Source organism: Rutilus rutilus (assembly GCF_951802725.1).
Source record: "Rutilus rutilus genome assembly, chromosome: 3".
In the NCBI taxonomy this organism is placed as follows: domain Eukaryota; kingdom Metazoa; phylum Chordata; class Actinopteri; order Cypriniformes; family Leuciscidae; genus Rutilus; species Rutilus rutilus.
This window is the reverse complement of record NC_140211.1, coordinates 17,699,671-17,814,306: the sequence shown is the minus strand read 5'-3', so window position 1 is coordinate 17,814,306 and position 114,636 is coordinate 17,699,671. Positions and strand designations below refer to the sequence as shown.

The 114,636-nt window shown below is 38.6% G+C and overlaps 12 protein-coding genes and 1 long non-coding RNA gene across 21 annotated transcripts; 5 read left to right on the top strand and 8 right to left on the bottom strand.

Annotated features, from left to right (window-relative positions):
* The first annotated feature begins 322 nt into the window (after positions 1–322).
* Positions 323–3,558, top strand: badb (BCL2 associated agonist of cell death b). The gene is made up of 4 exons (XM_084403447.1): positions 323–463; positions 1,204–1,345; positions 1,621–1,805; positions 2,885–3,558. Exons 2-4 carry the CDS (start codon positions 1,213–1,215, stop codon positions 2,996–2,998), a joined length of 432 nt encoding a protein of 143 aa, XP_084259573.1. The 5' UTR covers positions 323–463; positions 1,204–1,212; the 3' UTR covers positions 2,999–3,558.
* A 98-nt stretch (positions 3,559–3,656) lies between these two features.
* Positions 3,657–5,294, bottom strand: LOC311286963 (glyoxal reductase). Its single transcript, XM_084403442.1, has 2 exons — positions 5,085–5,294; positions 3,657–4,952 (listed from the first exon to the last, which is right to left on the bottom strand). Exon 2 carries the CDS (start codon positions 4,912–4,914, stop codon positions 4,048–4,050), a length of 867 nt encoding a protein of 288 aa, XP_084259568.1. The 5' UTR covers positions 4,915–4,952; positions 5,085–5,294; the 3' UTR covers positions 3,657–4,047.
* A 65-nt stretch (positions 5,295–5,359) lies between these two features.
* Positions 5,360–10,227, top strand: majin (membrane anchored junction protein). 2 transcript variants are annotated; one of them, XM_084403446.1, is made up of 12 exons: positions 5,446–5,497; positions 5,655–5,684; positions 5,780–5,916; positions 6,051–6,102; positions 6,200–6,275; positions 6,769–6,891; positions 6,989–7,017; positions 7,120–7,259; positions 8,207–8,258; positions 8,520–8,571; positions 9,184–9,253; positions 9,937–10,227. In XM_084403446.1, the coding sequence occupies exons 3-12, from the start codon at positions 5,816–5,818 to the stop codon at positions 9,983–9,985; spliced, it is 744 nt and encodes a 247-aa protein (XP_084259572.1). In that variant the 5' UTR covers positions 5,446–5,497; positions 5,655–5,684; positions 5,780–5,815; the 3' UTR covers positions 9,986–10,227. The 2 variants fall into 2 exon arrangements, with proteins under 2 accessions (XP_084259571.1, XP_084259572.1); XM_084403445.1 differs by lacking the exon at positions 5,655–5,684 and having other exon boundaries at positions 5,360–5,497.
* A 3,535-nt stretch (positions 10,228–13,762) lies between these two features.
* Positions 13,763–16,838, top strand: gpha2 (glycoprotein hormone subunit alpha 2). The gene is made up of 4 exons (XM_084405252.1): positions 13,763–14,128; positions 15,054–15,183; positions 15,280–15,464; positions 15,766–16,838. The coding sequence occupies exons 2-4, from the start codon at positions 15,066–15,068 to the stop codon at positions 15,868–15,870; spliced, it is 408 nt and encodes a 135-aa protein (XP_084261378.1). The 5' UTR covers positions 13,763–14,128; positions 15,054–15,065; the 3' UTR covers positions 15,871–16,838.
* Positions 16,839–16,853: 15 nt separating this feature from the next.
* Positions 16,854–17,363, bottom strand: LOC311287451 (glycoprotein hormone beta-5-like; the record flags this gene model as incomplete). The annotated part of the gene is made up of 2 exons (XM_084404320.1): positions 16,854–17,042; positions 17,163–17,363. The coding sequence occupies 2 exons, from the start codon at positions 17,361–17,363 to the stop codon at positions 16,854–16,856; spliced, it is 390 nt and encodes a 129-aa protein (XP_084260446.1).
* A 3,072-nt stretch (positions 17,364–20,435) lies between these two features.
* ppp2r5b (protein phosphatase 2, regulatory subunit B', beta) lies at positions 20,436–48,501 on the bottom strand. The gene is made up of 13 exons (XM_084403441.1): positions 48,194–48,501; positions 41,385–41,581; positions 39,597–39,698; positions 39,352–39,444; positions 38,057–38,187; positions 37,890–37,949; positions 36,315–36,423; positions 26,362–26,415; positions 26,226–26,276; positions 23,873–23,992; positions 23,586–23,713; positions 23,386–23,487; positions 20,436–20,726 (listed from the first exon to the last, which is right to left on the bottom strand). The coding sequence occupies exons 1-13, from the start codon at positions 48,387–48,389 to the stop codon at positions 20,558–20,560; spliced, it is 1,512 nt and encodes a 503-aa protein (XP_084259567.1). The 5' UTR covers positions 48,390–48,501; the 3' UTR covers positions 20,436–20,557.
* Positions 48,502–52,641: 4,140 nt separating this feature from the next.
* Positions 52,642–55,127, bottom strand: batf2 (basic leucine zipper ATF-like transcription factor 2). Its single transcript, XM_084405251.1, has 3 exons — positions 54,636–55,127; positions 54,159–54,263; positions 52,642–53,433 (listed from the first exon to the last, which is right to left on the bottom strand). Exons 1-3 carry the CDS (start codon positions 54,711–54,713, stop codon positions 53,095–53,097), a joined length of 522 nt encoding a protein of 173 aa, XP_084261377.1. The 5' UTR covers positions 54,714–55,127; the 3' UTR covers positions 52,642–53,094.
* Positions 55,128–66,876: 11,749 nt separating this feature from the next.
* arl2 (ADP-ribosylation factor-like 2) lies at positions 66,877–68,957 on the top strand. Its single transcript, XM_084404913.1, has 5 exons — positions 66,877–67,132; positions 67,352–67,462; positions 67,696–67,858; positions 68,006–68,086; positions 68,197–68,957. Exons 1-5 carry the CDS (start codon positions 67,068–67,070, stop codon positions 68,329–68,331), a joined length of 555 nt encoding a protein of 184 aa, XP_084261039.1. The 5' UTR covers positions 66,877–67,067; the 3' UTR covers positions 68,332–68,957.
* Positions 68,844–74,290, bottom strand: LOC311287833. Of its 2 annotated transcripts, none has more exons than XR_014626812.1 (19): positions 74,225–74,290; positions 73,682–73,723; positions 73,042–73,088; positions 72,701–72,747; positions 72,472–72,518; positions 72,256–72,304; positions 72,020–72,068; positions 71,799–71,848; positions 71,589–71,615; positions 71,253–71,355; positions 71,039–71,065; positions 70,773–70,805; positions 70,478–70,537; positions 70,129–70,177; positions 69,912–69,955; positions 69,712–69,757; positions 69,516–69,559; positions 69,315–69,357; positions 68,844–69,225 (listed from the first exon to the last, which is right to left on the bottom strand). It is a non-coding gene; the product is annotated as an uncharacterized lncRNA (long non-coding RNA). The 2 variants fall into 2 exon arrangements; XR_014626813.1 differs by having other exon boundaries at positions 68,975–69,225; positions 70,474–70,537; positions 74,225–74,249.
* Positions 74,291–76,009: 1,719 nt separating this feature from the next.
* Positions 76,010–79,873, bottom strand: LOC311287854 (uncharacterized protein). 2 transcript variants are annotated; one of them, XM_084404954.1, is made up of 3 exons: positions 79,748–79,873; positions 77,941–78,594; positions 76,010–76,908 (listed from the first exon to the last, which is right to left on the bottom strand). In XM_084404954.1, the coding sequence occupies exons 2-3, from the start codon at positions 78,559–78,561 to the stop codon at positions 76,789–76,791; spliced, it is 741 nt and encodes a 246-aa protein (XP_084261080.1). In that variant the 5' UTR covers positions 78,562–78,594; positions 79,748–79,873; the 3' UTR covers positions 76,010–76,788. The 2 variants fall into 2 exon arrangements, with proteins under 2 accessions (XP_084261080.1, XP_084261081.1); XM_084404955.1 differs by lacking the exon at positions 79,748–79,873 and adding an exon at positions 78,724–78,837.
* Positions 79,874–82,434: 2,561 nt separating this feature from the next.
* b3gat3 (beta-1,3-glucuronyltransferase 3 (glucuronosyltransferase I)) lies at positions 82,435–87,883 on the bottom strand. Of its 2 annotated transcripts, XM_084403571.1 has the most exons (6): positions 87,709–87,883; positions 87,393–87,584; positions 87,149–87,305; positions 85,582–85,936; positions 84,316–84,606; positions 82,435–83,562 (listed from the first exon to the last, which is right to left on the bottom strand). In XM_084403571.1, the coding sequence occupies exons 2-6, from the start codon at positions 87,478–87,480 to the stop codon at positions 83,464–83,466; spliced, it is 990 nt and encodes a 329-aa protein (XP_084259697.1). In that variant the 5' UTR covers positions 87,481–87,584; positions 87,709–87,883; the 3' UTR covers positions 82,435–83,463. The 2 variants fall into 2 exon arrangements, with proteins under 2 accessions (XP_084259697.1, XP_084259698.1); XM_084403572.1 differs by having other exon boundaries at positions 87,393–87,860.
* Positions 87,884–89,129: 1,246 nt separating this feature from the next.
* naa40 (N-alpha-acetyltransferase 40, NatD catalytic subunit) lies at positions 89,130–99,838 on the bottom strand. Of its 2 annotated transcripts, XR_014626675.1 has the most exons (9): positions 99,470–99,838; positions 96,975–97,070; positions 96,765–96,817; positions 96,556–96,651; positions 96,147–96,305; positions 90,570–90,653; positions 90,409–90,486; positions 89,803–90,184; positions 89,130–89,650 (listed from the first exon to the last, which is right to left on the bottom strand). XR_014626675.1 is itself a non-coding variant. In XM_084403468.1 (8 exons), exons 1-8 carry the CDS (start codon positions 99,473–99,475, stop codon positions 90,040–90,042), a joined length of 717 nt encoding a protein of 238 aa, XP_084259594.1. In that variant the 5' UTR covers positions 99,476–99,838; the 3' UTR covers positions 89,130–90,039. The 2 variants fall into 2 exon arrangements, 1 of the variants encoding a protein (XP_084259594.1); XM_084403468.1 differs by having other exon boundaries at positions 89,130–90,184.
* Positions 92,624–111,271, top strand: rcor2 (REST corepressor 2). 4 transcript variants are annotated; one of them, XM_084403466.1, is made up of 13 exons: positions 92,624–92,629; positions 104,737–104,859; positions 105,168–105,224; positions 105,533–105,613; positions 106,393–106,445; positions 106,538–106,699; positions 107,029–107,153; positions 107,250–107,316; positions 107,890–108,129; positions 108,426–108,503; positions 108,726–108,783; positions 109,583–109,800; positions 109,939–111,271. In XM_084403466.1, the coding sequence occupies exons 2-13, from the start codon at positions 104,739–104,741 to the stop codon at positions 110,308–110,310; spliced, it is 1,632 nt and encodes a 543-aa protein (XP_084259592.1). In that variant the 5' UTR covers positions 92,624–92,629; positions 104,737–104,738; the 3' UTR covers positions 110,311–111,271. The 4 variants fall into 4 exon arrangements, with proteins under 4 accessions (XP_084259592.1, XP_084259593.1, XP_084259591.1 ...); XM_084403467.1 differs by lacking the exon at positions 92,624–92,629 and adding an exon at positions 98,068–98,107; XM_084403465.1 differs by lacking the exon at positions 92,624–92,629 and adding an exon at positions 101,661–101,776.
* The last annotated feature ends 3,365 nt before the right edge of the window (positions 111,272–114,636 follow it).

The following is a 114,636-nucleotide window of genomic DNA, read 5'->3' as shown; positions in this document are numbered from 1 at the left end:
GTATTACTTTATTTGATAAATAGCCATGTACTGAGTGAGGTAATGCAAAAACAGGGTAATCAGGAGTCAGGACCCCGGGCTGTATATTCGCCATTTTATTATTAGACTAATGATTCTTCAAATCATGTAAGGGTACATGATTTTAAAACATGGTTCCGATTTATTTCTCTATAGCTAAAACTTTTTCATTAAAACAACAGCAATACCTGTGCCTATTATTTTGTATTTATTTATTTTTATGTTCTTTCTTGATTTGTTATTTACTTAATTGTTGTTTACATTGTTTCGTGTTCAGTCTCCTGCACTATGTTGAGTCGGAAGTGAAATTCTGTTGCGCCTCTTTTCCGCACAGCACGGGTGGGTGAGTGTCGGCAGAGAACAGGAGAAGGAGTCCAAACAGAGCCAGTCCGAACACCAGATACCGAGATCACCCGGAAGATTGTACCTCAGACGCCAGAAATCGGTAAGAAACTCGACATTTGAAATATCAGTATTTAAATAATGCAAGAAGCGATGTTGAAACTACTACGAAGCAGGACGGAAACTTTAAAAAGTTAGTCTTTGGACGGTATAACCTACTGGGTTTGGGTGGCACTGAGTCTTAAAGTTGTAAACAGAAGTTTCCTGTTTTTACATTTGACCGAGTGAAATCCTATAAAAAATAGTAATTAGGGTTGCCATCATGGTAAGAAACTCGACAAACACGACAACTAGTTGGCTGTTTGCGAAGCGTTTCAAAGCTTGGTCTTGGGAATACTGGGGTTCATTGTTATGTTTATTGTAGTTCAGGTCGCTGCACGATAAAGCAGGATAGTTCTCTGAAGTCAGCTCTGAGAAATGTGTCTGTGTCAGTTTACAGTATAAACGATCGCGGCGGGAAAGCCTGTCTGAGTTTAGACCATAACACTGTTTGGTGTGGTGTTGGTGTCTCAGGAGTGAGATGCTGCGCAACAGTGTTGCTTGTATTATTAATCATGAGGAATTGCACTGTTTGCCTCATCTTCAGCAGTAGCTTAAGAGGTTATGGCTGATCCCTCATCTGCTCTTATTTGATCTGTTTGAAGATAAGCTAATTCATAATGTGGAATACATACGCAGTTATGTCAAATAAAGCTAGTACAATAACCGATGACTCCATTTACTAAAGCAGCAAACTTAACATGTGCAGAAATGAAAAGCAACTTTTTTTTTTCTTTAACTTAGTGTTCAATCATGGCACAAATGTTCATTATCTCTGACAACGAGTCAGAGACAACAGAAGACCTTGAGGACTCTGGCCAGACAGAACATAACAGTGGACCGTCAGAGAGAAAGCAGCACCTCACTGTGTCTGATAGGCTTAAAGGTGAGTCAGTCTCAAGGGCCTGTGGGATAGTTATAAGAACACACGTCATTTCTGCTGTATCCTGGAAACGCGTCACTGCTCATTTACAAGACAAGTGAATCTCAAACATGAATCTGTGTGAATCTCAAAACTATTTTTTTTTCTCTGAATAATCTCTGTGTTGGCATTGGTTTTAGCTTTAAAGATGATTTATTTTACATGAAGAAATGCTTTAAATGAATTCCAATGTGAGATCTGATCAGACAAGGGTCATTCAATATCAGACGTCATTGTAGGAGAGCAACTGGGAAGACAGAGAAATCTCTCGATGAATGAGGATCTGCTGGAGTACGGGGCACCAGATGAAGGCGATTTCAGGCCTAGATCTCGCTCTGCTCCTCCTGCTTTGTGGGCAGCTAAGAAATATGGCCAACAGCTAAGGAGAATGAGTGATGAGTTTGACATCCTCCTTGATAAAGGGGTAAGAAAACAATTATTTGGCATATAGGAGCAGAGGAGGGTTTGGACAATCAGAGAAATATACCCTAGTTCTATTAAAGGGTTTGTTCACCCAAAAAATGAAAATTCTGTCAGTAATTACTCACCCTCATGTTGTTCTAACCCCGTAAGACTTTCATTCATCTGCAGAACACAAATTAAGATATTTTTGATGAAATCTGAGAGCTGTCTCACTCCTTCATAGGCTGCTAGGTAATTGCATCTGCTGGCCCAGAAAAGTTAGTAAAGACATCGTTAAAATAGTCCAAGTGACTACAGTGGATCAACCTAAAGTTTATCAAGCGACGAGAATACTTTTTGTGCGTAAAAAGAAATAGCGACTTTATTCAACTATTCATTTTCTTCTGTGTGGGCCTCTGACGTGAGTTCACGAGACGCATGCGTGAGAACTGAAGATGATGCTCACGATCAGTTGATGGGAAAGTGTGAAAGGTAAGCCATTCATTTTACGGCATTGGTAAGGCACTTTTACGTTTTCTCGTTGGTTTCTCACGATTCGGACATCCAGGAAATGCACACTTTAGAACCATTTTAAACACTACATCGAGACCCATCTGCATCATCTTCTCAGTTCTCGCGCATGCGTCGTGGCGCTCTCGTGAACTCACGTCAGAGGCCCACACGGAAGAAAAGGAATAGTTGAATAAAGTCGTTATTTTTGTTTTGTTTTTGCACACAAAAAGTATTCTCGTCACTTGATAAACTTATGGTTGATCCACTGTAGTCACTTGGACTATTTTAACGATGTCTTTACTAACTTTTCTGGGCCAGCAGATGCAATTACCTAGCAGCCTATGAAGGAGTGAGACAGCTCTCAGATTTCATAAAAAATATCTTAATTTGTGTTCCCGAAGATGAACGAAAGTCTTACGGGGTTGGAACAACATGAGGGTGAGTAATTACTGACACAATCTTCATTTCTGGTTGAACTAACCCTTAAAGAATTGTGAACATGCAAGGTAAACTAAAAGTATGTTTAACCTACTTATTTTACCATAAAATAGATCAAAATGTTTTTCTTATCTCTTAAATCTCTTACAGATGAAGAGGGTGAAGAGCGCAGGAACAGCACGCCAGATGCGGCAATCACCCAGCTGGTTGGCCTTCCTTTGGAGTCACAAAGAGTCTGATGCTGAGTCGCGCCCTGCTGAGTGATTGACAGTGAATGAATGATGGAAGACGAGAGAAAAAAAGAACTACTGTACATAACAATTGGTGGCAGAAGAAAAGGATGCACTGCTTTGAAGAGAAGGAACAATTCTATTGACTGGTTTTAAACCTTTTGCATGAACTGCACTGGGACCCTTGACTGTTGAAAAGCATGAACTGTATCTGACTGGCATGTGCTATGCCACAAAGAAAACAAAAATGGAGAATCTCCTTTGACTTTTCTTAAGCTCTGGGAATATTTTGCAGTAAATTTCGTGAATGTGAGCTGGATATCAGCTGGTTCAAAACAGACTTTCTGTCGCTCTGCCATATCGGCTTTTAGGTTCAGATGAAATACTTTTTATAACAAAAGCACATCAAAAGAAGTCAAATATATTTTTTACTTCATAAATTGTTAAAGAATATATTAACCATTTTTTCTGTACAAAATCTCTTTTATCTGTAAAGGGACTTTGGACACTTAGAAGAGCCCTTCTGTTTTATTACCATCTCTGAGTCATAAAAATCTCTTGGAATCATCTGCAACCAACAATACCAATAAGTACAAGAGCCCAAAAAAACAAGACTGGGTCTGAATACTCATGAGAGCAAGAACAGAGGACACCATCATAACTGGTATTACTTGAAAAATAAAAAAATTCAATGCCTTGTAACTTTTTTTAATTCGTTTAAAAAAAAAAAACATTTTATTGTGTTATTTTGTAACAAGTATAGCCTAATAAAAACTCTAATAAACCACTTTAAGCAAAGGTTCCTCTTACTTAGTTAGCAGCACTAGTGTAAAACATAAGTACTGTTCTTCATGGTAGTTGTATTGGCGCTATATATCAAAATGTCTTTGTTTCCAAATACTGTTTGCATCAAAACATCTCTTTTGCAATTCCATTTTATATTTGTATAAAGAAAATGCAGTAGCAAACTAAGCATGAAATAAAGAGACATGTAGGTTATACTGTGGGATGTAAATAGTACATCTTGGAATTTCACTGAGTCGTTGAAAATCCATTGAAGGATTTGTCATTGTGTTGTCTTTGTTAAGACACTTGTGTTGGATCCCAGCAGAACTTCTCCCCACAATCAAGAGCAGAGAGCCTTTCCATATCCTTCTCGCTAATCTCAAAGTCAAACAGACGCCCATTCTCCTCCACACGGTCTGGCTGACATGATTTTGGCAGTACTGGAATGTTCTGTTGTACAGCCCACCTCAGCAACACTTGAGCTGGTGTCCTCCCATACTCTTTAGCTAAATCCAGAACCACGTGGTCTGATAACAGAAGCCCTGTTCCAAGAGATGAGTATGCTTGAAAACACACCCCTTTTTCCTTACAAAGTGTCCTAAGGTCCTTTTGGACCAGCTTAGGGTGGAACTCCACCTGAAGAACTGCTGGGGGCACTTTACAGCTCTTCAGCAGCTCCTGCATGTGTGCTACTGTGTAATTCGACACCCCAATGGCCCGAAATTTTCCTTCTGAGTAGAACTCCTCCAAAACTGTCCAGCTTTCATCACGGTTTTCGGGGTTTCGTTTATCCCCCACTTGCAGCCCCTGCGTACCTGGCCAATGAATAAGATATAGGTCAATGTAGCCCAATCCCAACTGATCCAGGCTCCTCAGGCAACCATCCCTTGCTTTGGTGCCCTGGTCTTTGGGACCCAGTTTACTAGTAATGAATACATCTTCTCGTGAGAGGCCATGCTTGGGCAGAAGGCAACGGAGGGCATGACCTACATGTGCCTCATTACGGTACACTGCAGCAGTGTCAAAGGCACGGTAGCCAGCTGTCAAAGCAGCGTCCACAGCATTGTAAGTGTCCTCTTGACCCTGCAAACGGAAAGTGCCCAGTCCCAATAGAGGCATCCGAGTCCCAGTGTTGAGAAGCACAGATGGCTGAGGGTCAGTCATTATGAAAGGGGGAAGCCTTGCTTTGGAGACTATGAAAACTGTAGTGCATAAAGATGACGTAATGAAACACCCATTAGATTAAATCCAGAGATTAAAAATAATAGATTTTGTAATCTACATGTAATTTACTGTTAAGATAAAATGATAATAATACAGAGACAAAAACTCACCCTGCAGGTTTTTTGAAAATGAAAAGACAAACAGTCGCGTGTTGACTTCAACACGGTCAAGGTCCAACGATCAGTTCCATGTAAATAACAATGCTAATTTATCTACGTACTACCTGTAAAATATGTAGGAGATAAAACTTTCTGCTAGAGTCTTATCTTCGTCAGGTGCTGTTTTACAACTTGCTCAACCTAACATGATCATGTGACACTAGAGGGGCGGAACATATTGCTGTGGAACTCTCGTCACCATAGAGATAGCAGCTGATTCGCACCTCACTGGATGACGCTTTTGACCAATCAGAGTTTGTTGTCGTGACCTGGGGGCGGGACGCTGACAGCTCCACACGCGCCCGCGTTGTTCAGTTTAGTCGTTTTCAACGTCATGTTTGGCGCCGAATACTTGAGGCGTTACGGTAACTTATACTTTTGCCTCTGGGTGTTTATTAACCATGCCATTTCCATTTAGAACATTTTAAAAAAGCTAAACGTTTCTAAATTGGCTTTATAAATTAAAGAAACACTTTGGTAATTTGTCCTAGCTAGTTAAGAGTTTTTTTTGTGTGTGTGTAGGCCTACTCTGGATTTCTGTACACTATAAATGTAGGAACATAAACCATAAACATAAATATTGCTTTTATCAAATAGGCTATACCATAGTTTTTTTGTATGTATTTTGTTTCTTCTTTTTTTTACAGTGGAGATTCTGTTCATCCTCATTAGATGAAGTAACTATGTCAATCCAGGCCTTTTCCTTCCCTGTACCTGAGACCAGATTTTTTCAGGCTGGACAACAAGTCTTCAAATTCAAAATAAGACGAGGAGAAATGAGCAGGTAAGAACATGCAAGCTTATTTTATTTGTTTTATATAAAATATGCAGTATTATTTTAAATACCTTTACACTTGCTATTCAACAGAAAAATATTATTTCTCTAGAAATATCTGACTTGGATATTCCCTTTCATAGCATTGATAAGGAGGACATGCTGGAGGGGATGCTAGTCACTGAGGAGTTGGAGGTTTTTTTAAGATCAGGATTATAATTTTGGATTCAAATAGGATTCATAAACTTTGGGAATTGGGAAGATTTCATTCCTGATGTGTTTTGCTTCACAGAATGCCGTGCGTGCAGTACTTGCAAACCTGGATGGTCTTCACCCCTTCGCAACCCAGCATTTCAACATTTTTCCCTGTATGCTTTTCTGAATATTACTTTGATAGATAGATAGATAGATAGATAGATAGATAGATAGATTACTCAAAAATGAAACTTCTGTCATCATTTACTCACCCTTATTTCATTCCAAACATGTATGGCTCATTCTACTGAACAAGAAGATATTTTGAAGAGTGTGAGTAACTAAACAGTTTTGGCTACCTTTGACTTAGGGTTAGGGTTGACTTAGGACTTGTTGTATCAACAAAAAACGTTGACACGTTTTTTATAGACCTTTTTTTATGTGTGTTCCACAGAACAAATAAAGTCATACAAGTTATACAAGAGTAAATGATAACAGAATTTTCATTTTTGGAGGGCCTTGACATTGAACTTTTTTTTTATATATTTGTCATTTTAATAAAAAACTGAACTGCTGTTGCATTCAGAGTCAGTTAAACTAAAAGTGACGTGTAATTCATACAAATAATGGACCATTACTTCCCTTGACAACATACAACACTTACAGACAAAAGTAAATGGGAACAAGTGTCTAAAATGAGGTTCATGAAGGAGGGTGTAAAACTGTCTCCGTACCCCTTCCTTATCACACTATATGTGGAGGATCGTGAACCAGCCTTTCAATGCGCAGGTGGGAGGTCTCTCAGTCTCAGCACGCTACCTTTGTTTCGCTAACACTTTACTATGACATATGCTCTGAATAAACTTTGTCTGCTCTTGTTTACCAGTGACAAATACCAATTTCTGGAGCACACTGGTGAGTGTCTCTTATTAAATATGCATTTCTTTATGTAGTTATATTGAGCTGTTGAGCTTATTTTGTGGTTAATTTCTTAATTGAGCATGTAAATGCCCTCAGGAGTCTATATCGAAAAGTCCACAGTGTGCTAGTGAGCCAATGAGGACAGTCCAGACCACTGCAATGGGCCATCCAGAAGAGGGCACTATGAGCCAACACAAGCAGCGTAAACTAACCACAGAAAACTCTCAGTGCTTTCAGTAAGTGTGTTGCTTTTTGTGTGCTGTATGTGGTGAAAAATCATTGTCAAGTCTTGTCCTTAACCTACGCAAATCTGTCTTTCTCTCATAGTGTATTTAATTATGTTTTATTACAACACATGCAGGTTCATATCTGTACTTCCTCAAAGTCCTTGCTGGATGAATAGCGTCACAATAGGACATAAATGGAAATAAAATAATAATGAATAATAAAACGGCAGAAAAGGATCAGCCTAAACTTTAGCTCATGACTCGCATACAGTAAATAGATGCCAATCATTTATAGCATACCATTATAGGATGGTGTTTATAAGTAGACTATCTTTTCTTGCTGTCAGACAGACACAAACCCAGGAGACATTTGTGGGAATTTCCACTTTGTTTTCAGTGATGATTGATAAGCTGATAAGATTGTTGACCCGAGTGATGAGGTGTTGAGTCAGATGCAGTAGTTATGAAACAACAGAGGAGCTTGAGCATGGGGCGCCATCTCAATGAAGCTGTCACTCAATCAGCAGGCAGAACATAATAATTTAGCTGTTAAAATAACATCCCACCTCATCCAATTCCTCCGCGTAGAAAGAGATGCACAAATCAATAAGCCAGAAGGAGAACAGAATTTGACATGTACTTTTAATTCCGTCATGTCCTCATTTTGTTTGTGGTGGGCGATGGGGAAATTATGGTGTTGGTTCATTCTGGCGAGGACTGCATTAATTCAGTGGAGTTTACACAACTCACCTACTGCAGTGTCGAAAATAGATGGCTTTTCAGGGAATTTGTGTGTGTGTGTGTGTGTGTGTGTGTGTGCACAAGCCCTCCGGCTGATGTGCTTATAGACTTGCCTAAAACAGGTCTTTTGTTTTTATGTTAAATGTGCTGGAAAAGGGAACAGGATTTAGATATGTCCAAAAAAAAGACATCCAATAGATCTTTCTCTCTTTCAGGGAGTCCCCTTGCTCGGCCAATGGTGCAGAAGCGATGGTTTGTGGCAGTGAGGTTAGTGTATGAATGTGTGTGTTGGTTTTTCTGTCCATCACTCACTCACACACACACACTGTCTCAATTGTTAATCATCTTTAATTGCCCCTGCAGGGTGCACAATCTGACACATTAGCCCATTCAGGTGGCATAACTACTCCATGATGTTAATTATAGAAGCTGATAAAAATAAAATACCTGTTTCAGGTACTTTTCATTTGTGAAACCATCCATTGTTGGTATTTTCTTCATCTTTCTCTCGTTTCTTTTCTGTTGTAGATTCGTGCTGATTCAGATGTGAATTGTCTACCAGCACCAGATGTGTATGATGGTAAATTGCGTATTCAACCTATCGGTGTCTTTCCTAATATCCATTTTTCTTTATTCATTTTCAATGATCATTTAAAAGCCTACGCAATTAGTTAATGACCAAACTAAGCATTGTGAGCAGAACTGTGCCATTAGATTCCCATCTTTTCTCTTTTATTAGTCATCAAAGCACTATTATACTACAAATAATCAGTTAAAATGAGTTGTCGACTGATGTGGGCCTCCAATGGCCGATGCTAATATCAGTATCCAGAACAGCGGGTGGCCAATGGCCAGGGGCGTCGCTAAGGGGGGAAATGAGGACTGTGTGTACAGGGGGCCAAGAGGCATTGGAGTGCCCCCACGAGGGGGGGCCAATGCAGTAAACTACAGGGGGCACAGAAAACATAGCAATGCCACTCAACATTTCCTCCAAATTCACAAAAAAATGACAACAGAAATTGTTTACTAGAATCTGTAACTGACAAAGTGGTGAACAGTTACTGGGCAATGCTGATAATTCTAACATGATCCAATCTTGGCCAATATTGGTCTATAATGAGTTATAATTAATAGGTGTTAATGAACTAAAATATGATTTTAAATCTTAGAGACTTTCTAACACCTTGTTTAGATGCCCCTCAAAGTCCTGACCCAAATTCAGCCGCTGGACAGAACACTGGCATCATTTCTAGAATGGCAAGGTGAGAAATCTATTCAATTCATTTCACATTTATTTGTATCACAATACATATTGTTTCAAAGCAACTTTACAGAAAATCCATGTATCTACATATCAATTTAGAGTAATCTGTTATCAGAGGTGACTGTGTCCAAGTTATGTATTTCAGAAATGTACACGTACAAATCACGTAGTTAACTAACAATGTATTACTTAAAGGCAGAAACAATGAGCTCATTGAAGTAATGAATACATGTTGTTAACAAATGATTAGGATATATAGAAAATGTATATAAAAAAATATATATCTTATGAAATATGACATTAATGTCCGGTTTCACAGACAAGGCATAAGTTAGTCCCAGACTAAAATACATGTTTGAGCTGTTTTAACTGAAATCAACTTGCACTGGCATATCTTAAAACATGTCCGTGCCATTGTTTTGTCTCAAGATGCACTCCAGTAATGTTTTTTTCTAAGGTACGTTTATAAAAGCTACTTAAATTTCCTAATTTAACTAAGACCTTTAACCTGGCTTAATCTAAACTCTGTCTATGAAACCAGGCCTAAATTACATATTAATTTAAATCTGCAGAGTGTCAATTTTGCACTACACCAAATGAAATTGCAACAATTATGACTGTTTTGAATCTGTATGAAGTTATGAGATTGTTTTCTTAATGTTTTTCCTGCTCTTTTCACAGCTCACTGTTTCCCTTCTCTCTGTTTTTCCGTAAGAGTCCAGCAAATTAAAAAGTTCAAACCATTATTCCTTGACACTTACAGAGCTCCAACCTTGTTTTTTTTATATAGCCAAGTCTGTTTTAAGTTTTTTGTCAAGGTTTTGATTAGCCCCTGGTCTGTTATTTAACCTAATTTGTGCTGTTTTGTGCATTCTGTTTGTGAATTTCTTCTAAACGTATCAATAATGGTTCTAAATGTGTTCATTTACGCAGTATGGGCGTCTCAAATACATCAACATTTTTCAAACTGTTGCTTTGGGTGAAAATACCTTTTGTTGCATGTCACTCTCACTAAGCCTGAAATTACGTTGCATGTTCTATTATGCATTCACCTGAATGGAGTCGTTAGAACATCAAGTTTTGTTCACTTTTTTTGTGTGTTTCTGTGTGTTTGAGTGTGTGCGTGTTGTTGCATCATCCACTAAATTGAGTGTGTGTGTGTGTGTGTGTGTGTGTGTGTGTGTGTGTGTGTGTGTGGCAGACCACTCTCAATAAGGTGAGGTCATCGGCCAAGGCTATACATGCCCAATCCTCTTGTCTCAAAATCCACACCTGTTTCTGACTGCCTTTGCAAATTATTACAGGATCAAATAAGAATTAGTTGAAGCTGTCAAAGACTTCTAACTTTGGGTACATGACTCAAGAAAAGCAGAGCCAAGATTTATCTCTCTTTTTTTTATTCTCAGAGTTTACATATCGCTGTAACCTGGAAACCAGGAGAGTCATGAAGAATTACCTTATTAATGCATCCGCTTGCACTTTATGAGGGTATAGCAGCTGCCAAAAAAACAGGAGAGGGCATGGCCTCACGTTTTCACTCGATGAGCTAATTATATTCACATCTCGACCTTTAAACCTCCATGTCAATCAAGCTCTAAACGTTTTCTAAGAAGCCGGCCCTGTATACATCTTAATATCTCTTTATAATTACACTCCATCCTGTGACAAAAACCCAGGAGGCCTTGAAGTATGAATCATGCTGATCGTGAATGATGTGGGGAGGTGGGTTGAGAGGACGAGTTATGTCATCCATTCCATTTGCAATGACAATATATTGTGCGTGTTGGAAAGTGAATGGATTAATAGTAGTTTGCTAGTATAGTCAGCACCCAGGAATGCATTGTTAAGAAGTTTTAATTTAGCTTTTGCACTAAAATTGCATCACCATTGATTTATTCATATAGCAGACGCTTTTATCCAATGATCAATTACCACATCATTTTTCTGACTAAGTTCAGTAAGGTCAGATTATTTTTCTTTTCTTTTTTATAACGGTAAAGAACATTTTCTTTTTTACTTCTATTCATTAAAAAATCCTGAAAAAAACAAGGTTTCCACAAAAAGTATTGAGCAGCAAATCTGTTTTAAACATTGATTATGATAAGAAATATTTCTTGAGCACCAAATCAACATATTAGAATGATTTCTGAAGGTTCACGTGAGACTGAAGACTGGAGTAATAATGCTGAACATTCAGATTTACCATAACAGGATTTAAAAAAAATAATAATAATGTAATAATGTTTAAAAATGTTACTGTATTTTCATTAAAATAAAACATTCCAAAGTACAGTGAATAATCTGGTCATGCCTTTATTCTATAAAAAGAAATAATTTAAAAAAGCTCCACAGCTATTGGAATATTTCTCTTTATATAGCCTATACTTAACCCATTCAAATAAATTATGACGTGTAGTACACTCTTAGTCTGCTATTCTCCTCTGGAAATAATGAAGATGTTTATTTATTAAGATGTTTATGTTAATTAAAATGCCCCTAAAGATATGTTGGCAAAAATCCCCCGCATAAGCTCTTGTTTCTTTATATTTATATAATTAAGCAACATCACAGAAGGACATGTGCTGTTTTTTTTTTTCCTGAATGTCAGCACAAAATAATTTTATTAAAATAGTCCAATAAACAAGAAGCTAAAATTAAATGACTTGCATTTTAGACACAATATTATCTGATAATATTGTCTGTTTTTGCTCAACAAAGGCATAACAGAGTCTTTGAGTTTCTCTGAGCAATACAGTGGTGTTTCGTTACTGAATGAAACCGTGTTTAACGAACGGGTTGATCAAACAACGCATAGAGTCACTTGCTTCGTTCCTGAATAAATCAGCTGTTTCGAATGATTTGGTTCAGTGAATGATTCAAAGACTCATTCATTCAACTCATAGGACAGTGAGTTGCCGCCACCTCACCATTTTCATTTCCAAATAAAAAATATCTTTACATTTTTTCCCATAATTTAATTTATCTATATTTAAAATGTAATATAAAAAAAAAAAAAATTATTGTAAATGCACTTGTATAAACTCTGAGCTGCACTAAACACTCTCTACAGTGCAAATATGGATTTTATTTACATTGATTTCATTTGTAACAGACCAATAGTTTCATATTACTCTAATTACATTTATTGAATAAAGAATTTAACATTAAAGATGACATTTTTATTAAGTACAGAATATATATATAGGCCATACATAAAGGTTTAAAAATCCTCCTGAAAATCCATTTAAGGGAGTAAATTTGCCCCCTTAATGGAAAGTTATTTTCTGTCACTGGTCCAGCGGCTCAAAAAATGTTAGTAACCTCACGTTAAAAATGTATTTCTTCAGTAGTTTGACTTCTCAACTTTATCTAACACCACCCAGAATTACCTTAGTTTTGACATCTGCAGATATAAAAACATTTTTGAGGTTGACATTACTCAAAATTCACTTTAATACAGATATATGCCAGCTATGTCTGCAATTGATGGACTTGCATCATTTTCAATTTAATATTGTTCTGAAAATCCATTTAATTGCTAACATACTTGAAAATGTCACAACATTGCACATTTACAGTACAGGCCTAATGTTTAAATTGTTTACCATGCAGTGTGCATGTTGTTCACACCTGAACTGTCAGATGAACTGTAGGATTTACAGACCTAAAGCAGCTTTTTTGAGATGTTTGGACCAATCATAAGGGCGTAGTTTGCAAGAATTCAAACGTGATCTAAAACCATCACATACACTTATAAAAAATATTTTTAAAAAAGATGAAAAGAGGAGAAAACATCCTGCACCAACATAAAATGTATGAAGTTATTTATTGTAGTCAATTTTGACTAACTTGTACAATTTATAAGAGGTAATCTGTTACGGGAATCGATTTTTCACTAAAGATTTATATTACAACTGTGGCGTGTTGTAGCTATAGCTTCTAAATGTGTAGGTTGCTATTTTTCATAAATGCTATAGATTAAAAAACAGAAAGAAAAGGGTTAACATTGGCCTAAGCATGTAATGAGGAGCCATCAATGGTCTTTACCTGTAATTATATCCTTATTGTAACAAATGCTAGATTTAAACAATTACAAAAGCTGTTTATTTTTAATAGGGCCAAGTTAGAATCAAGAGATTTGAAGTATGGACCTTCTTGAATTATTGACTAAATAATTGCTTTGCCCCATGTGTAAAATGTGTTCTGCTAATAATGACAGATAGAGGAAAAAGCTGACTTTCGTATATTCCAAGAGATGAAAGGAAATTAAAATCTTCAGTAAAAGAAAAAAAAGCTAGTTGGACCTACCATGACACTTTGATTTAGAAAATGCTGTCAAACTGATAAGATTTTAGGTGCTTAAATCATAAAATACATCATGTATCCTATGTAAACAAGTAATTGCTAACAGGGTTTTTACTTTATTGCAGTAATGTTATCAACCAACTTTGTATGTGTGAATGATACCACAAAAGACCATTTTGGAAAAACAAATCTCACTTTTCAGACCAAACCTACACCCTTGGACAAAGACCAGAGCAAGACAGATGAAAGGACATGCAAAGGTTTATAAAAGTTAAGCAACATACAAAGAAAAGGGATGGGAAAGGGAAATACAGCAAGCTCACTAAAACAGTGGAATAATAGCGATGGGGAGGGTCCCGTTATCCACATCCACATGCATGAGGACACATTGGTAAGTGGGTGTGACTATGCTGGAAGCTGAGGGCTCAGTTTTACCTGCACTACATATATGTGCTCTGCGAGAGAGAACTTCATCCAGTGATCATACACACACCTGCGCACCTGTCTGAGCCTGAGGTCAACCTCTTATCTGCACACTTTGGCTTTGAACAAGGATCCACATCTACAGGTAAACTTTTGCTTGTTTCCCTTTAGGATTCTAATATCTGGTTATTATAAATGTAATGTGGATGTCTTGGTGTGAGATTAATATTAATGTAAGACTGTAATGCTGATTTCTCTATTATCCATTATTAATGCAGCAGACAAAAGTTAATTCCATGACTTTCCCCTCAGGGAAGTGATTCTTTATATTTATCTATCCATCCACCCGTCCATTAGACGACAGCGAAGGCAAGCTTCACAATTATCGCTCTAAACAGTTTCTAATTCAATCTGGGTGTACTTTCATGCAGCCAAAATTATGTATAGCCTACATACTCAAAATTGTTGGATATATGTGTGTGTATGTTACTCATGTAAAAATGTAGTAATTTATGTTGTTAAAAAGTGCATATATATATATGTGTGTGTGTGTGTGTATATATATTCACATTCTACAATAAAGTGTACATGTATGTTCTGATCCTGAACAAAAAACACATTGATAATTGTTCTGAATTGTTTCATACATTACACATACAGGATGAATGCATGGACCAGACTCATAATAAACTGATAATAAAACTGAGTTACTCAATGAGTACCGAATACAAACCCGAGCAAAAACATATACGGCATGGAAACATTCATTCACATTGCTTGGAGGGAGTGGCGGATTAATTTTCAGATTATTTTGACAACTCCAAATAATGGACTCCCAAGACAATAGTCAGGAAAGTCTGGTCAGTTTTCTCAATTAGGGAAATTGTTCTTGTAAGGGGCCGAATGACTTAAATGTTTATGTAAATGGTATGAAATCATTTATGCACTAAAAGATTAAAAGATGTGTCATATGGTTGACCTCAGATTTAGCCACTGGTCCAGAGTACGAAAAATAGCATGTTTTAAGTGAACTATGATTGAATTTCCTAACATTTCTTCAACTCTGGCAGGTTAACATCACCATGTTCCGCTGCGTAACTTCTGACCAGGTAGTGCTTATGTTGCCTGTGGTCCTGTTGGTGTTGCTGATGCCCCTCAGCAGGAGTTTTCAAGCCCCGACTCCTGGCTGCCACCTTTACCGTGAGTGGAAAAGACCTAATTTTTAACAAGCAAGCACCCAACTCATTCCTAAACAATAAAGTACTGATTCATCCCTCTGTCTACGCCTACGCACAGCATTTAACGTGACCATACGTACAGACAAGCGAGGGACATGTCGAGGAACTCAAATGGTGTACGCTTGTGTGGGCTACTGCGAGTCCAGCGCGTTCCCCTCACGCTACTCTGTGCTGCTGGCGTCCAATTTCACCCACAACATAACGTCTGCTTCCCGCTGCTGCACCATTAGCAAGGATGCCAAGGTACAGCACTGTTAACGTGGTCCAACCATTAGTATATGTTACTACTACGGCCAATTTTACATCAGAAGAACCAATTATGAATTATTATGACTAAAGACTTTAATGAATCTCGTCCTCTGTGGATTTCGGAACATAATTTCCACCAAACCCAGTCATGCAATAATAATTGTATTCCATTAGGTAAATTATTTCAAAATATAGGCTACTGACTAAAAATTTACTAAGAAAAGTAAATTCATATAAATTTATGAATTAGAATATTGTTTCTTCTTATCACCTGATTGCGTCTGTCTTTTCTCAGGTCAAAATTCGTCTGCACTGTCCTCAAGGCCGTCACCATGATGATATCGAGATCTTGACTGCACGTGCCTGTCGGTGCAACATGTGTCACAAATCCCGTTACTGAGAGCCCACGTGAAGCCTCACTCGTGCTGTACTGCTGTGCAATTATGAAAATATGCATTTCTTTTTATTCAAATACGTTTTTGATTTTACCATTTTCATTTCACTTGTAAACTGACATAGAAATACACTACCACTGAAAAGTTTGGGGAATTTTAAAAATCATACTTTTATTCAGCTAGAATGCATTCAGTTGATCAAGTAACAGTAAAGATATTTATAATATTACACAAGATTCATTTTTGAAATAAATGCCATTCTAACCTTCTGTTCAAAGAATCCTGGAAAAATGTTTCCACAGAAATATTAAGCAGCTCAACTGTTTTCAACATTGATAATATAATAACTGTTTCTTGAGCAGCGAATCAGCATATTAGAATGATTTCGGAAGGATCATGTGACACTAAAGACTGGAGTAATGGCTGCTGAAAATTCACGGGAGTAAGTTTATTGTAATAATATTTCACAATATTACTTTTTTTTTTTTTTTTTACTGATTTGGTGAGCTTTATTAAGAGATTTTATTACAAAAACATTTAAAACAATCGTACCAACCCCAAACTTTTTAACGGTATATCATTTTTTTTATATATCTTCTTTTCTTTTTATCTTTTATCTAAAGTTCTAAGATGACACAGCATGAGTGAAATGTTCTTGAATGTTGCGTAAAGACAGAAAATCATCATCAATTCAATATAAAACAATGGTAAAAAGCATCAGATACTCTCTAATAATTCAAATAAAAAAATCATTTGTCTAATGTCGGTGCCACCTAATGACATAAAGAATGTATCTTACCTAATATGTATATTTATAAGGTGATGTTTGCACAAAATGTGTCTAATCTTTTGAAATAAAGGAGTATGTGACATTTTCTGCGTCTTATGTTTCATGTTTTGTTTTTTTAATATATGACTTCTAATGCATAACAATAATGACTATGATCATTTTTGGCATAATAAGCAAAGATGGTTTGTGTGTGTGCCTTTAAAAGGTCTCACACTCTGTGTGGTTTGAGGAGCAGTAGGTGCAGTCACACTGTAAGGCCTGAGGGTAATGATAGATGGGGGAGATGCCAGGGCCACAGCCTGGTAAACGTGCTGTCAGGTGGCGTGTACGGCTGTAGGTGCAGACACTGTGGTGCCTCTGGATATACGGCGGCTCCGGGACTGGCCTCTGAGATGCCAAAACACGCAAGAACACATGTCACTACACAAACATTTACCCCACATGCTCTCGTATTGGTTTCTTTTAATAGTTCTATAAGCAAGTAATATTATAGCAGGTTTCCATCACCTCCCAGGTGTGGCAGCGGCCCCAGCATGCCTCAGTGCTTATGCGCAGACTCCTGCATCCAGGCTTCTTTGCCGCAAAAGTAAATTCACGTACCGCGCAACCACGAAAACTCTGTAAGGTCGTCGCAGCCATGGTGGAGTAAAAGCCAGGAAACAGGAGCAGAAAGGTCACAGCGGTCACTGAGAAGCGGTCGACGTACATTCTGAAAGACATTATGATGACTTATCATATATTACTGTTTAAGCATTGCTAAAAAGTTTTTCTTTATGTTTTGGGAGAATCTTGGATATTATTAGCAAGGATTCACAGATGTTTTCTGGGGACTATTTTTCCTCACCTGTTCCATTTAGCATAAAAAATAAATAAAACAAATGAATTACCTATTTAATCAATAAGAATAAATACCCCAAAGGAAAAAAATATATACCTATTCAGTCATATAAGCCTACCTTTTAAGCTTTATACAAAGTATGATGAAACGTATGTAGCTATAGGCTACATATTTCACACAAAAAAATATAATATTGATATGTGGTAATGTTACAATATACGCATAATTATAAAGACATTGTCCTACTTTACCACTATACACACACCCTGCGTAACTGACCTTAAATTATTTGTGGCCAAATCGAGTAGGCCTATACTTGTAGGTGTTCTTGTAGTGGGTCCACTGATTGCAATTACATACATGTGACCAGCAGACGTCGCCAGCATGCGATATTCCGGGGGTTTTGTACTATGGTTTTGTATGGTAAGACATTACTAGTAAAAATCTTCACAAATCCCTATTTCGAAATAAATATGACATACAAGACGTTACATTTGTCATCTTTTTCGAGCACAAAAATAGCCTACATCTCAACGTGCTTTACTAACTCATAACATAACTAAATCTGAACAAGCAAAATTGTGTAACAATAACCACTATTTAGCAAAACAGAATTTTGTACATATTATTTGTGTAATAGGCCGAGATGTTGTTGTTGTTAAGACCCAATAGAAAGCAAACTATAATGTAGCCTAAATTAATATAATTTATGAAACTAATTTACTGATTTATTTATGAAACGAGACTGACAGGCAGTTATGAAGGGAACTAATCCAAGAACAAATACTTTTAATTTTACTTTTTCTTTTTCGTTTAATTTAACAATATTTGGAAAAGCTCTGTTTTATAATGTAAGAGAAAGTCTTAACTACTCATTATAACCCGTTTTAATTAACCTGTGTATCGTCGTTCTTTCTGAAGGGCGTCATCTATCAGAGGGGAAGAGTGGAACAGCTCTGGTCATGCGAGTTAATGACGCCTGCCATGTAAAAAACGTTTACTGCTCTTCCATTTATAGTTGACAAGACAAAGTTGATAACGCGTTGGGATTAAATAGGCCTACGTTAATGACACTGACGCGAGAAATGAATTAATCCGTATAGCATTACTTACACAAAATAGCAATAAAACAAGACACTCACCTGTTTGAGTCCACAAGCAGATGCCAGAAGCTTTTGGGAAGTCGCTTCACCGACTGCCTTGCTGTTTTAAAGCTCGTTTATAGGACAGTCTGACGTCACTCTAATTACAATTCCCATTAATCTAGCCTGGAACATTACAACACACTACATGTAAACTTAACCAAACAAGTTTTAAACATCTGCTCGTGTTTTAGGAATGAGCTGAATGACATCAGCTTCATGCTGTGAACTAATGTTATCGGCTGGACTAAAACTAAAGTAAAGGAAAGGGCCAGCTCTGAATCAACAATACCGTAGGCCACAGAACCCAGATGTAGCAAAGGTTTCCAGTGAAAAGAATGACAAGTGTTCTTGATGCTGAGTTTTCATGTTTACATCCCACTTTTATACATTCATAGGCCTGTCCCAAAGACGCTTGTCCCCCAAAAATACATTGCTATGTTTAAACACAAGACATTGATCAAAAGGACAGTGCAACTCTAGTTTAAGTGATGCTACGTATGCATACAATTTCAGTCCATATTTATTGCCGTGTCTATTCTATTTCATTTTTCTTTTCCATTTTGTTCCTATGAAATGAGATGTTTCTGCAGATACCAGCTTTCTCAGAGGTCAAACAAAGTGTGTTAATCCAGATGCTTTCTTTTGAACAAGAACATTTTGTTTGCTTTTCTCAATAAGACAGACTACTGTAAATGAATAATCAACAATGGCAGTTCATTTGAGCGTTGATGCACACTCAAAGTGAATGGTACATTCTGATCTAATCCCTGTTTTCTTCTAAACTGTAATAAACTTCTCTACGACATCCACGCATCTTCAGTCTCTTCCTAAGCTTTCTCAATATGCCTACACACACAGTTCCTTCCCATTAACAATACTCCACATCAATAAATATAAGCGACATAAAACAAATATACAAAAAATTAAGACATAAATAAGACTCTGTCCTCTCTTGAAATTGTACTGAAACACAAAAAGAGAATGTTCGCAAGCAATTTGATTAAATGAAATAAATAATAATAAAATAAATCAAAAATAGCCAGACACACATTATTCGAAACAGATGAGAATATTGCTAAACTAAAATGTTTTGAATGTTATATTTAAAAAACATAAGAACAGACTAAAGTGTTGTCACTTCAGAACAAGTTTAGTTTTACCTAGCAGCATACTTCAGTCATGTTTATGAGGTGCTACACTAGAATACCCCCACCAACACTATAATCAGACATAGATATCATATTTATAGATATATATATAGAGATATATATATATATATGTATATAAAAACATCAGTTATATTAGCATAGAAGTAGTACTTATAGAATAAGCTGTAGAAGTAGGAACATTATAATCTGTACTTTTAAAGAATTTCCATCTTTAGGATCATCATTATTCATTCCTCTTCAGAGTTTGACAGTATGCAGTCTGTTGGTTGATTGACGGGGGCTCGGACTGGGCCCGAGAAACAGAGCCAGTTCTGGAATGACAGTAATGGACAATGTACGCGTTTGATTTCGAGTGTGCGCATGTGTGTCACCTCATGCAGTCATGTTAAAGTTGATGATCCCGGTGCGTGTAGGAATAGAAAGAAAAGATGCAGAGAGGCAGGTGTGTGAAGCATATGAAAGAGTAGGACGCATGTGAGAGGTACTAATTTTTTTCTCTTTTATATCTCACTCGTTGTGTGTGATGTGTGCTTCAGTGTTTTTTTCAGATATCTACATATGGACAGCCTGTCGTACATGTGCTTGTGACGGTCGTGTCTGCATGGTGTGTGCATGTGTTCGTGTGTGTGTGTGTTTTCAGACAGCGATTGAGGCATTGATCGGTTCCCAAGTCAGGTAATTATTGTGTTTTACAGTGCTCTGATACTGTATGTGTGTCTGTGTGTGTGTCTGTATGTTCGCGTGTGGTTTCTAGGTGGTGTTGGCAGCACTGGTCTCTGACTGGCTCTTGGTAGTGTTCTCTCTCTCCTGCAGGTTCTTCTGGTTTCTGCTGGCCTCGGTCAGACTCTGCAGTCGCCTCTCATGCAGATCCTCCAAATTCCTCCACAGCTCGTTTCGCTCCCTCTCTTTCTTCAGCTCCCTAAGGGAAGGAGAGGAAAGAGGGATAGGGATGAGTGTAAAAAGGGTTTAGGTAAAGATACGACGAAGATAAAAAGAATTGAAATACTTTCTGTGCTCACAGAAATACATGTGAAGTCATCATGAAATCAAAACTCATTTACCTTTTTAACACACAATCCTGGTCTCATTGGAGCATGTTTAATCCCAGAGAATCAAATCATAGAAAAAATATACAATTAAATGAAATACAATTGCCCCCATGGAATTGGTTTTCAGTGGCATTTTTTTACTGTTATGAGGGCATATTGTTTTTCTAAAAATATACAGACAATGTCATTTTAATTTTAGTTAACTTAATATGCTATAATAGTATTTATTAATATTTAAAAATTTAAAAGCTTTTATTGTTATATTTTCATTTTTCATTTTAAAAGGGTCATGAATTGAGAAATACAATTTTCATTGATCTTTTGACGTATAAGAGGTCATCATTGTGACTGTAAAATGATCCTGTAAGAACTTCCAAACTTCCTCGTTAGTCCAAAAACGCATTTATTGAAACTAAACTCAGAAAACGACTCGTTTTTTAACACTTTTTATTCGTGATTGTAGTTCTGATCGAATTGTTGTCCAACACACAATGAGTTGTGGGCAATATTAGCCATTAGAGTGTGCATGGATCTGCACTGCGGATTCTAACCGGAAAAGTAGATTATCCTGGTCTCTTTGGAATACTCATGTCAACATGCAACTCCCATTTGGACACACTAATTCTCATTTTGAATACTATTTAGGACGGATAGTATGCAAATTGGGACGCAGCAACAGTCTTTGCGTTGGCATCCTTGTGATCCTAACATTAAGAAAGCGAAGTTCCAGTTAAAAGACGTCTAATAGCCGTCCAAACACAGCCCTGACGTCTAGGCTAAAACCAGGCAAAGCCCAAGAATAGAAGCATAGAATCACTGTTGACTGCTTACATGATGGAATCTCAAAAGTTATTTTGGCAAAAACTACCAAATTCACGGTTATTTTGGCTGGAAGTGGATTACTCATAGCCGGACTGTATCGGGTCTATAGTTAACCTAGACGGTGAAATTGCGGCTATTGCTTGCTGGGTTAGTTCGCTTCATTTTACTGCAGATTCGTTTTTAAACAAGAAACAGTTTGACGCAGCCACGCAGGCTTTTCGGAGAGACTGAAAATAAAAGATGATGCAGTGCCAACTACAATGGATCCGACAGTAATGTCGCAACACACAAGTGTGAGTAACCGAGTTTTTACCTTGTGCCACAATTGCTACAGACATTCTGATATGTACTGAGGATTTATACTGCAGCGCCGCAGTCAAACTGAATAGTTGTGATTTGCTGTTCTTTCCAATGCTTCGGCATTTATGGGGTTAATGCATTGAATTATTATCGGATACGGAAGAAATGGCGTAGAGAACGCTGCTTTTGTTAAGCCATTCGCTGTAATCCTAAATACAAGTTTCAGTGAGCGACATCTATTTTGTCATCAGTAAGACATTACAAAATGTTTCAATTCATATAAAACACGACCGACACTGCAAATGACAATATATCCGAAAAGGACGAACTATGAATAGTATATAAGAACGACAGTATGACAAACAATGGTACACTCATTCATAATTCCATTTACACAAAACACTGTAAGTCACCTTTTGCCAATTATAACTGTGGTAACTCCAAGTACTTAAACAGTTAAGACTTGGCAACCAAGACCAAGCATATGTAATACGCATGAATGTTTCACACTGTTGGCAACTATAGGTGACGAGATATTTTCAACAACGGAACTTTTCAAAACAATTCCACATGTGTAATGGTGTAGATGATGACAATTATTTTAATATGCAAAACTGTTACCCAATCGTAGCAGTGGCCTTTACCTCCAAGTCCAACGCGGCACACCCATCAAAAGTGTTCGAAAGAGAGGGTCAAAAACAGGATTGTAAATAGTTTTATTACTTCTAAATTAGGATGCTTTTTTGGTGTAAAAATCTTGATAACATTACAGATAACAAGCAGTTCATGACCCCTTTAATGTTGTTGTGCTTTTGTCATTTTTATTGTGTGTGATTTTATTTGTAGTTCTAGTCATTTTAGTACTTTAATCTTATTTTATTTTCGTTTAATTTTTCTAATATTTATATTTATTTCAGCTTTATTTTAATGAATACAAATTATTTCATTAGTTTTAGTTTTAGTAAACAATAACAACACTGTCAGGCACAGCATGCCGTCCTTTAAAGCCAAAAGGTGTACGAGAAATAGGCTTTTACCTCTAAATTGAAATAAACATCAAACAGAAAGGTAGTTGTAAATCAGGTCAGAGACCATACACAATAAATGCTCTTCTGAAACAGATTTTAAATAATTGCTCATTATGTTGTATTATTCAGCTCTCTACTGTCTACGTTTACCCCCAAACTTGTAAAATGTGACGTCACAATTTTTGTTCTTTTTTACAGTATTTGAATTTCAAATATAATTTAATTTAACTCCTGCTCTCCAACCACGTGGCTTCATTCTTGTATGTTATGACTTGATGCAACCAATTCAGTTTGGTCAGACTTGAAAGATCCAGTTTCATGTCATACTACAGTCAAATAATTATGTTTCACGTTGACTTTAACACAGTCCTGTACTCACTTCTGTTTCTCCACTTTGTAGGAGGCAGTGAGATCATCAAAGAGCTTGCTGTTCATCTCCATGAACGTCTTCAGCACATTGTAGATAAGAGAGATGATCGTCCTAAATAAGACAACAGAGAAATGTCCAATGCAAAAACAGTCTTGATTGATGTCAATAGAATTAACGTTATTCTAGACGTATGTTAGAATGATACTGACTGGTTCCAGTGCTCTTTGGAAACTCTGTACAGTGTGCCAAAGACCAGAGGCAGGATGACCTGGCAGTTCTCCTCTATTAGACTCAGAATGTACTCATTATTCCAGAAATACAGAGCCCGCTCTGCGACCTGAGGCAGAATAAAGACAGAGAATGAGGGAAGAGAGCATAAACAGACGTGTTCATCACCTCCGCGTGTTCACACGTACTACAGGCAGACGCCTGACAAGCAGCGCTGGTGAATGACACAGTGTGGGAGGAATGCTCCGGTGTGAAAGAGGAAGCTGACCTGGAAATGAGGGCTGGAGATGCAGGCAGAAATCTGTTTGAATAGAGGCTCCTGCACACGGATAAACTGAGAGGGTTCAATCACGTCCAGAATCTCCTCGATCTCCCCCAGGAACATCACCTGGGTTCAACGTGACAGGGTTATATACTGTACAAACACACTAACAAACATTTCCTCTTTGAGTCATAAGTCTGTTTGAAATCAGAAAACGTGAGTGGATTTCAACGGCATTGCCAAACAACAAATTATACACATACAGAATAATACATATACAGAACAACAACTAATACATACAGAATGTAAACAATAAAATATATAAATGGGGCGGCTTCACAATAATCGTATATAGTTTAGAGCGATTAGCAAATCAAAGGCTGCAATTGAATGAAATAACTAGTTTGATACACTGCGTGTTTCCGAGTGATTCATCATTATAATGATCAAATATTCATTTTTTATTTTACAGTACAATTGTAATTTACATCAGTAATATATTTATCTTTATTTTAAAACACTACTACTACTGCTAATAATAATAATTATTACTAAGTTATTATAAACATCAGAGTTCCATGAACATGTGAATGAGTTAAAATCTCAGGGGGTACTTCAAGTAAATATTTTATGTCTAAGGGGTTCATCTGACAAAAGACGTTTGGTCTGAGAGGTAAAAGTATACAGGCACGTGCAGAGGGGGGGGCGTTGGGTGCTCGAGCACCTGCCCCTTTGCCCCTTGGTGCCCAAAGTGCCCTTTTGTCAAGGCAAAATTTCCTCTCCTTTTTTTGTAATTAAAGGCCCTTTTGTGGATGCCTGCCCAACCTAACTATTAGTAAAATTAATAAATAATAATTTAGCCGTAAATGAAATGATCCACATGATGACCTTTCACCTGACGAACTCATCCGGAACGATTCCTCACGCTGCACGCACATTCTTTAATTTCGCACGGCTACGCGCACTACCAGAAGATATCTTAAAATCTGCGGCTGCAATAAGTGGCGTTTCATTTTCAGCGAAGTGATTTTGATGTTTGTTTACTTATTATTATTATTTTACAAGGACGACGTGAAGAGAGCATGCAGAGATGTTGTTTATATTGCAGTGTGTAGGCTGTAGAAGTAACTGTTTTCCTGAATGCCATCAAGATTAAAACCGAGACTGATTTCATAACAGGTCAATAAACAAATAGTTAAAATTAAGTCACTTACATTTTAGACGCAATGACTGTTTTTGTTCTGTTTCAGCAGCGAAAATAGTTCCAAACAAATATCACCGCAGAACCATCGCGCATCTCACAGCAACACTTGTTGCATTACTGAATGATTCAGCATTTTGAACGAATCGGTTGAGTCAAAGATTCAATTACCCATTCACAAACTGCCTCATTCGGAATAAATCAGCCGATTGAACGAATCGTTTGAATGAATGACTCAATGACTCGCTCATTAAAACGGTCGCCTGCCGCCTCCTACTGGCGGTTTAAAGTATCATCTTTTCAACATTCCTTATTTGTATATTCAAAAATATTTAAAATAATCTAATTTAATACAGTTATAATTTTTCAATGTAAAGTATTTAATGTGATTGGTAACTATAATATAATAACTATAATATATTGATCAAATTTAAGAATTTGAAATGAAAGTTGGAGCATAGGCTACATTTAATAAAATTAGGGGAAAGATGCCCTTTATAAAAGATACAAAAAATTAGAGATTTCAAACAATGATGTAATGAAACATTGACAATTTAAGTTTGAAGGGAGAAAAGCCTCTGTTTAGGCTATTAAGGAAATGTAATTTTGCCAAAAGAAGAACTTTAATTGTATATAAATGTTCATTTTAAATCAGCCTACTTCAGTGTGATATGTTACCATACTATCATGCTTAACACTAAGAATTTGAATAATTGTAATGTGATGATCAGATGCAGATATCTAAATCAAAGAATATGGGCGGTTTGCGGGTGGATTATTTATTTTTAACAGTGGATTCGGGCAGATTCGGGTGACTCAAAGTGCACCAGATTAATGCATTTATCTTTAAAATGTACAAAATTTTCTTACGGGGGGGGCATGCCCCTGGACCCCCCTAGAGGTACCAAGCTCCACCCACAAAAATGATGTGGGAAACACATTAGGCTATATGATGATCTACAAAAAAATACACATTTTATTATCTTATTATTAAACTACATTATTAGGATTTACCACCTCCGCCTCATTTTAAGCCAGGAAAAACACAGCCCCATTTAAAGCCTTGTTCCATGTGCCCCCCTTTTATACTTTGAGCACCTGCCCCTCCAGAGGTCTCTGCACGGCCCTGAAAGTATATGTATGCAGTGCTTTTCTTACCTCTTTCTGAGTGCATGTTTTTGGCCAGTATCTCAGCAGCCCCCTGATGATCTAATGAAGTACAGGAAAAGTTTGGTGTGACGGCGCAGTGGTACGTATATGAAGCTGCATGACATTATTAAAAAATTCGACGTACGTGTTCTGTAACTGTGGCATCCTTCTCCATGAATTGCACCACACAGTAAGCCAGCTGCATGAAAAGAGCACAAAAAGATTTTTAATAAAGTCACTTCCAGGCTTTCTACACACTACTTCACTTACTTCAAAGGCTTATTGATTTTACCTGCAGGTGCCTCTGATTAAAGGGTATGAGAGTGTGTGTGTGTGTGTGTGTGTGTGTGTGTGTGTGTGTGTGTGTGTGTGTGTGTGTGTGTGTGTGTGTGTGTGTGTGTGTGTGTGTGTGTGTGTGTGTGTGTGCGACACTGAGAAAAAGATTACAGCCCTTATCTGCCTTTTATGGTTTGATCTGAAGCACTGAGCTAACTTCACAAATAAACCATTCTTCTAATCAAGATCCTAAATGCCACCACATGGCTTTATCATCAATCTGCCCACACCGGGAGTTTCTGCAGCAGTTAATGCATTGGCGCGTACCTATACTGAACAATACATATGTAAGTGCCAAGAATGTAGGCATAGCTGCTAGATGTTTGTCAACAAATGTGTTTTGATTGCTTTCTGGATTTACAAAGAACAGTTCTATGTTAAACCCAATGTGTAGCATGTATAAAACGTAGGTGCTGTGCACTACAGCAAAACTGCAGTATAAGCTGGCTAGATGTAGTGAATGGTAATTTAGCAGACATGTTTGTAAATGTCATTACAGTACTTTTTTCCTAAACGTTGAACCTTGTATTATTTGCTTTGCTCAAGGGCACAGTGGTGATGGCACATGTCCTGTTCCTTGTGAACACCAGCCACCTTCTCTGTGGTAGAGCTTGCCTTTTTAGTACAGTATGTGGGTGTAAGTGAGAAAGCCTGGGTTAGGTGCAAGCTTTAGAAATTGGATAAAGTCCATAACTACAAAAATGAAAATCAATAGAAATCAAATATTAAAAAAATATAAAATATATATATATATATATATATATATATTTAATATGAGAGGAAAACACAAAACAAAACTTGATGTCTTTCTGATAAAATTATTTGTCAAAAAAGGCAAACAACACCAGTCATGCCTGCCAGCCAGAGTGCTTATGATAGCCACCAGAGGGCACTCCTCCTTTCTTCTTTATCGCATTATGAACTGCATTTCCCATGACTCATTGCCGGTACTCATTGTATGCTGATTGCTTCCACCTGTGTATTATCATCTTGTTTATGTTCTCCTATATAAGCCCTGTGTGTTCAGTCATTCTTTGCAAAGTCTTGCTGCATGTTAGGCCCCGCTTACACGTACATGGTTATTTTGAAAAACAGAGACATTTCCCTTCGGTTGTGCCCCTCGTTTACACTCAAACGGAGAATTCGGCTCTGAAAACGATTCTTTCTAAAAACTCTGTTTGCATGTAAACTGAGAAAAACAGAGTTTTATGCCGAGTTCAGACTGCACGATTTTAGCCCAGATTTTGGCTCGCCGACAGGTTTTAAGAAATCGTCGACAAATGCCCGAAATCACAGGTAAATCGGTGCTCGTTCACGCGAGTGACAATCACGCAGTGTGAATGAGCAAAGACGCGATCTGAGAGAATCGCCGACGAGATATTTGGCATGCTAAATATCTGGACCTGTCGGCGATTCAAAATCCTGCTGTGTGAAAAGTGTTCTGACTGAAAACTACATCGGCGATGACCGAGAGCCAATGAGAGAGCAAGATACAGGGCAGCGGGATGTTCAGGGAGGAGTTATAGGCCACAATATCAGTATTTTAATAGATATATTTACAATTATATCGAACAGAAACAAAGCACAAACATTTGCTTGACCAGCAGCAACAGCAGCAAAATTATTTATTTACCCCCAACTCTCTTTGCAGAAGACACAGTCCTTGCTCCCCTTGCCTTCCCAGCCATTTCCTCATGCATAATATGTTTTTCTTTTTCTCCTTTTCGCTGCAAATCAGTGCACAGACAATTTGGATCGCAAGCTTCTTGCAGGCTATCATTTTTAATAACAATTTCAGTCTCGCGCAAGAACTGCTGTCTTACGCACGCGGGATTTCGCGTTATTTCCTTATCACTTCTTTGCTGCTGTTTGGTTGTGAAATGTAGTTTGCGGACCAGACAGAAGTTGTCTGCGATTCTTCCTCCTGAAAGTCATGCAGCGTGAAACCTCCTGTCGCCGATGCATCGTGCAGTGTGAACACGCCAGCAACTGAATGTTACCCCGGATAGTCGTGCAGTGTGAAAAGAACAGGGACCAGACTACTTTGTAAATCGCGCAGTGTGAACTCGGCATTAGGCAGTCGACGTCACAGTATTTGCACTGCGTCAAAGGTGCGACCTATATTTTCGGGAATCTGATTGGCTAACATGGGCTTGAGCTTCTCGTTACACTGCCACCTACAGGTTTGGCATGCTCTTGACGGCATATACACGGGTTTGAGTAAACGAACACTTTTCTGAAAACGGAGAGGGTGAAATGTCCGTTTATGAAAATAACCGGCCACGTGTAAACGTAGCCTTAGGCCGTGTGTCCACCAAAACATTTTTAGCCAGCTGAAAACGCTAGGCGCTCTGCTAAAAACGCTCAGCTGTGGGCGCTTGAGAGCGTTTTGGCAGCGCAGCGTTTTTTCAGTTGAGACGGTTGAGACCGAGACACTTTGCTTGTTATGATACGGAATATCCGCGAAAGTCTTACTAGTATCTCATTTCACACATATTTTGTTTCTGTGTTGATTCTATATTGATTCTATATTAAAATGTCAGTAATGTATTTTATCTGGCTCTTGATTTTGTTCCGTTATTATGCTTGTTGTTGTCATCTGTTGACGTTGTACAAGCAGAATCATGTGGCGGGCGGACGCGGTTGGTCGGTGTGGTATTAGTCCCGCCCCTCCTCCACTGTGATCACTGTGATTGGACGGTTGGGTAAAAAGTGACAGTGATGAGCGCTGCGTTTTACCAAAAGTTGAACATTCTTCAACTCTCGGCGACCAGTAAAAAACGCCGAACGCTCAGCGCTTCAGCGTGAAAAAGACGCTCAGCGCCTCGTTACGCTCATGGCGTTTTAAAAACGCGGCGCTCCCATTGAAAACAATTGAAAAAACACGCCAGCCGCGAGTAAAAACGCTTTGGTGGACACACGGCCTTAGTGTTACGCTGCATTTCGGGGCGCTATCTTTGGTTTCCTTGTCCTTGTCCTTGTCATGGTCTTGATCTTCTAATCCCTGGATTACCCTGTTTGTCTGTGCTTTGGATCTTTTATTATTTTCTGGACTGATTACCCTGTGGTTTTGATCTTATGCATGCTATATGGATTACGATTATGGATTACTCAACTTGCGTTTGGAACTCCGAGCAGTACACTTAACACTGCAGCTACAGGTTTTATTGTACTATGCAAAAAAACAACAACATAAAACTCAGAAAAAGTTAGTTGTCAGTTAGTTGATGAATTAATGTAGCTTATGAATAGTTATCTTCTAGTCATTGATTAGCATATTCTGTCATGATAATCTATAAATCATGTTCCGGGGGAAGGGTTTATGTAAATTTTAGGGTTAGTGATGTCACTAACCCGGGAGGAATGTTGTGTAGTCCCTACCAGCCGTTTGTTGTAGTCCTTAAAAAGCAATTTCTTTAAAGGTCCCGTTTTTCCTGTGTTTTTGGAGCTTTGATTGTGTTTACAGTGTGCAATATAACATGTGTTCATGTTTTGCGTGTAAAAAAACAGTATTTTTCACACAATTTACTTATCTGTATACCGCTGTTTTCACTGTCCTAAAAACGGGCTGATGACTTCCTTGTTCTATGAAGTCCGTCCTTCAGAAATACGTAACGAGTTCTGATTGTGCCAGCGGTTCCTGTGTTGTGATTCGACAGCAGCTTAGCGCACGTTGCCCGGAAAGGTCACGCCTCTTATCATAACGTGGAGATGCATGCGCTCAGTGTTATTGTAAACATGTCTTTAATATTACCTTATCAATTTGAGCCGGAATCAGACCCGGAGAACATAGATGAAGAGGATCGATTAGAACCTGTTCAAGCACGACTTTTGCAGGATGTTTCACAATGGTAAGCTGTTTATTTAGTAGTTGTCATACTTTTACGTTTGGCTGTTACCTTGAATTGGTTAAATTGTAATGTTAAATGTTACAAACTGTTATAAAAGCTTGTGGTATATGGTTTTGTCCGTCTGTTGAATTAACGATGGTGTTGTTGAATTTTTTAAATAAGTGCATTGTTTATTCCTACCTTAGTTACACGTGAGCACGAGTTTTGATTAGTAATATATGTTTTATAGGTGTACATGTGGTAACTGTGACAAAATGCCAACGGAGGTTGAAAACATCTGCTGCAAAGAAATACAAAAAGTACTGTAACACCTCCTAATTAAATAATTTTTTGTTGTGTATAGTTCTTTTGAAATTGTTTTCATCCAAACAACTTTATATAAATAAATACACTTTATTTTCACCATGAATATAGCCTTAAAAGCTGCCATGTTGTGTAAAAGAAATCGTTGCCATGCATTACAATAATTTATTTATTAAACAAAGGTGATTTGACTCCGGAATGAAAATAACAGCGTCTCGACGACATGGCGACAAACACACTCTACAAACGCAACTCTTCCTCTTCTCCGTGGGAGCGCAACAAGACCACGCCCCCTTTTTTGTGTATTCCTGTGGGCGGAGGTTAGTCAAAAAACTGTTCTAGTGACGTCATTAAAGCAGGAAGTAGAGGGATGTAGTCCAAACCGGCCGTTCGCTGTATGCTTTGAAAGGGGACTTCTGTTAAATAAAATATCTCGCTTGGCATTGAACTTTGAGCTTTATAATTTTACAGGTATTATTTATGCTCTAACAGCAACATTACACACTAACTAAAGTTTGCAAAATGGGATCACGAAGAACAGGACCTTTAAAAGAAAATATCTCCCTTTGCTTTGAACGTTGAGCGTCATAACTTTGCCGATGTTGTTTATGCTCAAACAGCAACATTACACACTAACTAAAGTTAGAAAAGTGAACTCATAATCAACCATAGATATAAACACTAGATGTCGCCTGGCTACGGCAGTTCATTGGAACGAATGCGTCAATAGAGCCGCCATCTTGGAACAGGGGAGCCCCTCCTCTTTAATGCATCAGCGTCAATGGAGGCAAAGGTCTAACGGAAATAAAATCACCATAAATCGTCATGAATGCGATTTTCTAGTTTTTTTTTTTTCGTTCCAACGGTCAGACATGTATTTATCATCGAGTCCAGAGAAAATGTAAGGTTTTGATATTAAGATAATCTACTTCTTTTTCAAAATATAATGCATAGTGCTATAGGCCTAAGTTTATTAGTCACATTCTTTCACTTGAGTAAACTTAGAATGAACTATCGCTACTATATATATAAATTAGCAAAACTTGGCCACTAAATATTTAATATTCAATTATTTTAATGATCACAATTAAAGTTTTAATTTAATTAAATTGAACAAGCGCAACATTTAGCATTCAATCAAATATTCTAAATTCTATGTATTATTAATAATAATGTTATTTCAACATAATATCTCGTTATTTCGACATAATATGTGTGCGTGCAACAAGATGTGCATTTGTAAATCCGGGGACACGCGTGCATTGATTTTTTTATTAATAAACTAGTGTTTTCTTACAGTGTCGACTCGGCTGCAAAGATGAAGTTGACGATCGCCATATTCGTAGTGAACGCGCCTATAGAGAGAAATGCACATAATGGATTACATAATCAGAGAGTAGCCTTTTTCTTTTCGTTTTTAATTATTTCGTTTAAAGACATTTCAAGCTTTGTGTATTTTATGTATTTCTCATGTCTGTGTGAGGCATACAATGAGTTTCGTTAAGTTAGGATGAGATGCGCTCCAGTTCACAAGTGCAAGTGACCACGCGCGGGCGCTTCCATGATTATATTGTCTGTTCGTTATATTTGCTTCTTATTAGTTAGGCCTAAATCCAGGCAATTGTTTGATGAAAAAATTATTAAAATTAAGATACAATTTATACAAAACGAAATTCACTTTAAAGAAAGGCTTTAAACAGTTGACATTTTCACAAATTCCAGTGTCCGACTCCTTCCACACCTCCATCCCCAGTTTGCAAGGAAGAAACAAGCCCTTGAGCCCACTGTAGGCTATCCTTGTGCAAAACGCACACATAGCCTTATTTGTGGAATTCTATGTATAATAATCATGGATGTACTGTTTGAAGATTAACAGGGAGAGGACAAGCATACTATTAGGACCGTACTTACAGGTTACAAGCGCCACACTTTTTTTTTTTCTTTTTTTTTTCATTAAAAAGTTTTAGTACAATCGGTAAAAAATCTAAAGTTAGGAACAACACAGCCAAAAGTGGGTATTGAGGATCAACTCCTGCATATTGTACATTTTAAACACAAGGGTTATTTCAAATAATATCTAAAGAGTACAGCACATTCACAATTAATTTTCTGTGCGAGAATCACAGTTAATTTTCTTCCTCCAAGCACAGAAATGTACACTTAACTTATAAAAAAAAAAAAACTTGACTACTGCCATCCACAGAGTAAATGTAATCCCTTGCTGTCTGGTTTAGATTTCGTTCGTGTGAACATCCATACGCAGCACAAAAGTCCGGCATCATCCATGAATTCGAAGTACAGGCGGAGAAAGCAGCGTTACCTAGCTACTTCCTATGACAAGACCCCTGTTCCAAGATGGTGGCGGTTTTGACGCATGCTTAGAACCCCAAGGCGACATCTAGTGTTTATATCTATGATAATCAACCAGCCCTTTAATGTGGTAGCTGATTGGGAACTGAAAATCTGGTTATCAATACAATATACTCAACGGGTTTAAAGTGATTTCAGCATAACAACCTATTCAAGACTCATAGTTTCAACAAAGCAACTAAGAGCTTCAGGAAAAACCAATGAGACTATACATAACTGAATGATGACATCCTTAGTCTGCACACACATGCTGCATTTATTTCCAGATTAATATATTCCCTGAAGAAGAAAGAGTCACAAAGTACTTGAGCCTCAGAGATTACAGGCAAAAGGGTGAGAAAAGGATGTTTTTCTAAAGGGAAGTTACGTACGTAAGTGTGTGTTTGTGTGTGTGTGTTAGTGTACACATGTGATATGGCCACGTGTGTTTTTTGTTGCCAGGGAAGCCCTTCTGCACCGTTGCCTGGTTGAGCTGTTAGGATGGTAATGGTGTGTGTGTGTGTCTACTTTGGAAGGGCTGATGTCACATAAAACCTATGTCTTTCCCCAGGAGGTGAGAGCCCTGTTAACTCCTGTTTTCTCTCTCTCTCTCTCTCTCTCTCTCTCTCTCTCTCTCTCTCTTTTCAACAAGAACATCATAATTATCCTCTTAGTTTTCAGTCTATGCAGTGCTTTACAAAAAGGTTAAGATGTTTAGCTTGCGAGGTTGTTTATCTGAATCTTTATAGAAGATCATGGAGGCCTGTTTGCTATCAGCATAATAAATCTCACAAATATATATCTTACAACTGCAACTTTGTTAATCATAACTGCAACTTCATCCCATAATTGCAAACTTAATTTCTGTTTGTAACTTTATATCTCAAAATTGCAAATCTTAAATCTGAAACTTTACATCTCACTTTTGTGCGTTTATGTCATAATTGCTACTTTCTTTTTCATAATTGTAACTTTATATCTGACAGTTGTGAAAATGATGTAATTCTCACTTCATTCATCTTTTTAATTTGATCTCACAATTGTATTTTCTTTAACTCTGAGGTGGAAACATAAGTCTGTGTGTGTGTGTGTGTGTGTGTTCGTATATTTTGTCTACCTGAGAACCAACCGTAAACTGTAAATTACTGGCAATTAAGGTAAAACTAAGATTAACTCTCAACACTTTACAAGGCTTTGGTATGTTTTAACTTGGCACGAGATAAAAATCCCATACCCTAGAGACACCTCAGTGAAAAAAATATCCCCTGGTGTCACTCAGTAGTTTGAGGCTCAATGGGGACTAAGCTCTAATCATCCAGGATAAATCCCCCAGACTTAACTCAACCACTCACCATTAGTTCCTATGCAAACAAATATAATAGTAACCAAATCACAACAGCCACGGGTTACACGGAGGGCAAAAGAATCACTGAAATGCACACTTAATACTGGTGACAAAACCGTTTATAAAAATAGAGTTCGGTATTTAGCCTTTCATCTCGCTAAGAGCTCTCTAGAAACGTGTGATGTTCTGAAGAAGCCTTGAGGGAAGTGTGATTAAGGATTTGGCTGCGCTGTCCTTCTGTTTCTATGGAAGCTACATAAAATAAGTCTGGCCACCCAAAGGCATTCCCTGGGAGAGCTCTATATGTCCTTGTGGCGAGTAGGAAGTATAAACAGCCCGGAGTGTGGGCACTGAATTATGGATGGGGTGATATTGACAAGGGAAAGGGCGAGTATAGGAATGTAGGACAAGCACTTTCAGAATACACACACACACACACTTATGGACATATACAAACAGGCAGTACTAATATTACTAAAGCACTTTTCAGACATAACATGCTGTTAATATGAGGAATAATATACTGAATCTATTGTAAGAATGCATGTGCATTACAGTTCAAAGGATTGAGGTCGGTAAGATTTTTATGTTCACCAAGGCTGTATTTATTTGATCAAATACAGTCAAACGAAAAATACAGTAAAACAGTAATATTTTGAAATATTATTACGATTAAAAATTATTGTTTACATTTTAATATATTTTAAAATCAAAAGTACTTCTGTGATGGTAATGCTGCATTTTCAGCATCATTACTCCATTAAGTGTCACATGGTCCTTCAGAAATCATGCTTATTTGGAGCTCAAGAAACATTTCTTATTATTATCAATGATGAAACCAGTTATGCTGGTTAATATTTTTGTGGAAAACGATACTTTTTTTATTCTTTGATTAGAACGGAATTTTTTGAAATATAAAGCAAATGATTTTGTAATAAAGCAAATGATCAATTTAAAGGGGTGCTTCCATATCTATATATAGTATAATGCCCTTTTCACAATATATTTTTATATAGCATGTTAAAATTGTCACTGTTTGAGGGTGAGCAAAAACGCACTGTTTTTGTGTCTGTCCCTTTAAATGCAAATGAGCTGCTGCTCCCGGCACAGAGGGCGGAGCTTCAACAGCTTGTGTCCTTTTACCTCACACAGACATGCACTGAAAATTTCAAAAACGTTTAGCCTTTTATGTTCAAACCGGAGTCAAACAATGGAGAGACTCAAGAAGAAGTGACAACATGTAGAATGCAACAGGACATTTCTGAATGGTTAGTTGATGAATTTAGGTAGCTTATGTGTAGTTATCTTCTAGTCACTCATTAGCCTATTCTATCATGATAATCTATAAATCGCGTTCCCGGGGGTTATGTAAATTTTAGGAAGCTTGTGTAGTCCCTACCAGCCGCTTGTTGTAGTCCTTAAAAGCAATTTCTTTAAAAGCAAATATCTCCCTTTGCTTTGAACTTTGAGCATCATAACTTTGCCGATGTTGTTTATGCTCAAACAGCAACATTACACACTAACTAAAGTTAGAAAAGTGAAATCATAATCAACCACCCCTTTAATGTATCCTTGCTGAATAAAAGTATTAATAAATCATACTGACCCCAACCTTTTGTATGTGTAAACAGTCATAGGCACACACACTTTAATGCAGTGTCCAAAAAATGTCCAAAATTACTGTTGGACGCTAAAAATGTATTAATGTTAATGCATAGAAAATATCACACACAAAAAAAAAATTCTAGCTATGACTTTAAACCAACTGATCATTTTTGTGGATGTATGAAGTAAATTTTCATTAGTATTTAGCCCCCCCTTGTGGTATAATATCCCATTACAGTTCATTAATTAACAGCATGAGATCTGTATGTGCATCCCCAGTGTGGCTGTGTCTGGGTGTCTGACTCTAACCTGCGCATGAAAAATGGAGAGAGACTTGGCAGTGTGCAGGGGGATCAGGACCCTCACCAGGAACTGCTTGTGCTCTGATTTGAGAGGCAGAGCAAAGCCATTTATGATACTGGAAAAGAGGAGAGGAGAGGAGAGGAGAGGAGAGGAGAGGAGAGGAGAGGAGAGGAGAGGAGAGGAGAGGAGAGGAGGCGGAAAAGAGAAAAGGGAGAATAAACAGGATTAGTATCAGTCGTCCTGATGATGCTCTGTACACTCATTCACCACATTATTGTTCATCAGTTAATCTCCCACTAACCCCCCCCGCACCCCCACCCCACATCCTTCCTCTCTTTCTGCCTGTCTCCTCCTCTCTTTCTCTCAAAATTCTTTAGATTTATCTTTGTTCTTCTACTCAGACTGTTCCTCCCATTGCGTAACTGTTATTTAATTCTATTCCATCTACACTGTCTTGCTCTGTTTCTCTTTTATGCTACAATCAACTCTCTATCTTCTTCGCTCTTTGTCTCTTATTTTACATACTCTAATTCTACCCGTTATCTTCCCCGTCTCTCCTTCTGTTGCATTCTTCCTCTTTTCTTCTTTTTACTTTGCTTATATCTTATATTTTATTTTTCAAATAAAATACAACATTTGAAACAATTGAATAATTCGGAAATCTCTAAATTGAAAATATATTTGATTTAAATTTGGGCTTTTTTTTTCTATTCCTACGGAACATTGATAAAGCTGTTTAAATATTTTTTGTAGAATATTCCTGTATTTTATGAAATATACATTTAATTTATTGTTTAAATATTAATATAATATTAATATTATAAATATTGAAATATTTTTCAATTTTAAAGATATAAATATAAATATTAAAAAAATATATATAGTTATGTAAATATATTTACATATATATATATATATATATATATATACACAGCTCTCTCTCTCTCTCTTTCCCTCGTTCTACCTCATTCTCTCTTCAGTAGTGATCAGAGAGATGTGTGGGTGGGAGAAACTATAAATACTACTGGCATCAACCTGAATTTAGACCTCCATCCCCAACACTCTGACTCATGCCTCCCCCTGGTTGTCTCTCTCTTCCCCTGTTTCTCTCTGTCAAAGGTTTGCTTTGTTTATGCTATTAAACACACTGAGGCACCATTTTGTGTACATTGAACCCAATATGCAAAGCAGCGCTGGTTTCACAGACAGAGAACATGGCTGTGAATTACATGGCTGTACACGCTAAAGAAGGGAGATATGACTGGGGAACAGGCAGCAGGAACATGCAGCAAGCGCTCATGTTGGAGATCTTTGTCTGAATCATCACCATAAAGCATCTCTCCAGTAATATACTGCCACGTTAAGTTGTGTAAAACTATAATTTACTCATTCAAGATAGATTATAGTACAAATGTCGTAAGATATTTTATGTACCTCCTAACACTGGAAACAATGAACAAACCACAGGGATCTACCTTATAATATTCTAATTTACATTGGTTTGCTATATAAACATCACCTGAGCTGATTTTTAACACAAATGTAGTGTGCTTTCTATTATGAGTTTGAAAGAGTATCTACCTTCCCAAAATTTCCAGAAGTTCAGCAACTCCATTGAAACGCTCAGTTTCATAGATGAACCTGCAGAGTTTAAAAAAAGATGACATTTTAGAGGCGAACAAAGAGCAGTTATTGTCTGTGTAATATCAATACTGGTCATGCTTTTTGTCTACATGACTGTGTCTGACCTGAGGAAGATGTTGTTGATCTGTTTGCGGATGTAGGCCCTCAAGCCCAGGAGTTTGCCATAGACACGGTGCAGGATAGTCTTCAGATATTCTCTCTCTCTGGGGTCCTCACTGTCAAATAACTCCAGCAGCTACATCCACACACACACACACACACACATACAAGTCAGCCTTTTTGCACTTTATTAAAAGCACTAATCATATGTCCTGACTCCTGACACTTAAAGGGAATGTTTATAATTAGTGTAAAGGATAAAGTTTAAAATCAAACCCGGAGGGTAGACTGTTGTGTTTTGACTATGATATGATTTAACGTATCATATTGCTGCTCTAAGATATCAAGGCCAAAAGAAAAACTTGAAGATGGACTAAGAGTGCCTTGACTTCACTTGTCCATTTTCATTCACACTGTTTCAATATATATTTATTTTATTTATGATAAAATAATGATCATTTATTGATAAAATAAGATACGCAGAATATAACATACAAAATTAATATTTATTTATAAAAAAAAAAAATATATATATATATATATATATATATATATAAATATATATATATATAAATATATATATATATTAGGGCTGTGAAAAGATTAATCGCGATTAATCGCATCCAAAATAAAAGTTTGTGTTTACATAATAAATGTGTGTGTACAGTGTATAATTATTTTGTATATATAAATACACACACTTGCATGTATATATTTAAGAAAAATGTGTTATTTATATATACAAATATTTATATTTATATATAATATAAATTATATGTTAATATATACAGTATATACATGCAAATATTTCTTCAATAAATACATGCATGTGTGTGTATTTATATATACAAAATAATTATACACAGTACACACACATTTATTATGTAAACACAAACTTGTATTTTGGATGCAATTAATCGCGATTAATCTTTTCACAGCCCTAATATATATATATATATATAGTATTATAAATTAAACTGAATTACATATAATTAAATTAAACATATGCAAAGTATATATTCACTATTATGCAGTCTTTTCGGTTTACAAGGGGTTTACAAATATTTGAAATCACACACTATATATATATATATATTGTATTATTAATTAAACTGAATTATATATAATTGTATTAAACATATGCAGACTATATATATATATATATATATATATATATATATATATATATATATATATATATATATATATATATATATATATATATATATAAGGTTTTCAAATGTTATTAATCACACAAAGCCTCTATATCTATACCTCTACACCTATACTAGCTCTGTACCTGTAGAACAAACTTCTGGTCCACGTAGCGCTTGGCAAGAGAAGGCTGGAAATCTGGACTCTCAAGAAAGCGTAAAAAGAACTCATACACCAACTAGATAAAAAAGAAAGTATAGGAGGGAAAGAGAGAGGAAATGACATCAGAGCTGGGACACAAGCTATAAAAAAACTCATAATGCTTACTCAGTCCATGCTGTATATGTGTTAGTGTGTTTGTGTGTATGAGAATTTGAGATGTACATGTACCTGTAAGTGTGGCCAGGAGGCTTCCAGAGCTGGTTCATCCTCCTCTGGGTCAAACTCAGGGTTCTCACTGGGTGGGAGGGTTCTAAAAATGTTCACTGAGATCTACAGGAAGAAGAGGGGTTGAAAAGTTGTATTTTGCTTCCCCAATACCATTACTTCCCCATAGCAAATGAAATGTAAAGAACTAAGGTCAGAAATCTCTCAGATTTCATCAAAAATATCTTCATTTGTGTTTTCCGAAGATGAACGAAGGTCTTACGGGTTTGGAACGACATGAGACTGAGTAATTAATGACAGAATTTTCCTTTTTGGATGAACTAACCCTTTAAACAAACTCAACTGCCTATAACTGTCTATTAATCTTTATAAGCTTCATTATCTTGTTTAAAGCTACACTGTGTAATTTTTTAAGTTGATTCTTAGCAAAAAACACTTTGTTCTTTCAAAATGATATGTGCTCATTAATGTGTAATTACTTCTACCAACTAATCAAGTATTCTCGTAAGCTCGTTCTCGTAGAATCTGCCATTTAGCATACATACGAGCAAGTCGCTTGAATGGCGGCAGCCATGTTGCGCCTCCATCTTGAAAATACATTAGCCAAAGAGGGACATACCTGGAAATTCAAGCTTCGCCTTTCGCGTTTTTACACTCAGTGGCACCGTGACGAATGCGAGGGGGAGATTACTCGCGGCTGCCGGCAGATTTGAAATAATACGGCCACCGTAGGAGTTAAAACGCCCTCGGAATGGGAGGGGCTAGAAAGTAATATTCTGTTGGTAGTCATAAACAATTTCACCGCTAGATGGGAGAAAATCCTACACAGTGTAGCTTTAAGGTGTATTTGATTAGGTTTGGAGCAAAACTCTGCAGGTAAGTGAACCTCGAGGGCCAGAGTTGAGAACCTCTGCAGACTGTATAGTCATATTCAATTGTTCCCTTGTGCTGTGAATATTTAAATTAAAGGGATAGTTCACCCAAAAATGAAAATTCTGTCATCATTTTCACAACACTGTGTCCAAACATGGCTTTCTTTCTTCTGTAGAACACAAAATATATTTTTGAAGAATGTCGTTAACCAGACAGCATTGGTTACAATTGATTTCCATTGAAATCTTCTTCTATGTTCTACAGAAGAAATTAAGTCATACAGGTTTGGAATGACATGAGAGTGAGTAAATTATGACAGAATTGTCATTTTTAATAAAACTGCCCTTTTAAATCACTGTAATTCTTTTCAGTGCTGCTTTTCTTTGGAACTGCTCAGTATAGGTTCCACCCTTATTCTCAAAACTTTGCGCAATTGCACAATGTTGTGCCATTTCCGTAGACAGAATGTAAGTAAATGGAATTCATTTTTAAAAGATATTTGTGTACATTTTCTATTGATCAGAGCAACAGTCATTTTTACTTGATTTGCATAATTCCTCTAGTAAACAAGGGGCTAAAACAAACAAGCATATGCAAATAAACAGCACTATCAGACACCGTAAATTCATTCTTAGTGAATTCCCCCCTTTGTCTTTCAAATCAAAACATAAAAGGACCAGTTAACAAAAATCAATTGCTCCTCAATTAAGGTGTTTTTGTATTTCAGCTACATACAGTACAGAGCTAATGTAGCTAAACACAAAGAAACGTAAATGCTTCTGAGTCTTTAAGTGCACTTTAGTGCATTGGAGATCCTGTACATCCCTCAAAATGATTTATCTCCCTCTGCCTCCTCTGCTCTTTTATCAAATCCCATCCTACTCCATCACTTTTTCTCTCTTTCGCGATTCATCTCACCATCTTAATAGCCTCTGGGTAAAGGGGTTCAATGAGGACTCCGCGACTGGTGGCCACGCTCTCCACAAGCTCGTTCAGCGCAGCACGTTTGATCTCTTTCCCCTTCAGGTCGGCGACACAGTCCAGAAAGTCAAAAAGCACACAACACTGCTGCAGCTTCTTACAGAACAAGTCATGAAGTTCTGCCACTGGAGCATCTGAGGGACAGGAAGGAGAGGACATGTAATCTAATATACATGTATACACACAAATATACTGCACATTTACCATGAGTTTGCTATATTTTTCCTAGTCTAGCCAGGCATTGTATACTATGAACATTGTTAATATAAAGGTGGATATAGGTGTCTGCTAAATGCATAAATGTAAATGTGATGTTTTTTCTTCTTTTCCTAAAAAACATACCATAATAAAACCAGAAAGAATCTTGAAATCCCATGCACGTAAATATGATATATGACCATAACTGTATCATGGTACCACCACAGTACTTTTTTGTAATGCTACACTCTTAGAAGTCCAGTGGGTTTCTACATAGAACCCAAGTGTTCTTCACTCAATTTGAACAACCTTTTATGCAAAAAAGATTCTAATGTCTTAAATGATTGCATAATTCTTTCAAGTTTAACAGAACCTTTTCTTCTAAGAGTGTAAAGCGATGCAATAGAAGAACATTTTTGGGTCCCCCAAAGAACCTTTCTGTGAACAGTCTTTTAAAAAATGTTTTTCTTAGTGTAGTGAAGAACATTTTTGATCATCTTGAGAGCCTTTTCCCACTATGAAGAACCTTTTGTGCACTGGAAAGGTTCCATGGATGCTAAAGTTTCTTCATGGAACCATCAATGCCAGCAAAGAACCTTTATATGTATGCTCTCCAACAGAACAATTACATTAAAGATGGTTGGATCTATAGACACTTGGAGCTATAGACAGAGTATATTAATGCAGATTTCTTGAAGTGGATGGACGGGATGCTAATGAGAAATGAGTGGAGGCGTGTGGTGCTAACAGGATTAGCGGGTGCTATCTTTAACCCTGCGCTGTCTCGGCCCTCTGTGGACATAGTGCCTTGAGGCACAATAACCATGACAATCTACTCCATTCATTTAAAAACTCAACACAACTACATACCCTACTGTTCCTGTACATTTGACATGTGAATCTCTCTCTCTCTGTCTCTCAATATCTCTTTTTCTTTAGCCTCAGCCTGCTACTTCGTACAATTACTCTCCATTAAAAATGGATTGGTCTTAACATTCACAGTCTGCCACAGCTAGAGTCAACCTAGAGTCAGAGTGCAGCAGGTAAAGTCAAAGGAGACCAAGAAATCAACAAAGCGAAAATGACGATTGCTGAAGTGAATGTGATGAAAAGAGGCTGGTGTGATTGTTTGTAGTCAGGGGGAAGGATAAGGTGCAAAAGAGCATGACACAGCCACAGCAGTCTGAACAGAAAAAGGAAATTGTCTTGGGAAAAGTGTGCGAGAGAGAAAGAGGGTGGAGACAAGAGGAACTGGAGATGTACAGCGAATTAGAGGAAGAGCGAAGCTGAGAACTGAGAGAATTAATAAAATTTGTATTTGAAATGAGCTTAAATCATGGAAAGAACGTGAAAACTATAATGATTAATTTGAAAAACATAGCAGCAGTTTTACGTCTAAAGTTGAATGATATCACTCTAGTTAGACCAGTCGTCACTCTAAACATGCTGTAATGTTGAACATGCAAAGCTGCTAAATATAGTGGCCAATAAGCAACAGTGGGACGTAGAGAGAGAGAGAGAGAGAGAGAGAGAGAGAGAGAGAGAGATGCATAGGGAAAGAAAACAGTGCAGAGAGAGCAGGAGAGATGATGTCATCCCTCTTCCTTGTTCCTCTCCTCATGATCTCCTTTTACCCCTCCTCTCCATCCCTCTCTCACTCTCAATCTCTCTGTGAATCTCTGTCTGTGGTACTGTGATTTTAATGGGTAAAGTATTTCTGTTCAAAGAGTCATTACTGTGTTTGTGTGGCTGTTGAGTTCCTGTATTTTTGAGCCATCACAACCCATAAAACAGTCAAGCAAAAATAATGCATGACAAAACAGGAGTTTTGAACTGCCACGTCTCACATGAGATTTTTTTTGAGAATGTGGAATAGTCTTCAAATTGTTTCATGGACATCATAATGTTAATCTGATAATTTAACTGAAAAACTGGCACAAAATACAACCACATTTTACGTGACTGGTGCAGTAAATGCTGTTCTTTTGAAAGTTCTATTCATTAAAAAAATCCTGAAAACAATAACAAAAAGGATATTAAGCAACTATTTTCAACATTGATAATAATAAATGTTTTGTAAGAACCAAATTAGAATGATTTCTGAAGGATCATGTGACACTGAAGACTGGAGTAATGGCTGCTGAAAGTACCATCACAGGAATAAATTACATTTTAATATATATTAAAATAGAAAACTGTTATGTTAAATGTTAATAAAACTTAAATAATTCACAATATTACTGTGGGGGGGATCCCTTTTCTACATTTTGTCCTCAACAATAACTCTCCCTCGGTACACTGTTCCTGCACTTACAGCTTCACATGCTTATCCATTTCACTCTCTCGCTTCCTCTAATGCTCTTTTTCTCTTCCCTGTCTCGATAATCACTCACTCCCTCTTTTATTCTCTCCCTCTTCCTCTCTTGCCCTCTTTATTGATCGAAGGAGGCCAGAGAGGGAGCAGGCCTTCTGTGTACTGTAACCTTACACCAGCCCTGACCAGCTGGACCCTGCAGGAAGAAGAAGGCAGATATATACCCACCACTATGTTCTTACCCTGAAATAATGATTCACAACTGCAAAATAACGGTACAGTAATCTTCACACTCAAAGGTTATTGCTAATAGATATGAGATGCTGTCATGGCTAACCCAACAAGCACTCTCATTTCTGTTTCACTTATGAAATTGATGAGTTTTGAATGTGTAGACGAGTCACTATGCGAATGAGGCTGAGAGCTCTGAGCTGCCCATTGTCCAATTGGAAAACACTTTCCCTCCGGCAGTGACAGCTATTTACAGAGACACACGCTCACAAACTCACGAGGACTAGTAGTGAAGTCACTCCAGAGACTTAAGTAGAAACAACAACACAAATGAACTTGAAGAGCAGAATTTGAATGTTTACAAATGAGAATAAACACCACCAATGGCTCACAATGCTCCAGCCTGCAGTCTTTTTTTCCAGTAACTAATAACCCAAGCTAGCAAACCTGGCAGTGTTGGCCATATTTTTTGCTGGTAAACCAATTTAAGATTCCGGTGATGTTTTGGACTGCTAGAGCATCTCAGCTGTTTTCTTCACTTACTTTCTATTACACACAAGCACAGACAGGGGCTCACAGTTAAATTCACAGCCCAAACAAACACTCACAGGTTCTATATTAGGTAGTGTCTGTCATGCTCCACTAAGCTAATCTTGTGTTTAAAGAGCATTATGTCACATCTAAATATGTCTATATATGTCTTATATATGTCTCCTGTGCCATTAATGGAGCGTAAATCTGTGGCAGGTACATGTTAAACAAAAAAACACAACTTTTTAGCAACGTCTGCCAATCCATAACTGCCATGAACTCAAGTTTTATGAGGTATAATCTAACACAAGCATCCAGAATACCACAAAGATAGACCAACACTGCGCATTTTATACAGTTATGGGTTAAGAAATAAAACCAGAGCTAAACCTACAGCCAGTCATATAGCGCTGAAGTTAAATCTACTGGACTTAGTAAGAGTAAAAGAGACAGACATTGATTAACACAGGAGATGTATCTCAGTGTCATGTGAATGACTAAAAGCAGGTCAGTTGGATGGTTAAGCAGGACAGAGGCTCAGTCTGGACCCCCTGTGACACACCAACTGGCAGCAAAACCTCAGCTGAAGAGTCTCATTAAAACCGGCACCACTAAATCTTACTTCACTGGAAATGTAACTCAGATGATTCCTGCATTAGAGGAGGTGAATCATATCCTGCTGAAGTGTGAATCATGAAGTTGTGTGAGAACTTGGAAAACCAATGAAATGTAATGAAATACTGTGGAATACTGTGGGACAACACTGTATTATTTGTGGTTATTCATAGCAACTCTACAATGCATCTACTCTTATGCATCATAATCCAATTGCTTATTTAAGACTTACCCTCCACAAATATGATCAGTAGCTTCCCAGACACTTAAGAGTTTCTCCCTCACTTCAGGTGGATGACCGAAATGAGCATATGGAAGTGTAAATATCAGGGTCTTCAGACTGAAGATGCTTTTAACCACAAAGATTCATAAACTTGCAAAGACCTTGGCAATGACTAAGACAATGCAACTGGAAAGAACATTGCATTAAAAAAAAAAATGTTTGCTTTAGTTAAAGGTGAACTAAGTAACTTTTTTACCTTAACTGAACAGCTTCGGAGTCATTGGAATGGTTATATTACTTATTTCGGGTTGAATGGTGGTCGTTTCGCACCCCCCTGGTGCCCGTGAGCGGAAAATTCGCACTTGCAACTTTGAGCCGGCGGGCCGCCGGCCGCCGCGTCAGGAAGTATCGCGTGATATCAGGTCTCGTGATGTAAACAATTGCTTTACGGCCAAAAGAAATCTGCTAAAATGCTGTCATTATTGCGCTCCTTCACGCTGTTCGAACCCGAATGAAGAAGACGTTTTAAAGAATGTCCCATCTGCTTTGATGTCGTTGATCTACTAGCCTCTGGTGTCAGAGAATAGCCAACGAGTTTTTACAACAGTGTTGTCAAATATCTATTCCGAAGCTGTGGGGGGAGCTCTAGAGAGAAACCTGCGAGCAAAAAGCGAGAATACAGCGTAGAAATCCCGAAGCTACTGAGCCCCGCTTTAAATTGAGTTTAATTCCTACTTAATTTCATTGCATTCAATCCACTTAAAGCGACAGTTCACTCAAAATAGAAAATTCTGTCATCATTTACTCACCCTCAAGTTGTTCCAAACCTGTATGAGTTTCTCTCTTCTGCTGAACACAAAAGAAAATATTTTGAAGAATGTCGGTAACCAAACAGTTGATGGAGCCCAGAAATCAATGGGGCCCATCAACTGTTTGGTTACCAATATTCCTCAAAATGTCTTCTTTTGTGTTCAGCAGAAGAATGAAATAGAGGGTATGCACGTGACATCACCATTAGCTGGAGTGACTGTAGTTACGCCCACTGAGTGACAAAAAGACTGAATGGCAGCATTGGTTTTTAGCGTGAATGCCGCGAAAAACACACAAAACACATCTAAAACGGGCAAGAGCTTTGAGATTGACTGTACAAATAGATTTGTCAAGAAATCTGAAGTATATTTTTACAGAGTGCCGTAGAGCAAATGTATCGCTGCAATTCACAGAAACAGCTGGACTCCAGACAACGAAACGTCGATTTGCAGTTATCATTTTGTGTCAATATGTTGAATTTTGGGGTTAAATCATACCCTATATATTGTATTGTTATATATTGTATTGACAACTCTTCTTAAATATTTACGATATTATATTCTGCATAATTGAATATTTTAAAATAAACACGGACAAAAAATATAAACGTTTTAGGGCTGGACGATATGATGATATATATATATATAACACTGATATAAGTAATCATCCGGATTTAGACTTACCTATATTGTATTTATATGAAGCGTTCACAAGCAAATTTGCTTTATGTATTTCCCCCAGGCGTGTAAATCCGGCACATATAAATGTCAGGAAACATGATTCCTGGCTGCATGCCAATATCCATGGATCACTGGATCTTTGGTCATTTGTAAGTAACACTATATCGAGTAGTCCAACCTTTAGTTTAAACTAATAATCGTTTGTTTTACTCTCGTTTTTGCAGTTTTCCCTATTAAATCCAGTCATGCAGCAGGCTCTTTTGCCACTCAGTCCGGCTAAGGGGGTGTCCGGCGGGAAAGTGACATCAATGCATACCCTCAATTCATGCAGGTTTAAAACAACTTGAGGGTGAGTAAATGATGACAGAATCTTAATTTTTGGGTGAACCATCCCTTTAATTAGTAAAACAGAAGTTTACTTGTGCATTTGTGAATCATTGTGAATCATTTACCAATGCATTTGTGTTGGACTTAATGAATAATTTTCATTGCCATTCATTAAAACTGCACAATGGATTTCAGATTCCCAGCGAGCTTTGCATGGGACTATGATTGACTGAAGATGTTATACAAAGTGTTCTTAAGCCAGATACTAGCCTACTATGGTTTATGTTGCTTTACTTAATGATTACTAAGCAAATCCCACTGCAATGAACAGTTTCTTCTTTCCTGCGATTCTTGCAGATTATCATGCTAACTAGTACTGCAATAGACTCATTTGAGTTACTTTGATACATCTAATCTTATTGGTATTAGTTAACTTTCTGCTACACAATATATTTAAGTTGAGTTGAATTCAATGTTACAACCCCCCATATTTCCAGTATAGCCACAAGTTCAGTTCAGTCAAAAAAAAAAAAATGTGTAGGCTACATCTTTTAAATGATGTACCCTTGAATGATGGAAGCATTAAAGGAAAATCTGCTGAGTCTAGCTGTGCTCCTCGGAAGATTTAGTTACATTTGAAGTCCTTATGGAGGTACCATCTCTTAAGGATGCTCAAGAAGACACGGAGTTCACCAAAATGGCTGTAATAGTCTATTTTTGTATCAGGGAATGAATAACTATTCTCGTTACTTGCTAAATAACATGTCATTAAAACATTAAAAACAAACCACCTCACGTCCCAGTTAAAGGAACCTACCTTTAAGTAAGGGCAGCGGCGTGAGCTCCACCTGGGAGCTCTGATAGCGGAACTGTGAGGAGCTGTGGGACCGTCGCTGCCGGGCACGGCGCATCGAGCGGCGGGGGAAGCCGTCTACCTTCTCCGCGCTCGGCACAGAGAAGCCCGTGGTCGGCGAGGATGGGCTCGACGGAGGTAGCTTCGTGGGGGTCTCCATCGCTGCAAAGGTGGTTCTCGGCAGAAGACTGTTCGAAGGAGGAAGCCAACAGCCGGAATAGGCACCCAAAGCGCCTTGTTATTGAGTCAGAAATATTTTTTTTCTTGGACTGAAAAAGTCAAATGGACAAGCAGGGATCGACTAAAGACAGAAGTTATCTAACCTGGTCTAAATTGTAGACAGAGGGATGGTAGAAGTAAAAGCTATCAGTGTTCAATTTGACGCGTCTCTCGCTCGTGTTACATTAAGCCCCCCCAAAAAAACGAGATTAGACGTGGAAATAAGCTCAAGGGTGAATGTAATTGTCTATATCTTTATGAAGAGATACTGGTGTGAACACATATTTCTACAATAAAGACATCTCTGCCGTACTGTCGTCATCAGAAAGTCATCGGCCTAAATTTGGTCTTTATTTAAATATTTATAGGCTAGAGGCATAAATCGGTAGGCTACTGTATTAAAACTCGGACGTAATAAGCCTTCTATCCAGTGATCATGGGCCAATTAATCCATGTTGAAAAACAAATGGGCGATTTAAATCCCGTCATTTATCTCCTCCATACAGGTACAAATGCATCTCTTATTAATTAAATGTTATCGTCATATTACCAGTCCCCAGTTCTGCGCCTCAAGTCCTTTTCAGAGCCGTCCAGCGTCCCCCTATTAAATCCGTTATTGTACAGTCGGTTCGGTTCGGTCAGATCCACACAGGGCGGGGATGAACTGCTTCAAACGTGCCTACATGTGTAAAGCATCACGGCGGCCGCTGCAGCACTGATACCCCTTCTACCTCCTTCCCTCAAATACAAGGAACCGCTGTTCAATTACTCCTATCACAAGGATATAACAAGGACAGTCTCGCTGATTTTGTCCGTCGTCCTTCCTCTCCGCTGATAACTCGTGTTTTTCCCCCCGTTTCTTTATTTCCCAGCAGCCAGTGTCGGTCGTTGTCTTCAGGTGGTGCAAGTAGATGTAGATGCTACACACTGCAGATGACGCTCACGCGCTCTTATTTATTTATTTACTTACTCATCCTACATTTACGCGATCCGTTTCTAGACGTCGCGATGTTATGGTTATACCGTTTGCTCTATTCACCGTTTAAGCGACCATATATGTGCTATTTGTTTTTATATCATCCCTATCGTTATCAGACAGCTGTTTTCTACCTCAGCCCCTTCCCTTCTCCTCCCTCTCTCACTGGCTGACACAGTCTCTGTTAGCCGCTGTGTTTTGGGACTGTCAGGTTGGCCATTGTTCTTGCTTCATTCGTTCATCATTTCGCGCGTTCACCCGTCGCTGTAACCGCTGATTTTTGTTCAGTCCGTCGCTAAGTATTTTTCGAACACGCGTTTTGTGATATTAACCGACCGACGACGTATCGCTGACCTACCTAGAAGACTACTAAATGTGATGCTGAACGTTATGGGCGTTTTGGCTATCGAGAGACCATCCCCTGCTGTACCACTGAGAAGGATTGAGTGCTTTTGCTATTGATTGATCGTTTTAAGTGTATAAATGAGTCAATGATAAAGAAGAATATAAAAAGAACAAAAATAATTGTTTTAACAATCAAGTTCTTAAAAATGCTTATATTTTCTAATATTTATGATTTAATGTCTCTAAAAATGCCCAGTTGTTCGAAAACATTTTCACACGTTTTTCAAGGTAAATTCATATTTACCTTGAAATTCATGATGAATTCATAGCCTACCTATAAAATTCATATATTCATTCATATATATATATATATATATATATATATATATATATATATATATATATATATATATATATATATATATTCTTTACATTTTTGAGTCACCAATATCAAGACGTTTACGGACATTACTCTATTTTACAGAAAAAAAAGAAAGAAATAAAAACAATTCAGATCTTTTTATGATGAGGAACCTTTTTGTTGAGGCCAAATAGAGTGGATTAATATCCAAGTAAATGTCTTGATATTGATGACTCAAAAAATCATGATATTTGTGCATACACACACACACACACACACACACACACAAACAAAAATTATATATATATATATATATAGTCTCTTAATCTCACCAAGACTGCATTTATTTGATCAAAAATATGATCTCACATGATCTTTCAAAAATCATACTAATATGCTGATTTGGTGCTAAAGATACATTTCTGATTATTATAATAAATAATTAATATAATATTTAAAAAAAATCAGTTTCCACAAAAATATTAACATCACAGTTGTGCTGCTTAATATTTTCGTGGAAACAGATTTTTTTTCAGGATTCTGGTTCTGATTTTCTGGAACTGGGTATAGTAATAAATTATCATGATTTTAACAGTAAAAGACAAAAAATGCAACAGTAAACCTGTTAATTGGTTAAAAGTAAGTTTCCTTATATATGCAGGATAACTGTAATATATATACCTTACATTTAATGTAATTTTACAGTAAAATATGGTTGAATTGACCGTTTTTGGAAGTGAAAAATAGCATAATTGTATAATTTACAGTGAAAAAAAAAATTTATTTACATTCCCAGAATTCCCTGCGTGACATTTCCCATTTGATGTACAGTATTTTCTTTGAAATAACTGTTTTTTCTAATCATTTATGTACATTAGGGTTTTGTGTTACATTTAAATTAATGTTTTTTTGCATTACTTTAGTGCCATGATGGTGTTTAGTATTTGTGTGAATGACACTGTGCACCTTTTATATAGATGTATCTTCTCTACTTGTGGAAAAGCTGCTTGTGATGAGCTCTGATTCATCATGTGACTCTCATCACCACCTGATGGTGGTTGTTGCCAGTGTACAAAGGTACAAAACAGATATTGTACAGGTATATGCTGGTATATTACAGTTTTCTTGATTGCTAACCCATATAACTGGATCAGTTGGCCCAATTTCCCAAACCATTTAACACATTTCACCTGTTTTCAAACACGTTTCAGGTTTCTCAATGTTTTCTGCAAAACTCTATACAAAAATGCCCTCATTTTGCACAGGTTTAACCATGTTCTCATTCAGAAAACACAAACACTTAAAATGATTACCTCAGGTGTCACATGGAAATAGCACACATTTATCCATGTGTAAACATTAAGTAGCAAAACGGATGACACACCAGTCAGAATCTCAGGATAATATAAATAGGGCCACGGGTGATTATATGAGCTTTGGGAAATTAATTCTAGTGGTGGGTTACAAAGAGGAGGAGGAGAGGAAAAGACAAATGACGGGGATGGGGTCAAAGGACATTTGTTCCTGATGAAATACAAAGCACTATATTGTTGACCATGTTCTTGTGCATGGAATAAACATGAGGGAAGTTGGTATTCAGGCTTGTCTACAGAGTTTTTATACTTACACATACAGTATACAGTACATAGCAGTACTTTAGATGGGAGAACTTTCACTATTCTATGTACAGCAAATTCTGTAGCACACCTTGTACAATTCGTAATTGTCAAACTGATTTGTAGCCAAGTACTTCTTACATTTTGAGAACTGAGACGACTGCCTAGGGGAGGGAGAGAAATTCTCTTGTCAGAAGACTAAAAAAATATAGTCATTATCAGCACTGCTATGCAATTTGGCCAAAGTTGCAGAATTTATTTAACTTTTTTTACTGTACTGTATTGAGAGTATACTGTATTGTATTGCAATTCCAAGTTTATGTTCAATTCTTTGGTATTTCAACTTTTCCTTTGCTTTTCATCTAATGCCAGATCTCTTTACAGTAATGTAATAAAAATGAACTTTTCTTAAAGCTTATTGTTGAATTTCACTGTATCTGCACCCCTCTATTTATGTTGTACATTGAGCAGTAAAATGATACCTGATTGTCAAAAGGAGGTTTTTGTAACAGTGTTTTGAACTGATCTCACTAGTGTTTAAGACTATGTTGTAGTGTGTGTTTTTGAGGGCTTGTGTGTCATGTCTGAGGGTAAAGTTGGGTTTTTCAGCAAGATTGAATGGTTTTGAGTGGAGAGCTTCATTTTGACCTGAAAATTGGAAGTATGGGGAATTGGGTGAGAAGTTATGGATTTGTGCTTAGAGTTTTGAGAAAAGGAGGCATAATTTCAAGGAATGTGTTTAAGCAATCAAAGAAAAACTGTTATAAAAATTATATCAGTTAATGAAATATGTTTTTTTAACTGAAAGTTTTTAACTGAAAAATGGTGGTACCATATTTTTTACAGTGTATAAATAAATCAGAAATTAAAAACAGGCTGATTTAAACACAAGTGGTGTAGTATCTTGTTTTGTAAGAAATTTATTTTTTTATGTATTTTTGAATAACTTGTATATGGACAACAGTAAGTGACACAGTGAACGATATTTCCTTAAATAACATTTGAAATTATTAAAAAATAATTTATGAATTAGCTGATTAACTCATATATCAAATCACAAATCAAATATCACAAAATGATTAAAGTAAGGAGTCACCTAGCCCAACATAAGGTTATGGTCTTGTAATACATTTTTTAAACATTTCACATTTAAAATATTGCTACATGTACAAATAAATCTTGCCATCTGTAAGTCTTGCTTGAATAAATTAGAAGTGAACATATTTACACCTTAATGGATCATGGATTTTAGCACCGCTTGCATTTGAACACAATAAAAAGAGCTGTTTGCAGTATGTAGTAGTGTGTTTTTGTCATTAAATAAGAACGAAACTGACTGTACTGCACCTCAAAACTGCTGTAGGCACCCATTCCCAGTCAATGTGTCCCAAGGAGACCAATCGCAACTGTCGAGGAGCCCTGTTAGAGGCAAGTCCACTGAATTAGTGTCTGGTAAGAATGAAAGGTCCGAAAAGAGGTTGGGTTCAGGGACGAAGTTGAAATCTGAGGTAGAGGGTGCAGCTGTGGATGGACCTGCTGGAACACTAACTGATGGTCCATACGGACAGAGTTTAGTGCAGTGAGGTTCATGTTGCTCCAAAGCAGTGGTGTAAATTTGGAGCTCCTTCTTCAGATCAGCGATTTCCTTTCGGAATGCGGTATTAGACTGCTCTAGATTTTGGAGTTCCTACGTTAAAAAAAACACAGTACAATACTGAAATGCAGAAGTTACGAAGTGAAAGAAAATTAGGCATGGTAAAATACAGAGTAGTTTAAAATAGATTTCACCTGAGCTCAGAGGAAAAACACAACACACCATTGAAAAAAAACACAAAAAAAACAATTCAGACTTCCTGTTAATCTATGAAAGGTTGTGATTAGGGTTGGGGAAAGGGGGAAAGTCCAAGATTTGTACATGATCTGAAGAGAAAATGAAAGTGAAAATGAAGGTAAAATAACTAGCCTGGCACTAGCACAACTAATCTGTATGCTGTCCCTGTCATGTTTCCAAGAAATGCCTGCTTTGAACTGAAGTTGTGCAATAATAATGCTTCCTCTCTCCTCCACACACACACACACCCACACACACACACACACACACACACACACTACAGAGTAATTATAAACAAACACACACAAAACCTAACCACACAACTTCTGCTGAAAGTTATTATGACACATTACTTTATAATTCCAAGTAATTATAAAGGTACAGAATTATGTGTCTGATAATTACAATAATAAAGAATAATACCATATTTGTGCGAGTAACATGAATGAAAAGATACATGTACAACAAATGTGAGGATTTGGAGATATCAAAAGATAACAAGTAACAAAGCAGAATTTACACATTCAAAAGGGGAAAGAGAGAGAGAAAGAGAGTGTGAAAGGTCACAATATGCCACTGACCTCGTGCAGTATATCTGCCTTTTCTGTCTGTTTTCTTCGACTCTTGCGTGCTGCATCTCTGTTTTTCTCTTTGCGATGGTGCCCATGGCCATCTGACTGTGTGTTCTGAGGATATTCATCAGCAGATCAGGTATATGAATTATAATTGATCGATATTTATATATAAATAAATATTTGTTTCAATATTTTATTGTTCGTAATTAGATATTAGGATATAAAAATAACTGTATATATATATATATATACATACATATATACACACACACACACACACATATATATATATATATACACACACATATATATATATTTTTATATATATATATATATATATATATATATATATATATATATATATAAATGTTTTAAACCATAATTAAATAAATATTATAAACATAAATATTTATTCATAAATATTGTATTGCTTGTAATATGTACATAGTACAATTACATTACATTAATTAATTCATTCCCTACCCAGTCTTGAGGACTTTGAGAATCACTTTGCGAGAAAGGACTTCCCCGGTCAAAGTTATCCATGACAGCAGCTGGCATCTCCAAGAACAAGGATGTCCTCTTCGACAGTTAAATCAGAACAAAAAATGCTTGCATGTATAGTACTTTCAGAGTAAATCAGTCGTTGGTAATATTTCCGTATTAAACAAAATTCGTCGAACTGAAAAGCAAGCGCGTTGAAAGAATCTTGAGGCAGCTGTTGTCTGCAAAACTACATTGCCTGGTCATGATTTAACTGCTCTGTGGTCTTTAATGTAAGCAGTGGGCGGTGGAATGAGCCAATAGTTCTGGCAATGAGGTGACGCAACAGAGGGGTGGACTAGTATGTTTTCGGTTTCGAATTATTTTAAACGGCCCGGTTAGCGGAGACATGGAGGTCATCGCTTCCCACACAGAAATGCCAGTAACTGGGTTGAACATTTCCCGCTCTACAGTTTACTGGGAATTCCTACCCGGAAGTCAAAACGGATGGAACTCTTTATGGGATATTCTTTTTTTTCTTCTTCTTTTTTTTATGGGATATTCAGGCTTTACACTGTGTGTGTTAGGCTAAGCTACTTTATTTCATTACTAAAATTAATGTGGGCTAATATAGCCTATACTATATTAGCCATCATTCATTGTATATAGGCTATACACACACACACACACACACACACACACACACACACAAGGGTGATTCTTTAATTGGAGATACATTTGAAGTCCGAAGCCATTCATGTTTAACAGCTTTACCAAAATTTTACTCCAAAAACACATTTTAATTTTTTTTTATTCTTTTTAAGAGTCACAAAATGTTAGAGTGTAAAACTAGAAAATATTTTATTTTAAAAGCTATTTCATGATGCTGAAAGTCATGATATCTTACTGTCCTTAGTGGGTGGTACTTTTTTCAAACAAGGGTAAAATATGCATTAAAAGATGTTTTAAATCACAAATTTCAGGTTGGGGTTTTAATTATTTTGTTTATAAATTATTATTGGTGACAGTTTCCAAATTATGCTAAATTAATTTGTTTAAAAGTAACTTTTATTGTTGAAAAATACCAATCCATAAATCCTGTGTCAATTCTGTTACTACATGTTATTGTCTCTTTAAATTATGCTTATCTGTCGCATCAGTATCCTAAGCAACGCAATATGATGTCACTTCCCTTTTGGTATTAAACTCTGAAGAACTAGGAGGTATGTGTTTTGTTCTCTCTGAAGCCATGTAATCTTACAGGCACTTGCACCAAGAGTTCTTATATAACATGTCAAAACTGTTTCAACAATCTCATAGGGAAAGCAAAGTTCAAAGATATTAACAAAAGGAGGTATTAAAAGTTTTTAAAATCATCTTTAGTATCAGGCCATGTGCTCTTAGCCTTTATGCTAGCATGTGGTGTTATTAGTAAAAAATGCTAAAAATGTCAACTCTGTTACTGTCAATTCTGTTACCAAGGTACGGTAACAGAATTGACCAATGTCCATACCTTGGTTTTCACACTGCCCCTGCCTTGGTTACAATCACACAATGATGCAAACACACACAAAAATGCATAATGTGTGTTTATAGCCACACACACACACACACACAGAGAGACACACTGATCAATTGGGTTATTCTACCATGATCAGAGGATTTCAACACACACACAGACACACACATGCACCATCCACCCAAGCATGTGTGGTTATTTGTCATGCTACCGTACAATAATAAAATAATGTAATACAATGTAATATAATGTAAAAATAAGAGAGAACCTGTAAAAATAAGAGAGAGCCGTTGGAGAAGAGAGAGCCGTTGGAGAAGAGAGAGCCGTTGGAGAAGAGAGAGCCGTTGGAGAAGAGAAGAGAGAGCCGTTGGAGAAGAGAGCCGAGCCGTTGGAGAAGAGAGAGCCGTTGGAGAAGAGAGAGCCGTTGGAGAAGAGAAGAGAGAACCGTTGGAGAAGAGAGAGCCGTTGGAGAAGAGAAGAGAGAGCCGTTGGAGAAGAGAGAGCCGTTGGAGAAGAGAAGAGAGAGCCGTTGGAGAAGAGAAGAGAGAGCCGTTGGAGAAGAGAGAGCCGTTGGAGAAGAGAAGAGAGAGCCGTTGGAGAAGAGAGAGCCGTTGGAGAAGAGAGAGCCGTTGGAGAAGAGAGAGCCGTTGGAGAAGAGAAGAGAGAACCGTTGGAGAAGAGAGAGCCGTTGGAGAAGAGAAGAGAGAACCGTTGGAGAAGAGAGCCGTTGGAGAAGAGAGAACCGTTGGAGAAGAGAGAGCCGTTGGAGAAGAGAAGAGAGAGCCGTTGGAGAAGAGAGAGCCGTTGGAGAAGAGAGAGCCGTTGGAGAAGAGAAGAGAGAGCCGTTGGAGAAGAGAGAGCCGTTGGAGAAGAGAGAGCCGTTGGAGAAGAGAGAGCCGTTGGAGAAGAGAAGAGAGAGCCGTTGGAGAAGAGAGAGCCGTTGGAGAAGAGAGAGCCGTTGGAGAAGAGAAGAGAGAACCGTTGGAGAAGAGAGAACCGTTGGAGAAGAGAGAGCCGTTGGAGAAGAGAAGAGAGAGCCGTTGGAGAAGAGAGAGCCATTGGAGAAGAGAGAGCCGTTGGAGAAGAGAAGAGAGAGCCGTTGGAGAAGAGAGAGCCGTTGGAGAAGAGAGAGCCGTTGGAGAAGAGAGAGCCGTTGGAGAAGAGAAGAGAGAGCCGTTGGAGAAGAGAGAGCCGTTGGAGAAGAGAGAGCCGTTGGAGAAGAGAAGAGAGAACCGTTGGAGAAGAGAGAACCGTTGGAGAAGAGAGAGCCGTTGGAGAAGAGAAGAGAGAGCCGTTGGAGAAGAGAGAGCCATTGGAGAAGAGAGAGCCGTTGGAGAAGAGAAGAGAGAGCCGTTGGAGAAGAGAGAGCCGTTGGAGAAGAGAGAGCCGTTGGAGAAGAGAGAGCCGTTGGAGAAAAGAAGAGAGAGCCGTTGGAGAAGAGAGAGCCGTTGGAGAAGAGAGAGCCGTTGGAGAAGAGAAGAGAGAACCGTTGGAGAAGAGAAGAGAGAGCCGTTGGAGAAGAGAAGAGAGAGCCGTTGGAGAAGAGAGAGCCGTTGGAGAAGAGAGAGCCGTTGGAGAAGAGAAGAGAGAGCCGTTGGAGAAGAGAGAGCCGTTGGAGAAGAGAAGAGAGAACCGTTGGAGAAGAGAGAGCCGTTGGAGAAGAGAAGAGAGAACCGTTGGAGAAGAGAGCCGTTGGAGAAGAGAGAACCGTTGGAGAAGAGAGAGCCGTTGGAGAAGAGAAGAGAGAGCCGTTGGAGAAGAGAGAGCCATTGGAGAAGAGAGAGCCGTTGGAGAAGAGAAGAGAGAGCCGTTGGAGAAGAGAGAGCCGTTGGAGAAGAGAGAGCCGTTGGAGAAGAGAGAGCCGTTGGAGAAGAGAAGAGAGAGCCGTTGGAGAAGAGAGAGCCGTTGGAGAAGAGAGAGCCGTTGGAGAAGAGAAGAGAGAACCGTTGGAGAAGAGAGAACCGTTGGAGAAGAGAGAGCCGTTGGAGAAGAGAAGAGAGAGCCGTTGGAGAAGAGAGAGCCATTGGAGAAGAGAGAGCCGTTGGAGAAGAGAAGAGAGAGCCGTTGGAGAAGAGAGAGCCGTTGGAGAAGAGAGAGCCGTTGGAGAAGAGAGCCGTTGGAGAAGAGAGAGCCGTTGGAGAAGAGAAGAGAGAGCCGTTGGAGAAGAGAGAGCCGTTGGAGAAGAGAGAGCCGTTGGAGAAGAGAAGAGAGAACCGTTGGAGAAGAGAGAGCCGTTGGAGAAGAGAAGAGAGAGCCGTTGGAGAAGAGAGAGCCGTTGGAGAAGAGAGAGCCGTTGGAGAAGAGAAGAGAGAGCCGTTGGAGAAGAGAGAGCCGTTGGAGAAGAGAAGAGAGAACCGTTGGAGAAGAGAGAGCCGTTGGAGAAGAGAAGAGAGAACCGTTGGAGAAGAGAGCCGTTGGAGAAGAGAGAACCGTTGGAGAAGAGAGAGCCGTTGGAGAAGAGAAGAGAGAGCCGTTGGAGAAGAGAGAGCCGTTGGAGAAGAGAGAGCCGTTGGAGAAGAGAAGAGAGAACCGTTGGAGAAGAGAGAGCCGTTGGAGAAGAGAGAGCCGTTGGAGAAGAGAGAGCCGTTGGAGAAGAGAAGAGAGAGCCGTTGGAGAAGAGAGAGCCGTTGGAGAAGAGAGAACCGTTGGAGAAGAGAAGAGAGAACCGTTGGAGAAGAGAGAGCCGTTGGAGAAGAGAGAGCCGTTGGAGAAGAGAGAACCATTGGAGAAGAGAGAGCCGTTGGAGAAGAGAGAGCCGTTGGAGAAGAGAGAACCGTTGGAGAAGAGAGAGCCGATGGAGAAGAGAAGAGAGAGCCGTTGGAGAAGAGAAGAGAGAGCCGTTGGAGAAGAGAGAGCCGTTGGAGAAGAGAGAGCCGTTGGAGAAGAGAAGAGAGAGCCGTTGGAGAAGAGAGAGCCGTTGGAGAAGAGAGAGCCGTTGGAGAAGAGAAGAGAGAGCCGTTGGAGAAGAGAAGAGAGAGCCGTTGGAGAAGAGAGAGCCGTTGGAGAAGAGAGAGCCGTTGGAGAAGAGAAGAGAGAGCCGTTGGAGAAGAGAGAGCCGTTGGAGAAGAGAGAGCCGTTGGAGAAGAGAGAGCCGTTGGAGAAGAGAGAGCCGTTGGAGAAGAGAAGAGAGAGCCGTTGGAGAAGAGAGAGCCGTTGGAGAAGAGAGAGCCGTTGGAGAAGAGAGAGCCGTTGGAGAAGAGAGAGCCGTTGGAGAAGAGAAGAGAGAGCCGTTGGAGAAGAGAGAGCCGTTGGAGAAGAGAGAGCCGTTGGAGAAGAGAGAACCGTTGGAGAAGAGAGAACCGTTGGAGAAGAGAGAGCCGTTGGAGAAGAGAGAGCCGTTGGAGAAGAGAAGAGAGAGCCGTTGGAGAAGAGAGAGCCGTTGGAGAAGAGAGAGCCGTTGGAGAAGAGAAGAGAGAGCCGTTGGAGAAGAGAGAGCCGTTGGAGAAGAGAGAACCGTTGGAGAAGAGAGAGCCGTTGGAGAAGAGAGAACCGTTGGAGAAGAGAGAACCGTTGGAGAAGAGAGAACCGTTGAAGAGAGAGATGAAGACCAACAGACAGACATACACTGGGAGAGCCAGGATGTGGTTGGACAATGGTGTGTCCTCACATATGACCATGATATCTATCCTGGTACCATCCTGGAGGTCAATGAGACTCATGTGAGGGTCAAGTGCATGCACCAAATAGGAAAAAATAGATTATTTTGGCCTGGTCATGAAGATGTTCATTGGTACCCACATGAGGACATCCTCAGATTAATTCCACCCCCGACCAAGGTTGCGACACGGCATGTAGAGATCCAGAGGGATATCTGGTCGAGTATTTCTCAATAACTCAGCAGTTATTTTCTTGTTATAGGCATGTTCTGGTTGGTTTGGGTCAATTCTGTTACCCCCGTCAATTCTGTTGCCAGATGTGTCAATTCTGTTTTTAGTCTTTCATCTTGAATATTAATGAGATAATACATTGAAATATCAAACTACTTAATATTGTTATTTTTATATTGTGCAAGAGTAAGATATATGTTATAGTTTTATCTCTACCCTGTAATGTTCAAGTAATTTGATAAAAAAACAAGTGCACCCTTTGGATAATCCACTATTGCCTGGGGGTGAATCTAATTTTTAAGTTGTATAAATATAACATTTAATATCTGTTTTAAAGGCCTGAATAAAAGGACTACATGACAAATGAAACTAAAAAGATTTATCATTTTTTGATGTACTGTTACTTCTATATATTTGGTTGTTCGTCCGTAACAGAATTGACGAGAAAAACTATGAACAGGTGATATTTTGATAAAATAGAGAAAATAATAAACTATCTGTATTTGTATAGCACTGAATATATCAACTTTAAAGTGTTTTCAAGGTAATTCTTAAACAATGGTTCTGTATGACAACCTTTTTTTTTTTTTTTATTGAAATGCAAAATGTATCTCCAATTATAGAATCACCCACATGCATTCAAGTAATTTAGGCTATCTATAATAGTATATTTACATTGTATATTTACAAGTAGCCTATAATTTAGCAGTGGGGGTCTGCTGGGAGAAAAGTTTGCAGTCACGTCTTTCATTGGCTATAGGTAGGCTAAGGTGAATGTTGAATGGATAAGGATCTATGCTGCAAACATGAGGGCTGCAAGTTCAAAAGGGGAAACACAAAAGGGGAAACACAGATAGGTAACTTGAGACAGACTAAACATTTACCATAAGGTTTCTTTTATCTGGTTGTTTAGACTTTGGATGAAAGCCAATGGATAACTTACAAACATTCTATTCTATTCTAATCTATTCTATTAATCAATAAAAAAAATTATAATGAGATATTAGGCTATACTATACCCCAAGATGTGCTTCAGTGTGTCCAGCAACACTGAAGCACATCTTAGTGGGATGCAAGACCAGCCTCACCCAAGGCCGTTATACTTGGCGGCACAACCAGGTGTTAAAGAGTCTTGCAGCAGTTCTAGAAAGTCGACGGACAAGTGTGAATGCCCTTCCTCTCCCGTCATCCCGGTGGCAGCCGACACCATTTGTTCGGGAAGGCGAGGGTCAAGCCAGCTTCACCACCACAAGACCAGACACTGGCCAGCTGGGCAGAGCACGGGACTGGAAGCTGCTGGCAGACTTGGACAAGAAACTCGTCTTCCCAGCTGAGATCACAGCTACAAACCAGCGACCAGACCTTGTTCTGTGGTCAGCCACACTCAAGCTTGTTTACATCATCGAGCTCACCGTGCCCTGGGAAGGTGCAGTGGAGGAGGCTTATGAACGGAAAAGGATGAGGTACGCTGAACTTGCAGCCGATGCCCAAGAACAAGGCTGGAAAGCGAACATACGCCCAGTGGAAGTAGGTTGCAGAGGGTTCGTAGCCACCTCAACATCCAGGCTACTCAGGGAGATGGGAGTGCGAGGAAAGGCCCATCGGCAGGCAGTCAAAGACCTCTCCAGGGCTGCTGAAAAGGGGAGCCAGTGGCTGTGGATGAAGAGAAAGGACTCCACCTGGGCCTTCAAGTGAGTAGATGGCACCTAGGGAGTGAACCTGGGACGCTGGGATTCACTGCTGAACCCTCTGGAGGTGTCGTGGGTATATCAGCGAAACACCGATGAAGGAGGGCGCCCACTTGATAACCCAAAGGGTGCCCTCACTCATTTGACCATCCCACGGAGTTCCATCGGTGCCCCAAGTACTTATTGAGGGATATCAACATCTAGTCCTATACAACAGACCTGATCATCTGGTGAACCAGTGACTGCTGTGAAAGGGCAGCTGACAACAAGGGAAAGACCTTGCGACAGCATGGAAAGACAGCTGGCAGGAGGGAACAGACCCCAACGGGGCCACCATGGGCTAGCTACCCGTGGTGGCGGGACCCAGCACTTGTGATGTATGGGTCCCACCCACATATAGCTACGAAAAGTTCTAAGGAAAAAATACCCCCAGAGCCAGCGAGAGCGGGGGCGGAAGATGGCTCGTCGGCAGACAACCCGGTAACGAACACAGGAACGGAACAGACTACGGAATTGATGATCAGCTTAACTGAGGCTCCGACAGCTACAGCAGGACATAAGCTACAGCACTGCGTTTGTGGTTGGACGAAGGTAACTTCCACCCAAGGCCTGAAAATACACCAGGGCAAGAAAGGGTGCCTAAGGAAGGGTCAACAGGGAAATCGCATCGACTGCTACTTTCTGAGAAGCAGGCCGAGTCAGTCGACAGAAGTTCAGCAGCAGGATACACACCACAGTCTGCAGGACATCAACACCCCTGTCCGAGAGGAGGAAGAAAAAGGCACAGGAGAGCAACCTGAACCCAACCCATCACGACCAAAAGCAGAAAAGAAGATCCAGGGGCGAAGGCCATTAGTCAAGTGGCCAAAGGCCTGCGACAAGATGCTGTGGAAGGAGGTCAACATAGATCTGTGCAACATACTGGAGGGGATCAGAGGTACAACCATGAAGAAGTTGGAAAGAATGGGCGATCTTATCTATTCCTATGGGGTGGAACGGTTCGGAGTGGTCGAAGGCAAACGAGCTACTCCGTTAATCCCCACCAAATCCAGAAGACAGATAGAAATAGACCGCCTAGTCAAAGAGAGGAGGCAGCTGAAGAAGCAATGGAGGAAGGCCACAGAGGAGGAGAAGGAAGGTATAAACCTGCTGCAAGAAGAGATTCAGAGCAGGCTTGCAACACTGAGGAGAGCGGAAAACCTTCTAAGGAAGCGCAGAAGGAAGGTGCAAACAAGATCGCGCTTCTACAAAGATCCCTTCAAATTTGTGAAGAGTCTCTTTACAAAGGAGAAGAGCGGAAGTCTCTCAGTGTCAAAGGCTGACCTGGAAGAACATCTGAAAAATTCCTGCACAGATGACCGACACCAGGAAGAAGTTATGCTCCCTCCTGACATGCCACCAGTCAATACACCTGAGCACAAACCGGATATCACTCTACCCAGGTGGCGTGAGGTAGAACAAACCGTGCGCCGAGCAAGGGCCGCATCATCCCCAGGTCCCAACGGAGTTCCATACAGGCTCTATAAAAACGCACCAGATGTCCTGCGATTCCTCTGGAAACTGATGAGGGTTGTGTGGCAAAAGAAGGAGATACCAACGTCCTGGCGGAGAGCCGGAGGGATCCTAATACCCAAGGAAAAGGACTCATCAGAGATCGGCCAGTTCCGCCAGATCAGCCTTCTAAACGTCGAGGGAAAAATCTTCTTCAGCGTGGTCGCTCACAGGTTGGCAGGATACCTGCAAAGGAACAATCTGATTGACACGTCAATCCAGAAAGCAGGCATCTCAGGCTTCTCCGGTTGTGTAGAACACGCTAGTGTCATCTGGCACCAGATCCAGGTCGCCAAAAAGGAGGGAACTGATCTTCATGTGGTGTTCCTGGATCTCGCTAACGCCTTTGGCTCAGTCCCTCACAACCTATTGTGGACAGCCTTTGACTACTTCAGAATCCCAGCAGCTCTCACAACCCTTGTCAAGGCCTACTTCAAGGATGTCCAACTCTGCTTGACAACAGCAGAGTACACGACAGCATGGCAACACCTGGAAGTGGGTATCATGGCCGGCTGCACCATCTCCCCATTGGCCTTCACCCTGGCCATGGAGATCATCATCAGGGCCTCTCGATGGACAGTTGGCGGACAGCGTATAAGACCAGGGCTGAGGCTGCCACCGCTCAGAGCCTACATGGATGACCTCACAACTCTCACCACGACTAAGGTTTGCACCGTGCGGCTACTAAGAAAGCTCCAGGAAAACATTGAGCGGGCTCGCATGAAGATCAAGCCGAGCAAGTCTAGAAGCATCTCCATTATCAAGGGGAAGCTGTCAGACCACCGATTTCACATTGGCGAGGAACCCATTCCAACAGTCTCCGAGAAGCCAGTGAAGAGCCTAGGTCGTTGGTATGATGCCTCCCTCAAAGACAAAGAGCAAGTAGAGCAGCTCAGGAGGGAGGTAGCCAGCGGCCTGGAGAACATCGATAAAACTATGCTTCCTGGCAAGCTGAAGCTCTGGTGCATGCAGTATGGACTACTTCCACGTCTCCTGTGGCCGCTAACCCTCTACGAAGTCCCACTCTCAAAGGTGGAGAGGCTGGAGAGACTGGTCAGCTCATACATAAGGAAGTGGCTTGGCCTTCCCAGGTGCCTCAGCAGGATCGGACTCTACGGCAAAGGGATGTTACATCTGCCCATTTCCAGTTTGACAGAGGAGTACAAGTGTGCCAAAGTCAGACTGGAGATGATGCTGCTGGATTCGTGTGATCCATTCGTAGCCCAAACTGCCCCCATCCTGGCCACCGGGAGGAAGTGGACCCCATTGGCTGCTACTGAGCAGGCAAAGGCAGCACTCAGACATAAGGACATCGTGGGCCGAGTGCAGGAGGGGAGGAGTGGTCTTGGCCTTGGGGCGAGTACACCAGCGTGGAGCAAGGCCTCTACACCTCAGAGGCGCAAGCTGGTGGTCCAGGAGATACGTCGGGAGGAGGAAGCAGGAAGGTGCGCCCAAGCTGTGGCGCAGGCAAAGCAAGGACAGTGGATGGCATGGAAAGGAGTGGAGAAGAGGAAGATCTCCTGGAATGAGTTGTGGGAGATGGAGGCATTCAGGGCAAGTTTTACCATCAGGGCTGCCTACGATGTCCTGCCTTCCCCCGCAAACCTTAGCCAGTGGTATGCCGAAGACCCCACGTGCCCTCTATGCCCAAGTCCAGCAACACTGAAGCACATCTTAGTGGGATGCAAGACCAGCCTCACCCAAGGCCGTTATACTTGGCGGCACAACCAGGTGTTAAAGAGTCTTGCAGCAGTTCTAGAAAGTCGACGGACAAGTGTGAATGCCCTTCCTCTCCCGTCATCCCGGTGGCAGCCGACACCATTTGTTCGGGAAGGCGAGGGTCAAGCCAGCTTCACCACCACAAGACCAGACACTGGCCAGCTGGGCAGAGCATGGGACTGGAAGCTGCTGGCAGACTTGGACAAGAAACTCGTCTTCCCAGCTGAGATCACAGCTACAAACCAGCGACCAGACCTTGTTCTGTGGTCAGCCACACTCAAGCTTGTTTACATCATCGAGCTCACCGTGCCCTGGGAAGGTGCAGTGGAGGAGGCTTATGAACGGAAAAGGATGAGGTACGCTGAACTTGCAGCCGATGCCCAAGAACAAGGCTGGAAAGCGAACATACGCCCAGTGGAAGTAGGTTGCAGAGGGTTCGTAGCCACCTCAACATCCAGGCTACTCAGGGAGATGGGAGTGCGAGGAAAGGCCCATCGGCAGGCAGTCAAAGACCTCTCCAGGGCTGCTGAAAAGGGGAGCCAGTGGCTGTGGATGAAGAGAAAGGACTCCACCTGGGCCTTCAAGTGAGTAGATGGCACCTAGGGAGTGAACCTGGGACGCTGGGATTCACTGCTGAACCCTCTGGAGGTGTCGTGGGTATATCAGCGAAACACCGATGAAGGAGGGCGCCCACTTGATAACCCAAAGGGTGCCCTCACTCATTTGACCATCCCACGGAGTTCCATCGGTGCCCCAAGTACTTATTGAGGGATATCAACATCTAGTCCTATACAACAGACCACAATCTTTTTATTAGCATAAGCAGGCTACTACGCTGCAATAAACTTCCTCATGTTTCCTAAAAGTCCTCATGTTTTCTTACACTTGTAATTAATCATTACAAATGTTCTCTAATGTTATTGTGGTTGTTCTTGTTTGTAATTATTATTTTATTATTTATTTTACGTTTATTAGCATTCCCTTGCACTGAATAGGCTATAAAATGCCTGCAGTGCTGGGCACATTTCTCACAAATTGTTGTCAGTTACTAATTCCAAATTCCATGACAAAAATTGTAGTTAGTAATGTAATCTAGATGACTTGTTTTAGGTAATGTAATCTGACTACTTTATGATTCTTTTTTAGATTACTTTTAACCTAACTTGTTTATCACACTGATTTGAAAAGGATAATCTTGTACCATATTGATATAAAAATACAAAGAGAAAGAAAACATATCCATTATTTGTTATCAACAACATGAAGTGCATTAAATATTAGGCTACATTACCACAGAGTTTCCCAGAATGGCGGTTCGTGATGGAACTGCAGTTTTGTGAGTTTAATGAAAAGCTATTAAGTAATTAAATCGTAAAAAAATATATTAATAAATTAATATATATAATAAATATATTAGGAAAAAGAGGTTCAGCTGACAAAAAAGTTTGGGAATCCCTGCATTATATGAAATGACATGAATTTGTACACTTTAATGTGTTTGAAAGACAAAAGCCTTCCAAAGACTTATATCTTCAACGTAAAAGCCCATCCTTGAGTAAGAGAAAATAATATTTGGCAGTCAGTGTTAAAATGTTAAATAGTGATACTAACAGTAGGGTACAGTCAATGAACCCAGATAGCACACGACTATTTGATGTGAAACTTACATCTGATCAAACTAGCACCAGACAGACAAAATAACTTACTTTGCAAGTCTTTTTGTTGGAGTAGCTCACATGTTTGAAATAAATATGCACATAAGGGGGCGCTGCAATAGAAACGACTGATTTTACGACCGGATTTTAACTGTCAGCTTACTTCACCTATTAGAAACGCGAACACGCCCTTGCCGCTGTTCTCCTCTGCCAATAGAAAAGGCCCAAGTATAATTGGCAGTTAGGACAGCCAATCATATGCCTTCAACATCACATTTGCGTACTCTCTAACCAATCATACTTCAATGTGTTGTGTTAGCTCATAGTAACGCTTCCTTGTTTCCAGTATGGCTTTGCACTATACGCATGTGATATTTATTTAGGAAATTAATTCCGTTTTGATTGCGTTTCAACAGTTAATGTGCAAATTCGGGCTTTAGGCCACTTCAGTGTTTTACATCTAAACGTTCACGATGGGTTTACTGACGATCTTGAAGAAAATGAAGCACAAGGAGCGTGAAATGCGTCTACTGATGCTGTATCTTTTCATAGAACTGAATTCAAATGTTTACATTCAGATAAGTTTATTTTACACCGCTGTTGTTTTTAAATGTTTGTATTTTTTATAAAGTGTATATAACCAGCTTACTCTATTCACGACTGTCGATTAACTTACTCAAAAAGGCTAGTTTAATGTAAAGTTCTTATCGCTTGTGATACAAAAGACTCTTGTGGGCCCTTAACCGTTCTTTTATAGTGGACTTGACAATGCTGGAAAAACAACCATCCTAAAGAAGTTCAACGGCCAAGATGTCAGCACGATCTCCCCAACATTAGGCTTCAATATAGAGACGCTTGAGCATAGAGGGTATGTTGGAAACTAGTTGTGTGTTATGTAGTTTTGCATCAGTACGAAGTTGAGAACGCCATAAGATACTTATAACTTATTAAAGGTCTCTGTTGATTGTTAATTTAACTAATTGTTTAATATGTATATAAACAGACTGTTTACTTACCACTATCACTGTGATGCTTTTCAAATAATTCCCAAGTGCAATGTCTTTGTTTCTGTCTGTCTCATTTTGTTCACATTGAGACTAGGTTTAAACTGAATATCTGGGATGTGGGTGGTCAGAAGTCATTGAGATCATACTGGAGGAATTATTTTGAGAGTACAGATGGACTGGTGTGGGTAGTGGACAGCGCTGACAGATTGAGACTGGAGGACTGCAGGAAAGAGCTGAGTACTTTATTACTAGAGGAGGTGAGATGAACGATATCTTTACTTGGACCTAATAATGTCTTACAGTGTTTGAAGTTAAATGGATGAACAAAATGTAATGTGTAAGTCTTTCTCTATACACTTCATATTACATAGGTTTATTACTTGTTTTATTATCCCTTTTGAAAGCGATTAGCAGGAGCCACACTGTTAGTTTTTGCCAACAAACAGGACTTACCTGGTTCTTTATCAAAAGATGCCATTCGAGAGGTGAGCCTTCAGTTAAACAGTCATTTGTAGTTGCATGAACCTGACTTGCATAACCAGTCACAACTGTAATTAGTGAATATGGCCTTGTTTTCTGAATTTTCTCTGTGCAGGTCTTAGCCCTTGATGACATCAAGACCCATCACTGGTGCATAGTGGGATGCAGTGCTGTGACGGGTGAGAACCTGCTTACAGGTGTGGACTGGCTGCTTGATGATATAGCAGCTCGGATCTTTACAGCTGACTGATGGTTGACACAGATAATGGACTGCAAATGTTTGCGATACAACTATCTTAAATGTTTTAAGATGGTTAATGTAGATGTATTACCAACATGCTTTGTGTTTTAAAAGCTGCTTGCCTGAAATGGAAGCCATTTTGAAGTCAGTTGTGTACTTTCCAGCACCATTTGTTCAGCTGCATAAATAAAGATACATCACATCTGCCAAGAATTCTCATTTCTGCCTTGACAAACCTGGTAATTAAAATTGCTGCTCTTACTCCTGAAGTGAATAGAGTAGTGCCTTTTTTTAATATTAGTCCTAGAGGGTGGCAAACTAGGCAAATAATATCCATGAACAATTTCATTTGGATTTTGTACCATCAGAACACTGAAGGCCATTTAAAGGTTAATATAATCTCATGGTTGCAGGTCAGTTTGCTGTAAGATTGCTGTATTTCACAGCTCATTTAGTTCTAATCTATTAGACAGCCTTTATACTATCATGAACCAAAAATAAATCTGTGCAGTAACAATGAATTAATGAAAAATAGTATTTGTTTATTGCTGGTTAATGTTACCTAAAGCATTTGTGAACAACCTTACAGTGTCACTTTCCAATTAGTTTACTGAAATAAACTGATACAAACATTCAAAAGGTTAAGACTGACTTAATTTTGCAAATCCATTTATTTAACAAACAACTTAATACATGCCAACAAGTAGAGGGGACATTTCAAAAAAAAAAAAAAAAAGTGATTTAATTCTAGGTGGTATACAAAGTGGAAACATCACCCACTTATATTTTCAGTCTTAAACATGCCATTCAATCACTTCAAATTCAACAGACGTTCAGGATTTAGGAGCTAACATCAAGCTGTCATCCACAATTCAACTTCTCCCCAGATGCTTTTTAACTGACCTGGAAGAAAGAGGGAGGGGGATGTCAGTACATTGGGGGCAATAAATAAAAACCATTTATAATAAAAATTAAATAAGGCAAATACAAACCTTCAAGGTCAAAATGCTAGCATCATGTGCCATCTAGGGCAACCTGGAGGGACAGTAAAAACAATTAAAGCACAAGAAAAAAAACAAAAAAAAACACAAGTATGGATCAGAGGGTATACCAATCTGTCATGACTTTTCAGCCTGGGGCGGTAATCACTCATCACATCCATACTAATGAGTACAAATATGAATTGTAGGTACCTGTACACTGGACACCATCCTTAATTAGCCAGGCATGGAACCACCTGAGGGAGAGAAAAGAGGGGAGGAGGTGAAGTCAGGACAAGTCAACCTAAGTGTAGTGATTCAGAGGTACTGATTTATCAGAGTCAATCAGTCATGACACATCAGACTGAGGCGATAAGAAAATCATTTAAAAAAAACTCAAAGAACAAACCTTTAATAGCAACAAAACACCAGCATCATGTGACATCTGGAGCAACCTGGAAGGATAGTAGCAACAATTAAACAAGGAAAGTTTAAGACAAACATGAAGTATGGATCAGAGGGTATACCAATCTGTCATGACTTTTCAGCCTGGGGCGGTAATCACTCATCACATCCATACTAATGAGTACAAATATGAATTTTAGGTACCTGTACAGAGTACACCATCCTTAATCAGCCAGGCATAGAACCACCTGAGGGAGAGAAAAGAGGGGGGAGGGGAAGTCAGTACAAGTCGACTTAAATCAGTACCTTTGAATCATTACATTTATCAGAGTCATCAATCAGTCATGACACATCAGACTGGGGCGATAAGAAATCATCATTTAAAATAAAACTGACAATAAAAGCTGAAACAAGTACAAACCTTTAAGGTCAACAAAACTCCAGCATCATAATGTGACATCTGGGGACACCTGGAAGGACAGTAGCAACAATTAAAGCATAAGGAAAAAGATAGACATGAAGTATGGATCAGAGGGTATACCAATCTGTCATGACTTTTCAGACTGGGGCGGTAATCACTCATCACATCCATACTAACGCATACCAATAAGCATTTTAGGTACCTACATTTTAGAACAAGTTTAAATGAAACCAATTGAGGTTAGAGGACTACCATTCAGTCAGATAAATCAGAATGGGGCAGTAATCTTATGAAATCACACCTACTAGTTCACATGTAATTAAAGTTAAAAACAAAAGCACATACCAACCTTCAGTGTGAAGTGGGTCCAGAACTTCCCGGGGGTAGGTACAGAACTGCCACTGTAGTCCTGCATGGAATCAAACTAAATTAAGTATCACACAAAAGGAAGAAGTTTCTCTACACTAACACTAGTCCTTCTCAGACTGTTGGTAACCCCAACAGATCATCCCCTTATTGCCAAGGCAACACCAGTGGGTTCACCTTTTCAGGTTCTGGTATTGTCAAGGCGTAAGACTTGCGCAAGTTACATCATAAAAGGATGAAAGGCTTGCAACACTACATATCTGGGACTAAATTCTTACCCATTTGGACAACTTCATCAGGTGCCACCCCATCTGTTTAAAAAACAAACAAAAAAAACACTTCAGATGGGCAAGTTACACAAGTGCAGAGACACACAAGTGCTAGATCTGTAACATCAGTACAAGATGTAAAATTATCAGCAGGAATTCAGACGAACGAGACTGCAAGAATCATCATAGGTTACAGATGGTATTGAGCATGAAAAGTGCAAGTTAATCAAAGGGACCATTTGTAGTGGGATTTGATATAGGAAGCACAATCTTACCTGTTGAGACCACTTCAGGCATGCAACCTGTCAGGAGCAAAAACAAACCTGAGCATCATTTGATGAACAAACACTCAAAATAGATAAAACATGTAGTGTAACATCAGTAATAAAGATTTATCAACAGGGTTTCAGACGAACGAGATTCCAATAAATCATCATTAGTTACAGAGGGACTGCATATTAAGCATATGGGAGTAGGAAGTAACCTTACCTACCACCGAAGGACTCCACACTTGGTCTTGGACAAAATAGTGCTGAAGTGAAAAGAGGGGTGATGTCTGACTGTTTTGAAATGACTTTACATCAGGCTTCACCTGTAAAAAAAATAAAAATAAATAAACTTCAGATGGGCAAAGTTACACAAGTGTAAAGACAAATGATAGTTCTGTAACATCAGTATAAGATGTAAATTTATCAGCAGGACTTCAGACGAACGAGACTGCAAGAATCATCATAGGTTACAGATAGTATTGAGCATTAAAAAGGTGCAAGTTAATCAATAAGGGACCAATTGTAGTGGGATTTGATATAGGAAGCACATTCTTACCCGTTGAGACCACTTCAGGCATGCAACCTGTCAGGAAAAACAAAAACCTGAGCATCATTTGATACATAAACCACTTAAGATATAGATACAACGGTGTAACGTCAGTAATAAGATTTATCAACAGGGTTTCAGACGAACGAGATTCCAATAAATCATCATTAGTTACAGAGGGACTGCATAATAACTCATGGGAGCAGGAAGTAACCTTACCTACTACCACCAAAGGACTCCACGCAATTAGTCTTGGACAAACATTAGGCCTGAAGAGAAAACAAGAGGGATTTATGTCTGGCAAGTTCTCAAAATTAGAACAGTAACAAAATCCAGCAATCTCTCAGTTGTTCGTTACTTTTCACATGGATTCAAAGTGAGCTAAGTATCTTCATCATAGAGATTGCACAAAACGCTAAATATATAAACAATAAAATTACCTTGAAAGATGCCAGTCCTTGGTGAAAGGCCATTTTGTGTAGACGTCACCTAATAAACAAAGGTCAAGACTTAATATTTAGTTTAAAATAAACAAAACCACTATGTTAAACCTGTTCTGATCAGGGCTTTGGTGACTAATGCCATGGAGCAATAATGCCGTCCAGATATTAAATGGTATAAACCATTCATCCTCTCAGACTATTTAAGCAAACGCCACTTCAAAAAGAAAGCTCACCTGATTGTCATTCTGACCATACTATGGCTACCAGGACAAGTGGAACCACCTAGACAGATAACAGGCACAGTATTAAGCAAATATGGTGTATGTCATATGGTCTGATCAGACTTTGGTGACTAGAATGCCATATGACAAATCTGTCGTCCTGTTACGTTGTAAAAACTTAAGCACTTCAGAATTGTGAAACAAATTGTATTTTGGAAAGCCACTTACCAATCCAGCATCCATGGACACCGTACACAGTTTATGTTCAGGTAATCCTAAAATACAATTATTTTGTATTATTTTTAAAGCTACAATAAGGTAGTGATGACTAAGCAAATCATCCACATTGTCAGAATAATAAGGCAGACATCACTGGAATTCAGACATATGCTTGTCTTTGAAATCATCACGTAAGGGTTTATCCTAAAAAAGGGACCCTAAATTCTTGAAAACTTACCTTGAATTTAACAGGCCTCTTCCTCATCCCAGCAGACTGTGTGGAAACTGCAGAAACAAGTGTCCACATTCACAAACACGAAAACAAAAGAAACACTTGGCAATGCATGATGCCTGCTACTCAGTTTAGAAATATTACAGAAGAGAAAATTCAAAGTCACAGTAGTACTACTGGATGCCTACGGTTTCAATAGGGATGTAACTAAACTGAGCACAAGCCACCCACATTATGTCAGAATAAAAAGGCAAACATCATTGGAATTCAGACATATGCTTGTCTTTGTAATCATCATTTAAAGGTTTAGCCTTAAAAACAGGAACTTCAATACTTGAAATGTTTACCTTGAATTTAACAGGCCTCTGCCTCATCCCAGCAGACTGCATGGAAGCTGCAAAAACAAATGTAAAAATAATTTTACAAGAGCCTGCATTCACAAATACTAAAAACACTTGCCAATCTGTAATAGATGTGCAATGCTACTCAGCTTAGAGAGTGGTTACAATCAAAGCAATTCAGGAAGAGAGAATTCATAAGCCGAAGTAACACTGAATGCATAAAATTCATGCACTCAGCACAAAGGCCACAGTTACTTGGGTGTGGTAGACAAAAGTAGGGCCTAAACCATACTAGTAGTTATCCTAGAACACTTATATTTTGCTCTTCTTAAATTTAAGTTCTCAAGAAGCGTAGTTATAAAACATGTAACATGCACTGATCTTTTGGGATCAACTTTAGTTATTTCACACTTGTCTTAAATTTAATTCCTTAATCAGATCCACGTGCAAATGTCAAAGTTTGCTCTAAAACCCATCCAATAATGCAAGTTCACTACACTCTTAAGCAGAACTCCTTAATGTAATATTTTATATAACTTTAATGCCATTTATTCAAATGAAAAACTAGCCAAAATTCATTTAATCGTCAATATCTGTCGATCTCTACCATGTTTGCTTGAGTAAGTGCACCTACTACAGAACTTACCTTCCCAAGATGGCAGGGACTTCATGCTCGTCGTGGCCATTGCTGCAAAAGAACAAACGTAGTTGAGACACGTGTTCCCATATGAAACTTCCAGAACGCCCAAGATTTACGAATACAACTCAAGCGAAATCTCTCTTCAGATATATAAGAGTGCATTCACAGGGTTTCAGAACAGGTCTGTGAAAGTTATCATCATTGAGAGATCGTGCCATAGACGAAAAAAGCAAACCGACAGTAAATATCTTGTAATTGCGATACAGTATCATGTAACCTTTGATAAAAAGTAGTAACGTTTCAAAGAATGGCAATAAGTGAGGCAGGATGGTTTCAGATGCGATTCAGAATCTCGTGGGCTAACGGATTGCAAACACCCTGCAGTTGTCTGCTAAGGGCCACTGTACAGAAATAAACATTTAAATGCATGCATACTACTAACAAAGAAAAGGTGACTATAATTTAGGCCCTCTTTAGAAAAAGGCGTTTTAAAAAAAGTTAAATAAAACAACTACACTTCAGTTAACAAGAAACAGTAAAATCCCTTACCAATGAAGAAGCTGCTTCAAAATGGACGAAAAGAAGGTCTGGGCGCTTTTTATCCTAGTCACATGTGAAAGTCCACGCCCATTTTACAACAACCAATAAGATTACTGAGTATATTAAAAGCGCCAGTATACATTTTTGCTTGTGCATTAAAATAAATAAAATGGATAAACTGTAACTGCTCAAAATGTAGATGCAAAAGTTGTTTATTCTAGTGCACATAATGCACATTTTAAATAGCAAAAAAATAAAAGCAGCATATACTGAGAGGCAAAACTATGTAGGCTGCTTATTTGAACAATCACATTACTATATAAGTTGTAGAACTAGCGCGTTTTGTTGCATTATAATTTGTAAAGTAGATGATTATATAAATTGTCTCTGATGATAATCAAAAAGGGTTTTTTTTTTTTTAAGCTTCACATTTTCCACTAGATGGCATCATATCTGCAGCGATACAAGCGTAGCTGCCTTCCCCCACCTTACCTTTTTTTCCCCCTGAATCTGAATCTGAATATTATTGTGAAATTGAGTTAGCCGAAACAGTTTTGAGTTCAATTGATCTAATTTTGTGTCTCTGGAAAATAGTGATCTATGACATTGTATTATATTGAATATCAAAGTTTTTTTGTGTCTATTTGTTAATGAGCGATTTGTGGACACATTAATGTTTTTAGATTTGTGGAGTAGCCTAACAGTATTTTGAAGTAGAAAGATAAAATTAGACCCTTGGGGTAAGATTACCCCCAGAATTGGCACAGAAGGCCCAAAGTGGCATGTTGTTATTTTTAAATGTAATAATTATTGTAATTAATGGGGTTATTATTCAGAATTTCCTTGAATTAGATTTCAGACAACTTCGCTTTCATTAAATCCTATAGGTTAGTTGAGTGAAATCATTCCATTTGCATATGTTTATTGTTATTATATCTTCAATTAAAATATTGCCAATTAAATATGTAAATATGCATATGCCTATAGTCACAGAATAATTTTACCTTTCAGATTAATCTCTTTTACTGGGATTCTGCTTTGTCCGTCAAGAGTTATTCAATTAAACTAAATTATCAAAGTTCAATTTTAAAATAATAGTTGATTTAGTATTTAATAATAAAAAATATATTATTTGTTACATTTATATAGCGCTTTTCTCTGCACTCAAAGCACTTTACATAGAAGAGGGGAATCTCCTCAACCACCACCGATGTGCAGCATCCACCTGGATGATGCGACGGCAGCCATTTTGCGCCAGAACGCCCACCACATACCAGCTTACTGGTGGAGAGGAGACAAAGTGATGACGCCAATAAGTATATATGGGGATGATTAGGACGGAGGCCATGATGGACAGAGGCCAATGGGCAAATTTGGGATTTTTAATGACCACAGAGAGTCAGGGCCTCGGTTTAACGTCTCATCCGAAGGATGGTGCTTGTCACAGTATAGTGTCCCCATCACTTTACTGGGGGTTAGGACCCATCAGACCACAAGGTGAGCACCCCCTGCTGGCCTCACTAACACCTCTTCCAACAGCAACCTAGTTTTCCCAGGAGTCTCCCATCCAGGTACTGACCAGGCTCGACCCTGCTTAGCTTCAGTGGGCAAGTCTTGGGCTACAGGGTGATATGGCTGCTGGCATATCCGATTTGACCTTCCATTTCTAGTGTGATGAATGAACCATATCAACCACAATGTTAAACATTTCTTTCTTGACTCTTTTGCCATAGAATAGCATAATATTACTCTTTTCAAAACAATACTTTTGTACAGAATCAAGTAACACATGTTGAATTTCTTTCACTTTTCCTTTTTTATTAGCATTGATTTGATGTCACAATGCAAATAAAACAAGACATTACAACAACAACAAAAAACGAATTTCACTTAGGCCTATGTGACATTAGGAAACTGTGGGTTCTGTAGGTAAGATACAGAAGATAAATACATACAGAACACAAAATCCATCTCTTAGCTCAGTTATTTATACACTTCACTGCCAGTGATGTTGTACCTGTTGATGGCTTTCTTTTTTTAATCTTTGAGCTCCCAGATTAGTTTTAAGAGTTAACCCTTTGTTACATAGCCTTGAAGAATACATTTTCATGGCCAAAGTACAGGAACTCTGCTTCTGTTCACAGCTCAAAAACATTATTGCATCCACACACACACACACACACACACACACACACACACACACACACACACACACACACACACACACACACACACACACACACACACACACACACACACACACACACACACACACACACACACACAAAACAACTTTCCATGAATAATAATAGTATAGACCATGTTTCCTAACAAGGGAACAAAGATCAGGTACATGCCTCAGTTAGTGCTGTGATAACAAATTCATACACTGATAAAAAGTTCAAATATTGACCTCTCATGTCAGGTTACATAATGATCAGTTTTATGCAAATAACAACAATGCATATTAAATATTTGAGCACATTTCAATTAATAAATGAAATTACTCACTAATTTTAAAATATATACAAGTCACTCTGTTCAAATGAATTCTGCTAAAACACGATTCCTGTTCAGTTCAGTTTTGTCTGGGGTGTTGATGAAGAAGAGGCTGATGATATAGGTGTCAGTGTCACACTGTACAGATTGGCAACGAAAGTCTCCCATCCTCGACGGAAAGCTCTGTCCACAGCCTAAAAGTGAAATAAATGATAAAGTCAATTTATCTCAGAAAACAATATCCTTTATATAATATGAACATGCATCTTAGAAGTTTGTTCACTGCAGGGTCATTGCTCTGAAAGAAAGAATGTGCCCTTATTGGCTAAACTAAAATACATGGAATGTAGGTGAAGTGACAGGGTCGTTTGGTTATTTGCAGACATTCCTCCAAACAAGGTCACCTTGCATATGACTGAAAAGAGTTTTTGTTCCTGTATTGCTTGCTTCTTTCCTCTGACCAGGTGCAAACAGAAAACGGATAGTGACATAAGTTAACAGATGGATCAAGAAACTGACTAGGCCTAATAAAATACGGGGGTGGGGGACAGATATACATGAAGCTATTAGTGCTATAGGGTGGACCATAACCATGCTATAGGCTATTAAAGCAAATATATACATTCATGGAGTGATCAGACTGCTTATTTCAGCACAATTCAGAAAAAGGAACTTTAGCCCAGATGCCTCTCCAAAACATTTTCACTCTCCAAACCAGATGGTTTCAGAATAACCATGACCCTGCCTACTCAACTCAAGTGACGGAAAAAGCTATCCAATATGTGGCCTTAACTGGGGTCTAACAACAATAGGCTAAGAAACAAACAAAAAATATGGAAACATATATATTTTTTATATTTATAAAATAGTGAGCAAACGCATGATTGATATATTTATCTACACGTTGTTATGCACAGCCAATCATTAACCATAACTTTAAGTCTCACCTTGTTGTGTTTGATTCAATAACAAGAACCGACTCATTAGAGTCATTTGTTCGATGTACGCTCTACTACGCTGGTTGCGTGCATGTTTTTATTCACAAAAAATAACCGTAGCGGTGTCGCGGCCCCGCTGAACAAGAACTCTATCAGGGTATTTTATTACGGTATTCCGTCCGCATCGAAGAATGCACGTGAGAACCGCTAACGAAATGAACCCGTCCCCAACGTCATTCAGTACCGGATCTTTATTCAGAGCAAGTTCCCAATACAGCTAAATCTTACCTTGCGATAATTCTTGAGAGTGTTTCTCTTTACAATTTCCATTGCCTCTCCTTTCAATTTGCCTTCTGTCTTCTCTTTTCTTGTGTCTTCCATTTCCCCTTCTCCTTCTTTCTTTCCTGATATTAGAATCTGGTCATCAGCATGTTCCCTCATGGAGAAATGGACCATTGTTGATTCTGGTTCTCCGCTTTTTTCCAGGGTTTGGGTTGCTGCTGGCACCTCTGGGTTTAGATCTACAGAGGTGGATTTGTTGGCCTCATTACCCAGTTGTTTGTCTGATGTAAATTTGTCATATTTTGCCTTCCTGGAGCTCATCCTGCTCCAGCGGCGACTTAGTCTGCTGGGCTTTCTCTTCAGTAAAGTGGTCCCATCATCATCCATCATACCCTGGTTGAAATCAACCACATGGTCATCCTCTTCTATCCAGCCTGGAACTGTCCCATTGTCTTGGCTGCTCCTGTTCAAGGCTCCTATCTGCTCTTCTGTGGGTGTGGGTTCTCCCGCCATCTGTACATCGTCTCCAAACATCTCATCCAAGCGCCCATAGAATCCATTAGCCTTGTCCAGGAAAGGAGGAGAACGAGGGGCCTTGTTCTTTTTGGAGCTCTTGCCGATAGTCATGGTCTTGAGAGATGGTAATCCAGTCTTTGCAATCTAAAGAGGAAGGAAGGAAGAAGGAAACATGTGACTTTGACGTGATCATCAGTTGAAAATGTTGGGAAGAGATCAGACAAATATTTGTCATGGAGAATTTACATAAAATTGTTCCACAACATTCCTTACATAATCAAACAAAAGAAGAAGAGGAAGAAGAGCAGCAGGCTTCCTCGAGGTAACTGTCGAAATGAAGTCTACATGGCCTGAGGTTTATCTTTCCCCTCCATCCCACTGTAATGTGTGTTTATCAGTCATGTCATCATAGACACACTGTTCAAAGTTCATTCTGTGTGTATACAGCGTATCAGCAAGTTCCTATTTAGGGACAGTGTGTCTCCTAAACCAACAGACTACCCTCTGCTTTATGACTTTTTGATAAGATGAGCTCAAGTCTGTCATTGACTTTGACTCCAGTTGGTTGTGCTGGAACTGCAGCTGGTGCCAAGACAGATGACTCAATATCACTCACAAATATGTCATACTGCACAGAGATTTAAACAGAGTAATTATTGCATGTTTTTAATATTATTCATAAAGGCCTACAAAAGAAATGGACTGAGATGAAGAGCTATTAATATTTGACCAGAAAACTTTTAGTAAAGCCTTTAACTTACATAGGCTACAGTGTGTCAAAAAATGGGAACCAACAGTTTTCCAGATATATTTAATACTTGATATATAAATCAAGCAAATATTTACAGGCCGTGCTGAAGACTTCAACTCTTTGGAAATGGTGCTATTTTCTCATATTCTCAATGCTGATTTGAAGGTGTCTTATTTACATGTAAGTCAAGCTGTTTTTACTAAAAGCTTTTTCTGTTTAGAAGAAAGGGAACTGACTAACTTCAGCGTTCAGAGTTAACCATGTCAGAGTATATAATTTGGTATTATAAATTATAGTTTACACATATAAAAAAAAAAAAGAAAAAGCTGTATTTTCCTATACATAAAATGTCTTCTTTTTCTTATTCTAATGTGTAAACTATCATTTACCCTATCCCAAGCTCAAGGTTGCTTCACAATAAGATTAACCCATTCATGCATTTAAAGAAAAAGATTAAAAGAAACATACATAAAATGACAGAAAAAAACGGATTAACAGCAGTAAACATATACATAACACAAGCGCATTCAAGCTTGAACGACTTACCTGCTGGCTGTGTTCGCGTGACTCTTCTCTCACTCGCTCTTTGTGTTCTGGGCCCAACTCACCTTAATCTGACACACACACAGTCGTCACACTGTCTGAACCTGTCGTCATTCAAGCACATTAATTCCTCCCTCCCTCTCTCTCTCTCTCTCTCTCTCTCTCTCTCTCTCTCTCTCTCTGTTTCATTTAATTAACTGAAGAAGGGAAGCAGCCTACAAAAACTACAAAATAAGTATCAGCCAACTAAGACCTAAATACACAAACAGTATCAAACTTTTACTGCATAAGTTGTAAAGTTGTAAGCGTAAGTGTTGCCAAGAACCATTATCAGAGGTACTGACTCACCTGAGCAGGACTCTTAAATGTGTTTTTGGGGATTATTCACTGGGTGGGAACATGATGCACGGTCAGGGATTTTCATTTCCAAAGGAATACAAATCCACTAAGAACACACACTCATTACACATAATTACCAAATGTTCTTGCTTATTTACATGTTTTTCCCTCAAAAAATGACGTTGAAATAAATAAACAGAGTAAAATAGGACCAAGGGAGCTCAAAATACAAAAGTAACTGTGATGGAAAGAGAATGAATATATGCCTGGAAACATTAGGTGTGGCATTTAAGACTAAGTGACTCCTACAAGGTAATACTTAAGAAAGTGCATGTAGACTTGGGTATTCACATGTAATTGTACGTCGGAGCGATGTCTAAATCTGTCTTTGGATCTCATTGTGTTCTTTAAAAGTAGTCGTTTGAAGAATCATCCATCCTTGTGCTTACAGACAGAAAACCAAAGAAGAGTTAACGTCATTGCCCGGTGGTAATGACCCCCGAGGATATATAGAGAAACAGCTGTTTCACAGATGTGATTTCACTTGAGTGTTTGGTTAAGAGGGCACATGTTGCTGTAGTACTGTTGAATCATTGTAGAGGGAGTTCATGCCTGCTTTTTCAATCCTTCTGGTTTCACGTGGAAACATTACTCATAAATAATGATAAAGCTGGTGAAAGACTGACAGCAAACTCATAAAAAGTTTAGGATGAATTTGTTTCAAAAACATCTGAGATAAATGCCTGAGAAAAAGATCTTCTTTTGTTTACAGCGAGAGTCATGACATAACAGGCGGTGTTTGAACATCAAGCTAACACATGATGCTTCAAGGGGCTTTGACATCAGGGTTGTTCACCATTCAGAAATGAATTGAGTAGCAAATTAATTCTGTTTGCTACTGCTAGTCACAAACAGAATGCAGAAGTGAAATTTGAGGTAGATTAACTTAAATTAAGTCAAGATAAACTTTGAATGATGGCTTGACAAAGAGTCTTCATTGAAGAGTTATAAGCCATGAACCAAATTAGTTACGAGGTGAATCATAACATTACGAACTTTGATTAAAGGTTGGGTAGGCAATTTTAATACATACATCGACAGGGAGGTAGGACACTGCATCTTTGCATTTAGACCGAATTCAATGATTGGACAAACATTTCATGGTCCTGCGCCTTCCACAGACCAGATATATACATATAAATACATTTAGACCACTTAACTTTGTGATTGCTATCAGGATGTGAAGAGACTCTCAACCAGCGTAACAAAAGAAAATTCTGGAACAAATCACTAAAAAGTATTTGGAAATAAATATGCATACAAAATGTGCATATATACAAATATTTAGATAGTTTAAGAATGTAGGGAGACTATTATATAATTTGCTGTACTTTAGTTTGCTTGATGTGGAGATTTCTTTGCAGTAAAGAAGTTTTTCACCAGGAATTCTGCTGTTAAACATGAATATTTAAAATACAGTGCTATGCATAAGTTTAGACACCCATGCTAAAGTTGACTAAAAAGAGGAATAAAAAATCATCTTTTGGAAATTGAACTTAATTTAAAAAATTAGGAAAAATCCAACCTTTAAGGACACCAATTTTCTTTGTGAATGAATAATGTATCGTAAATAAATAAATGTTCTTCCTTAAAATACAGGGTGCATAAGTTTGGACACCCCTATGTTAAATTCCCATAGAGGCAGGCAGATTTTTATTTGTAAGTATATATATATTTTTTAAATTTAGGCTACTAAACATCCTGATAAAGTTCCCTTGGCCTTTGGAATTAAAATAGCCCCATATCATCACATAGCCTTCACCATACCTAGAGATTGGCATGGAGTACTTTCCATAAGATCATCTCTCAATGCAAATCAAACCAGCTATTAGGCTAACTGAAATAAAACCATGCCAATCTCTAGGTATGGTGAAGGCTATGTGATGATGTGGGGCTATTTTAATTCCAAAGGCCAAGGGAACTTTATCAGGATGCATAGTATCCTGGATCCATGAAGTAACTGGCCTTTAAAAATAAAAATCTGCCTGCCTCTATGGGAATTTAACATAGGGGTGTCCAAACTTATGCACCCTGTATTTTAAGGAAGAACATTTATTTATTTACGATACATTATTCATTCACAAAGAAAATTGGTGTCCTTAAAGGTTTGATTTTTCCTAATTTTTTAAATTAAAGCATTAAGTTCAGTTTCCAAAAGATGATTTTTTATTCCTCTTTTTAGTCAACTTTAGAATGGGTGTCTAAACTTATGCATAGCACTGTAAGCTGAAATAATGCAGGCTGATTGCTTCAACAAAAGCATATACAATAGATGAACAACCTTGTAGTTTAGGGTAGAACTGTCTTTAATAGTTTATTAGTTATCGTTCAAAATCAATTCCCCTACACCGAAAGTGAAAGGGACCAAACTGTTGCACTATATTCAACTTCCTGTGAAGTGACCAACTCATGAATCGGAAGGGAGTCAATACTTTAATTCAGAAATGTTCACATCTTGATTGACATATTTACATTCTTACATTTGGATTCAGTAAAACAGGTCGACCTCTAAAGCACAAAACAGAAAATTTCCCAGCACATGGAATGACGGAACTGTTCAGAAACTGAATTTATCTGCTTCATTCTGCTATCTACAGTTTTTACATCGCCACCAGTATGATGATGTGCATAGCAACTCGAAATGTTATCACATTCTTTAACTGCTTTCACTCTTCGTTGTTTCACAGGGTCAAGTGACATCATCTGTACTTTACACCATGTCACCTGAAGCTTTACCATTGCCACGTACACAACATGCCACTGGATTAAAGATAATCACACCATTGTGATTCAAGAGATTATTAGTGGCACAAATAGACACCATATCTGACCTTTTTATATCCTCCACTTTTCAGTGAAAAAAAAAAAAACCTCTTTATTATCAAGACATAAGACAAGTACACCCAAAGAGACAAAGACATGGACAGCATAGACATAATGAGTTCATATTATAATAAATATATTTCAAGCAAACCTCACACTTCTAATCTATAAATACAAGCTCATCATCTTAATGATTGATACCATATGTACAATTCCCTTTAAATATTGTTCAAGTGAACAGGTGATTAGGATGGTTTATGGGGTGCGTAATGAATTATAACAATCCTTTTCCTTTTAAGCTGCAGGTTTCTTTGTGCCCCTGCATTCCCCTGCACTCATCACCTCATGTCTTTGGTGTGCGGCCCAGAAATCACACTTACAGTAGTGTCTTCAGTACATTACAATTTACCTCTTGCCATTTAAATAAGAGAATCTGTTTGGCACAATGGAAGCGTGGATGTTTGGTAAAGTTCAGGCATGTTCTGAGGAGGTGACGCTCACACCTCCACATCCGGATCTGAACCCAACCCTTGCTTCTGCAAAGCGTCTTCCCTCTTCATCTTTGGCTTCTCAGTTCGGGTGTGCCACACCAGCACCTGAGCAAGAGGAAAATCATTTCAACAGTACGTAAAGGAATAGTTGACCCATTCCAAAAGGGGCTGGGAAAAATTCAGATTTTAAAGAATTGGCTCACTTTTAATTTGAGTTGGAATTTAAAATGAATTCTCCACACAGAAATTAGTGTAAATCCCTGAATAACAATTCAGAGAAGCAGGTCATGGGATTCAGAAATTGAATTGGAATTTAAAAAATAATTCTTAATTTATTTACAGATGTACAACCCTGATTCCAACAAAAGCGGATTTCTTCCCTTCTGCTCTCGAATCTCATTTAGGTTTGTGCATGTCACATGACTGACCATGATGTAGTTACTAAATATACTAGAACTATTTAAAAACTTATCCGGACTCTAACTGTTGCACTATGTTATTCAACTTCCTGTGAGGAACTCATGAACTGAAAGGGAGCCAATACTTTATTTTTTGTTGATTGAAATAAAATTTTATCTAAATATTAGATGAAAAATGTAAACTACATGAAAATGAGAAATGTGTCCTTGGCAGCTAAGTGAAATAAGTGATAAAATGACTGACCTAAAACTAAAATACAAATACAAATAAATGCATACTATTAATAAAAATGACAAAAGTACATACAAATTTATTTTCATTTACAAATGTATAACAGCTAATAAACAGAATCCTCACAAACAAAATAGACATAAAATAAGCTCATATGCAGCAATGCTGGTTAATCTCTGAACACTAGGTGCAGAATAAAGGATATACCTTGGAGCACAAGTCTGCTTTGGGTTCAAGGTCGTCCATAGTAACCAGGTGTTGAAGGAAACTACTTTCCAGGAAGCCCATCTGAGCATCACCGTCAAACCGTGCTTCGGGATTGGTCATTACCAACCTCAGGGACACTGCAAAACCAGCCATGTCCATGGGGAAAGGGCGATTGGGGCGCCAGCCAGTGTGGAAACGCACAACCTTCCCATCCTCCACCACGGGCCGCTCAAATTTCATCCCGCCCACCAGACCCACGGGCCACACAGAGACGCGGTATGTGTACCGCATCTGGGGATGATAGGAGGGAGAGTGTGAATGGAAAAGAAGTATGATATTGACAACCAAAAAAAACAAATCAGGAGGCCTTGTGTCCGTAGGCAAAGACTATGTACAGACCCAACATGGTTTTGAGAAGGGTTGGTGTAATTGAGACTCCAAAAGAAAACATCTGTTACACCTTTTTACACCTGAAGCACAGCTCCACCTGGAGGTTTAACCTGTAAACACCCATTAAATTACTTGAGATGATCCCAAGTTCAGCTTTCATTGAAATTCTCCAAACCATTACAATACAATCTGGAACAAACTTTCACATCTGGAGAAGTTTTGCATCTAAATCTACCAATAAAAACTTTATTAGTACCATTTTCTACATATAAGAATAATAGAATTAATTAAAACGTCATTACGATCTTTTAAATAGCACATGGAAGTACAGGAACTATGTAGTGATAAACAATTTTGTTCATTATTTATTTGTTTGTTTGTTAAAATGTTTTTTTCTTTTAATATTAGAAAGAAAATCATTGTAGAAATAGTTTAGATGTTCCTACAAAACTTGAGAAACCAGAGTTCATTTAAGTGTCCAAATATTTGACAAGTAATAAACACTACTGTTTAAAAGCTTTTTTATTAGTTTCCAAAAAAATATGAATCACTGTTTTCAACATTGATAATAATAATAAATGTTTCTTGAGCATCAAATCAGCATATTAGAATGATTTTGAAGGATCATGTGACACTGAAGACTGGAGTAATGATGCTGAAAATTCAGCTTTGCATCACAGGAATAAATTAAATTTTAAAACATGAAAATAGAAAACAGTTATTTTAAATTGTAATAATATTTCACAACATCACTGTACTTTTTGATCAGATAAATGCAGCCTTGGTGAGCATAACAGACTTTCAAAAACATTGAAAAATGTCGCCGACCCCAAACTGTTTAACGGTAGTATATATTTAACCTTTAAAACACCTCACCTCTTCAAAAAGCTGCAGGCTGTACGTGTTGTCATCATCAGCAAAGTACACCACAGCCTCCTCGAGGGCAGCCGCTTCCTTTCCCTCAGCAGCAGCACCCATCTCTCTGAGCCAGCGTAAACCCTCGTTCCTCTGCTCAGCTCCCCGAGGCTTCAGCCAGCTGGGATCCCCTTCCTGGAGCTTCCTGTCCTTGGGGGTCAGCTTGTGCAGGTGGGTGTAGGTCAGGCCAGATGCAGCCAGGAAGTCTGTGACGAGCGGAGTTGGCTGGGGAGCGTCCTCCACCACGATCCAGTGGAGCTGAGGAACATGGAGGAAGGTGAGAGACAAACGAGTGAGCTCAGCTTTCTGCACCAGTCTGGAGAGAGGATGAAGAGGGAGAAAGAGAGAGATTAAATTCTGTGCAGTTTAGGGTGACACTTTCCTCAAACGATTATCCACAAAACATGCAAACTTCATAAAGGGATAGCTCACCCCAAAATTGTGTTATTTACTCACCCTCAAGTTGTTCCAAACCTGTATGAGTTTCTTTCTTCTGTTGAACACAACATATTTTTTTCCCTACTATGGAAATCAATAGGTGCCGTCAACTGTCTGGTTACCAACGTTCTTTAAAATATATTATTTTGTGTTCAACAGAAGAAAGAAACTCATACAGGTTTGGAACAACTTAAGTAATGCCAAAATGTCAATTTTTGGGTGAACTATCCCTTTAATGCATGAAGGGGCATTCAGAACGCATTTTTGCGTTTAAAAAAGCACAAGGTCTAGAGATAAACTTCTTTTAACTTGAGCACCGCCTTTTGTAGTATGTCATGTCATGCGCAAGACACGGCAAAAGACAAAAGATGCAAGCGCTAGGTCAGTCTAGCGCATGTTTACGGTACATAGAAATAAAGTGGAGAAGAATGCAAAAACGTGTTCTTTGCTCCCTAAGAATGTTCACCATGTAGCTGTATACAGTATTTGCATACTATAAAGTTCACACAGAATGCTTTTTTGCTATGAAAAATATGAGCAATGGAACATGAGCACTGACTCATTTCCATAATTGGCTCTTTTTAACAGTAGGTCGCAAAAAATCGGTTTCAAAGCGATGATGGCGTAAGCATCATATAGTTGGTAAAGTTTAGGACATCTCTGATGTAGCATTTCAAATAGTAGTGCCAAATTTACACTGCAAAGGTGGCACAGAAGTGCTTCTGAAGTGGCAGTTAGGTGTCTTTCCACAGACTGTTTAATGCTGCTCAGAGGTGGCATTGATGCATTTTACACAGCAATAACGGAATAAACAGTATATAAACGGTATAATACTAGGGGTTGAGGTGGGTCAGAGCAGGGATCATTTAGTCTTGCTTTTATCCGGCATTGCGTCTTTACACTGAATTTTGAGCAGGCACAGACCAGCCTTAACTCGGCTGTGTAAAGACCAGCCTTAACAGTCCCAAAAACTTTAACACTGTTCTATTGATGCCTTGCCAGCTTTTATATGTCCTTCAGTAAAACTAGTTGACAGGAATGAATGACATTCCTGCATACTTGTGTAATCTTGAAACAGCTGCCTACATACCTTGCATATGTGGGTGTTATCACATAGATTTTGGGCACATCAGTCTTCTTCAGCTCGGATGTTTTTATGTGTTCCTGCAGCTTCTGAAGCTCCGTTCGCAGATGAGAGATCTGCTGATCTTTAGACATGCCATGATCTCTACAGTCACAGCGCTGACCTGCAGAGAAGATTCACTGTCATGGTTAACAATGGCTGATTCAAGGCCGAATGAACAAGGTAATGATGATAGCGATTCCAGTCTTACCCAACTGCATCAGCGCATAGATGAGTCCTAGCAGTGACACCATGAAGTACATGACAAACACAGTCTTCAGCTTCAGCCTCATTCTCATGATGGCCTGCTGATGCAGAAATCAAGACTGACGGAGAAAGGGCGATGAAACCGGTGATCATGAAGACAGCCCATGTGAATGCATCATAACAACCAAGACTACAGCTGGCGAAAAAAAAAATTAGAGATGGTTTTCAGCTTCCCAAATACTTCCAGTGAAAATAAAATCAGATATCAATTTCAGTATATATGAATTTACAGTAACAACTAATGTAGTTTAATAAATTACACTCAATGATGTGCATTAAGGTAAAGTTGAGATGAATAAATCCTTTCCGGTCGCTTCATTTTGTGTATTACAGGCAGCGTTGTGCGTCTCTATGCATACTAGACAAGCGCAATATGATGTACAGCGATCCCATTCATCCACTGCGCAGTACCAACAACTTCCGCTTTGAATGTGTAACACGGTAAATTATCTCCTGGAGCATGGAAATAAACCATAGTTCCGCCCTATAACTTTTGTTCCAAGAACGTTAAACCTTTAACCATTTATAAGAAAAACTCCAGTGAGTGAAATAGCAGATGAACTTTTTTTGTGCTATGACCTATTGTGAAAAAATGTAAAAGGTAAACACAAAGTGCATTTCATCATTATCATATCCACCATGAATATACTGATTTTGAAATGTCATAGTAATGGTCTGACTTAGCTGATTACATTTCTATTTAATAATAAAATACTCTTAATTTATTCCAACAGCTTTCATATGAGAATTTGTTGCTTATTCAAAGAACTTACATGCATCTTTTATGTCCATCAGAAGGTAGTGTTGAGCTGTCTGAATTATCCCATTGTTTCCCAAACAATTATTTTAGAATATCTAAACGTGTGATTATGTATATTGTTCAACTCAATCTATACTATAAATGAATTAGTTTATAAATTAAAAGAAATGAATCCTTTTATTCAGTAAGGATGCACTGATCAAAAGTGTCAGGAAAGACTTTTACATTTAAATTCTTTTTCCGATAAATGCTGATCTTTTGAACCATTTTTATTATTCATCAAAGAATCTTGAGCATGAAATGATTAAGTAGCACAACTGTTTTTAATATTGTGAAATGTTAATTGAGCATCAAATCAGCATAGTAGAAGGATCATGATTCATGCGACACTGAAAAATGGCTGCTAAAAATTCAGCTTTGCAATCACAGTGATAAATTGCATTTTAAAACGAATTAAAGTAGAAAAAAGTTATTTTAAACTATACATTTCACAGCATTACTGTTTTATTGTAGCTATCAAATAAAATGCAGCCTATGTGAGCATAAGAGACTTATTTCAAAACCACCATAAACATTTTTTAAAAATCGTATCCACCCCAAACTTTTGAATTGGTAGAGTATATTTCTCAAATCCGTTACATAAATACATTTTTTTAATTTCTAATGTAAAATTTGAAATAGTGCCATAACCAAACATTCCTTAAAATAAACATATGAGGATGCTTTTTCTCTCTTGAAGTTCAAAGGACTCAAACAACAAAGCAGCCTTTCTTAATAAAACTGAGGGTGGGGATTTGGTTATCAGAGTCTCAGCTGATAACAGTGTCTATCAGTTTTCCCCCCAACTAAAATCAATAGTTAAGAACAGCTTTTTCAAGATACATTTGAAACACAGTAAAACAAATCAGTCCACTAAATATCAAGAAGTCAAACAAGATTCCTTTATTTGTTGCATACAAATCAAACGCATAACAAAGCTGGAATGACCTTTCGTTTCAGTTCAACAGGAGAGCACAAGACAGGAACACTCATCTCAAACTGTTGTTTGTGTTGTATATCATTTTCCAATGTTTTTGAAGGCAAATAAAATGTACATGGCAAACAGATTATATACAGTGAAGAAAAAAAATGGAAATATACAGTAATGACATGATAAAAGAATGTTATGATAAAAAAAGTAAAATGAAAGTACATATCTACCATAGCTAACATGCCAACCTCTTTATCAAATCAAACATCAACATAATCCTCATCCATCAGTTCCCTAATATAGCTGTTATAAAACATTTTGTTGAATGACCTGAGACAGTCTAAGTGATTACGAATTATAAACAGTACAGACTGTAGTTTTCATATTCTTGAAGTGAGAAGCAAACTTCCGCTTTTAGTTAAAATACATTTACCCTGAAAAGTGGTATAGAGTAAAATGGCTGTAATAACCACTGTGACCAACACCTGCATTCACTCAACAGACGATGAGTGAGGGAAACTTTCTGAAAAAACAACAAGAAAAAAGCAGGCTTTTTCCGGATGACCCTCACCATGCTGATACCTGAGGTGAGAGAAGTCACATTTGGCTCACAGTGGCTTTTACCGCTATTTTTTGTCATTCAAACCTTTATGTAACTGAGAAAAGCATACTATCACTTATTACGTGAAATGCTGGATGAGCTTTTTTAAGTTAAAAACCAAGAGCAAGCATAGAGGGGGTTTCATTGATGAATATGGGCAGGAGAGTCTGTTTCAAGGGCTTTCTAAGAGGGGATTGTGGGTGACGGGATGTGGGGAATGAGGATGAGGAAGCTCTGAAAGAACACATGAAGGCTTGCTTTTAATGGCAGCAGCCTCCACAGTGGCCGCCCCCATGCGCATGCCCCGACACGTCGCCGTATTTTGTTCTCCGGCTCAGAATCTCATAGGAGCAATCTTCTCCACAGCAACCGGACATACTGGGTGACGTTTCGTCAATCTCAAACCTGAAAGAAAGAGGGCAGCCATTGGTGAATTCATATTTTAACACTGAATAAGCATTGCAGATTTTTTCAGTAGTTGGCTAGGCACTTGTTGCTATGGCAACTGCTGTCATCCAGTGTTTGGTCTATCACAGAGGCCCGTATAAAAATCTGCATTCAGAGGAGGAACAGGAATTTCATTGTGAGGAAGTGTTGAATGTGTATTAGTCCAGAAGGACAGGACTTACTGTAAAGCCTCCCTAAAGAACTGGTAAGCCCCATGATTGTGTTTAAATACAGTCAGCATGACCTTTTTCATTTGCGTGCTGAGGAAAGAGAGTGAATTATGAGTTTTGGTAAAAGTGCTACACAGGAATAAATTCTTGGAGTGCTGTGTTTGTTGTGGTACCTGTTGGCGATAAGCTGAAGGATTTGGATGAGAAATTTCCCCAGGCCTTTCCGTCTGACTTTACTCTCCAATTGGACTTCATAACTGAGGAAACATAATTAGAATCAGTCAGATACAAACAGCAATCACTGAGGTCATGTGTCTTACATGACTCAGAGAATCAGTGAAGTCGCACGTTGCAAAAATAACAATCGAGACAGAAGCCCTCCCACACACACACTCACAAAAACAATATGTGCAATGATAAATGGACAGACATGCACAATACATCAATAAGCTGATAACTGTTTTCATGTTAAGGACAATAACTGATTCATTCAATCCTATTTTGTCTAAAATGTTAAATAAAACAAAAAAATTAAATCAATACTTTTAAATGATACATGTTAATTTGGCATACCACTATAATATACTGTGGGGAAAATTGATACATACAAAATGTATTAGTGTTTGCACCTGGTATTAAGAAAGTTTATCAATCCGATCACAAGTGGACGATGCTAAACACAGGTGTAAACGGGGTCTAAAGTAGCGGCTCCTGGCCGTTAAAGCGTAACTCTCGCCAAAATTCAACCTAGGGTCTTTTTGTGAATCTACCCGAGGCAAACTTTCATTTAAAAGCATAATTAGGATAGAAACGGCACTTTTAAGATTGACCGCATCTTCATTTCACGAATGGGAGTGCCAGGGACACTTCTACGATAGCATCAAGATCGCTATTTTTAAAACACTAAGAAGGCTCGACACAACATGAAACTTTGCTCGAAGTATCACCAGGGGCTCTGCACATGAACTCGAGCATTGAGAACATTGTTTGTATACACAGAGTTTACTAAAAAGAAAGGTTTTGAACTACTCACTGTAGCTGTTGTTGTTTCCGGTCCTCTGCATTTTGGCAGTCAAAAACAGTCGATCTCCGAATGCGAATGAACCGACTCCATAGGAGGAAATGTCATGAAGTTGTAATTTCAATGAAAAGCATGATAACTTAGCCACTTAATTTCACAACATGCTCAGCTTTGGGTAATCAAAATTACATTACTACTGTCCTTTATTGGCATCATGGGAATCTTGGTCAGCCATCCAAGATTGTTGGGCTCAGCATGAGCAATAATAAGCACAGCCATACCCCATCCCCCACCCATTTTAACATGACTCCTATTGTAACATCCAGGTTAGGCTACATGTGCAACTCACAAGACCCCCCTCCTATCCACTAACTAACTGACATAGTAGTAAAGGCAGACTTTTCAAATGCCATGCACAATTTCACTCCATGTAAAGATCCGTGCAAAAACTTTACAACTTTGTAATTAAAAGACTAGCAAACACACAAAGTTTAATGATGCACACATACCCCATTCCATTTCTAGGTACCCCATCCCATCCCAAGCTGTCGTCACTAACATTTCGATAGAACATAACCAAAAGTGCATTACCTCCACTCTTTCTGCAGCAACTTGTAGGCCTACAGCTCTTGGAATAGCATTTTCCCTCAAAAACGATTTCTTTGGTATTCCTTTTGTTGTAGGCACCCTGAAGTCGCCATCGTCAAAGTGGTCACTACAAACTCTGTAGTCCTTCTGTCTTAACGTCTCGGTCAGTGTGTTGATGTCTACTTGCAAAACAAGCAGCCACATATTTAGTATATCCCTTGTGCACCGAAACGGCAGTCGGTGAAAAGTTTCTGGGATGTTTCTTTTCATCATCTTCTCACGCCCAAGAAAAGCACAAAACCGACCATCTTGATTTACGGTAAAAAAATCTCTTGCAAGGCTCCTGCATTCTAACATCACTCACGTAATCCGGCAACAAAGCTTCACGCGAGAGTTTATGTCAGCTAAGCTTACATTATTTAGACTGATATATTGAATGAAACCCCTTGTTTATTATTATTATTTGAATAGATATTGCCATGAGCTAAGTGGCTAAGTTATCATGCTTTTCATTGAAATTACAACTTCATGACATTTCCTCCTATGGAGTCGGTTCATTCGCATTCGGAGATCGACTGTTTTTGACTGACAAAATGCCGAGGACCGGAAACAACAACAGCTACAGTGAGTTGTTCAAAACCTTTCTTTTTAGTAAACTCTGTGCACACAAACAATGTTCTCAATGCTCGAGTTCATGTGCAGAGCCCCTGGTGATACTTCGAGCAAAGTTTCATGTTGTGTCGAGCCTTCTTAGTGTTTTAAAAATAGCGATTTTGATGCTATCATAGTAGTGCCCCGCCCCCTAGCACTCCCATTCAAAAGGCAATTTGACCAAAAACGAAAATACGGTCAATCTTAAAAGTGGCGTTTCTATGCTTTCAAGGCTCGAAATTGCGACCATTTTGGTCGCATATGCTCCTGAAATTTAATCTGTGCGACCTAAAAATATATTTGGGAGCATTTGTGCGAGTGCAAATAATGGTTGTGGTGCGACCTGTTTTCATTTCTCTTAAAAACGTTTGCAAATTACTTCACAGTGTGTACCTTATGTGCGCTGATACGCGATGGCCGGACCGTCATTCTATCCAACGTTATATAACCAATCCCGGGGTTTTTCCTGCATTGATTTTTTTTGGCGGCCGCCAAAGCCTTTGATCGGTGCGTGAGTGACTGCTGCGCTTGACGAGAGAAAGCCCCGGCCGCGCGCGCGCACTCTCACGTCTTCAAACAACACGAGCGCTGTCTTGCTCTCTCTCCCTCGCGCATATTAATCAAAATCATTTGACACGATAGAAAAGGGGCGGAAGACCGAAGTTTCACGTGGAGCATTCGGAGATTTTTTTTCTCCTAAATTACCGTGGAGTGTGAATTGTGCAAAAAAATAAACTACCGGGATAATCACACAACGCTTGCCGTATGCTACACTTCCACTAATGACACTCCGATTCGCGAACTAATGACTCATTTGAACCGATTCACTTTAATGAATGGTTAAAACAACTGATCTGTCCAACACACTCACGAGACGTCTGAATCGGTGTATAACAAATCGGTACCACTTTACAATAATGTTCCACTTATTAAATTCTAGTTAACACAGTTGTAGCCTACTATTAAAAAAAACTGCACTTTGTTAATTTGTTAACCATGTTAATTGCAACATTTGGGCTACTAATAGCCTATACATTATTGATTTTTTTTATATATTTTTTTAACATAGTTAATGCACTGTGAAGTAACATTAATGAACAATGAACAGCTGTATTTTTATTAACTAAGATTAACAAAGATTAATACAGCATATTAATAGCAATAGAGTGCCAAGTGCCCAGCAAAAAATGCAGGGACAGGTGTGTGGCAAACAAATCAGGTTCATCAGGTTCGATTATTAAGGCTTTTAATCGGCAGGATACGTCAAATATAACCATACTGTCTATGAATATAACACCGCATCACCATCGCCAAAGAAGAGCTTGCCTTCACTAAATTTATGTCAAATGACAAATCATGTGCCAATATCATCGGGGTGAGATGATATAGAGCCAGAAGACCAAATTTCAAATCTTGGCCACAGGATGAAATAAAATCTGTTAATATATAATTTGTAGTTGTGGTGCTCCTTAATTTTTGGTGGGTGCTCCTAAATTTTTGCTGGTGCTCCTAACTTTTTGAAGTTGGGAGCACCAGTGCTACCAAGTAAAAAAGTTAATTTCGAGCCCTGGCTTTTAAACAAAAGTTTGCCTCGGGTAGATTCACAAAAAGACCCTAGGTTGCATTTTGGCGAGAGTTACGCTTTAATTTAGGTAGGGCAGATTCTGGGTCTTAGCGCTAGTTTATGATAAACATTTTGTAAGCTTTATTTCCTAATCACTGAATACATCAGACACACTTTTGGCAGAATTCTAATGTCCTTGCGTTATTCAGCCTGAGGGTGGCGCTCTAATGATGATTGACAGCCTTTAGTACACACAACAAACGCATAGAATGACATCTTAGAATTGCTTAAATGTAGTATTTATTGCGTCTGAATGTCGTTTTAAAATATTGCAAGGTATGTAGGAATTCCAGTGAGGAATGTCTATTCTCAGAACAAACATCAGAACTACTGTGTATAAAGGCTATTGACATGAGCAAGTTCAAATTAAAGGGTTTATACTTTAATTTGATACGCTACTCCACATAAGATGAACAGACATGCCAACTAGTTAATAACCCGATGCAGACACATAGCTGAAGCTGACTGATAGCGTCTTGGTCTGAAGCAAGGTTCACATAAGGTAATGTGAAAATAAGTGGGGCAGCCTGAAATCTCAATTACAGCACGCTGCAGTTCCACTTTTCACCACAAATTTACAATGGAAATTCCGAGAATGAATTTTGTCCATTCGATCGAAAGATCTGAAAACCACCCATACACCTCTTCCTTTGAAGAAATCAGGACAGAAGTGGTTGAAAGTGGACAAAAGAGACTCCCTCGTCTATTATGATCCGATCGACCGAAACGCATCTTAATACTGGGTGTAACAAAAAAAGTGTAAACACGGCCTAAGTTAGTGTTAAGCCGCGTTTCCACCGCAGGAACTTTCCCTAGGAACTAGGGACTTTGGGGTGGTAATCGGTGTGTTTCCACCACAGGAACCAGGGTCTAAATGAAGTTCCGTGTAAAAATTTACTCCTCCGAAAGTCCCTGCTTGCGAGGTAGTACTTCTTCAAAGTACAGGAACTTTTGGGGGTGGGACTTGGGCGCTGAACATGCTGATTGGTTGAGTTCATGCCGCATTTTGATTGGTTGACTCCACGCAGCATTTTATTTCAACCACCATCTGTTGCGGTGTGTGCAGTAACAGTTGTTTGCTATTCGAATCAACAATGGAGTTTAAAAAATAAGACAGATGGACCGACGACGAGGATCAGGCTTTATTAAGCTTAAATTCAGAGGATGAAATCCAGTGGGAACTGTAAAGTAGCGCGCAGTCCTGCGTCACCGGACTAATTTGCCTAATCTTCACGGTACTTTAGACAGCGGTGGAAACGCAGACAGCAACCGGTCTGGGGGGAAAAAAGTTCCTGGGACAAATTGTTCAGTGGTTGAAAAAACAACAACAACAACTCCCACCTCTATCAGCCAATAACCAAAATTGTACTAAAACATTGTGCATTCTGAGGGGCCGTTTACACAACACCGTTTCCAACTAAACACAGAAAACCTTGTGCGTTTTGGTTGCTTATTTACATGACAACAGCGGTTTGGGGCCTTGAAAACTGGTTTCAATGTTTTCAATAACCGTTACTGTCACAGTGTAAACTACAAAAACGCAAATTTGTGCAAACTGTGGCATCATGCACGTGTGTATGACTTGTTCAGTCTATAGACGCCAAGTGTTTCTTTACAAAGTGACGTCGCCAACTACTGGCCTGGCATGAATACAAAATGTAATCATTTTCGAGGACCCGTGGGAACAGGGATCGTTTTGATAACGTTGTTGTCTGTACGCTAAAAACGCGAAGGAAAAACTTTTCGTTTTTTTAGTACATCGTTGTCATGTAAACGTACCCTTAATAAACTGACAGATTTTTAATAATCCTCAAAGAGAAATTCATAGCTGTCCCGTGTGATCAGTAATAATTAAAGCAACATTACCAATATAAAACCTCATCTCCACACTCCACGTCAAATCGAAAGTGGGAAAATGCTAAAGGCGTGGAGTCAGCATCAAAGGCCAGGAGATACCATGCTCTCTCGTCCTTCATCTCCTCCCTTTTCTCTCTCTCCTTCCATCCCCACTCACTCTGTTCATATCTGCCAAAACAATGGAACAACAATTCACATTTCGCAGAAGCAGCACATGTACATTTATATACTTGTTCACAGGGACAAAACTGAATGTCAAAGGGACACAAAATGCTAACAGGCATCCATTAAGAAACTATACGGGAAAGCTCAAGATGCCAGACACAAAAAATTTGACAATTAAAGCAGCATGAACTTCAAAGGCAGTAACAATATGGGATGTTGGATTACCCCACATGTTGACTTGCTCAATACCTACAGCGTCTGCATGTTGGCTCTAGTCAACTCATAGGCCCACTCCACTGTATCTGGATTCAATGCAGCTACCCGTTTACACTCAATCACCAGGTTTAGCCTGTGACCGATTCAGACATTCACAATATTAGTATAACAGAACATTTTTTAATTTTTAGTTCACCAGTTTACAGACAGACACTTCTGGTAAAGGGGAAAACAAAGACAACATACCCATTTCTGTCATACTTTTTGAACACTGGCATGGCAGACAGAGGATCTTCAAGCTGTTAAAAAAGTAAAAAAAATATATAAATATGGGACACACATTGCATCAATATTTATCTATTGCAAGAGCCTAAACAAACATTGCATACACAATTTTAAGACAAGTCCACACATATTTTGAAAATGTTTCTTTCAGATGTTCTCAATTAGTCATACCTTATTGGCTGCTTCCACCTTAGCACACACTGCATCCATAGCTGCCCGTTCTTCAAGTCTTCTCTGCTTTTTCTCCTTTGCTCGGTTTGATTTTCTCTAAATGGTAACGGAAAGACATACTGTCAAACACCACCCTCAGATAAAGACTGAACAAAACCATCTGAAAAATGCATACTTTATATTACAACAAATCTGGGAAATTTCAGAGCAAATATAAACAGACATCTGATAAAGTTTTTAATAATTCTACTCTAGAGAGCAGGGTGGTTGATGGTCGGAATAATATGAATAGACATATAGTGAGTTCTGCAATGAACTGAATCAACACTGGTTTAAATTAAGCCCGAATAATGGCACTATTGTTTTCTGTAGAGCTGCTTTACAGCTGAAATTGAAGTCATTTCATAACTGATTGATTTTACAACATTAAAAAGAGTTAGTTCACCCAAAAATGAAATTGTCATTAATTTCTCTCCCTCATGTTGTTCCAAATCTGTAAGACTTTCGTTCATCTTCAGAGCACAAATGAAGATCTTTTTAATAAAATCTCAGTTGACAGTTACGCAACTGACACTTTGATGTTTCAAAAAGTTCATAAAGAGATCGTAAAACTAATCCATATGAATTGAGCGTTTTAGTCCTGAATAGAATCGATCGCTTTATATGATTAACGGATTTAATTAAGTCTTTTATTCACATATAAACATTGATCAGCGAACATAAAAAGTTCATCTGAACCTGCTTGACACGCGAGAACAAACTTCAGGAAATCTGAAGCTCAAACGTGTTGCGTAACGTGAGAATGAACCTTATCAGTTCTCACACAAAGCAAACATGATTGAGCTTCCGTTTACCACAACTGATGTGTGCCTTGATGAATATTTATGTGAATAAAAGCCTAAATTCAATCTGTTCATCATATAAAGCGATCAAGTCTCTAAAGAAAATTAAGACTAAACTGCTCAATTCATTTGGATTAGCTTTACAATCTTTTTTATGAGCCTTTTTGAAGCGTAAAATTGGTAGTTGCGTAACTGTCAACGAAAGGACAGAAACTCTCAGATTTCATCAAAAAGATAATCTGTGTTGCGAAGATGAACTAAAGTCTTACGGGGTTTTGTAAAGACATGAGGGTGAGTAATCAATGACAGAATTATATTTTTTTGGGGTGAACTATCCCTTTAAGACTGTTATTTTCCTGTTTATTACATTGAAGCTGCTTTGAAAGACTGTATTGCATAAAGCACAGGATAGAAAAATGTGACTCGACTCAAAATCTGAGACATTTGATAATCTTGGATCTTTTGTCCTGAACTTATAGGCTTTTTGAAAAACTTAAAACAATCTGATATTAAATGAAGTCTAAATGGATCATCAAATCAAGTACATTTTTTAGTAGATGTTCCACTGAAGCACAAGATACTCTCGAAATGTTATTTTGAACTTGTCCAAAAAATTTGGAATTAAATGCTTATTTTACCATATTTACCAATTAATAAATAATATTAGCTAGCAATTTACAAAATGTTGTTTATTTTAGCTTTATAAGTAATTATTGCACAAAAGCTGAAAATCTCAAAATATGTATCCAGGTCAATATGCATCAATCGCAAGCAAATTGCATTTGTTTCTATCATGGTTAGTGACCCATTTGTGGACATCATAGGATAGTGATATTTCTGTAAATGTGAGGATTTAAAGCCCGTTTGAAAAAATTACAAATCTATATTATCAAGAAGAGCACATCTCTAGCTCGAGGAGCAGAAAGCAAGCTTTTCTTTAGCTCAAGGTATAGCAATGGCAAGAGAAGCAGGAAACAGGTGCTGAGAACACAAAGCACGTGGAGATGAACGTGGTTATTAATAGTTTTCTAAGGGCTTGACGATGGAGGAATCAGTACATAAAGTTCACTACTGCCACACAAACGTATCATCCCAACCCTACGGACCGAGCACTATAGCGCTGCCGTGAAAGGTTTGATCTCGCAGTTGGTAATGGCATCATGCGAATTAAAAGCCTGTGTTATGGAGCTCAAATACACCATATCTGACCAGCTCCTGCTATGACTTTGATGCATCGACTGTTGGAAACTGATAATACAGGCAGTTTGATGAAAACAGCAACAGTTTGCCGTGTTATATATGTATCAGTGTTATTGTGCTTAGTGTTAAAGAAATGGCGCAGTCGGCGAGGCACCTGAAATGAACCAGAAACCATTTGAGGTGGACATTTGTGTACTTAGATGGACACTACAATAATGTATTCGGGACCAGAACATCTTTAAACCACCAAATTTTCACCACCACCCCCTCGTTTTTCATGAGCTCCAGGTTTTTTACCTCCAGCACACACACCCAACACACATGCATTCACATACACTCTTTCCGGGGATCATGATTTGCTTCCATCAGTCTTTGTTCAAATTGCCGCACACATTCATCAAAACCCAAGAAAGAGCAAAGCTAACAACATACAACATGGACATACAAACTCACCCCCATTGTGCAGATTTTATACGACCACCTTGACGCGACTATTGCACTCTAAAATGCTTTAAAAAAGTTAGAGATCAGAAGATGAGATGTGGTCTGTGGTAAAGAATGTTAAAAATGCTAACGAGCGAGCTAGTCTGATATAATACAGGAGCTCGCAGGGTTGGCAGCTTGAAAAACACTCTATATAGGAACTAGCGACGGCTGTTCGCTTTTATTTTTTCCTGCCAGATTCGCGCCAAGAAGCGGGGACGAAATTTCCGCGCTCTACTCTCCCTTTCTTTATCTCCTTCTCCTTTCCTCCCTCCCTCTCTTCACTCTTTTCTTTCCCTCTCAGCAACACTGGGCATTAGCCGTTGAGTCTTGGGGAAATGACGACATAGGGTTTGGGGTTAAGGGTCAAGCTCTCTCCACATGCTTCCTTATGTTGAAAAAGGTGTTTAGTAACCTAGAGGAGCTGTAAAGATAAATTGTTGTTAATGACAAGTAATTGATATAAATGGCAGTTTTTTGGGGGATGATTATCGTGAATGCTGTTTTTTTTTTTTTTGCAACCTAAAACATTCTTTCAAAAATTAGGGGATACAGGATACTTAAAAAGTCACAAAATAAATATTGTGCACAAGTTATATAAAACGTTGTTTTTAAATCACATTTGCATATTCTATTGGAATATATATAATTATATATTCAATCACATCAAGAAGAAAGTATTCCGAATAAGCTGTAGAACAGGACAGTTCTGTGACATCATGACTTCACTGTCTTAAGCCATGTTTGCTAATACAACCTGATTTACAAATGGAGAAAAATAGAAAGTGTCTATTTATTGTTGGCATCCATCATCTCTAGTCTTTTGTTTCATGTAATACTGGCACTCCAAAACTAAAACTACATCAGTGATGTTGGCCTATTTGTTTCCTTGGAGTCTTTGTAAACTCGAGTGTAACATAACATTTATTACCCTTTGGCACCAGCCTGTCACCCTCAGGATTTCTTTTTGCCATGGCTTCATTCATAAGGAATTCCATAATCCATATGCCAACTCTGAATCCTTGTTTGTGCTATTTTGTAGTGAAAGTTGCTGTTTTGTGTATTCTATGTGCAAGGTGCATCAGTAAAACAATGCAAGATTGGGTCACAATGAAACATGGTGTCTCTATGTTTTTTTTTTTTTTTTTGGCTCGGAATGGCCACATTGGGCCATAAATGAAATGAATTAGCTTTTGATGTTAGAGAAATGCTTGGTATCATATTTATATGATAAATATATTTATTATAATGGATATATATGTTTTTAGGTAATCCACCTGACCAACATTGTCCTTATTAGGGAATGAAGTATTATCAGAGGCCTATAATGACCCTACAGTACCTCTTTTGTCCACAAGGGTGCACTAGTTGACAATACAGGGCAGCAACTTAAGTTGCTACTGTGGAGGAACTGCTACTGTGTGTGTCTCCACCTTGGAGAATTATCATGGCTTGAACTGCATCGAGTGCGTGTTTAAATACCAGTGGTGATTCATTTCAATACATCGAACACTAGGCTACAGTAAACTTTGAACCTCACACATCTAGGATGGTCTTGACATATCCCTTGCTGAACACCCATTGCTTGTTTATTATAAACAATCCACAGCCATAACTTATAAGGTCTATCCATGTGTTGAATGCAAAGAACGCTGCATATTCTTGACCACGCCCCTCCCGCAGATGGGCCGTCACGAAGCCCCGCCCCGAACCTTTTGTTTTCGGGTAATCTGTCTCGCGACGGGGAGAGATGGCATTTTCAGGAGGGGAAACAAGGGAGGGGGTCAGAGAGTTCACCGCTGTTAAAACCACCGTTTCCGTTGCAGCACAACTCACACTGAACCTTAAATACATGTTCGATAACCACGATGGAGTGATTTTAATACCTATTCAAATGTTTATAAATCAGCTGATCACGACCTAAAAGGCCATACTATAATGTAGCACGAGAACAATGGGTTGTGGCTTCCATGTTATTGCAGGGAGTTCTTGTTAAAAATAGGGCAAGAGAAGCAAAACTACACCTTCGGGCCTGTGGTTGCGAGCAGAGAACAGCACTGAAAACCTCTTTCTCTGAGTAGTGTGCATGTGCGCGCGCGCACGCCCGCGTGGGGGGTGGTGGGGGGAGTGCAAGAAGAGGAGGAATAGAGAGAGGGGGAGGGGAGGAAAGAGGAACTCAGAGGTGATGAGGATGGAGGAAGTCTAACAGAGAGGAAGAGGAGAGAGAGAGAGATAGAGATACAAGAAAGGAGAGATCATCATAAAGGGACAACTAAGGTGAGTTAGAGAAAATGGAGATGGTTCTTTTGCACAGTACTGGCAGGCATGAAGGAGGGGAGGGAGGAGATGGTTGGAGAGAGAAACACATAGACAGAGAGGGAATGGCTGGGAGGGGTCTTGTGCCACAAGTGCTGGTATGTCTGTCTCTGTTCTTGTCTGCAAAAACCACAGAGAAAGAGTATCAATGTATACGGGTGTACAAGGAAGGATCTGTCCATCACTTGGGGCCTTGCTGGCAGATAGTGTTCAAGACCAGTCTGAATCCAGTCTTTAATCTTTATTCTGTCAGTATTAGAGTTGTGTCTAGATATCAAGTTTATTCTCACCTGTAATACCTTCAGGTTATGTTTAATTATTGTAGACCAGGGTCCATGGTTTACAGTGTAGGCTAAATTATATTGATTTCTTTAGGACTCAGTCACCCTTTATCAACTGGATGTTGTAAAATAACTACATATGAAGCCTAATACACGATATCCATCATAAAATGCTCATTATTTAGGTAAATAGGCAAGTTCTAGGCTTTTCCCCCTTTCCTGCATACATTAGTGAAGGGTCTAGGCAGCCTCAGCACTGCATTGCACAGCTGACGGATCCCTCCGCACACACAGCAGGAAGTAGTTCCGTATGATTTAATGTGGGAGCACCGCAGGTAAAGCACAAAGTAATGATCGGTATAAAGCGCGTTTCATGAAGAGAGTTGTCAGATATGTTCTAAATATGTCTAAATATAAACATAGGTGTAATTAACGTCTGAATAACGGCTTTTTTACGATGCGAGGGTTTCATGAAACATTTTATTTGTAATATTGCGCATTTGTGAACTGCGAGGGTCAGATTTACTCACGAAACGAGCCTTTACATTGTCCGAAGCACTTGTTATGCATTTGATGCCGGTTAAAGGGACTATGTAATTGACATGGAAGTTAGTTGGGGAGAGGCGAACAGAGCGGAAGGTTTTCTCGGTTGTGAGGAGTTCGGTCTCCCCGGCACATACACACGGATAGGATCCGTATGCGACCGATGCAATGAACTGGAGAGAATGAGAAACGTGCGAAAATCCACTGAAGCTTTAATGTAGTTGAATATTACCAAACGTACGTAGTGCTGATGTTTTACAGCACTTATTTCTTGCTTAATAAGTTTGAATAGGAGAGAAAGAAAGAAAGCCAGGTAGTGAACTGCTATTCGGACTGGCAACTAACGTTATAAGGCAAATGTTCAGCGACAGCTAGCCATCAACTGGAATAGGGACATAAGCGTGGCTCTACACAAAAGGACCCAGGCTTGAGTAAGCGACTGTGCGAAAAGTGAGGTGAGGGGAAAGATGCTTTTTTTCCTTTTCTGTACTTTTTAAGTTTGAATGATGCATTATCATTACCCGAGCAAAATCCGTGCGCGTTTACTCAGAGAAATGTTTAAATGAACAAGGAACGGATGATTGGATGGTGGTCGGAGTGATGCGACCTCTCGGAGTTTAAGGGGGCAATCGATAACTGTTTTCAGCTGAAACACTATTAAGAGTTGATTGGACACTCTGTTATGCGAGGGACAGTTCAGTGCCACATAACTGAGTGTTTTGGACTCATCCGAAGAGCACGTTTAAATTCACACTGAGTGAGCCGGACGGCAACTTCAATCAATAGAGACACTGGTCGTGACGTCACACTCTATTCAACGCTTAATTTTATGACACATAACGATTTTTTTACTTACTTGTGCGAACGAATTTTTAATCCTATTTAGGGTTTTGATGACGCGTAATCAAAATAATGTATTATGCCCAACTATGTAATTTATTGCACCAGTACTTCATCTCGCAAATGCATCTTTTGTGTCCACTTGTTTAGATTAGAGACATTTTACTTTTTTTTTTTTTACTTTTTTTTTTTTGGATGCTTAAAATCACAATTCAAACAGCCTCTTGAGTTATAATTTATGAAAATAGCGAGAGTTTGTGGTTGGCTATCACAATGGCAGTAGCTTAAGAAAATAATTATTTGGTCATTGTTTACGATTAAAGGATGGTGGTAACTGTTGTTCTGGAACTGTTCATGTAGGCTACGTTACATTTTTGTAAAATGATAAATGTCAGCTTAGTTTTCTGGAAGCATTCGCGAAACAAAGACTTTCTTGTCCACTGAGTCTTCAAGGTCTCATTTATTGGCGTTGAAATAAATGAAAGTTATCTCAATTCGTTACAAATTTAGAAACATTTCACTAAAGTGTATATCCCGCGCTTTGTGGTTTGATACATCAGCCAGGCGAAATTAACTCTATCACCTGCCGCTCAAAACACCGCCAAGAGCATTTAAACCTCCACAACATCTTTCTATCTCTTGAGCAAGACTTCATTTCCATACAGTCAGATATACTTCAGTTGTTTACTAATTTGAGACTAATTAGATTTTATCACCACATTTCATAACAGACTGCGGCTGTTCTTAGAAAGAAAATACGTTTGTATAATCATGTGACCGTTGGAAAAATGTTACTTGAGGAAGTCAATAAAGAAACCAAAGGAACCTCATGTGGTGATTCAACTGACAAGCTATCTTACCTCCTTGTGCTGGTTGTCTGTTTTGTTGTAATATTGCTGTTAGACAATTTTATTAAATTTTTTTACAGCAATAATATGTCTTATGAATAAAAACAGGTCAAATTCTTTCCAAGAAGCATAACTTGTTATATTAGTCAATTAGAATTAGTTAGCATCAAAGATGCAGCTAGATTAAAGGCATAATTTATATACAGTATTTACAATTATCATCCATCATTTACTAAAAACTGTTCAAGTTTGGAAAGACATGAGGTGAGTAAATGAGGACAGAATTTTTTTGGGGTGAACTATCCCTTTAAGACTTTGAAAACAAAGGCCTCAATGCTGATTGTTTTGAACTCTCTCTCTCTCTCTCTCTCTCTCTCTCTCTCTCTCTCTCTCTCTCTCTCTCTCTCAGCCATGCCATCAGTGATGGAGCGATCGGGGTCTGGTGTGCTGTCCCGAAGCAGGGCCAAAACAGTCACGAACGGGAACAGCCAGCACTCTGAGGAAGAGAGCAGCGATGAGGAACACACACATGGTGTGTCTGACACATTCACACACAAACCCAGCAACACCAAGCCACCATCTGCACCTTTATTCCCTTACATTTTAGCGTAGTTTCAATCCTAAATAGTTTAAGTGTAAAATGTTTCAGTGTATCAGTGTCTGTATGTGTATTCGGTCAAGCATCCCTATTCTCTTTTCCTCCTCTCCCTCCACCCACTTTTCTCCCTCTGCCGTCTGTGAGGATGCACTGCCTGTTTTTAACTATGCCTGCCTGACTGTGCCTGTGTTTTTTTTTTCTTCTCCCTGACCGTCCTTTTTGCTCTTGCTCTTTTGAAACAGACAGTATGATCCGCGTTGGTGGGGACTACCAGGCACAGATCCCAGAGTTTAAACCAGGTAAAGAGGAAGATGGGAGTTAATCTCTGAAGAGATGAATATATCTCTGAACTCCATGCATTTTTCACAGTCTGCATGAGCATGATAAGATAAAGGGCTGTGTGTAGGTGTTTCTGTGTGCACTCAAGTTATGGGGAGTAGGAGAGAACACAGCTATAGTCTTTGAGTATATATATATATACCAAAAAACAGCAGAGAGGCATAGAGAAGTGAAAAAACAAGGTTGTGTGAGGAGGAAACAATTGCAGAGGTATTTGAGAGAGGCTGCTGTGCCTTGTGACAGACATGTTTGTTCTTTGTGTTGACAGACTGTGCATCCCGGTACAGTGAGAATGAACAGAGGAGCATGCTGGTCTGGTCACCAAACAGCCAAGTGTCCGATGCCATGTGTAAGGAACAATTATTCACACATAAAAAGGTCTAAAAATGGCTGAGAGTTTGACTCATTGATGAGGAGTGCTTTAGAAAAGGAAAGAAACTTTTCTTATTCTAAAAAAGAAGCCAGTATACTGTGCAGTTGTATGTAGATGCAATGTGTATTTTTTCACAAGATTGAAACTACCTTTAAATTGTGAATCACAATAATCCATTTAAAATGTTGAAATAAATCATGATTCATTAAGATAATGTGCAATATTTAAATGCTTTTCTTTATTTGCATATATGTGTAACTAAAAATAGTCAAATTATGTTGTGTTGTGATATCTGGGTTTGGTCAAAGTAACTGTTCAGTCTCTGGTTATGTAGTCTACACTCTGTTTTCATTCTGCTCTTCATTGTTAAAAAAAAAAAGGGTCTAGATTCGTTTGTATTTCTTTTTTTCTTGCCTAAGATATATAAAATATTTAAAGAATCTTATAAATGTATTTAAAAAAAAAATCTTTTATCAAATCCAATTGATTTGTTTTGAACTTTGAATCAAATTGAAACCCAGTGAATCATTATTTTGAATCGATTCACTGTCAACTCAAAGATTCACAGCCCTTTTATTTATGTTTATTCAAATTCTTTGTTTTCTATTATGTGTGATGCCTTTCAATGTATTCATATTGTAGGTACCATCATTGTGTGTATTGATAAGTCGTTAGCAATTCCCATTCCTTGGTACACTGTCACCAAATCTGCCATTTTGAATTGTAAAGAAACTTTATTTTCCATTCTCTCTCAGTGGATGAATATATTCTGATGGCCAAAGAGAAGCACGGATACAACATGGAACAGGTACCATTCCACTTAAATGTTTGGCATGATAGGGAATTCCTCTAGATGGACGCATAGATGACTGTTACAGTGCATCTGTCTTATATCAACAGGCTCTTGGCATGCTTCTGTGGCACAAGCATGATGTGGAGAAGTCACTGGCTGACCTGGCTAACTTCACTCCCTTTCCTGATGAGTGGACAGTGGAAGACAAAGTTCTGTTTGAACAGGCTTTCAGCTTTCATGGCAAGAGCTTCCATCGCATCCAACAGATGGTGAGCGGGAGGGATGGAGGCAAGATGGGTTATATAAGAGTCATCTGCTGCTCTCACATCTGCCTGCAACTACAGAAGAGCAGGCATTTTGAGATACGGCCCAATGTAGAATCACACATCCACGTAAAGAGTCATAGAGAGGTCTCACTTTAACACTATGAGCTGTTGTCTTGTATTGAGACCGACCTGTTGTAATGTCTTCTGTTGAAATGTTTTAAGAAAGTTCTAAAGAACATCTGACATTGAGTTCACATACTCAATGTTACAAATTTGATTCAGGAATCTTGTTCTTTTTCAGAGTGTTAATCAGCTTGTTTTTTTTTTCCCAGCTTCCAGACAAGCTGATCTCAAGCCTGGTTAAGTATTACTACTCCTGGAAGAAAACTAGAACCCGAACAAGTGTCATGGACCGCCAAGCACGCAAGCTCCTCAGCAAGAGAGAAAAGGATGAGAGGTAAAAGAGAAATATGGAGAGAAATGACAATGAATCATAACGCTTGTGGCTCTCAGACATGCACGGTTACAAAGTGTGTATTTTTGTTCCTGCCAGTAATGATGAGGTAGAGGAAGGAGAACCAGGCAGTGACAGTGATTTTGATATCAACGCCAAGAAAGAGGTGAGCCTATGGTGTAACAGATAACTAGACTCAATGGCATAAAACGGAAGTTGCGATCGTCTTCGAACAAGAAAAAATGCGGGACTTGATTTTGTCTATTGAGAATTGATTGGATGGTTGTGGTTAGCTATTGCTGTGATGTCATGTGAGTGACAGGTTGTCCCGCCCTCGCGCTGGTAAAAACATCTTCAGAGAAGAGATGATGATGCAAGAGGGAGGGGAAGTTATTCTAATTAAAGATTGCAAGGGCACAGTAATTATTTTTTAAATAATGATGTGCACAGATAAATAATTTATATTTCATACAAAATAAGAATTGTCAACACATTTATCTAATTCTTTCATAATTATACATACAGCTTTTAATTCTATATTAATTTAGTGACTAAATGGAATATTAGTACTTATAAAAATCATTGGTCAGGGACTAGTTAAGGCAAAAAGTTGTTTCAAAATTATTGAAATAAAATGACCAGTGATACACAGGACCTAAGATACACATTTTCCTTCAGACATTCATAATGATCCTAAAATCTTAATTTTAAAAAAGACTACTTGTGTGCTGCTTTTCAGGCTGCAAAGCAGAACTCTGGAAATGGAGGAGGGAGTGATAAAGTTTCAAGCAAGTCTGTTCCGACTCGGAAAGAGAACCAGGGTGCGCAGTACCGACACCACCCTCTCCGTGCTCGCCGCAGGCCTCCTAAAGGCATGTACCTGGAACAGGAGGACATCGTCACCCTCTCTGCGTCCACTGATTCAGGAACTGTTTCTATCAGACAGCTGGACACACAACTAGTGTCACTTAAGAGACAGGTAATGTGCATGGATACACACTTTCAGTATCAAATCACAATGTTTTGGTAGTGTTTGTAAGACTTTTAAAGAAATTAATACTTTTAAGCAGCAAGGATGTGTTAAATTGATCAAAAGTGACATTTCTATTTCTAATAAATGCTGGTCTTTTGAAATTTCTGTTCATCAAAGAATCATGAAAAAATATGTTATCGTCACTAAAAAAAAAATTAAGCAGCAAAACCTGTTTTTAACATTGATGATAATAAGAAATGCGATCACCTCTCAGAACATTTTTGGCTCTGTTTTGTTTTTAGGTCCAAAGTATCAAGCAAACCAACAGCGTTCTCAAGCACAGCTTGGGTGATGAGATTGAAGGCATGAGACCTTCAGAGGTAAGGTTTCATCTGCATTGCTCTGATACACAAACCACACACATTTGTCATTCACACTACATTGAAAAATTGGAACTGCAGTATATTGTGTGGTTAAAGCAAGGCACAATATGAAATGCCATTTAATATATTTTGAGAGTGTGAATGTCGATTCTGATCAAAATGCCATAGTTATGCTACATTATACTCTTCATTTTTCTCCATGCGCCGCATTTCCTTCAGCCCTCACAAAAAATCAACACTCGCTGGACGACGGAGGAGCAGCTCCTGGCTGTTCAAGGTGAGCTGGAATATCATTATCTATAATTCCTGAAATCCATAAATTTAAGAACAGATCTCAAAATTAATATCCATATTTCATATTGTACATTATAATGATGTGATGCCTAAATTCACATGTAGCATTTAAAACCACTGATTTTAGTTTGAAGTGTTATTTATTTAGACAAAATTGTGTAGAATTTTAATGTATTTTTATTGGTTATCAGCCAGAGCTTTAATTTAATGCATCCATAGGTAAAAATAAATAAAAGAATGCTTCTGTAATTCCTGGTTTGAGAGCAGAGAAGATCCTCCCAAAAAATCTCACTTGTTTACTTGCATACATATTGAAAACATCATAAAGTAGCTAAATCCAGCTAACCTAATACTTAACTTGCTAAAATGTATGGTACAACTAATACCTGTCCTAAAAGTATGGTAAACATTACTAGTATGTTCATATTACCCAAACTGATGGTCTCATGTCAAATTAGGGAGTTCCTATTCACCTCAGAGTAATCTTTCATGATTTCACTTTCACTTTGCAGTAGTTAAGTCTCTTTTCTTGTTTTTGTTATGTAATGTTATGTTATGTTTCTCTGGGCACAATTTCTGGTTTGTGCCAACTTTAAGAAATGTCATTGTGCGAGTGCATCTAAAGCTATTACCTTCGAAGTATTCAATGACATTTTAAAGCAAGATGTCAGAGGATTTGCAAGTAGGAGGTATTACAGATTGAATGCATAATATTGTTTTATTTTAAGCATTGCTGTGAACAGATTTATCATGTAGCTATTTTCCATCCACATGCTCCCCAGCTATTAGGCGATACGGTAAAGACTTTGCAGCCATAGCGGACGTGATTGGCAACAAGACGTCAGTGCAGGTCAGCTCGTTCTTCGTCAGCTACCGGAGACGCTTCAATCTTGAGGAGGTGCTACGTGAATGGCAGGCAGAACAGGAAGTGGTACAAGGGAGCAGCGGGAGAACTGTGAACACGGAGCTAAATGGGTCGGCAGGAGCGGAAGATGATGAGGTAAGAGAGATTTTGAGTTGTGTAATAGGTGGGATAGGACTTGTTTCAGCAGGCAGGGCTTTTATCTTGGAGATAAAGAACAGTTAACAACAACCGTGGAATTCATTTTCTCTTTTCTATCTTTCTCTGTTATTATAGGTGAAGATGGACGGCATCTCTCCGCCTCACTCTGACAGTCTGTTGCCCTCTTCGGATGCTAGTGTTGGTGGGAACCCCAACTCTGCCCAGTCCTCCCCACCCCTCACTCAACCTCCACCCTTATTGCGCCCTGCACCCCCCTCAGCGCCCCCTAGCCTGCTGCGCCAGCCTCCCCCGCTACAGACGCGACCTCTACAAAACCGGACGCCCCACAATCACCCTCCCCCTCCCCCTCCGCTCATCAGACCTGCGGTGGCATCCTCGCTCCACCAGGGGGCACTGAGGAACTCTCTAAGTTCCTCCTCTGCCTCTGCTGGACAGCTGCCGCCCTCACTGGTGGGGCTGAAGGTGGAATCCCCCCAGTCACACTGATCACCATGGAACATTTGCCTTTTTATAATGGTTTTTAGGAGACCTAATTTGGTCTCAAATCAGTGTAAAAGGGCAATGTAGTAATGCCTCTCAAGAGAAATATGAAAAGAAAAAGAAAACCCAGAGGTGAACTGGAAGCAAAGCTGGACATGTACCAAAACACATTTAGCAATTCAGGAAGGATGAAACACACAGTGTGATCTGCTTCTTCACTTCAGGACCGAGAAGAGCCCTCCATATAAATGCATATAAACTTCCAGTCTTGCCAAAAAACAAACCCCACGAACACATCTGACCTCAGGTCCTACAGCTATACCTCGTGAACAGTTTCAAGCACAACTGCTTCCACTCTAACTACAGCTATTGAAACACCATCTGTCATAAAAAGCTCAGCGGAAGCTGGAAGTTTAACCAAAATTGTGGGGTAAAACCTTATACACTGGAATTAAAAACTGCCACGACAACAGACTCAGTTGTTCCTTCCACCATCTCTATGGCAACAGCTGCACATCACCTAGTGTGCATGACTACAGGCACTGCCGAGTGTTGTGAAGTACACCTGGTGTCAGGAAACTCACTCTGCCATTGAAGAGCCATGCTGATAGAATCGTCCTGGGTGAAGCGGTTTTTGTCGTTTGTATAATTAGGTCCTTGAGATATTGTTAGGTAGTGAATTTATGTAGTAATAGTAAATATTGACTAAGCACTAAGTGATGCAAAATACTTGATTTTTTTTGTTGCAACTCTGAAATACACTGATTTCATCTCGCTCTTAAAGGCACAAACACAGAAGCATCAAAACACTAAAGATGATTCCCGAGGAAGCTCGTGCGAGAGTACTCGTTTCTTCCAAAATGTTGTATGTATGTATGTGAGAACTGTTTACATATTAACTGGATTTGCTTGTGACTATTTTTGTTTTAGATTTTTTTCTTTTTCAGAATAAAGTGAAAATGACCAGATGAGTTTGTTGGTACTCTGTGTAAACTACAGCTATTTTATACAAGGCCCATTAAATACACATGCACTAATAGGTGATGATACACGTTATGCTTAATCAGGTCTCAAATAGGTGGGAACGTGACACATTTTTAGTAATTTTTCACATAAATATGAGGCAACATGCTTTCTGCAGGCGGTCATAACAGGTTTCCAAATGGGTCTGGGGGCCACAAGGAGGTCCCACTAGATTCGTTTTTCAGCTGTCAAAAGTTAACATGCAAACTTAAGATAAGCAATCATTTTTAAACACATGAACAAAATTACTATGGTTTCATTTTGTTTTCTAAAGATATAAATCATAAGATGGATCGTGATTATTTTATGTTGTTGACAGCCACAGTTCAACAGTCAGAAAAAACGAAACAAATCTGCACTGTTCTGTGAATAACCGTATTTGACCCATAATATGTGAACGGACAACGTGTGTTTTCGGTGTGGTTTCAGTAACTTACAGAGTCTGAGATATATGGCAGGTTTTAGATCCAGTCACTGCCTTCTTTCGGAGCTGTTCCCGCCCGTTTTTATGTGTGGTAACGTTAGAGAGGCTACGTAAATGCAGTTGTCTGTTAATCAAGATTTTAGTGTTATAGACTTTCTAGTGTTATATGTTAAGATAAATGTTACATGATGTAGGCTATATTTTTATATAATGTTCAATATGGTTACAACCAGGGTTCGAATTACAAAGTGGCTTTCGGGGGAGCCCTATTTTCCGATCCTCCCTGACTGATTTTAACGCTTTTGGTGCATGTTCGGGCATTTAAAACAATAGTTTTACAGTAAACAGTACAGAACGTACTTGGTTACTTACGTAACCTCGGTTCCCTTACCTCGGAGATAAGGGAACGAGTACTGCGTTGGCTTGCCGTGCTATTTCTCTCACGTCAGGTGTTTTCGCTTCAGTCGATTAGATCTGTCATATGGCGAGTTTTCTCTGTATTTATACTCTTCTATTTGGCGCGCAGAGTCTGGCAGGTCGCCAAGCGCTCCTATTGGATCGCGTGCTTCTGCTTTCTCGCCATTGGTTTGTGCAGTTGCCTCAGCACAGCCCATCAGCGCTCTCGCCTGTGCTGCTGCAATACGTTTTAAAATAAAGGCTTCAATATTCTCGAGAAAAGGAGTTTTCCCTTGTACAGAATGTACAAAAAATGTACAGAAAATCCAAATCTATATGCGACACAAAAAAATGGACAGTGTTTTAGAGCTCCCCCTAAATGTCTCAAAGTAGGCTTTCAGGGGAGCCCAGGTCCTTTTCAGGGGAGCCGAGCTCCCCTTAGCTCCCCCGTAATTCGAACCCTGGTTACAACCAGGTGATATTCAAGGCCAGCGCGATAACAAAAACGAGACTGACATCAGTTAGGCTACTACTATAGTTCATACAGAAGCGAATCCTATATTTAGGATGCGACAGTTGGAGTCCCTCATATCTGTTAATACGGTTGTCAATCCCAAAAACATGTGGGTCATTCCACCGAATGCGTGCCATTTTTCAACTCAAAAAAGCATTTTATTATTAAGTAAAATACTCATATTGAATAGTGAAATATGTGCGTTATTAGATTTAGCGCTAAAAAAAAGGGGAAGTGTTACAAACAAATGGCACCAATTCAGAGGAATGGCTTATGTAGGCCTACTCTTTTACAAATCTGTATTCCTAAAACTTTTTTTTATATATACCTGACTCTTTGCTGTTTTTTAGTGTTAATTTTTGACAAATTGCGTTGGAAACAACATTTGACCCCTAACACCATTGTAGGCAAAAAAATTGTATAGCCTTTCCAAAACACATCTACCGGTATGTGTGGAAACTTTGCATGCACATTCATGCACTAGGAAAAAGTAAAAACATTTAAAAAGTAAGTAGTTTTACCAGTGTTTAAAGAAGTTTAAATGTGGGTCAAACTGACCCACAAAATGTTAAAGGGGACATATCATGCTAAATACACTTTTTTAGCCCTTAAATGCATTTTGTTGTATATTTGGAGTGTTTAGAAGTACAGAAAAGTTGAAATTAGTCTCTTCAGGTGCTTCGTTGATATCTTTATATTCTGTTTTGGTCATATTTTGCAACATGTTCCGATTTTTCTATTCTCTATTACGTTTTTTTGAATAATAACGTCACAGTATTTGCAGCGGAACTGCCAAATAAGGACATCGACTCCCGGCCCAACACTTCGAGCAATCCGCCATTTTTATTTCTCGCTGCGATTTTGTAGTCCAAGCTCAAGGATGCTGAAGTTACGAGAGAGTAAGTCAAAATGTTCGGTTGTTGGATGTAGTATTGGTGAATACCACACGCTTCATTTTTCACGGAAATGTAAAAAAAAAGTCATTTTTTTTGTGTGCGCGAATGATTTAAAAGCATGATATGTCTCCTTTAAGTACCTTCTTTTGTGGTTTAGGTTTAAAATATCAATAGATAATATTTTAGTTTATTATGGCTTTAGTAGCCTACAGCGACTATATAAAAGCCAACAATAAAAGCTTAATATGTTTTTTATACAGTAATTTTTCCTTCTATATGAAAAAATACAGCTGCCTTTAGTTCTAGAAGTGGTCCCCTCAAAAGGGGATCATCATACAAACATGGTGATCCTCAAAATTTTTGGAAACCCCTGGTTTAGGACAAAAAACCCTAAGATTTAAAGTAGATTTATCATGGGGCGACCGGTTAGGACACATGTAATTAATAGCTAATATTTGAAGAGCTTATTCGATAAGCAATGCAAAACATACCTTCCGAGATGCCACAAATATATATATTAAATGTTAGAACATACTGCATCAGTTTTAATACAGACAGCTTGATTTTAATAGTTTTATTACTATCATTGATCATAATCATCTTTGCACAAAAAAAAAACAAAAAAACATTTGGTGTATTTCTATGTGAACCCTCCTATCCCGACAGCAAAGAGTCTGAACACAAATAATAAAATTACAGCAACGAAAAACTTGTGAATAAAAATATCAACCCTGAAGAAAAATAAACAATACTTAAGATAATTGGATCCCCAGCACCTTGAACAAATGATCAGTTGTGAGAACAGCAAAGTACATGACAAAAAAAAAAAAAAAAAAGAAAGAAAAAAGATAATCATTATTTTCTATGAAGATATAAAACACACATGTGCACAGTTGTCCCCTGAACTGGTGACAAGACTTTTTTTACAAGGAGATCTGATCCCAACCCCCCTCCTCTTTACACAACAAGAGGTGACGGTGCACCCCATGTCAACTAGAGGATGCATGCAAGCATGTACAGCTCAGCAGAAATGGATGGAAACACACTGTGGCTCTCTAGCTTGTTGTCAGTGTACTCTT

Bases quoted from the DNA above. Each gene is read 5' to 3' on its own strand.
- badb (XM_084403447.1), top strand. From the start codon at position 1,213: ATGGCACAAATGTTCATTATCTCTGACAACGAGTCAGAGACAACAGAA. The intron at 1,346-1,620 runs GTGAGTCAGTCT...ACGTCATTGTAG, and splicing joins TGTGTCTGATAGGCTTAAAG to GAGAGCAACTGGGAAGACAG. The intron at 1,806-2,884 runs GTAAGAAAACAA...AATCTCTTACAG, and splicing joins ACATCCTCCTTGATAAAGGG to ATGAAGAGGGTGAAGAGCGC.
- LOC311286963 (XM_084403442.1), bottom strand. From the start codon at position 4,914: ATGACTGACCCTCAGCCATCTGTGCTTCTCAACACTGGGACTCGGATG.
- majin (XM_084403445.1), top strand. From the start codon at position 5,816: ATGTCAATCCAGGCCTTTTCCTTCCCTGTACCTGAGACCAGATTTTTT. The intron at 7,260-8,206 runs GTAAGTGTGTTG...TCTCTCTTTCAG, and splicing joins GAAAACTCTCAGTGCTTTCA to GGAGTCCCCTTGCTCGGCCA. The intron at 8,572-9,183 runs GTAAATTGCGTA...CACCTTGTTTAG, and splicing joins AGCACCAGATGTGTATGATG to ATGCCCCTCAAAGTCCTGAC.
- gpha2 (XM_084405252.1), top strand. From the start codon at position 15,066: ATGTTCCGCTGCGTAACTTCTGACCAGGTAGTGCTTATGTTGCCTGTG. The intron at 15,184-15,279 runs GTGAGTGGAAAA...GCCTACGCACAG, and splicing joins TCCTGGCTGCCACCTTTACC to CATTTAACGTGACCATACGT. The intron at 15,465-15,765 runs GTACAGCACTGT...GTCTTTTCTCAG, and splicing joins CCATTAGCAAGGATGCCAAG to GTCAAAATTCGTCTGCACTG.
- ppp2r5b (XM_084403441.1), bottom strand. From the start codon at position 48,389: ATGGAGACCCCCACGAAGCTACCTCCGTCGAGCCCATCCTCGCCGACC. The intron at 36,424-37,889 runs GTAGATACTCTT...CCTCTTTTCCAG, and splicing joins CTTCTGGAAATTTTGGGAAG to TATCATAAATGGCTTTGCTC. The intron at 23,488-23,585 runs GTCAGTATCATT...TGTCTTATTTAG, and splicing joins TCCAAAGAGCACTGGAACCA to GACGATCATCTCTCTTATCT.
- batf2 (XM_084405251.1), bottom strand. From the start codon at position 54,713: ATGCCAGCTGCTGTCATGGATAACTTTGACCGGGGAAGTCCTTTCTCG. The intron at 54,264-54,635 runs GTAGGGAATGAA...GAATATCCTCAG, and splicing joins CTCAAAGTCCTCAAGACTGG to AACACACAGTCAGATGGCCA. The intron at 53,434-54,158 runs GTCAGTGGCATA...TTTTTAACGTAG, and splicing joins AGGCAGATATACTGCACGAG to GAACTCCAAAATCTAGAGCA.
- arl2 (XM_084404913.1), top strand. From the start codon at position 67,068: ATGGGTTTACTGACGATCTTGAAGAAAATGAAGCACAAGGAGCGTGAA. The intron at 67,133-67,351 runs GTATCTTTTCAT...GTTCTTTTATAG, and splicing joins GAAATGCGTCTACTGATGCT to TGGACTTGACAATGCTGGAA. The intron at 67,859-68,005 runs GTGAGATGAACG...CCCTTTTGAAAG, and splicing joins GTACTTTATTACTAGAGGAG to CGATTAGCAGGAGCCACACT.
- LOC311287854 (XM_084404954.1), bottom strand. From the start codon at position 78,561: ATGACTATCGGCAAGAGCTCCAAAAAGAACAAGGCCCCTCGTTCTCCT. The intron at 76,909-77,940 runs GTAAGATTTAGC...TTTCACTTTTAG, and splicing joins CTCTCAAGAATTATCGCAAG to GCTGTGGACAGAGCTTTCCG.
- b3gat3 (XM_084403571.1), bottom strand. From the start codon at position 87,480: ATGAGAATGAGGCTGAAGCTGAAGACTGTGTTTGTCATGTACTTCATG. The intron at 87,306-87,392 runs GTAAGACTGGAA...TCTTCTCTGCAG, and splicing joins CTATGCGCTGATGCAGTTGG to GTCAGCGCTGTGACTGTAGA. The intron at 83,563-84,315 runs GTATATCCTTTA...CCTCTTGCTCAG, and splicing joins AAGCAGACTTGTGCTCCAAG to GTGCTGGTGTGGCACACCCG.
- naa40 (XM_084403468.1), bottom strand. The intron at 96,818-96,974 runs GTATGACTAATT...CTTTTTTAACAG, and splicing joins AGGTGGAAGCAGCCAATAAG to CTTGAAGATCCTCTGTCTGC. The intron at 90,487-90,569 runs GTACCACAACAA...CTCTTTCCTCAG, and splicing joins CTTCAGCTTATCGCCAACAG to CACGCAAATGAAAAAGGTCA.
- rcor2 (XM_084403466.1), top strand. From the start codon at position 104,739: ATGCCATCAGTGATGGAGCGATCGGGGTCTGGTGTGCTGTCCCGAAGC. The intron at 106,700-107,028 runs GTGAGCGGGAGG...TTTTTTTCCCAG, and splicing joins TCCATCGCATCCAACAGATG to CTTCCAGACAAGCTGATCTC. The intron at 108,504-108,725 runs GTAAGGTTTCAT...CATTTCCTTCAG, and splicing joins AAGGCATGAGACCTTCAGAG to CCCTCACAAAAAATCAACAC.